The following is a 144,179-nucleotide window of genomic DNA, read 5'->3' as shown; positions in this document are numbered from 1 at the left end:
CACAGCCCTTTCCATCGTACATCTCGACAGCATTGGTGTAAAGACTGAGGGTTCCCCGCTGTGCTACTTAGATGTAAGTAGGGGTTGCATCATCCTCTCCACTCTTAGCTTGCTGCTGAAATCCTGGTCCACGGGGAAGGAACACGGCGAGCGCCAGGCACACATGCCCGTCGTCAAGCACGCAGGCTCACGTCTCAGGACATCAGCGGGCTTCCGTCAGGAGCGGGACACTTGTCTCAAATGTAGCTCGGTCTGCAGCCCCAGCAGTGTCACTTGGTCCAAAGGATTTGATACTATAAATAACTGTCCCTGAGCCCAGGAATGGGGCGGCTCACAGATGATGCTAGAGCTGAGCTCTGCCCTTTGGCTCAGAGAACATGCGCCCCTGGTCTCAAAAGGGAGAGTGTCTTCCCTGTGCCCTTGTAATTCTTGCCTTGGAACCAGCCCAACTCCTCTAGGGCGTCCGCCCTGCGCTGGCCCGTGTTTCCTCTTTCCTCCTCCTAAGGGAAGGCCGCCCAGGCAAAAGTCCCCTCCACTGATGCTGCCACCCCAGGCCCTGTCCCCTGACTGGAGTCACACAGTCAGGTGAAGGGGAGCGATTCACCAGGCCCCTCCCACCCCCATCATGGTGTTACCCACCCTGACTCCAGGGTGCCCTGTTCATGTTCACCATGACCTCTGTGACGCCGGCCCACCCAGAAGCTAGTGGTGGGTCAGAACTGCTGGCCCCCACCCCCGAAAGGTGGGCAGGCAGCCTTGTCTGCACCGTGAACTGCTCTGCCCACCGGTGGCCTGGACTCTCACAGGGGAGGAGGGTGCCTGCTGTCATTCACCTGCAGCTGTGCCAGGCTGAAGGGTAGCAGCTGGAGCAGTGGTCAGAAAGGCAGGAGGATTGGCCCCCGCACACAGACACGGTTCCTCCGGTCCCATCTAGAACCAGAACCCGACTTTTACCAGCAAACAGGTGTCCAATGAGTGAGTGAGTGAATGAACGAATGAAAGAACAGATGAGCAAACAAATGGGCAGGTGCAGGAGTGAATAAACAAATGAACAAAAGAAGAAATGAAAGAGTGAATGAAAGGATGAATGAGTGAATATTTCTGTGCTGACTTTCTGTCCCCCAGACCCTGGCCCTATCCTAATAAAACCTGTGGTGCCACCTTCTGCTCAGAGCTGCCTCCATGAAGAAATGGAGACTGTAGGAGAGCTCTTAGGGGAGCAGGTGTGCCCCCACACATGACGCGCAGGCCCTCCCTTGCAGGGCCAGCTGTGAGTAGGGTGAGGCAAGTCAGGCACAAAAATCTGTCATCAAGGTAACAACATGTTAATGCAATACGTTAAACAAATCAAAATTAATGCAAAACCCATGCCCAAAAAAGTCAACATTTTAAATAAAGACAGGGTCACTAGTCCTGATTTCTTTTTCCTTGCCTCCAGCTCTAATATGGCTCACCAGCACTGTCTTTATGTCAAATTTTGATATCTTATTCATGACTTTTTTGCACTAATTTTGATGTTTTAATGTGTTGCATTGGGATAGTATTTATCTTGTTTCCTGGGGGTGTTTGGTTTGTTTGGGGCCTCCTTGTGTCTCACTCCTGAGGTGGGCTGCTCGGCCCCCCATAGGCTGCACCCCATCTCCAACCAGGACTTCTGAGGGCCATTTTGCTCGTTTCTCTTTTTTTCCTGAGCACTTGCCTTTTGCCAGTTTTCATAAAATCTTGACTACTACAATATTAGGAAATGTTTAGTCCGTCCGCTTCCACCTTGGGCCAGCCTTGTATTTGCACCCGCAGGTCATCTGTCCCCAGCTGGGTGTCCCAGGTAGCTCAAGGTCATCATGCCCACACCGAATTCATTCATGGCCTCTCCTTGAAAACAGGCTTCTCTTCTTGCACTCCACAAGCCCGTTCCCTGTGAATTTGCAGGTATCTAGGCCCTTTGGGTTTTACCTCCAGTACTCCCCACCACACGTACAAGGTATGTGTACGACGGTCTCTCTGACAGCCCAGACCCCGCACCCCTCCCCACTACAATGTCAGCTCTGTGGGCCCAGAGACCTGCTGGTCTTGTTTCCTGCTGTGCCTGTGACACAGTAGGTGTTCAGTAGACGTCTGTGGCGTGATTACAGAGCACCAAGGTGAGCCCAGGGCTTGATAAATAGAACCTCATCCCCACTCTTACCCAGGCAGGAAGCTCTTTGTAAAAAACATGGCCTATGTCACGCCCTCTGCAGGACATAAATTGGTATCTCCCTACACCTGGAAGCCAAACCCCATATCTTTCACAAGAGATAGTTTTAAACTTAGCGAAAGAATGACAGATCTTCACTTTCTGGAAACAATGTGCTGTTTTGAAAAACCACTGCGCCCTATAAATCTCAAGATTCTCGAGCATCTCTGTGGAAGATGAGCCAGTGTCACCATGATGGTCACCGTGGTTTGAGGGGAACTGGGGACTCCAAACCAGCAACACAGGTCATTTCATGAGGTGATTTGCTTGTGCCTTCTTGGCAAAAGGGCACATCTCTGGGATTTGCTTTTAAGTAATCCCACTGGACAGAGAGAGGAAAGGATATGTGCAGCATGGGTGAGAGAAAATCATCCATGAGCTGACGGTTCAGAGACCCAGCTGATAAGTTCATGGAGCTTGTAATTCTGTGTACATGTGCATATGTCTGAAATTTTCAGTACAAAAGTTTTCTTTTTTTTTTTTTTTTTTATTCACATCTGTCTTTGGAGTAGTGCCAGCAACTCCCATCCTATGGCATCAACAGATGGCATCTGTCCTGCTCATGACATGTCAGAGCCAACTTCAGGGCTGCTGTACGCCATCCAAATTCCAGAAGTACTCAGGACACTGTACCTCGCAAGCTGTACGTGAGAAAGCTAGAAAGTGACATCTGTATCATGTGACCAAGATCATTAAAGAATTCAGGAAGCAATCCAAAACAGAACATTTCTTTTTCCTTTTACTAAAATTAGCAGTATGTAGTTTATCCCAAATCCATGCTATTTTTATAAATGAACTTTCTGAAACTCATGATATGTATATCCCATAGAAGAATGTCTTTTCTTAACCCAATGAAGAGAAGAAGAGAGGAAGCAGGATGGTTAGAAAGGAGAGGAGTGAGTCAAGAGGATTTTTCTGGTAGAATGACTTCTGAGATACTCAGCAGCCTGATTCAGGCAGCCTTCACAATAGTGCTAAGAGTTGCTAGAAGCCAAGCTTGCTGTAGGCTTCCAGACAGATGGACTCCCAGCTCCTCCCAGAGTCCTCCTGCCAGTGGGGTCGCTCGGACATGTTGATCAGATCCCTGTATCTACACAGACATCAGAACCACAAATCAACTCCACGGCCTTGGCAGGAAAAGAAATAAATGGTGAGGCAGAATGTGGCTCCAGGGAGATGAGGTGTGATGTGTTACAGAACAGCATTTGCAGATGAAAGGGAGATGGGAACAAAACGTTTTGAGCAGCAATCATGCTGCTTCCAGCTTGTTCCTTTCTCTGCCTTTATTCTGGCACCGAATTTAGGTTTCATCCAGGTATTATTCACTCAGTCTTTGTCTTTTGCAAGAAGAGTTTAAAGATACTTGTAAAAATACATAGACTTTTAAAAGAATGAAGCGAATGATGAAATCAGAGCAAGGGAAGAAGAAGTTGCAGCAGCAATGTTTTTAGCTCACGGAATGTACACAAAAGATCCCGCATACCCCTTAAAGAGGAGCTGCAGGTTGGGCTCTGAGCTGTACACAAACACTCCAAAGAGGAGAGATACCAGTTACGGGCCACGAGGGCACACAACATAAATCTGACCTTACTTCCTGGGAGACACATGGGTATTCCTGGGACAAGATCGAAGAGAAATGCCTCTTGAGAGTCTATTCTCAGAGAGAGGACAAGGCCTTCCCATCTTCCAAGGAATGAGCTTCGCAGTAGAAGGAGAGGGTATGAGAAGGCAGAGTTAATGACACAAAAGCACAAAATGCGAAGCAACTTTAAGTGATTAAAACTATTTTTTTGGAGATCGGTGTTTACAAACAGTAGCACGTATAGGTAATCATTCAATCTGCCTTCTTTAGCAAACAAATCTATGTGCTAATCTTTAGACTCCTCTGGAATAAATGCCTTTGATGTGTGCGTGGGCACTGGCTTTCTCTGCTCCTGGGTGAGGTTCTGTGAAATGGCCTAGGCCAAAGGGCCTAGTACGAAGCCGTCACCAATGCCATCAATATCACCCACACCATCAACAATACCATCGCCAACACTATCACTGGCACTACCACCAACACCATCACCAATACCATCATCAACACCATCACCAACACCATCACCAACACCATCACCAGTACCATCATCAACACCATCATCAACACCATCACAAACACCATCACCAACACCATCACCAGTACCATCACTAACACCAACACCATTACCAATACCATCATCAACACCATCATCAACACCATCACCAACACCATCACCAGTACCATCACTAACACCAACACCATTACCAATACCACCATCAACACCACTATCAACACTATCATCAACACCATCATCAACACTATCATCAACACCCTCACCAATACCATCACCAACACCATCACCAATACTACCATCAACACCACCATCAACACCACCATCAACACCATCACCAATACCATCACCAACACCAACACCATCACCAACACCATCATCAACACTATCACCAGCACCATCAATAATACCATCGCCAACACCAACACTATTGTCACTGCCATTGATGGCATTGAGGTGGGGACTAAATATCTAAATAATCAAACATGAGAAAGAGTCAGGCATGAGCTTTGATTCTGTGACCCAAAATTACATAGTACTTCATATGAAGACTACAATAGGAAAACATTAGTATTTTACTGGAAATTATGGTTTTTAATGTAAACTTTTAACTTTTTCTTAAAAAGATATTGAAGCAAGCAATGGAGTGAAAATAGAGATGCTGCCTCAGGGGAAGAGAAAACAACCAGTAAAGGTCAGGAGGAGTGCGACCAACAGGCAGACAGCTTGGAATTCAGGTAATGGGAGTGCAGTATCCAAGACAACCCGTGTGCCTTGTAATTGACAGACACCAAGTCTGCCCAGATCTTGCTTTTCCGAAGATGAGTAGAAATAGAACAAATGACACAAGACCTAAAACAAAGGTTTTGTGTGCATGTGTGTACATGTATGTGCATTTGTGTACACACACGTGTGTGGATATGTGGAGGGTGGGAGTGTGCATAGGTATGCACGTGTGTGTGTGTGTGTGTGTGTGTGTGTGTGTGTGTGTGTATGACAAAATGATGGAGGGGAAGGAACTCGGAAGAGGAGTGAGGCCAGGCTGACCATGAAGACCCAGCAGCAGTAGCTCCATTGAGCGAAGTGGGTGTGGCCAGCTGGGGAGACCAGTCTTACTGTTTTGACAAGCTCCTGTCTACCCTTTTATATTGAATAGTGGCTTCCCCCACATGTCAGAGAGCATTTTCCAATCTCGTCTCCAAAAAGTAGGGCTTGTGAGCAGCATCTGGCTTTGTTCAGAGTAAAAATGCCCAACGCAATTACGGTAGCACCAGAACTGACCCATTTTAAAGTTGATTTAATTTAAGTGATCTATTTTCTCCCAAATTATTGGTAGCTTAGCAAGAAATTTAGAAATAATAAACACTTCTGAAGCTACATTAAAAAACTGAAAGAGAAACCATAATCTTGGCCCAAATTTCTAGACTCGGGATTTACCTCGGTGATGACAACATCTGCGAACTGAGAATAAGGGCAAAATAAGTATGAGGAATAGCATGGACTGCCAAAAGCCCCAAGAAAATGAATAAGGGAGAAATTTGCTCTCCAAATTGAGGACACATGACAACTTCGACTTTCACATTGTTCAAAAACAAACCAACTCTAAGTGACGGCAGACCAGCATGTCTCTCTTGATGATTAAAGCAAAAGTTGTCCCAAGAGTATGACATCTCTCTGGTGAGAGAAGGCATTTTCCTCAGCTCAGTGGATGCTCAGGGCCATGTGGACAGAACGGGGGGAGCGGGAGCCCAGCGTCCCTTAGATTCAGGTGACAGGTTGCTGACCAGTCCCTGCCGTACACGCTCCATGTGGCCCCAGAGTCAGGGGCCTCTGAGAAAATCACACTCCCCTTCTCTCTGCCTCGGGGCTCATCAGACGGAGAGCCCCCATTCTCGCTGCCACACTCAATCAGTTTTTCTGAATATCTTGGTCCAAGCACTGTTTGAGGTTCTAAAGCCACAAGGGTATTCACCTGCGCACTTACCTCGCTCCTGTCCTTCTCAACTCACACTGGCTGACGAGAGAGTTCCATGTGCAAGAAAACATGGCCAATAGAATGTCCCCAAGAGCCCCAGGGGACACTGTGCAAGTGTTGGCCTAAGTGACAGATGTCCCACAGGTTTTTGCGCTTCCCTCGGCCTCCGGCTGCCGCAGCGGGGGCCTGACCAGCATGCTCGGCACCACCGAAGCTCCAGGTGGCACCTCCAGGGGTGTATCTGTTAGTTGTGCTCTTCCAAACACCTAGCTCATTGCTGGGTCTTCTCGGGCACTTCTGTTACTCTCCAGGGGTCCGAAGGGTACGTCCACCACAACCCCCAAGAACACAGACTCTTCCTTTTCCTTGTTTCTGAGAGATGCTGTCCTAGCTTAGGCTGCCAGAACAGAACGCAGCAGACCAGGAACTTATAAACCACAGGATTCATTTCTCAGAGTCTGGAGGCTGGACGTCCAAGATCAAGGCCCCGGCAGGTTCAGTGTGTGGTGAGGACCTGCTTCCTGTTCACAGACGGCATCTTCTCTCCGTGACCTCACGTGTCAGAAGAGGTGAAGGAGCTCTCCTTTGTAAGGACACTCATCCCATCATGGGGGCTCCACCCTCATGACCTCGTTAGCTCCCAGAAGCGCCAGCTCCTACAACCATCACCCTGGGGGTGGGGTGTCAGGGTATGAATTTGGGGACATAAATGTTCAGTACGTAGCAGATGCATGTTTAGGCTGCAGGGTCACGAGTTCTCGTGTCTTAATAGATGCTTCAACAAAATAGGTGATTAAGCAGTATTTTCTCTAATTCAACTGCTGATAAAATTCCAGCCCAACTGAGTCTCTCTTCTGCCACCACCCCTGAGGAGGTCCAAAGACCACACGTGGCTGGGACGTCACCCCACCCCTCCTGGGAGAACCCGCCGGGCTCCTAAGAGGTGAGGGTGGGTGCAGAGCACTGTGAGACTGCGTGTGCCTCCCACACCTGCAGCTTCCCTAACAGAGAGGGAGGCCCCAGGGAGACCAGCTGTGGCAGTGTCACAAGTGTCCTGTCCTCCTGTAACGCAGGCATGCTGCGCTCAGCCATCGCCATGTGACTTACTAAAGGGGAGTGGGAATGGCACAGGGTCGCCTATGGGCAGAAGTTTGAGGAGCCCTTTGGGGTTCACCCCATTCTCTGCTGCTGTCATCATGGCAACATGGGTTGAGACAGGTCAGTGGACGTGTGATCACCAAGGACAGCACCACCACGCCAACTCCTGAGGACTGGCCATACACATGCAAAACAGAGCATGCTTCTCGTCCCACAGCAAAGCCAAGCCCACACTGTCAGACACACCAGCTCACAGGCATGTGCTCTGTGTGATAACACACAACTCCTGAAACCCCACGCCCAGGAAAATCAGTGCAGTCATCTCTGCGTATGGTTTACAGGGTCAGTACACATTCAGTACGACAGAAAACAGTCGGCTGAAAAGGGGCAAGTTGGTTACTTGCACAGAGAAAGCAAGCTAATGAAGTACGTCTGTCTGGGGAAGTGTGGTGCACTCCAATCCGCCACGTGCATGTGGGATTGGCCCAGGTGGGAGCTGTGCTTCAGGCTGCTGGTAACTTCACGTGCCCGTCTCACAGAAATCATACATTGGGTGGAGTACGATTTCTCCTTCCTTTGCCTTCATCTTTGGAGAGAGCCGTGTGGGGCCCATGCTGTCCTCTCCATTCCACCCCTCCCTATGTCCCCCAGTTAGGACCATCTCAGAGTCAGCTGCCTGCACAGGGGCTCTGCTCAGGCATGGCTGGGCCCACCCAGGTCCTCTCAGAGAGGAAACGCAGGGCCTGGAAGCCACCTCTTCCTTTGGCCTGTCCCTAGTCTCATTGCTGAGCCCTCTTTGAAGCCCTTTATCGCACGTGCACTAAGTGTCTTTTCCCAGTCCTTTATCTCCAGCCTCTTGGAGGAGGGCTCCCCTCACTGAGTGCAAGTGGGGAGGCCAGCTGGAAGCAGGCACGGCCCACGGCTGGACTCCCTCCTCGCTTGTACAGTGTCAGGGTGTACGATGGCACTTACTGCCAAGGCCTGGACACTAGGCTCGCCTCTCTGGGAGGGGTGGTTGTGGCCCTGTCCTCCAGCAGATTCCTTGGAGGGCGCAGCATTCAGGGGTCGAGCCTGCACCCCTCCTGGCCAGAGATGGCTTATCCTGAAGTCACAGCCCAATGGGCATGGGGGCACGGAGAGGGGGTCTTCTCTCTGCACTGCTGACCCTCCTTTTCCTCTCTGCACGTCACCAACTATGTCCATATTGTGCTGCATTTCTCTCCGATGGGTCAGCCTACAGTGACAGTGACTGTGGGATGAGCGCCTCGAGGTCCCATAATCAAAGGCAGCATGCCGCACCCCCTTGAGAAGCTCACACCGCCTCCTGTGACTGAGCTACATGGACACTCAGTGTCTGAGTTGGAATCCATTAGTTACATTCCCAGAAGCGACTTGGCAGAGGAAGTTCCTCAACTCACCATTAAGTTCACTTCTTATCGTTTGCACGTCATTTCATGTGCCATTATTAATGGATGATGGAGCGTTAATGTGTTTGCAATCTGAATTCATGTCTTTTAATAATTTATTATTTTCATAAATCCAAGACAATAGGGCCCCACAGATGGACCTCGTGCCCTTGAATCAATGGAATTCAAAATGGAAAAGCTGTTTTGTCACACAGTAACTTTCCTTGGTGGTGACAGGTAGGTGCGTTTTCTCGCTGCAGTCCAGGAAGCCCCGTTTTCATAAACCTGTACTACTGTGAGATGGCGCACGCCACTCAGCAGGCTGGTGAGGCTGTCCTGGTCTCAGGTTCGATTCAGACGTGTGACCCTCCCTGGCCCACGGCACCAGCAGACCCTCCGCCGATCACTGCAGCTTCCTGCCTACTCCTGCTGTGTAAATAGCACCGTGTGTGGTGTGGGGGGGTCACTGCTGTTTGCTGTTGCTGGTCAATGAAGTATCCGTGTCGTTTTTCATTGGACAGAAGGGTGCACAAAAAGTGGAATTGAATAGTCGTCCTGGGTGAGTTGAATGGAGTTCGATGATCTCTTCAGTAATACAGCGAGGGCTGAAACATCACATAAATATCTTGAGTCCCACAAGCTGAAGTTAGTACATGAGCAGCTTTTTAAAATGTATGTTTAATTAAATGCCCTTGAGTTACTGCATACATTCTGCCAGTAGGCTAAAGCTATTACCACAGCTATGGTCAAAACTCTTGGTGAAAATTCAGAAGCCATATGATGTTTTTAATCTGCATTAACAGAAAAGAATAGGGACCAGCCAGAGGGACTGGTGGGTGGAACACTGAGGATTCGGGGAGCAGTGAGACTGCTCTGAGTGGCACTAGAATGGTGGGTACGTGTCCTTCCACACTTGTCCACACCCACAGAACGGACACCACCAGGAGTGGCCCTCATGTCAGCTGTGGCCTCTGGGTGATGGTGACATGTCAGTGTGGGTTCATCCATTGTAGCAAATGTCCCATCTGGTGGGGCATTAACCGGGGGAGAGGCTGTGTAGCGGGTGGCAGGGGCTGTACAGGAAATCTCTGTACATTCTTCTCAATCTTGCTATAAACCTAAGGCTGCTCGGAGAGAGAAAGAGTCTTTTTTAAAATCAAAATCGCTATGATGTGGAATGAGAGCCTGGAATGTCTCACTTTTGAGGATGGCATAGTCAGAAGATGCAAAGAGAAAAAGTGAAAATATTCTGTATAGCTCTCAATGATCTATAGATATCTATAAAATTGTGCAATACGTGTTTCCTACAGGAAAAAAAAAGAAATAGGGTAGAACTCTTTAGTTGGAAAGAATTGCTTCAACCAACTTTCTTCAAAGCCAATCAGAACCTCTTACTAAAGTCCATCTTCCAAAATAGCGCCTCCCTTTTCTCCAGATGACTTGTGCTTTTGCAAGATGACTCTGTGTGAGCACGGGCTGTGTCCAGCAGCAGGCGGCACTGCGATACGGAAGGCCCATGCCGCAGAGGTCAGACCTTGAAAACGCTTACGTCCGTGTTATCCTAGGCACCCCTGGACCACAGGGCGGTGTGCTGATAATCCTATCGCAGCCTCTGTTTTCAATGGCATCATCTGTGAGTCTGTTGACAATGAGAAAATTGGTGGAGTGAGCATATACTACTAGGTGGTTAATAAAAACTGATTAATTAATCAGTTCATGTTAATTATGAGGACGATTCTGTACAGTTTCCATTATGTGGAGCTCTTGGCTTTCTGTATAGCCTTTTAAACAGATTATTCTGTCAAGTTCATTGGGCCATGGGCCCATTTCTATTTACTCCATGGCCTGCAGAGTTTTGTCTTTTCTTCTTCTTCTTCCTTTCCTCCTTTTCTCTTATATTATCTTTAATAGATCCCATGCTTTTTCCTTTCTTATTAAATCCATTTTTTAATAGAGTCTTTTCTGGACCACCTATTTACACAAGATACAGATGGGGTCATGTCACAACTTACCCTGGTTAAAAATGAAAGTCCTTATGACTCAAGGCTGGGCATATACGTGTGTGTGTCTGCATGTGTGCACACATGTGTATGTCTATGTGTGTGCATGCTTATGTGTGCATTGTGCACGTGTGTGCATGTATGTGTATGTATGTGAATGGGTGCGAGTATATGTGCATGCGTGTGCATATGCATGAATATGTGTGCATGTGTGTGCACGTGTGTGCACATGCATGTATGCATATGTGTGCATGTCTGTACATGGGTGCATATGTATATCTGTGTGTGCACGTGCATGTGTGCACATGTGAATATCTGTACATTTGTGTGCATGTCTGTGCATATGTATGTATTTGCATGTGCCTGTGTGTGCCTGTGTGTATGTGTGTGCATGTGTGTGCTTTGTGTACATACACGTGTGTGCACGTGCATGTTTGTGTGTGTGCATGTGTGCGTGCATGCATGTGTGTGCATGTCTGTGCATGCATGTGCATGTATATATGTGTGTGTGCATTATTTTAGTTGTCACTTCTCCCCAGCTAATAGAAAAATGAGGGTTGTGGCTGCTCAGTCTGGAGTCTCTCTCCCTCTGACCACACTGCAGAGCTCACTTGTAAAAGTCCCACCTAAAGGACCTTGCATAATGCCTGACACATGGTGGCATTTCCAAAGAGTGCAGTGATCACTTCTTGTCTTTGTGCAGCAACCCTGCTCTTCTGTGGCCCCAGGGGAATTTCTGCAGCTCGCTCACATCAGAGCCCATTCTTCTGAGCAGGGGCCATCCTCTCTGCCATGAGGCTGCAGCATCACGTGGGAGAACTTGGGGGCCTGCTGACTGTCTGGGACCTGGATAGGGGCCCTGCCTCTCAGGGCCATTCAGGTCCCCACGTGATCTTTTCTGCATTTGGTGCCCTGGCTCGTGCTCCATGGTTCACAGTTATGATGTAAGCTCCATGGAAGATAGAGTTTGTTTCCTCAATTTTATTCTTCTTATTCTCTGGGACAATAAGAAAATAGAGATGTCTGTATTCTGCTGTCTTAAATGGGACTCAGCATATTACTTTGCTTTTTGTTCTTAAGAAATTTAAAAAAGACCAGCTCTTACAGGACATTAATTTATTCATATATCAGGAAACAAAGTTGATTTGGTGTTTATGTTGGTAACTTTGGTCAATATTAAGCATACAAAGATTAATAAGACTCAAAAGAAGCCAAAGCAGGGCTTGAACAGATATTTGCACACCCGTGTCCACAGCAGCGTAGTGTCAAACACCAAAAGGTGGAAGCAACCCAGGTGCCCATCCACAGCTGAAAGGATACACAAGTGTATAAACACACAATGGAATATAAGTCAGCCTTAAAAAGAAAGGAAATTGTAGGGGCGGCCAGATGGCTCAGTTGGCTAGAGCGCGAACTCTCAACCACAAGGTTGCCGGTTCAATTCCGCATATGATCGTGAGCTGTGTCCCTGCAAGTAAGATAGAAAACGGCGATTGGACTTGGAGCTGATGGGCCCTAGAGAAACACACTGTTCCCCAATATCCCCCAATTTAAAAAAGAAAGAAAAAAGAAAAGTAAAAAGAAGAAAGGAAATTGTAACACACACTACAACATGGATGGACCTGGAAGACGTTATGCTGAGTGAGATAAGCCCGTCATTACCTAACGGAGAAACACTGTGTGACGGCACTTCCATGAGGTCCATAGAGCAGTCACATTCATAGGAAGGAAGTGTGGGTGCCAGGGGCTGAGGGTTGGGGAGCATGAGGTGTTGTAATGGGTGCAGAGTTCCAGTATGAGATGACGGGAGAGTGGGTGGACGGTGGTGATGTTTGCACCACAACGTGAATCTGCTCAGCTTACACTTCATGATGATTGAGCTGGTCAATTTTATGTTAAATGGATTCTACCACCATTAAGAATAAATAAACACAAATAAGTAACTCGGACACAGCGCAGTTCTCTGGGAGGAGACCCTCACTCTCCAACGGACTTAGGTAGTTTGGGGTGTCATTTATGCCATCGGAGCCCCAGCTCCTCCGTCACTGAAACAAAGGATGGCACAGCACCCCAGCTTCTCCAATATTCTGTGACATTATGACCGTTCTTATTGTGCACCCCTAGAGAGCCCATAAATATAGCTAGGTCATTACCACGAAACTCAGCATTTCCCACACGTAGTTCCCTGTCCACAGAGTGTGGACAGCTCTGTGAACGTGCATGCAGGCTGAGGGGAGGAGTGAAGGGGGCTGGAAATCTACACGGGGAGCAGTCAAGAGTGGCCTGCTGTGCTTCACGGCCTGGCTGCCCAGTGACCAGGCCAGCCTGCAACCTTGACCTTGGCCATCACGTGCCTCCCCCCGCCCCGCTGTCGACATCTCAAACAAGGGTCCCCTCGTGTTCAGGCCCTGGGAAGGCCTCAACGCACAGCAGCAAGGGTTACATTGGTGTCGCTTCATTTTCAGAGGAATCCAGCCCTTGGCTGTGCTGTGAGGACAGCTGAACATGGCTTTAAAATACCCCAAAGGACAGCACCCCAGGAGCCCATAAACATGTCAGAGGGAGACAGCCGCAACCCTGCTTTATGGCGCTGGAACCACAACCTGGAGTTGGAATGAAGGATGAGTCTGGGAGTTGCTTTTAAATGACCAAACCCAGCCTAATTTACATCACTTTTTGGCCCATGCACTTGGCTATTCATTAGATTTTAATTCTGTTCCACTTATCCATCCCCAAAAGGCTCTTTTCTCTGATCATAGATAGGTTTTCTTCCTAGCATTTTTGAGATGCGAAAAGAGGAAAGGAGAGGGGTTAGGTGGCCCACATCAGTTTGGCTCTGCTCGAGGTCGCCATGAGTCACTGAAATTTAAAATGGACAGTTAATCATCAGGAAAGTGAAGAAAATAAAACACGCAGCACTAACTCAGTATCTCTTAGACATTGACGCGGGTGCCAGCACACTCCGGGGAGCCTTCCACCACGAAAGCTGTGATGTGCAGGACTGGAAGCCAGGCAATAAAGGACACCCCAGCCCAGCTTCCACCCCCCAAGGGGGAGGCCTGCCAGCATGCAGACTGTTCTCTGTCTGTCTCCCACAGCTGAGGGAACACAAGGAACCTGACATGTCTCACAGCCTCGGTTTGCCCAGTTGTAAAGTGGGGGTCATTCACAGATATTCTGTGTATTGGTGTTTTGTGCAGGTTAAATGCAATAACACATGAGCGAAGCTAGAAAGACAAGAATGTCACACCTGACAAGACATGTGACAGGCGCTAGCACTTTTCATTAGGGCAAAACCATTGCTGTCACCTGGGAGGCACATTTTCCCAGAATTCCTGTGTCAAACTCCTCAACTGGCCTTAGGACTTAGATTCTAGCCTGAACTTACATTCTTGACCTCTTTGACTACCTTGGCCATCCCAGAATATTCTCTGACCACCCCCTCAGGGACCTCTGCCTTTCTGTGCTGTCCCAAAGCCTAGAATCCTCTCTCTCTGACTTTCCGATGTCCTTCTGACACGTCAGGGCCTGCACATTTATTTTCAATTTCTGCAAAGCAAATCACCACAAACTTAATGACTTAAAACAGACCCTTGATTAACACCTGTCCTCCCAGCCAGAAGTCCAGGTGGGCTTGGCTGCTTCTCTGCTTAGGGTTTCACATGGCCAAAGTCAGGGTTGTCTGGCTGTGGGGAGATTGCACCCTCAAGCACAGTGGGCTTGACAGTTAAATTCACGTGGGAACTTGGCCAGGCCACAGTGTTTAGGCATCTGGCCAAACATTATGCTGGTGTGTCTGTGAGGGTGTTTTTAACATTTAAATTGGTGGATTCTGAATAAAGCAGATTGCTCTCCCTAACGTGGGTGGGCCTCATCCAATCAGTTGAAGGCCTGAAGAAAACGAAGACTGACCTCCCCAAGCAAGAGAGAACCCTCCAGCAGATGCCTACAGACTTGAAATGCATCTTCACTCCTCTAGGTCTCCAGCTTACCAGCCCACCCTGCAGATTGTACACTTGCCAGACTCCATAATTGCATGAGCCAATCCTTTATCCCAAATCTCTTTCTATACACACATATGAGGTATGACAATTAAGTTAGTGAACTCATCCTAGAATACTTCATTGCTGAATATCAGTACTCCCATTGGAAAGCTATACACCGATGCCAGTACCTAGTCCACCCTTCAAAGAAAATTTGGAACTTTTCTTTCTGCATTGGCCATTAGAATTATCGTTATATTATCTTTGATGTCCTGAGTGTCATCTAAATGTCTTCCTTTTGATATTTCCTTTATCTTTGGGTAAAGAAAGAAGTCATTGGGGGCCAGATCAGGTGAGTAGGGAGGGTGTTCCAATACAGTTATTTGTTTACTGGCTAAAAACTCCCTCACAGACAGTGCCCTGTGAGCTGATGCATTGTCGTGATGTAAGAGCCATGGATTGTTGGGGAAAAGTTCAGGTCATTTTTGTCTAAGTTTTTCATGCAGTCTTTTCAGCACTTCCAAATAGTAAACTTAGTTAACTGTTTGTCCAGTTGGTACAAATTCATAATGAATAATCCCTCTGATATCAAAAAAGTTTAGCAACATTGTTTTGACTCTTGTTTTTCACTGATGGAACATTTTAGGTCATGGAGACTTGGCTGACATCTATTGTGCACTTTGACGCTTTGTTTCAGGGTCGTATTGGTACTCCCATGTATCATCATCACTGATAACATGTCCCAAAACATCGTCTTGCCTCTCCAAAAGGTCTAGAAAGCTTCATTCTCCTTTGTTTCTGTTCATCTGTGAGCTTCTTCAGGACCATTTTATACACAACTTTCCCATACCAAAATTTTCAGCTAAGATGTTCCTAACTGTTTCTCTATTGATGTTTTATTGCTTTGCTCTGCTTCTGACATTGGCCGATGATTTTGATGCGCAATATGATGAGTTTTTGCAATGTTTTCATCAGTTCGGCTCATTACTGGCCGCTCTGAGTTCTCTACATTAGTGATGCATTCTCTCCCCTCAGAAAAATGTTTAATCCATTTGTACACTGCCGTTTTCTTCATGGCATCATCCCCATAAATTTGGACTGTGTCCCTGATTTCACTTTCATTCTTTTCAAGTTTAAGAAGAAGTTTAATGTTTGTTCATTGCTGTAATTCAAGGTCAGACATTCTAGCGATGGCACACAAAAACACGCAACAACAATAATGAACGCCACTCAGCAAGACACCACCACACGTCGACATGAACACAGCTGTGAGACACTGATAAACCAAGGTTATGACACCTTACCAAGCTGTTCCTATGGTGCTGCCAATATAAGTGCACGGTGGCAAGTTCTCCAACTTAATTGTCAGACATCGTACACACCCTATTGGCTGTTCCTATAGAGACATAGCGAGAAGACGCCATCTATGAACCAGGAAGTGGCACCTTGATCTTGGACTTCTGGCCTCTAGAACTGTGAGAAATAAATGCTTGTTGTTGATAAGCCCCCCAGTCTGAGAAGTTCTGTTTAAAAGCCCAAACAGACTATGACACAGGATGTACACATATTCAAAAGCCGTAAATGAGAATGTGGTGAATACATAACAGAAAGCAGTTGGAGGTCTGCTTGCAACAGTCCTGCAAATATGTGGCGCTAACAGACACTATTCATTGGTGGCACTGGGTCACAAATAGGCATTTAAATGTTTATTAAGTATTTCACCGTATTGAAACAGTGGTGTTCTCAATTTCATTCTCACATACAAGACTTATATGTGAGTGTCTTCGGAGCATGGCACAGGTCGTCTGAGGTATGTTTTCATAATGCTGCAACCACTGCACACGCATGTGGGGCTAGGATGTTTACCTCTCTTCATGAGCAAAGCTGAGGGTATTTCTTCTCCTTGGTGCTCGTTTGAGGCAGCTTGGACTACAAGGTAATGGGACCCAAAATATGTCTATTTTATAGTATTAAAGGTAATCTTCTTTCAAGAATAAATGAAACCCAAGGTTATCAGAAGAAAGGAAATAATATAAATCAGAGCAGAACTAAATAAAATAGAGAACAAAAAGACAATAGAAAAAAATTAATGTGACAAAGAACAGGTTCTTTGAAAAGATTAACAAAATTGACAAACACTTGGCTAGATTCACTAAGATAAAAAGAAAAAAGACACTAATTAACAAAATCAGAAATGAAAGAGGAGAAGTTATCACAGATACCATAGAAATACAAAGGATCATCGAAGAATACTATGAAGGACTGTATGCCACCAAACTAAATAACCTAGAAGAAATGGACAAGTTCTTAGAAACATATAGCCTTCCGAGGCTGAACCATGAAGAACTGAAAAATCTAAACAGACTGATCACCAGTAACGAAATTGAATCAGTCATCCAAAACCTTCCCAAAAGCAAAAGTCCTGGACCAGATGGCTTCACTAGTGAATTCTACCAAACCTTCAAACAGGATCTAATACCAGTCCTGCTCAAACTCTTCCAAAAAATTGAAGAAGAGACAGTACTCCCTGACTCATTTTATGAGGCCAACATTACCCTGATACCAAAACCCGGTAAGGACAACACAAAAAAGAGAAAACTACAGACCAATATCTCTGATGAATACTGATGCAAAAATCCTAAACAAAGTTCTATCAAATTGAATGCAACAATGTATTAAAAAGATTATTCATCATGACCAAGTGGGATTCATCTCCGGGGCACAAGGATGGTTCAACATCCGCAAATCCATCGATGTGATACTTCACATAAACAAAATAAAAGACAAAAATCATATGATTATATCAATTGATGCAGAAAAAGCATTTGACAAGATACAACATCCATTTATGATTAAAACACTTAATAAAGTAGGTGTAAAAGGAAAGTACCTTAACATAATAAAGGCCATATATGACAAACCCTCAGCTAATCTCATAATTAATGGTGAAAAACTGAAGCCCTTTGCTCTACATTCAGGAACACGACAGGGCTGTCCCCTATCACCTCTGCTTTTCAACATAGTGTTGGAAGTCCTTGCCAGAGCCATCAGGCAAGAGAAAGAAATAAAAGGCATCCAAATTGGGAATGAAGAAGTTAAATTATCACTCTTTGCAGATGACATGATGCTATATATAGAAAACCCTAAAGACTCTACCAAAAAGCTATTAGAAACAACGAATACAGTAAAGTTGCCGGCTACAAAATCAACATACAAAAGTCTATTGCATTCCTATATACTAGCAATGAAATCTCAGAAAAAGAAATTTTAAAAAAGAATTCCTTTTGCAATTGCAACACAAAGAATAAAATACCTAGGAATAAACTTAACCAAGGATGTGAAGGATTTATATGCTGAAAACTATAGACATTTTTAAAAGAAATTGAAGAAGACACAAAAAAATGGAAAGACATTCCATGCTCATGGATTGGAAGAGTCAACATAGTTTAAATGGTCGTATTACCCAAAGCAATATACAGATTTAATGCAATCCCCATCAAAATTCCAATGACATTTTTTAAGTAGAGCAAAAAATCATCAGATTTTTTGTGGTTTTGGAACCACAAAAGACCTTGAATAGCCAAAACAATCTTAAGAAAAAAGAACAATACTAGAAGAATCACACTCCCTGACTTTAGCTTGTACTACAGGGCAACAATATTTAAAACGGTGTGTTATTGGCAGAAAAACAGACACATAGACCAATGGAATAGAATTGAGAATTCAAAAATAAACCCACATAAATATGGACAGATAATTTTTGACAAAGAAACAAAAACCATACAATGGAGAAAAGACAGCCTCTTCAATAAATGGTGCTGGCAGAATTGGATAGCCACATGCAAAAGAATGAAACTGGACTGCTATCTGTCACCATGTACCAAAATTAATTCAAAATGGATCAAAGACTTAAGCATAAGACCTGACACAATAAACTGCAGAGAAGAAAACATAGGTACCAAACTTATGGACCTTGGGTTCAAAGAGCATTTTATGAATTTGACTCCAAAGGAAAGGGAACTAAAAGCTAAAATAAATGAATGGGACTATATCAAACTTAAAAGCTTCTACACAGCAAAAGAAACCTCGACAAAATAAAGAGACAACCAACTAAATGGGAGAACTTTTTTGCAAAAAGTACCTCCGATAAGGGGCTGATATCCAAAATATACAAGGAACTCATACAACTCAACAACGAAGAAACAAACAACCCAATTGAAAAATTGGCAGAGGACCTGAAGATAAATTTCTCCAAAGAGTACTTACAAATGGCAAATAGACATATGAAAAAATGCTCAACATCACTAATCATCAGAGAAATGCAAATAAAAACCACAATGAGATATCACCTCACCCCAGTCAGAATGGCTATCATCAACAAGACAAATGGTAACAAGTGTTGCAATGGGTGTGGAGGAAAAGGAAGCCTCATACACTGTTGGTGGGAATGCAGACTGGTACAGTCGCTATGGAAGGCAGTGTGGAGGTTCCTCGAAAAATTAAGGATAGAATTATCATATGAAACAGCAATTCTTCTTCTGGGTATCTACCCCAAAAATCTGAAAACATTTATCCACAAAGACACGTATGTAACAATATTCATTGCAGCTTTATTTACAGTGGCCAAGACATGGAAACAACCAAAATGTCCTTCGATAGATGAATGGATAAAGAAGTTGTGGTACATATACACAATGGAATACTATTTGGCAGTAAGAAAAGATGAAATAGTACCATTTGTGACAACATGGATGGATCTTGAGATCATAATGCTAAGCGAAATACGTCAGACAGAAAAAGCAGAGTACCCTATGATTTCACTGATATGTGGTATATAAACCAAAAACAACAAAAGAACAAGACAAACAAATGAAGGAACAAAAACTCATAGACACAGACAATAATTTAGTGGTTACCAGAGGGTAAGGGGGTGGGGGGTGTTAGATGAGGGTAAGGGGGATCAAATATATTGTGATGGAAGGAGAACTGACTCTGGGTGGTGAACACACAATGGGATTTGTAGATGATGTAATACAGAATTGTACTCCTGAAATCTATGTAATTTCACTAACAATTGTCACCCCAATAAACTTTAATTTAAAAAGGTAATATTCTTTAATTAACATAATCAGAGGAAAATAATGTACTTTGAAGGCCAAAAAGTGACATATCTGAGATCAAAGTTTTTTCCTCGTCACTGTGTTTATCTTTTAAAAACATGCATCGTAGGGGTTTCTAGAGTGCAGTCATTTGATTCTCAAATTTATTTACCTGTATAACACTTGTTCTGACTTTTAAATCATCAGACAATGGAGGTATCTTTGTATAAAGTTTATATCGTTCTTAAACCAGAGGAAGGAACTCTATGTAGACTGTATATTTGCTTAATGTTTTATGAACAGCAATATTTCTGAAGGTCATTACGTTTTACAAGCAGCTCATTGAGAAGACAGCCCCTACCCCCATGGTGCTCACCTATGTGTGCTTTGAAGACGGGAGACCCAGACATCGCTGTCGGGTGGCATGTCACACAGAAGGTCTGCTGGTGCGGCCCCTGCATTGTCTCCACCAGCCTTTCGGAAAACCTGACCTGCACATCACTCCTGCCGGTGCAGTGGGTGCAAAGAAGACCCTTGTAAATGAACTTCATGACACACATCAAGAGCTTGGTGTGGGCCTGCCTTCAAGCACCCCGTAAGTCACCAAGATCACACCTGAACTCAGGCTCATGTTTCCACGGATGGATGTCTCGGAGGAGCCATCTGCCATCCACAAAAGAGCAGAGCTTGGGCAAAAGTAAGACAGGTGGGTTGAGAAATGTTTGTGGGTTTGAGCATGGCTCAACAGATTGGGACTTATGGGACTTGTAAGGGTGGGGTTGCCTGGAAGACAAGCTCACTGATTAGTAAGTTCGCCGAGGCTGCCCCTTATCCTCAAGCAATCAGAGCAGTGCTGCTACTTCTGAAAGATAAAGGTCAGGACCTGGAGGGAGCTTTTGGGTTCGGCCTCATCCTCAACCAGTCGGCTACAGTCAGGGGTCTCATTCATCGTTCCTTGCATGTTTTGTTGACTGTCCTGGCCCCATGAGACTGTACAGAACGTTTTGTTAGGACATAGAAACCCGACCCGACTTGAAAATTCAGTCCTGTTTCCTGGGGCACTGTGAACACTGAGAAGGTAAATACTGATTCAAGAAGGGCATACTTTATACTAAAACACTAGACATCCCCACGTGCATCTATAGGACACCACTTGGGGTCAACTTGGGCACCACCAGTTGTCCTCGAACACTTCACAATACTAGTGTTTCTCAATGCACACTTAAAGAACTCATGAAAAGAGCAAGGTTTGGGCAAAATTATAATGGGGGAAGGAGGGGAATCTTGGCTTCTGAAGCCGTGCCTGACCTGGACCATACATAGAGCTTGGCAGTGTTTTCTGCTGCAGGCTGACCTACAAGCTGCATTCTGCGATGACCCCTGGAGCTGGACGGTCCTTCTATAATAAACAAAGTCAACGATGTGACAGACTTAAAGCCTCAGGAAGCAGAAGTGACGACAGAGCATTACATGGTCTTGCTGTCCTGTGAGGACTAAGTGTGCTGCTATTTGGAGGATTCCAGGTGACCCTGTGCGCCCCATCCCAGGACAGGTGGGGCAAACCTGCAAGAGCCAAGCAGTCCAAAGGAGAGAGGGAATTCCACACCAGTCTGGAAAGGAAACTGTTGGGAAAGCATTTGAATGAAAGCTCGGACTTGACCAGAGTGCAAGCTTGGTGAAGAAAGGAATTTCAGATTTAAAAGGCCTTTGGAAAAATGCCTTCCTATGTCATCAAAAATGGTGAAATTCATCATCCAGCTACATCACAAGCTAAAAATCCCAGTGTTCTGGAAGCATGTTTGTGTAAGACAGTGAAACATGACTCTACAACAGACTGCTATGATGAGGCGCGGGATTTGGGAATGGAAGAAGAGAAGCCTGACGAACACTGGCCTGGACTCTTGGTGGCCGGTTGCCATGATGTTGCTCACATTCCTTCAGACCACAGGACCAGTTTGACTAGAGCTGTGTATTTAATGTCACAATAAGAGGTGGCCGAGTGTTCACAGCACAGCGCAGGATGTGACCTGCATACTCCCATGTGCAGTTCGGGATGTAAAGTACCAGTTTCTAAGCCATGTCTGATGCATGTGGCAGTCGTACAGATGTGGTTTCATGATAGATTTGGAATTTATGAAACGTTTCTTCTTCCAGTATCATTAATCTTTGGCTTGGACATGCCTGTTTTCTTTAAGAGGAGTTCTAATACTCCCTCTCCCATTTTCATCATATTTTCAGTAAACAAGAAAGCAGTAAAGAGACAATCAATGTGTGTCTTGGGGCAGAATGACAGGACCTCCCTGCACTGGGATTGCCAATGAAGGTTCCACTTGGAGAAAATGCTTACCCTCTCAAACCATGGAAGTGCCTGAGGCCTCAGAACAACTTTTCAATGGCCTCTCCAGCAAGGCAGCGAGGGTTCCAGGACAGTGGAATAGTGCTAACAAAACTCTTGTAATTCACTCTTGGGACTTCAGCAACTAGGGGCTAACACACCACTCAGCAGAGCTATTCTCGTCATCTTCACCAGGGTTTGGTTGGATGAGTTGCAATCTCCTTTGTGAAAAAAGGAATTTCCCTGTCACTGGCTGGGATTCACCACCGAATCCCGTCTACTGTTGGCCACACATCCTGGTGAGTCCTTAGAGCACTAATTTGTGATAACAGTGTGATTTAAGCTATTTGACCCTCTTAAAAAAATGTGGATGTAGACACGTGGAAAAAAATATGCAGCTAATTGTTGGAGGTTCAAGGCCCACCATTGCTTGAATAATTCTTAAGATTTCCATGTTGAAACAAGTTGAATAAAAAAAATCTGAAACCCTCACAAAACTGTAGGGAAAATTTGTTGAAGAGTTTCTTATGGACTAACAGTAGATGACAATAAACTGTTAGCTCATTGAAACCCACTAGTTAACCCTTGTTTCCAACATTGCCTGGGCTGTGTTAGAACCCCTGCTGTCAAGAATTACAGACCTGGGATGGCCGGATGGCTCAGTTGGTTAGAGCACAAGCTCTCAACAACAAGGTCGTGGGTTCAGTTCCCGCATGGGATGGTGGGCTGTGCCTTCCGCAACTAGATTGAAAATGGCAACTGACTTGGAGCTGAGCTGCGCCCTCCACAACTAAGACTGAAGGACAACAAATTGACTTGGAGCTGATGGGTCCTGGGAAAAACACACTGTTCCCTGATAAAGTCCTGGAAATACACACTGTTCTCCTTTCCCAATAAAATCTTTAAAAAAAAAAAAAGAAAGAAAAAGATAAAAATTGACAAACTTAAAAAAAAAATACAGCCGTGAGGAATGCACACTTTCTGAAATATAGACCGTGGCGGCAGCTGGAATGTGTGTTATACTGCTCACAGCATTTTTGCATGTAGCAGCATGTTGACATCCCGGCGCAAGTGGCCACAGGGCTTCCAGCTGCTGGGAAGTTCTGTCTGAGTGTACAGGGATTCTGAAAGAATTTGTTCTGTTTTCTGCTGCCAAATTTTCATGACCACAGAGTTTTAGGTCATCTATTTACACCCTTCAGACACCCTCAGGTTGGGAGGCAAAAAGACCGTTGTAGGCAAAACTGGATCACTAACTGGGGTTTCAAAGCGTTCTTCTAGCGTAAGAAAGAAGCCATAAACAATGTTCTAGTACAGTTCTCACCTGGGTGCTGACAGGGATGAAGACTGCATGTGTTTAAGACTGTAGCTTCAGTTAACCCATCTGTTTGTAGTAAAGCCCGACAAACTGCATCTATTTCAGCATCTCCCTAGGATATATATATAATACTAATTTTAATTTTTATTGGGAAATAGTGTGTTTCTCCAGAGCCCATCAGCTCCAAGTCGTCCTTCAATCTAGCTGTGAAGGGTGCAGTTTAGCGCCAAGTCCAGTCGCCCTTTTCTTTTTTTTCTTTTTTTAAGATTTTTTTTTTAATTGGGGAAGGGGAACAGGACTTTATTGGGGAACAGTGTGTACTTCCAGGACTTTTTTCCAAGTCAAGTTGTTGTCCTTTCAGTCTTAGATGTGGAGGGCGCAGCTCAGCTCCAGGTCCAGTTGCCGTTACTAGTTGCAGGGGGCGCAGCCCACCATCCCTTGCGGGAGTCGAACCGGCAACCTTGTGGTTGAGAGGATGTTCTCCAACCAACTGAGCCATCCCAGAGCTCAGCCTTTTTCAATCTTTAGTTGCAGGGGGCGCAGCCCACCATCCATGCAGGAATTGAACCTGCAGCCTTGAGAGCTCACGCTCTAACCAACTGAGCCATCTGGCCTCCCTTACGGTATTATTTTATATTTTTGTTGCATTTGCTTTCTTAATGTTCTTTCTGTGGACTGTCTGAGTAAGGCAAGATCATTCATTGGCAGAGACAAAACGGCAGATAATCAGTGACTTCCCGGAGATTTGGTCAGCGCCCTGGCCTGACCTGTAAGCACAGCCTCTTTCATTTTCCGCTTACCTTCTTTACGCTGTATGAGCAAGCCTGGGCTTTGTATCGCCCCGTGGCCATGTCTTCTCAGGGTTTGCACTGCCATTCCAGATGTTCCGTTGTTACTACTGAAAGAAACATTCTCATTATTGCACCTAACTTGGGACACTGAGGAATGAAAATTTCCCGAAAAGGAAGACATCTAGGAATTGTTCAGCTCTTTTATCCTTGCACTTCACAAACATTTTAGTGGCCATTCCAAAAAATGGAGTCTACTGAGGTGAAGGAATTCAAGAAAAAAAAGAAAGAAGAAAAAAAAAAAAACCTCTGACCAGCAGGTAAAGGGGGTCTTAGAGAAGAGAGAGCTGGGCTGGAGCAAAGCTTTGAATGTGTGTCGCCTAGGCTCCTCCAGCTCTGTCTCCCATTGAGTGACACGCAATTATCTGCAAATATTGAGAGTCACTGGGGCTGTTGCCCGGAATCCTCTGAGGACCAAAGCATTATCGCATTTCGATTTCATGGCAAATATTCTCAAACACAATGTGTATGTTCACCTGTGCTTCCGAGACTTGGCATGGAAGTTTGTCACGTCACAGCCGCACAAGGACAGTGAGGAAGATACCCGGGGACTTGAGCAGTGGGATGGGGAAGGCAGCACACTGTATAGGCATTGCTCTGAGGTCATCTGCGCAAAAGATCGCCGTGACTCTTCCCAGGGCATAGGACTGACCGACCACTGTGAAGGAGCAGCTAGCTACCGCCATCACCGCTGGAACTGTAGGACTCAGTATCACTGAACCTCCTCCTCGGGACTCCACCCGCACTTCACACAGATGTCTATGATCGGCACAGCCAGTTCCTCCATTGCATCTCCCCTCACAGAGCACGTCCCCCTCCCTGTGGACTGCAAGCTAATCCACACCAGGAAATGACTTATGTCTACTTATGTGTCCCTATCTCCTCTTCTCATGAGGAATCCTATTGGACACCAATCCTATAGGTTCAGGGCCCCCTTATACGTCATTTAACCTTAATCTCCTCCTTACAGGCCCCGTCTCCAAATACAGCCACACTGGGGGTTAGGCCTTCAACATGTGAATGTGGGGACGATGCAGCCCACGACGTGACTCCTCCATGCTCACCTGTGCCATGGCCTGCATGTGTGTGTTCCTCTGAAATTCACGTGTTGAACCCCTTTGATGGTGTTTGGGAGCAGGGCCTTGGGGAGGCAGGGAGGTCACCCTGGGGGGCCCCAATGATGGGGTTGGAGCCCCTACAATAAAAAAACAGACCCCAGAGCTCTGTCTGCTTCTCCACGAGGTGAGGACATGGCAAGAAGGCACCGAGAAGTGGGTCCTCACCAGAGCTCACCACATTGGACCCTGGTCCTGGACGTCCAACGTCCAGAACCCTGGGAAATAAATGCATGTTGTTTAAGCCACCCAGGCTGGGCCATTTTGATATTGCAGCCTGTGCTGACTGACACAGCCAGCATCTGGAAAGTAAAGATTTCCATGATCTGAGCACTGTGCTCAGTGCTTCCCATGAGCACTGAGAAGCCAGTGCTTCTCAGAGACCAGCTGTCACGCAGGGTGTCAGGCAGGGTCTCAGCTCCCGCTCCCCACATAAGAATGCAGGTCATGGTGAGGCCAAACAGGAACACCCACAGAGCCATAGATGGGGGAGTCATATCACTATATTCTCACCGGCGGCACCCGCCTCTCTGCAATCCGCTCTTGCTAGCCCCCCATTTGCTGCTAGCATAGTCACAGCAGTTATATTAGTGGCCAATGGCTCACTGGTTACAGCTGACGGCCAACTAGCCACAGCTGATGGCCATGCAATCACAGTCGATGGCCATTTACTACCTGAGCCAGCACCTTTCCACGTGAGGCCGAGAGCCTGGACACTGCACTCCTGGCTCTGGCCCCACACCAGCTAAGTTCGTTTCATCGGAAAAACTGGCTATTCCTCTCCCAGGTGACAGACAGCACAGTATCCTTTAGAGCGCCCTTAAAAACCAAAGAATAAACAGGGAAAAGCGATACTTAAAAAGAAAATAAAGCTGGGTAATGTCAGTAGCCCACAAATATCCGATTGACTGGATTTTCCCGTTCTCAGATAAATATTTGACCGCACACACACACACACACACACACACACACACACACTCACAGTGGGAACTGTATACCTAATATCGTTGGGGAGAGGCGACAACTGGGGACAACTTCATGAGGTCCTTTGCCAGCACCTGACCAAATGGACAACACAGCTCTGATAGACTTGGGGTTTGCCCCAGTCACGGGGGCAGGGGAAGAGTGCCTTCTTTTCAACAGTGACACCAGACACAGACCTTCGTCCCTGATAAGCCTTGTGAGTCATCATTACTCAACTCCAAGAAATCCCCAAGCAGGCAAATGCCTCTTAAATCACCTGGCTTTGGGGAAGGTTCCAGGGGAGACTGTGGGCATGTCCCCTCCAGCTGCTGCATGCAGGATTAATGGCAGATAACCTTCATCCTGAAGGAGGACCCAGCACAAGCTGCTCTTGTGGGACAACAGATGTCCCACCTGAGATGTTCCCAGCAGGTCCCTGCAGTCATCATGGCCGACAGCCCACTACCTGGGCCTCTGCTGCCACCTCGTGTCCCTTTGCAGGAAGGCCCTGAAACACCTGTCGGAGGCCTGGGCTGCAAGCCATGGTCAGAGCTCCTGGGCTCGGGACCACAGGCAGGGGCGTCGCCATGAGGTCTGGGATGAAAGCAAGCCACTGTGCTCCTGACCTCTGGTTCTCCTTTCTCCCACACTTCACTTTCTTGGTGAAACCCAGATGAAACAAACAAGAAAAACAGAGAATGGGGACACGGCATAGGGTGGGGCTATGTCCAGGTTGGTTAGGGTGGCATTGCAGGTCAGTAAAGGCGTGGTTGTCTGGGGAAGATTGTTCTGGGCAAGGGTGACAGCAAGCAAAAAGCCCTGTGGTGGGCACTTGGCATGATTTGAGCTACTTCTAAAGTTATTTTGAGGCCCCTTGGCCGTCACCGAGAAGTCAGAATGCAGATGGTGGCTTTCAGGTGCCAGTCAGATGACAAAATTGCAGGGTTAATGAGATAAGGACATGAGACTGAAGAAAGCAAGCTCCTCCACATGCAGAGAACGTGTCCTCAGCCTCCCTGCTCCCAGCTGTCTTGACTTCCCTCCACGTTTCATGGTATGTGAACTTGTCAGGGTGGTGACAGGGCACGGCACAGACACACCTGAGTCAGACCCCACCCTGCAGATGGACACACTCACAGCTGAGATGCCGGCCAAGCCACTGCGCTGACTGTACTATGAAATTGCCATCCAGACCAGTGGCTGTCTCCGTCCTGTTCCCCAGGACACACAGGGGGCCCAGAAGACACAAGGTGCGTGGAGGTCGGCCGACAAGGGTTGACGTTTCCAACAACAAAGCCATTTGTTCCAAATATAGCGAGAAAATAGAAAGTCAACACACGGATTGCGACTTTGTATCTGCAAGAGTTGGGGGTGCCTGTGAAAGAAGACATTTGGCTTCAAATGGTAAAACTGCACAAAACCACGAGCAGAAGAAGCCCAGGCCCGGCTAACTGCAGGGGTGCAAGGAACGCCAGGGGGGCTTCCCCAGGGGGCTCAATGTGCCCTCTTCACCCAAGTGAAGACTGAAGTATCTTTCCTGAGAGTCCGCCAAAACAGTTTCAGAAAAATGAGCTTCTGCGGACTTGGCTCGAGTCGTCTGTTGGTCTTAACCAGTTCCAGGAGGGGTGACATGCTCTGGCCAGGCCCTGGGTGTGGGGAGACATTCATCTAAGTATGGCGTCATCAAACACGGGTTCTACGAGTTCGTTTATGACTGGAAAGGATCAAACAGCCAAGCCCAACATAAGTTCCCAGCGTTTTCAAGCTCCCTGTCACTTTCATTTGTTCACAGGGACAATTGCTTTGTTTCACTAACCCTTTTTAAATGCCAGCCAAGCAGCAAGAAGTGGTTGTAAGTTTGAATAACTGTCATGAAAGCAATTTCAGTAAAAATAAATACACCACATAAAGGACATACTTACTCAAAAAGCAAGACCCTTGCCAAAGACGTCGAGGAAGTTACAGGGAAGGGCACCATCTAGTGGCTCACCCGCTCACATTGCTGCCGAAAATCAACCTACCGTACTTTGCAGTGTATAATGTGCACTTCTTTTGCCCACATCTGTGAGGGAAAAATAAGGATGTGCATTATACATTGGTAGTACTAATTCCATATCTATATGTTTTTAATTCTTTTATTTATACTTCTGAGTTAAAAGTGTAACTCTAGAAATCAATAACAATATCTGCTTGCAAAATAATACCTTGGGAATACCATAATCGGTTTTGTTGAATTTATGAGGAACTTGCAATGACGAAGAGTTCTTGGCCTTCTGTGATGTGTAAATATCGTAAATTTGTTACTGGTACATAAAATTTCTCGTACCTTGTATCTGTTCTTGTGTTTTGTAATTATTTGTTACATAAAATTTCTTGTACCATGTATGTTAAAAAATAAATGCTAAAATTCCTTTATAATACAAAAAACAAGTGCCTAAATGTAAACAAATAAAACTTTGGATTAAACAACTAAAATGAAAGATTTTTTTCCCTAAAAGTTTGGGCCAAAAATGTTGATGCGCATTATATACAGTAAAATACTGTAGAGGCTTTGGGAATTCAGCTCTCTTTAGTGGAAAATTATTTATCATCTAGAGGAAATAAGGTGACTAAAGAGTAGACATCATTTTGCATCTTTAAGGGAAGCCAAGATCTAACTGGAAACAATGAGGAAATTCACAGACACAATAGTTATACAGAAACTATTTTCATGTCATTTCATTGTGTCTGTGATAAATTAAACATTGCCTCTGGCTTACTATGGGAGGATGAAATTTCCAATATATGACTGTAAAGGTCTCCAACTACTATATTTCACTGATTCTAACAGGTGTGTTCCTCATTCACATTCATCTGACCCAATAAGGCCACTCCTGGTTGGATTTTGCCAGTCAACAACGTTGAATACAAACGTGTAAGTCTTAGTAATGTAATAGTAAGCGCAAAGGACAAGTCCCCAAATTCACCTACCATGTGATATCATTTCATAAGGTTCAAATTGACTCAAATGAGAGAAACTTACGTTTTAGGACAGCATACAGATGTAATAAAATTTTGTGAAAAGTAAAACAAGCACATCATTTTCTTAGGTCAGGGACACAGGGGATATTATCAGGAACAGAATTGTTATTGTCAGAACTTTAAAGTAACACGAAGTACACAAATGTGCAAAATACATTTGTGCCATGGAGGTCTCTACATCAAGTTTGTTTCTTGAATTTGTGCTGTGTCTGATGTTAAACCAGGTTTGAGCTGCTTCGAGACAGACTGTGGGGCACAGAGGGACACAGGACCCCTTTCTGCTCAAGATTTCAAAGGAAAGAGTGTGGATGTTTATCACTGGGGTTGTCCCCGAGCCCAGGCAGGGCTGCTCGGCGAGTTCCTAGAGTAACAGAACCTTAGAACAGAGAGGGAGGGACCTCAGAGGCCTGCATGAGCCCCTTTAGTTTTAGGTAACTAAATGGAATTGATGATGCAACAACAGAGTCTTTTTCCCAATTAAGTTAAAATAGTTCTACTTACAGACGTGTTGGTGTTAGATGGCCTATATTAAATTTTGATATAAACTATTGCTTATCAACTATTCCATAATATGTTTAAATAGTCATCATTGAAACATAACAAAAATATCTATCATGATAAATACTGGTGGAAAATAAAATGATATTGAATGTACGGAGCCAGGTAATACAAGCTCACTATCAATACAAACCTGCCATCTACATTTTTACAGAACATTAGGCTAAGCACTTCGTTCTCAAAAGCAGGCAAAGATTTAATAAAGGAGAAAGCATTCATGGTTTGCATTGCCTTTATTTTGAAAAACCTGCAACGTTTCATTCAAGACCAGGCTGACATAAGCTCCTTGGCACTTGACTGACTCAGCACTGCCCTCTGGTAAAGGGTTCAATTCGCTGACGTTGATCTCAAGGAATAGAGTCACTCGCGCTGGATCAAGGACGGAGGGTCCACCGTGAGCATGTGTGAGAGGGAACAAAGAAAGTGAGTCTCAGAGACATTTTTTTAAACCCATCTGAGGGCCAGCCTGTATGGATGTCAACTGTATTGTCAATCCAAGGCAGCTCCCAGGCCCTACCAGGAGGGAGCCTGGGCCCCAGTCCACATTCACAGATTTCAGGTCCTCTGTTCTGACACACTTTTCCTCACTTCCTGCTGGCTTAGCTCCCTGTGGTTTCCAACATAATAATTAGGAGAGGGCTTCTGCTAGGCTCCGCTCATAACTGTCAATTAACAACCTTTGGGTGGAGCCTTTGACATCCAATCATATCACAGACCTGAGGCCAGCCTGTGAAGGGATGGTCATTGGTGCAGGAGCTTGTTTCTAAATCACAGGCCAGGCTTATTGAATGAAAATAAATCAAACTTTTGAAACCCGGTCTCATTTGAATAGTGAGAATGCCTCCTAAAATACGGAATCTGTGTTTTAATAGTTTATATGTAATTTATGTGGAAGGAGAAGAAGATCTAAGTGAGACATCAATTCCATGGGTGGGTTATCTGCTACAAATGAGTAAATAAAGGCACAACCATGAGCATGGTGAATCACTTAATGGAAATCAGTGGAGAGCATTCCTTGGGCTGCATATTTATTCCTAGTGGGAAACCGTGTATTGAATCTGGATAATTTTCTAAATCTACCCTTGCGTGTGTTAACATCATAACTAAATTGCCCTGAACACAGGCACTCTGGAGTGAACGGAAGCTAAAACACTAGAAGGAAGGGTGAATACAACAGTCTCTGATACAGATTCACACTTCTTATTGGGGTAACAAATAAAATACTAGTACTAGAACTATTCGGGGGGGCCCTTGGTTTGTACTTCAGATACCTTGTCTCCTGAAATTCTGCAAAACCGATGAGGTGAATTCTATGATGGTTAGCTTACAAAGGAGAGTGATTCTATGTGAGGGAGGTTAAAGTGCTAAGCAAATTTCCTGAGAAGACTGTAGTAATCTATTTCTTTGGGTTAATTGAAACTACCTCTAAAATATCAAGTCGAAATTTATATCTTTCCAAAAGAAGAAAACTTTTTATCGTTTATCAAAATTGTGAAGAAACAACAAATTAGAAACTGCTTTGTTCTATTTATACCTATTTTAAAGTGACTTCTTTTCCAAGGAGTAGAGGCTATAAGAAGTCTGTTTGGAGTAAGTTAGATTGTTACAATGACGATTGTCATCATAATGACAGCAGTTGGTAATATCAGCTTGAAAGTTTTCAAAATACCGTTTATTTGGTTCTTACTACATAAAAGACACTGTGCTAAATACTTCATATTTTCTATCAATATCATGGATAAAGGAGTAAGCTTAATGATTAGTATGTTGAGAGGTTGTTGAAATGAGCCTACTTTATAATGATATGTCCTCCGAATTTAAAAACAATGGATCGAGAAGTAACAAAACAGGTTTTCCTCCGTTGAGCTTCACGCAGAATAAATACGCTGTTGCTTCTGTCTTGTTTCCACCATAAAGACATTTCACTAATGAATATTTATTTCACTGCCACAAACAATAACACATTAAATGCTGTCTAAATGCTATCTTGGGCATTTCTTCCTTATTCTGTCCTCAGAGATGTACCCACATATTCTTTCTCTAATTGACAGGTATTTGTTTTGTTCCAAAGCTCCAAAAAGTGATGTCTGAACATTCAATTAATTTTTATTTCCTTCTGTTTCTGGCATGTTAAAATTCTTCCTTCATATACATAAACTAGAATATTATAGAATGTTATGCTGAAAAGACAAACAATTGGCAATAAAACTTCTCAATTATTCTGTGAAATAATGATTCTGACCAGTAAATGAAGCTCAGGGAAAAATACATATATGTCATTATATATAACATATATAATGATATATATAATATATATGCATAACAATAGGCTACCTCTTTTTAGGAATATAAATCTGACAGTTTTATGCTATAATATCAACAACAGAAAAATGAGACATTAATTTTAATAAAGTAAATATCTTACTTTTAAAGACCTGTGTGGCATGTCATAATACAGGAAGGAGATTTACTTTAACACTGTGGTTGACAGCATAGTAACCCCCAGATATGTTCATGTCTTAATTAATCCCTGAAACATGTGACTTTGTAAATGACAATACAAAGCAAGGAGGAAGTAATCTTTTCACTGCGTTAACTGATTTCAAGTTTGTTCTCCAAAATGTGTCAAAAATCCACAGAAAATCGTTACAGTATTTATATTTTTAAGTAAATACAGTTAAGGCTACATTTTATTAAAATAAATGATTACTTTAAAGTATAAAATGTTCCTATTGTTATTCATTCTTGAAAAATACAAAAATATAGAAAAACGTACATCTGCTTTCCTAAACTTCCTTTCTGGAACACTGAGCTTGTGTGGTAAAGTTGAACGCTGTAGTCAGCGGCATGGAAACATTATTCGACTATAGACGAGCTAGACAACGCAGCAAAAATGTTAAGGTAGCAGATGGAATTAAGCTTGCCTATCAGATGTCCTTGAAATGAAGAGATTATTTTGGACTCCCTGGGTGGGCCTTTGTAAGCACCAGGGTCATTCAGTAGAGAAGCAGGAGAAAGACTGAATGGAGAATGAAAAAAAGATGGAGGAAGGGCCAGGAGCCGAGGAACGTGCGTGTGTGGCCTCTCGAAGCAGGAAAAGGCAAGAAAACGAATTCTTCTTAGAGCTTTCTGGGGAAGCACATCCCAGGCCAGTGAGACTCCTGTCAGAGTTCTGACCTCCAGAACTGTAAGACAAGCAACTGTGTTGTTTTAAGCCACAAAATGTGTGGCGATTTGTTATAGCATCAACAAGAAACGAACACAGACACAGCAGACACTTACTAACTCACCATCTGGGAAGTCTCATTGTCTCCTGCTCCAGGACCGCTCATCCCACCCATCATTTTGTGATGGAATCTGCCTTTGCCCGCGCTGAGCACATCGCCTTACATGGCCCAGTAACTTCCCTTTTACTTTCCTGTAATCTATGCTAGACTACTGGTTTGTTGAACATCAGGACCACATCCTTCATCTCTGCCTGAAGAGCTCATCTCTAACCTTTTATCCAAAACTCAGCAGCGGCAAAAAATGTAGGTAGTCCTGGGATCTCAGCACTTATTTACCCAACCAAAGAGTGGTTCTGAGCACATGGCGCTCCCACCCTGGAAACCAATGACAAAAGTATTATAAAGTGTTACAAGTGCTATAAAATAATTTGTCACGTAGATCATGTAATTCCTGGCCACAGAGCAGATACAAGGTCAAACACAATAGGTCTGTGTTGTAACCAACTGTGTGACTGTGGATTAGTTACACCAGCTACCAACTCATTCACAAGGAAAAAGTAGCATTTGGATTACTGTTAAAAAGTCTGAACCACACAAAATTTGAGAAGTGGCTAGCCTTGGAAAAGACATATTTGAAGCAAATGTCTCTGGAAGTTTCCAAGTTTTATTTTTCTCTCTTCATTTTATCCCTGGTACTTATCTCCTTTCCCTGTCAATGATTTTCCTTACACCGTTATTTAATATAAGTCATTTGCTTTCAATGTGAATTTAAGAAAATGGATATTTGCAATTCAAGTATTTTGCTCAGACAGTTCTGTCTCCTGCTAGAGTATTTTAGGCATCAGCGAATGTGTGGATGCAAGTCCTTTCTCTTCCTCAACTCCAACCCTAAAACTGCACCATAAGTCGGGGGTGCAACCTAGCGACTGATTCTGAGGTCATTTTAATCCTGAGGGTTTTTCTATTACAGGAAGCAGAAACAAAATTCCAACCATGTGTATTAAAAGCACAAGTGAGGAAAGTAAAACTTTCAGGCCCTTAGAAAGAAATATAGGCCTTGGGGTAGGTGCCGAATTACGTAGCCGTTTGAAGTAGCGATTCAATTATTTTCCCCTAGAAATGACAAGATTTATTGTATCTGTCCTCCAGTGACCTACTTCTAGGTTTCTATTCCCGGCTTGCTCTATATTCCTTCAGCCTCTCTGCTTCTCTCTCTCTCTCTGGGTAGTACACACTGTCTTATTTGCTGTAGTTTTAAGACTTAAGAAGTCTGAAAGTCCTTAATAATATGATTTGTCTTAATTTATGCTAAAATGTTTCCCACACTGCCCTTCTTCAAAATTGTTTTGCCTGTTCTTGACTCTTTTCTTCTTCAGCTGTATTGTGGGATCACTTTGTGAGCCTGCCGTGCTTCGCCGAAAATCAGGCCTAGCCGGACCGTCAGCGCTGATGCGTCTTGTGGAGCAAAAATTAGTATAAGACCCGGCATTGTATTATATTATATTATATTATATTATATTATATTATATTATATTATATTATACCCCTTTTATATTATAGTAAAATAAGACCTGGTCTTATATTAATTTTTGCTCCAAAAGATGCATTAGAGCTGATGGTCCAGCTAGGTCTTATTTTCGGGGAAACATGGGAATCTGTTCAGATCTTTATTAGAATTGCAGTGCATTTTTTTGGTGAGAAATGACATCTTTACCATCCAGGGTTTCCTATATATGAACATAGAATGTCTTGCTATTTATTTTGGTCTTCCTAAATATCTTGCATTAAAGTGTTATGTTAGGTTCATAATTAAAATCTCCTTTTGACTCATTCCACTCATATGGGAGTATGTTTTTGCCCTTCAAGTGAGCACTTTAGCTTCCAGCTGGCTTTATTTTTATTTTTTTTGTTCATATATATATATATATATATATATATATATATATAGAGAGAGAGAGAGAGAGAGAGAGAGAGAGAGAGAGAGAGAGACCAAAAAAATGAAACATTTTAAGAAAGGAAAAAAACTGTATTAAAATTGTAATACTCAATATATACTGATAACAAAAGATGAATACAAGTCATGTGTATACATTTTTTTTGGCACCCAGTATATAGACCAATATTTCACCATCCCAGAATGTTCCTTTTAAGATCTGATTTTAAGCTGGTTATTAAGAAACAAAAGACTCAGAAGGAGGCTTTGCCCCTCCCCCTTCCTGCCTAAGAGATTCAGATGGAAGGACCTGCTTTAGCCTTTTGAATTGGGTATGGTGAGCAGGAAGGTCCCACACAGGGGTCAGCTCCTGGATTGCCAGTGTCCCATTGTTTCTGGGTGGCTTAGCAGGAATTGTTTGCCATGTCTCACTTTGAAATCCCGGGTTCTTGCCCCCTTCTCCTTTGTCCAAAATGGCAAAATCTCAGGAGATTGATAAAATGCTCCGGAGAATGGCAGTTTTGCAGCGTATTTTATACATTAGAATCAAAGAAGGAGGTATAAGCGGGGTCATGTGAAATCCATTGCTGGTACATTAAGAGAGCAGGAGAAAGCAAAGTACAGGGAGAATCTCTGGGGTAGGATAAAAAAATAAAATGGAGACACACATAGTTCTTTTACACGGGTGGATATGAGATAGTGAGTAATTAACATTACAGCACAGAGATGGTATGCAGGGAACAAGATAACAATGAGGGGTTCCGTTGGTTGTGCCCTGAGGAGTCCTACAAAGGGATTACTCTGACATTCCAAGGGCATGTTATCTTAGATGCAAAAAGACAATAGAGAGGCCCACTTCAGGTAAAGAACTTGGTCAAAGAAGCCACAGGTCCAGGATGTGACTGCCTGCTGTGACCAGCTTTCAGTTAAGAATTTTTTTGTTCCGACCATCCCATGTGGTTACTATTTGGTCTCTGAGTTTGTGGGGCCCACCAGGCTGACCTCTGCTGAGCTTGTCGGGTTGAGTATGTGGCCCCTTTTTTGTCCACACATTTCTGGTGAAAGAGCACATGCATTTAAAATTTGTATAAAAATTTCACATCTTTGTATATAAATAAGTACCACAAAGCAGGTAGCCTAGAACAGTAGAATTCACTGTCCTATAGCTGCAGAGACCAGAAGTCCGAGCTCGAGCTGTTGGCAGATTGGTCTGTGCTGAGGCTCCGGGCGGAAAACTGTGGTGTACTTTGGCACGTAGCAGCGTCAGCCCGTCTTTGCCTTCATCTTCACCTGTGTGTGGCACTACGCACGTCCAAATATCCCTTCTGATAAAGACAGCAGTCATATTGGATCAGAGAGCTTCCTAATGACCTTATCTTACCTTCATCACCTCTATAAAGACCCTATTTCCAAAAAGGTCACATTCAGAGGTCCTGGGGGTTAGGACTCCAAAATAGCTTCTTGGGGAACACAATTCAACCCATCGTGCTCCAGTCTTCACTTGACTGCCTTTCTAAGACCCAGTTACCATCTATTCTGATCAGGACTCACTTGCTGGCCTTCCTAAGGCAATGAGTTTCTTTATAACATCGGTTGTTTTGTAACACAGGATATTATTGCATTGACAATTTTTAATTTTTAATTTCATATCGCAATGATTTGTGTTAATATAAATCAACATTACACAGGAGTGGTAAAATTATGTTAGGTGCTGCTCAAAATATTTAATTATACATTCTTATTTTGTATGTGTGTGTAGGCCATCCATCAATGATGTTGTTTCCTGTGGGAACACACAAGTAAGTGGCAGTTACCAGATTTATATAGCATTTATCCTTCATAAACATCAAAACACTGGAACCTCCCACTGCCTCCGTTTCCGGCACAATTACAGTAGGGTTAATAACACCCAGCTGTCTCCCCCCAAGATGACAGAGCTGTGGGGGTGACTCAGGAGCTTTGTCACCGAAATTCTCACTAGAAGAAAGGTATGTTTGCAGAGTGTGTTTGTACGAAGAGCTTCTCATCATCACCATTGTTTGTTCTGGGTCACTGGGGCTGTCGTCTGAATAAAGGGGTACTTGGTTAACTGCAGAATCTGCTGCACTGTGGAGAGTCTTCTGTAGTCTTTTGGTCTCTTTCCCTCATGGTATTACCCTCTGCATTGCTGCCAAACCGTTTCTCTGTTCAGGACCATCACACCTGGCCACTGAACCTTCTTTTTCTTTAGAGCCTGAAGAAGGGGCAGGAAGATTTGAGTCTGTTTGCGTTCGTGGACGATTGGGAATGAGGCAGGCGGAGGAGGAGGTGAAAGCTCTGAGAACCCCGGTCAGACGTGGGTGCTGCGTCTTCCAAGCCCCGCTCACGCAATGCCCATGGGTGGTTAATCCCATATGATCCTCCCAACCCACAGCTCCGGGCGGGCCCTCGTGATCTGCCCTGCTTAAGAAGGGCAGGTGGAACTCTGGACACCTTAGCAATCACATGTGTGGTCTTCCCAGACACGAAGAGCAGGTGGGGAGGGCAGTGGTTGATCCCACACGTGCTGCGCTTTGAGCCGTCTTGCGGTTTGTTAGGGACCCGGAGCGGGACCTCTGGGAAAGGGCGTCACCCGGGAAATCACGTGGTGTAGTCCTCGGAGTCCTCCGGAAGCCACCCAGCAGGGCTAAGGCACCTGCCGGGGTCCCCAAGCTGACGCCCTTTACTCGGAATTCACCGCCAACACCTACAGATGGAAGCGTGAGCGTTCAGAGATGCAGCACACAACCTCCATCCAGGGGTTGACACGCGCAGCTGGCCAGAGGACCACGCCGTTGACCCGGCCCAGCCTGAGCCCACCGCTCATCTGCGTAGCCCCACCTCGTATCTTCACAGGCCGCCCCGCATGGGCTGAGCCCTCTCCTCTGCTGCCCACGTGGTCCTGTGTCTCCTCGGCACAGGCCCGCCCTCCCAGCGCAGCCCCGCCCCTCGCGGTGTGCGTCCCGCGCGCCGTCCCCCCGGGGCTCCGCTCCCGTCCCCGCCCCTCCCAGCGCACGCCCCTCGATGCCCCGCCTACCCCGTGCGCCGCTGCCCCACTCGGCCCTGGAGTCCCGCCCCCCGCAGCGGGAGCCCGCCCTTTCCCTCGCCAGCCTATTGGAGAGGACGTCGTCGTGCGCACGGACCAATGGGATAGCGGCAGGGGAGTGTCGCCCCCGCGCAGTGCGTCGGCATAAACGCGGTTGCGCCGCCGTCCCTGGGCTGGTCGCACAGCATGTGGCGGTGCGCGAGGCGCCTCCCCGGCGTGCTCCGGAGGCTGGGCGGTCGGTGAGACAGGGACAGCGGGTGGAGGGAAGGAGGGGAAGGGGGCGGCGGCGAGGCGACGGGAGGCTCGGGGCTCCGTCCCGGGGGCGCCGCGCCACAGCCTGGGCCCCGCGCCCCGCGCCCCGCGCCCCGCGCCCCGCGCCCCGCGCCCCGCGCCCCGCGCCCCGCGCCCCGCGCCCCGCGGGGGCCTCGTGGCCTTGCGGAGCTCGCCGGCCCGGCTGCGCGGCCGCGCGTGCAGGGGCGGGCGTGGCGGGAGCGGGGCCACTGCCGCGGCCTTCGGCGCGTGGGGCCGGGCAGGCGCGGGTCGCCCGTGGGCCCCAGCACGCGCGCCCCCTCGTTGGGGCCGGGGTCCGTGGGAGGCCGCAGGCTGCACGCGGCGTGCTTCCATTCCGGGTGGAGCCGCTGTGCTGGGGGGAAACCTGCCAACTGCTTACGGAAACGGTCCCCTGGTTCCCGCCCTGGCCGGTGCGCGCCCGAGTGGGGCCCGCGGAGCGGCCGCTGCGGGGCCGTGCGGGCTGGCGGGCCTTGCCCGGCGCGGGGCGGGGCGCGTGGGGCGCGACGCCCCCGGGAGCGTGGGCTGCGGAGGGAGCGGCCGCTTTTCCTAACGGGCTTCGGGACGCCGCGTGAAATCCCCGCCGTCCGCGAATTCACCGACGATAGTAATGTCCGTCGGTGCGGCCCCGCTTGGGGTGTGTCCGTACTCCGCTTCCTTAAGAGAACTGTGTTCGTGAGAAATACTAATGCAGAAACCCTATAAAACAGACAACACCGTTGGGGGAAATGTTATTTAAAAGTAAGTTGTGTCCCTGCTACTCAGTTTAAGGTTACCCCTGACCGGGCATAATTCTCCACCCCGCTTAGACTTCCTCTCCCCTGGTTTACAGACATTGCCTCCTTGCTTTTCTTTGTGCTCTTACCATCCGTACATATTCCTGCAACACAGTGTTAGCTGTCTGAGCAGGACCTGTTTACAGTAACCCCGTGCCTGTCCTTTTGTCCGTTGGTTCCTGGTTCAGCGTTTGTGACCCCCATCTTTGTCACGTGTAGCTGTGGTCCATTCTTATGGCTGTGCCCGTTGATTGAACAGTGCGCGGTTCACCCCTTCTCTGCTGGCCACGTCGGGCTTGGTGGAGCTGGGGGCCTTAGCAGCGGTGCCCACACTTGTGCAAGCTGCTCTGCAGCCTTCCCCACAGCCCACAGTGGAGCCCTTCTGCAAACCTTCCTAAGCTGAAACGGCCTAAGGTGAACAAACACTTACCATTACTTCATATGGAAAAGTGTGTGAGTGTTCCCAATCCTCAAAGTAACCTACCAAATCATAACAAGTAATGCATAAAATCTGAAATGCGTTCATGTAGAATAAAAGCGGGAACGCACAAAACAAGCTGAGACGCCGCGCGGCCGCTTGCAGACAGCTCAGCTTGGGGGCTTGGTGCTGAGTGTGGCTCCTGGGCAGGAGCTGGGCTGGCCCCGCTCCCTGCTGGCCCCTCTCCCTTGCAGCTGTAGTGGCTCCTGCAGAACAAACGCTGAGCAGTGTTTACACTTTTAACCCTTTTTTGTAAAAGCAAAAATCCCCGTGGTATGTCTTTCAGTAGAGTGAAACAGGTACTAACACAGGTCTGAAAATGAACTGGCGGAAAGCAGACATTTGAAAAGCAGGGTTACCTGCACATCTGGGTGACTGAAGCGCTATCTAAGTCCTGCCTAATGCCGTGCGAGGGTCAGGGTCACTGTCACAGCCTGAGTTCCTCGTAGTGCTTAATTGTCACCAGTTTGCTGGGTGTGAGACAGGACTTCATTGTAGGTCAAGTTTATTGAGCTGCTGTAATGGAAGAAACCGCGTGGACGTGGGAGTTGTTTTTCATGCAGTTAAGGGAAATTGGTGTCGTAATTTTGTTGTAGTTATTTACAAATGAAAGGTTTTTGGCGTCTAATATTAGTTGATGTTATGAAGCTTTAGCTGAGTTGAGATAAAAGATGGTTAAAGTTGAAAGAAGTGTACCAGAAATTAGTTTTCTGGAAATGTGTTTGGAAGATGCGAGGTTTAATTTTTCTTGGCATTATATTGGTCACATGGTGATGTTTTTTTTTTTTTTACGTTGTGGAATGTGAGGCCATTTTCCTGCAAACCGTCTAACTGATTACTTTCTGTAAACGTAGCCGTGCTGCCCTCAGAGCCTGGAGGTGGAGCAGCACCACAGCCTGTGAGAGGGCGCTGCAGTACGAAGTGGGGGAGAAGATCCACGGATTCACAGTAAACCAGGTACGCCCGCCACGTGTACAGGGGAAAGGACTTCCTACATACACGTTCCCAGTCCTTTCCCTGAACCCCTTCAGATTTTAGAGAGCGAATCAAACTGATGTTTCTGCCTCTACACATCTGGTCACCCCACATCAGACTGAACATCGCACATCCACTCGGGTCAGGTTTTGCTGTGAAACGAATTTGCTCCCGTTTGCGTTTCCGGGTTATGGAATAGAGGTTGCACTCCTGTACTTACTTAAGTTGATGTTAAAATAGATTTCATTTGGCTCTTGTTTTGCTTAAACTTTCACGTTGGTTTTGTCTTTACTATGACAGTTGACACATATGTACTTCCCATTGGCTCACTGGCAACATCCTGCTGGGCTTGACGCGCTAACAGGCAGGCAAGCCGCTCACTGGCCAGAGGACCAAGTGTCTGTAATACAGGAATCGTGGTGCGGGTGCTGGTCATGGTGGGAGTGCAGCCAGCAGCAGGGAGACAGGAGGACAGGGTGGCGCTGGGTAGTGTGGTAGGGCGGGTTCCTGGACTGGACAGGGGCCTTTGAGTTCAGAGGGAAGGGGCAGGGCCCGTGGGGGATGGCTCGAGGCAGGGTCCTGGTGCTGAGTCCTGACAGGTGCCACTCAGGTCCCAGCAGACCGTGCAGAGGGGTTGCCGTCTCCAGGACAGTTACAGTAAGGAGGGCCTTACTCGGGGTGGGGTGCTGTCCTGTAGTTTCAAAGTTTGTTTCCAGTTGTAGTGAGAAATAGCTGACATGCATACTGTCTGAGTTTAAGGCGTACAGAATGCCGGTTTGATTCACCTCCTGTGTGAAATGGTTACTGTGATAGGTTCTGCTAATGTCCATCTTATATTATTCAAGTTGTATAGAAACTGATTTAATGAAAAACCACGACTGTCCTTGTTTGAGAAATCGTTCCCGTGAAAGCTGTTAGGAGGCAGAGATCGCACTGTGTCTTCTGCGATCTCTCACAAAGCACAGTAAGCTCTGAAAGATCGGTCACTTCATAGCTGTAAATTGCACAGCAGTGGTGGGCCACGTTGGGCCCACAGCGCCGGGTCAGGACACCCAGCCCTAAGCTCTGCCCCACCAGTCAGCGCAGACGGGTTACTTTCACGGCCTCTGAAAAGTGGGGTGGTGGCGGTGTGCTTGTCCCAGTGACATGTGTTGTGATTGAAGGAGAGGGGCCCCGGCACAGGTGGACGTAGCGCTGTCCCTTCAGTGCCAAGGACTGGAGGTCTACGTCAGGGCTGACACAGAAAGAGACGACTGCCCTCGGGGAGGGTGCCTTCTTTTTTATTGTCCCCTCCTGGGAACTAGTAACTGGTGGGAGCCCCATGAACTAGACGAGGCCACGTGGGGTCCCTGAGCCGCTGCCCTAGGCTGAGGCCCATTGCAGCATTCACCTCCCGGGAGCGTTCTGACATTCCAGTGAGAGCTCTCGTGCCTTGGGAAGGCTGGTGTAACAGAAGGGTTCTGACTCCACCTGCAACGGGCGGGAAATGTTTGGAAAACATCTGGCAAAAAGTACACTCTCTGGAACGGAGCGGTGTGTGCTGTCATCAGCCTCGCTCTTACTGTCCTCGTCCGTGCGCTTCGGGTTTGGAGGAGGGGCACCCACGTCCCGGCGTGGTCTGAGTTTAAGGCGGATGACCTAACGCAGTCGTTCTGAATGCCTTTGCATCTGAGTAGCTGCTCCTGCTCTTGTTGCTTCAGGTAACGTCTGTCCCTGAACTGCTCCTGACTGCCGTGAAGCTCAGCCATGACGGCACGGGAGCGAGGCACTTACACCTGGCCCGAGACGACACGAATAACCTGTTCAGGTGTGTGGGCGCCCTGAGAACCGTTCCTCCAGAGAGCATTCCCCGCAGCTTAAGGTGACAGGGCTGACAGCACCCTGAAAAGGAGGAACAGATTAGGTGCATTTACATTGGCTGCGCGCAGTTAAAGGTGAAAGCCGTACACGATTTTGCGCATTGCAGTCAGCAGACATTTCTGGGAAAGGGGGTGAGAGTAAAACGAAGAATTCTGGTGATCGGCTCTTTGGGAGCCGTGGCGTGAGCCTAACGCACCTGTCCTGTATCTCTGGCCGTAGCGTGCAGTTCCGCACCACCCCCATGGACAGCACTGGGGTTCCCCATGTTCTCGAGCACACGGTCCTGTGTGGCTCACAGAAGTACCCGTGCAGGGATCCCTTCTTCAAGATGCTGAACCGGTCGCTGTCCACCTTTATGAACGCCTTCACAGGTAAGACCCACGTCTGGGCCGGAACTGCGGTGGGGTCTGTCTCTAAGGTAGGTAGGGTACGCGGTTGGCACCCTGTGGGCGAGAATGAACTTGCCCTTCGCAGGTCTGCAGGGCAGACGTTAGCACGGTGGGCCTTTGGGCATGCCACACTGATTGGGTTGTAAAAACTGGGCTTTTGGGAAAAGGGCATCTGAGGGTTTTCTGGAGAAGGTCTCTGGGGAATAGTGCTGTAAGGTTGGGCCTCTGCAGCACTGCTGGTGTTGACGGAGGTGGCGTTTGCATTTTAATTCTAGGAAACAGGAGAATGAATAGTCTGATGGTCAGTGCATAGTGCTGTTGAGAGCAGCTCAGGAGCAGTTACGGAGACACGCTGGCACACAGCTGTCCTTGTCGGCCTGAGAGGTCTCTGGTGCCAGGCCCATTCCTCTGAACCCCGGGCTGGGAGGAGTGCAGCCTCTGTGCCCCTGACATTAGGATTTACTGTGACACTAGGACTCAGGGTGAGGGTGAGACGAGACTTGACAGGACTGTTCCTGCAGGAATCTGGTGTTTTAAAATCTTCCTTTCTTTTGCACCCAGCTAGTGATTATACTCTGTACCCGTTTTCCACACAAAACCCCAAGGACTTCCAGAACCTCCTGTCTGTGTATTTGGATGCAACCTTTTTTCCGTGCTTGCGGGAACTTGATTTTTGGTACGTACTGAGTAGTTGATTGATGCACACTGTGGTATTAGAGGCACTGTTGCCGTGTAATTATTTGTTCTTTTTTAGGCAGGAAGGATGGCGACTGGAACACGAGAATCCTCGTGACCCTCAGACAGCCTTGACCTTCAAAGGGGTCGTCTTCAATGAGATGAAGGGAGCGTTTGTGAGTGTTTTCCTTTTTATGTTGTGTGAAAATTATCTTTCTCTGTAAACTATTGAAATATAAGTAGGTTTAGAAGATCATTTGGTTATGTCATTTAATATTCTCGTCATACGGAATTTACTACATGAGCTGAGCTGGGGGACAGTGCTGTAAGCAGAAAACGCAGGACCGTAGCAGGGCCAGGCTCCCCTCATCTTAGACCCATTGTAGACCAACAGTTGTAACTGGCCTGGGGACCCCATAGATGACCTGCAGGTCTGCAAGAGAGGAACTGTTTTCATGACACAACTACTACATCTTCCACCCTCGTTCCCGTCGAGCACACCACAGAGTCCCCTAGGCTGTCATGTGGCGTGTGAGGTCTCCACTTGTCAGCACAGAAGCTGGTAAAGAAGCCAGCTGCCCTGTGTGAAGCCAGATGTTAGAAAGATTTACGAAAAGTAGTAACCTGTAATAATGGGTTAGGTTAATGGGTACAAGTAAGTACTTTGAGAGTGTTTCAGTTTTAATTCCTAATAGAAGAAAATTATACACACACAGCCCTGTATGATCCGGAAACTCACATCATCCAAAGCTCCTCAGGGACCTCAATGTATTGGAGAACGAGGGATCTGAGAGCTGCTGTCCTGGCCGTGTTCCCCCAGCCCCTGCCATGTGGGGCTGCTCCCTTGCCGGCTGCCTTCTGCCCCTGGAGGCTACTTCTTTCCTTTAGACTTTAGGACTCAGTTTGGGCAGCATTCCCCCCAAGCATCTTCTTGAAACTTGAGTTAGGGTGACAGCCTTCCCTCTGGATGCCCTTGGGACCTGCCTGCAGCATCCTTCCCGTGGCCCTTGCCTGTGGGTGGTGTCACCCAGTGCAGGGGTGGCCTTTTCCAGCAGCCAGGCCCTGCGTCCCGCATGCAGGTCCTGAATGAATGGAATGCTGCTCACACAATGTCTGCATGGACGTCCTGGTGTACGTTTGCTACGGTTTTACTTGCAGGGTGTCCCAGGGTGAGCTCCCGCGGGTTAACCTACTGTGCTGCGCAGGGTGTGTGTCACGTTACGTGTCTCTTTTCATTTGAAGGCAGACAACGAGAGGGTGTTCTCACAGCACCTTCAGAATCTTCTGCTTCCTGACCACACATACGCCGTGGTCTCCGGTGGGGACCCCTTGTGTATCCCAGACCTCACGTGGAAGCAGCTCAGACACTTCCATGCGACACATTATCACCCCAGCAATGCCAGGTGGGGTTTCGTTTTTAAAGTCTGATGGTAGTTTGATTAGGAGGTGACTTGTTGGCACTTTTTATACTGTACGCTTCCGCCATTTGACAACCAAATGAATTTAGACAGGATTCTTCATAGGTTGCCTGTCTCATTGACTCGATGCTCAGTCTCAGTGTGTAGCCACCACTCGTGCAGCCAGCGTGGTGGTGCTAGCACCTCCTGGAGGAGGGCCCCACCCACGGGGGCAGGCGGCCTGGGTGCCTGTAACGCTCTGTGGCCTCGGTCCTTCGCAGTGGGGCTGCAGGTCGTGACGCCGGATACTTTTTGGTAAATTGCCTGTTTCAGAGATCACTATGATGAAACGCTAATACGTGTGTTTATAAGTAAATTAAGTACTAATGTAAAGTCAGATTTGCCAGATTGAGTTAAGTATAAAAAATGTAAATTTTAATCATGAAACTTCAAATATACAGAAAAGTGTAGACCCCAGAAGAGTGGTGCCCGTGCACTGAGTATGCGGGTCTCTACTTTGCCGACAGGTGTAGTGCGGTACCCCAACACTTCTACTTGTAGTCATGCAACGTAAGGGTATTTTCTTACATAAGATAAGAACATTTTCACACTTAAGGAAATTAAAAAAAAGTTGATTAAAACCATTTATCACTTATCCTAAATTAAGACTTTCTAGTTGTCCCCAAAATGTTTGACCCAAATGAGGCCCAAAAATCACATTTTGTCAGTGTGTCTCTTAAGTTCCTTTCCTGTAGGACAGTATCCCCCCCAATCCCTTGTTTTCATTGAAATTGAAGAAAGTAGGTGGGCTGCCCCTGAGCTCTCACCTTCTGGGGCATCAGATTGCCCCTTTGTGGCCTTGGTGGGCATGTCCTGTGTTTCCTGAGAGCTGGACTTGGCTGCGAAGACCCAGTTCTCCTGCATAGGTGCTGCCTGCACTGCACGCCTGCAGTATCCCATCAAACGTCTCGGAGCTGCGTCCACACTGGGGCTGCTGCAGCTGGTCTGCAGGTTCCTACGGTGACGGTGGCCTCCCTCGCGGACCCAGGCTCCGAGCCAGCACACTGTGAGCCCTTGTGGAGCCCCTCGTCTGCCTGTCCCGATCTTGTAATCACTGATGATGCCATCTGAGCAGCCCGTTAGTAGACTTAGCACAGTTTCCACAGAATTCTGTAACGTCTGAGGGCGCTCTCTGTCCGCGGGCTGTGGGTTCCCCTGAGATGCGGTTCTGGTGGGAAAGGCGGCCTGCTGCTTTCCCATCGCTGTCCAGCTTCTGGGGGACATGGTGGCAGCCATTCCTGCATTGACGACAGAGACTTTTTTTAGCCTTACTTAGTTTTATATTTACCATTATGAACCCATGCACCTATTTTTATATGTGTATATATCTGAGGTTGTGATCAAGTAGAATTTTTAATTTATTTTTTATGCTCATGTCCCAACTCTGGCTGGAGGGAGCTCCTTCAGACTCATCGTGTCCTTCTAAGTTTTTAGTCTTCAGTAACCTCTTTGGTTTCTGCCATTCACCTCCCACGCCCCAATCCAGGCTCCTGCCCCAGATGTGCAGCTGGTCATGTCCCAAGGCGTCCGACCAAATGGGTCAGGCATTCACAGACCAGTGTCTGCACGGGAGCCAGGGGCTCGTGCTCCTGGTTTTCACTTTCTAAACCTTTGAGTAGAAGTTTTTAAAGGATCTGTAAGACACTAGTTCCCAAAATTTTAATGTCGTATTGAAGGAAAAGATCAACACTGTCATTTTAAACTTTTTCCTTCTGGCTGAATAGGTTACAAAGTAATTTTAACATAGCTCCTACCTGTTTTTTTTTTTTTTTAACACCTTTATAATAGGTTAAAAATAAAGAGCAATTATTGCCAAATGTACCTTCAGTCGTTCTGTACAATGTGTGTTTTGTTTAAACCACCTATCTTCTAAAAAAAAGAGGAAGACCTCTGGTGTTAGTAAACTACTCAGAAATGGAAAAAATATATACTCCTGTATAAAGTTCATTTAACTATGGAACTGGCTTGTTCCAGCTGTTGTATGCCTACCTTCCTACAAAAAGCCATATGGGTTGATTTCTAATTTTTTAAAACTAAAAGAGACTAATAAGTACATTCCCGAAATTTCAGGTTCTTCACTTACGGCAGTTTTCCGTTAGAACAGCATCTGAAACAAATTCATGAAGAGGCACTGAGTAAATTCCAGAAAATCGAGCCGAGCACCGCGGTGCCGCCTCAGAAGCCTTGGGATAAGCCGGTGAGTGGCCGCGCAGAGCATGCTCAGTGTTCTGTTACCCTGTCTGCCAAATACGCAGGGTACAGACACGCTGGGTGTTAATGATAGGATTGCTTTTCAAACGGGGTTATGGGCTCTGCATGTATGTAAGATCCTCTCAAGCCTACAGAAGGTTGTTATTTGTTTGAAAAGAAAGTTAATTAAAAAAAGTATCTCTTGGACCATTTTATTTTATTTTCCCATCCACCACCCTCTCCCCTTTGGCAACCATCAGCTTGTTCTCTGTACCTAACAGTCTGTTTCTGTTTGGTTTTGTTTATTCATTTTTTTGTTTTGTTTTTATTTTTAGATTCCACATGTAAGTGAGATCATATGGTATTTGTCTTCGATTTATTTCACTCACCATAATACCCCCCGCTATGGGTCCATCCATGTTACTGCAAATGGCAGCATTTCCTCCTTTTTATAGCTGAGTGATATTCCACTGTGTATATGGACCATCTCTTCTTTACCCAACTGTCTCTTGATGGGCATTTGGGTTGCTTCCGTATCTTGGCAGTTGTGAACAGCACTGCAGTAAACGCAGGCGTGCATATAATTTTTTGAATTAGTGTTTTGGATTTTTGGGGTAAATACCCCAGAGTGGAATTAGTGGAATTGCTGGGTCATAAAGTAGTTCCATTTTCAGATTTTTGAGATACCTCCATACTTGTTCCGTAGTGGCTGCACCAATCTGCAATCCCACCAATAGCTCATGAGGGTTCCCTTTTCTCCACATCCGCGCCAGCACTCGTTGTTTGTTGATTTATTGATGATAGCCATTCTGACAGGAGTGAGGTGGTATCTCATTGTGGTTTTGATTTGTATTTCTCTCAGCAGTGATACTGAGTGTCTTGTGTTTGTTGGCCTTGTGTGGGTCTTCTTTGAAAAAGTGTCTATTTAGGTCCTCTGCCCATTTTGAATCAGATTGTTTTTTAACGTTAAGTTGTATGAGGTCCTTATATATTAGGTTGGTGCAAAAGTAATTGCAGTTTTTGCAATTATTTTTAATCTTTTAAACCGTAATTATTAGTTTGGTGCAAAAGTAATTGCAGTTTCTGCAGTTATTTTTAACCTTTTAAACCGTAATTACTTTTGCACCAATCTGATACTTTTGCACTAATTTAGTAGATTGGATATTAACCCCTTATGGGATATATCACGGGCGAATATCTTCTCCCATTCAGCAGGCTATCTTTTCGTTTCGTTGACAGTTTTCTTTGCTGTGCAAAAACTTTTTAGTTTGATACAGTCCCATTTGTTTATTCTTTTGTTTCCCTTGCCAGAGGAGACATATCCAGGAAGACATAATTAAGAGCAATGTCAGAGAGTTTGCTGCTTATGTTTTCTGGGAGTTTTATAGTTTCAAGTCTTACAGTTTCAGGTCTTTATGCCATCTCGAGTTTATTTTTATGCATTTTGTAAGAAAGTGGTCCAGTTTCATTTTTTTGCATGTATCTGTTCCATGCCCCCAACACCATTTATTCAAGAGACTGTCTTGACCTCACTGTATGTTCTTGCCTTCTTTGTCATAGATTAAATGACCATTTAGGCATGGATTTATTTCTGGGCTCTCTATTCCATTCCATTGATCTGTGTGTCTGTTTTTATGCCAGTACCATGCTGTTTTGATTACTTGTCATATAGTTTGATATCAGGTAGTGTGATAACCTCCAACTTTGTTCCTCTTTCTCAAGATTGCTGTGGCTATTTGGGGTCTTTTGTGGTTCCATATAAGTTTTAGGGTTATTAGTTCTAGATATGTGGAAAATGCCACTGGCATTTTAATAGAGATTGCTTTGAATCTATAGGGATTGCTTTGGGGAGCATGGACAGTTTAACAATATTAATCCTTCCAATCCATGGGCGAGGAATATCCTTCCACTTACTAGTAACTTCAGTTTCTTTCTTCAGTATTTTGTAGTTTTCAGAGTACAGGTATTTCACCTCTTTTTGGGTAAATTTATTCCTAGGTATTTTATACTTTGGATGCAGCTGTAAATGGGATTTTTTTCTTAATTTATCCTGATCATTCTTTATTGTTGTGTAGAAGCACAACTAAAATATGTTGATTCTGTATCCTACAACTTTACTGACATCATTTATTCTAGTAGTTTTGGGGGAGTCTTTCTCAGACCATTTACACATCTACATAACCTAATGTGAACCCATTCATTCATGTTCTGCCTATTTCACATATCGCATCTTACAGAGGGAATTCCAGATCACCTGTGCCCCAGACTCACTGGCTGCAGATTCCTCTAAACAGACAACCGTCAGTGTCAGCTTCCTCTTGCCAGAGTAAGTATCCGTGCAAAAGGAGAAGACATGCAGGTGATCAGGGTCAGAGTGGGTTCTCGTTCTCCACTGGTGTGGATGGTGGGTGGTTGGGATTCAGGGCTCCAGCCGGTGGTAGGTGTCAGGAGAATTTTCAGCAATGTCTGGGCTGGTTTGGGGGGAAATGGCTTTGGGTAGCCGTGCAGAAGAAAAGTCACTTCTTTCTCACTGCATTGTAAGTCTCACTCCTAGAGAAAGACTGACTCAGAGCAGCGGTCCTTAACATTTGGGGTCACAGGTGTGTGAGTATGAGAAGAGGGCTGTGCACGCTGCCTCAGCAGTTTGGAGGCACAGACGACTCGAACTGTAGAGACTGGACGCCGGAAGAGTGTGCAAGCCGAGGACGCCCATCGCCTTGTGTGCTCCCGGCTGCCCATCTCCACCCGGCTCCTGTCTGCCGTGTAGTGCTTACAGCGCCTTAGAGGCGAAGACACGCTCGGCACCCTCCTGCAGCAGCATTCAATGTGCAGCCCAACTGTCTCATGGTTCGAGTCCAAAACAACCCCCAGTATGAGAAACAGTTCCTCGCCTTTGCCCGTATAGCTATTCAAATAGAGGTTGAAATTCAAGACCGTCTAGTAGAACATCAGCTTTTTTGGAAATGAGTGGCAGTGTGGTAGTGGTTTTAATGAGTTTGAAAACATAAGGGACAACACTTTGCTCTTTTTTCTCCCCTTTTAAATGAAGCATCACTGATACATTCGAAGCCTTCACATTGAACCTTTTGTCTTCCCTCTTGATCGGTGGACCCAATTCCCCCTTCTACAAAGCCTTAATCGAGTCTGGGCTCGGCACAGACTTCTCTCCTGATGTCGGGTAAGCTTCATCACAGGGTCACATTAGTACCTCACCTTTGGGAGCAGTTTTGACTTTTGACAATGTCTGGCCATGTTTTTGGTTGTCACACCTGGGATGGGTTTCCTGGCATCCTAGGGATGTAAGCTGCTTCACATCCCACAATTATAGGACGGCCCTATCATGCCAGCACACAGCTGTGCCTTAGCTTATGGTTTCAGTAAGCTGCTTCTGTCTGCAGCAGGGGGGTTTGGGGAAAAACGAAGAAAGGAGAAAATGACACTTCCACGATCTCAGAATGGCATACTGCGGCCTTTTCTAAAAGTCAGCTCATTAAATATATTTTGAAATCTTAAGATTTTGTAACACTCAGCAGTTATCTATTTCTACATTTATTTTGCCCTAACTCTTTTTGAGATGTAATGATGTTTGAAAATGTTCAAAGGACACGAATGTAATGTGGCCAGTTATGTCTGAGAGCAGATGTCTGAGGACGACACTGCTTTCGTTGGCTTGGTTGTGTGGGACTTGAGAGTCAATGCTCTTAGCTCCGTTCCTTGGCGTAGTTGCTCTCTTTAAACAGCGTGTGGTAAGTGAGTGGTGGGAGCCCCACGGGCTCTGTGCATGCTCTCCTCTCGGGTTCCAGGTACAACGGCCACACCAGGGAGGCCTACTTCAGCGTGGGCCTGCAGGGCATGGCCGACAAGGACATTCAGATAGTCCGGGACATAATCGACAGGACGTTGGAGGACGTCATTGCGTACGTACAGCCCTCTGCTCTGATCCCCTGCCTTCTCCGTTGTTCAGCTATCTACATTTAGTGGTAGACATGTTCTCCTTTCTGTTGCCTCCATCACCCAAGTGGAATTCTGGCTCATACGGTAACAGTTTTTAACTTTTTGAGGAACTTCCAAATCACATTGTTCTGCACAGTGATTGCACAATGCCCACACCACACCCAACATATGTGAAGGTCCAATTGTCTCATCTTCAGCACGTTCCAGTCCTCACAGACCTTTTAATTTTCTGGGTTTTATTATTCGAACCATCTGGGTAGGCTTGAAGTGGTTTTAATTTGCATTTTCTTGGGGACTAATGACGTATGGCTTTTTTCATGTGCTCATTGGCCACTGTCTTTGGAGAAATATACATTTCTTGGTCCATTTTTTAATTTGGATTATGTGTGTTTTTAATTTATTTATAGAGTTGTAAATGTTATTTAAATATTCTGGATTCAAGGCCCTTATCCGACACATGATTTGTGAATATTTTCTTCATTATACGACGTATTTTTTTGCTCTCCTGATTATGTCCTTTGAAGCACAAAAGGTTTTACTTTTGTTGTCGTCCACTTTACCTGTTTTTTTCCTTTAGATACTTGTGCTTTTGGTGTCACTTGAAACCATTGCCTAACAGAAGGTTACAAAGATTTACTCCTTTTTTCTATTCTGAGAATTTTGTAGTTCCTTTTTTAAAATTTACTGGGGTAACATTGGTTAATAACATTGTGTAAGTTTCAGGTGGACAATTCTGTAACACATCATCTGTATGTTGCATTGTGTGCTCACCACCCAGAGACTAGTCTCTTTCATATATTTGACCACTTTACCTTCTTCATCCTCTCCCCACTCCCACTTCCCCTGTGGTAACCCCCACTCGTGTGTGTCGATGAGTTTGTTTGTTTGTTGGTTGGTTTTGTTTTATATCCCACATCAGTGAAATCACACGCCTCTTGTCCCTTCCTGCCTGTCTCACATGATACTCAGGACACATCCATGTTGAAAATGGCAGTGTTTCATCTGCTTATGGCTCAGCAACACTCCATTGTATGAACGTGCCACAGCTTTATCCAGTCGTCTACTGATGGACACTTAGGTGGCTTCCATATCTTGGCTATTGTAAATAATGTTGCAGTGAACATAGGGGTGCTACTATGTACCTTTTTTTGAATCAGTGTTTTCATTTTCTTCAGATAAATACCCAGAAATGGAATTGCTGGGTCATAAGGTAGCTCTATTTTTAATTTTTCAAGATACCTCCATACTGGTTTCCATAGTGGCTGCACCAGTCTGCAATCCCACCAACAGTGCACTAGCGTTCCCTTTTCTCCACATCCGCGCCAGCATTTGTTGTTTGTTGATTTATTGATGATAGCCATTCTGACTGGGGTGAGGTGGTATCTCATTGTGGTTTTTATTTGTATTTCCCTGATGGTTAGTGATATTGAGCATCTTTTCACATGTCTACATATTGGCTGTCTGTTACGGCCTTTTTAAAAAAATGTCTCTTCATGTCCTCTGCTCATTTTTTAATTGGGTTGTTTTTTGTTGTTGAATTGTACGAGTTCTTTATTTATTTTGGATATTAGCCCCTTATGAGAGGTGTTGTTTGCAAATATCTTCTCCCATTCGGTTGGTTGCCTCTTTATTTTATTGATGGTTTATTTTTGCCATGCGGGAGCTTTTTATTTTGATATAGTCCCATTCATTCATTTTTGCTTTTATTTCTTGTGCCTTTGAGGTTAAACTCATAAAATCCTCTCTGAACCTAAGGTCCATAAGTTCAGTACCTATGTATCTATGCAGTTTATTGTTTCAGGTCTTATGTTTAGGTGTTTGATCCATTTTGAGTTAATTTCGGTATATGGTGACAGCACGCTAGTCTCATTCTTTTGCACGTGGCTTTCCAATTCTCCCAGCACCATTTAGTGAAGAGGCTTTCTTCACTATTTTCACTGTTTCTTCCCTTTCTTCACTTCGCCATTGTATTTTTTGGCTCCTTCGTCAAAAATTTGTTGGCTATATATGTGTGGGTTTATTTCTGGGCACTCAATTCTGTTCTGTTGGTCTGTTTGTTTTTTGTCAATGCCATATTGTTTTGATTATTGTAGCTTTGTAGTAAAAACATTTATTTCTTTTCAATGTCTCCATTCTTAATATTTCTTTAGGAAAGGATTTGAAGGTGATCGAATTGAAGCTTTACTTCATAAAATTGAAATACAAATGAAGCATCAGTCTGTCAGCTTTGGACTCGCCCTGACGTCTGTGTGTAATTTCTCACCCACCTTGTCTTTTTTATGTTACTTTTATAATTAGTGGTTCTTGAAAATACAGGTTACTATTCATAGCATCTTTCATTTGAACCTTGAAAGTTAATGTTGTTTGGATCTGACATAAATTTATTTTTAATTTAGTTTTATATTTTGTCTTTTTACTAGCTTAAGTGTTTCTTGACAGCTATTTTTATGTAAAATAGATTTACATGGAACACTTTAAATAGCGGGGATTTATGATAACTCTTGATCTGTTGGTAATTGTATTTTCTAAAAATAATTTTGAAACTTGAGCTTTTTTATTTTAATAGGAAAACAAGGTTTAAAATGAGTTTAGTTTTTCTTCTAATCAAAGAATGACTTATTTTTTAAATATAGAAAAGCAGATCTTAATCAAATGTCATAGCTTTGGTAGTTACTGAGCTAAGGAAGAGTGTGTGGAGTAACGCGCTTTGTGGATTTCACACCCTTTGTTCCAGTACATAGCTTCCTGTTGGAACCACGATGGGGACCCTGTGGAGCTCCTGCAGCTGGGACGTCACGTGGCTCAGTTCAGGCAGTGCCTCAAGGAAAACCCCAAGTTTTTGGAAGAAAAAGTGAAACAGTATTTTAAGGTAAGAAAACGGGAGAATTTAAGTCTGTAATTTTGAAGTTGAGTTTTATAATAATGACAACAGCATTAGGAATATAATCTATATTTAAGTCAATTTCTGTTAATAGGTGATGTAATTTCTTAATTATTAAAAATTTAAATGCTCATATTAACTTAAAAATGCAATTTTCCAGACTCAGATGTCAGTTGTTGTTTTTATATGAAAATATGCATGTATGTATTAACAAATACCTGCATGTGTTTGGGGTCTAGTTTGTTAATAGAACGTATAGAATAGGAGGCAAGTGGCCTATATGTGTGACTGTTCTGGTTCTTGGTGAAGCACCGCCTGGAGCCTGGCTCCTTAGCTTCCATAGACTCCTGGGCCTCTTTTCTTGGTCGTGGTCCCCAGTCGATAGTATGGCAGAACTTACGAGACCTGGCCAAGGGGGTAGGACGGCTGAGTTATTGAGAGTTACTTTGCATAAAGTGTTTGTTGCACTAACACTCCCACCTCTCTGTAGGATTACACGTGAGCGTTGTGTGTGTGTGTGTTTAGTTGTTGAAATGAATCAGGGAAGCATGTTATGTCACCTAACATGATTATGTTACGTCAGCATCTGTTTTATCCTCATAATTTATAACATAATGAAGAACTCACCTTTTGAGAGATTAATAGTGTAATAAAGACCAGATAAAAATTATTTTCTTGTATGTTGTCTGCAATTCAGACTAAAGTCAGAAATGTATAATACTGAAAAGTGCAAAGTCTCCTCGTACAGCCAAGGTATAAAGACAATGCTGACTGTTTGCATGTATGGTTCCGACACAGGAACCATAATCGCCATCCTAATACCCGTAGTAACAGCACATGTGGATTACGTAGTTACTGCATCGCAGGTATGGTTGGGAGAATTTTATCTGGCTCTTACTTTCTGAAAGACCACGGGGAGGTGAGTTCTGTTGTGGTCGCTAATGAAAATGGGACAGTGGCACTCGGGACCAAGGGCACACTGCTGGAGGCTGCTTTGGTAAGTCTCCTGTAACGTGGCTTTCTGGTTGCTGTGCTTGATGCAGAATAATCAGCATAAGCTGACTTTATCAATGACACCAGATGACCAGTATTCCGAGAAACAAACACAAATGGAAACAGAAAAACTGAAGCGAAAGGTCAGCTCTCTTTCCCTGGAAGACAAGCAGCAGATCTATGAAAAAGGTCAGACGCTTCCCTGGACACTTATTTGTGAGCTGGGAGGTCCCAGGAGGTGGGTCTCGTCTCAGTGAGGGGTACGGGCATGAGCTGTGGCGAAGTCTCCATTTGGGTCCGTGTGGTGCAGGTGCGGTGAAGACAGAACGTTGTATAATTTCTTACAGCGTTGGACATGCACTTACCATAAAGCCTAGGGGCCCTACTCCTGAGTATTTACCCAAGAGAAGGGAAAGCTTATGTCCACACAAAACTTGAAACAACACACTACCACCAATCTGGTATGTCCACACAATGGAATAGTGCTAAGCCCCAAAGAGGAACAAAATACTGCACACTCAGATCAATGAATGTCAAAGACATCCTGCTGAAGAAAAGTAGCCAGACACAGAACACCCACTGAGGGTGTCCACTTTCATGAACCCTGGAAATGGCCAAAGCACTGGCAGGCTGGGAGCCAGGAGTGGGGCAGGGGGTGGCCTGCTGCCAGCCCGAGGGGACTTCCTGGGTGCTGGAGATATGCTGTGTCATGACCTACCTGATGGTTCCATTATTCATTTGTCAAAACTCATTGAATTCTAACTCTGCAACTGAATTGCATCATGTGGACATTATATATCAATACGGCCTGTTAAATATGTGCATGGTGCGCACACAGATACACCCCCATTTTGGTCACACTGACTTGGAGGTGATTTAGTCTGGTAAAGGCAAAGTAAAGGTCAGCATGTAACCTCTATCTCTGAGTTCGTCAGACGCACAGCTGTTTGAAGCTCCTCTGTAAATGTAACGTGTTCTTTGTGAATGAAACAACACCGACTTGTGTTTTGTGAGTGCCGGATGACAGGTTCCGTCTCCATTTTTGTTTTTTGTTTGGGGTATATTTGACACACTAGTTTCAGTGCACGTGAAGTGCTGTATGTATGTATTGTGAGCTGATCCCCACAGGGCTTCTAGTTAACACGTGTCACCAAAGAGTTGTAGTTGTTTTTCTTATGAGAACACTTAAGATTTACTCTCTTAGTAACTTTGAAACATACAGTATGAACTATAGTCACCGTGCTGTGCATTCCATCCCCAGGACTTACTATTTTATAACTGGAAGTTGTCCCTTTGACCCCTTCACCCATTTTCCCACCCCAACCCCTGCTCTGGCAACCTACCAATCTGTTCTCTATATCTGTGAGCTAGCTTTTCTTTTGTTTGTTTGTTTTTAAATTCTACATACAAGTGAGACACTTGTTCTTTGTTGATTTATTGATGACAGCCATTCTGACAGGAGTGAGGGGGTATCTCATTGTGGTTTTTATTTTCGTTTCTCTGGTGATTAGTGACCTCAAGCATTTTTTCATATGTCTATTGGGCATCTGTGTGTCCTCTTTGGAGAAATGTCTATTTAGGTCCTCTGCCCATTTTTTAATGGGATTGTTTGTTTTTTTGTGTTTCATTGTATGAATTCTGTATATATTTTATATATTAAATCCTTATATGATTTGCAAATATGTTCTCCCATTCTATAGATTGCTTTTTTATTTTGTTGATATTTTATTTTGTTGTGCAGCTTTTTATTTTGATGGAGTTCCCACCCATCCATCTTCCATTGCTTTGTCTTGGAGGTTGTTTGTTTTTGTTTGTTTGTTTTTTGCTATTGCTGTTTCTCTAGAAGATATTTTTGAATTAAAGTTATTGGGGTAACATTGGTTAATGACATTCTAATTTTAAGGTGTGCAGCATTATAATCCAACATCTGTGCACTCTGGTGTGTGCTCACCACCCAAGGTCTAGTTTCCATCCATTACTATATATTTGACCCCCTGTACCCTCTTTGTTGTCCCCTAAACCCTTCCCTCTTGTAACCACCAGTCTGTTGTCTGTGTCTATGAATGTCTTATTTGTTGGTTACTTTTTTTGTTTTATATCCCACATGAGTGAAATCATATGGTTCTTATCCTTTTCCACCTAACTTATTTCCCTTAGCATAATAGTCTCAAGATCCATCTCTCTCGTCACAAATGGCAATTAAATGGATATGGCACGTATGAAAAACAGTATGGAGGGTCCTTAAAATATTAAGACTAGAATGCTCATATGATCCAGCAATTCCATGTCTGAGTATTTGCCCAAAGAAAACGAAAACACTGATTCGGAAAGACATACCTACCCTTATGTTCAGGTAGCATTATCTACAATAGCCAAGACGTGGAAACAACTGTCTCCCATTTTTAATTTGCGCAGGACATAATTTCACACCTCAGCAACAGAATGGACACTCCCTGAGTGAACAGATTCCTGGCCTGCTGTGGGGCGTTCTCTGTTTTAAAGGAAACCAGTTACTCTAGTCCACACCGTGTGTGAACGAATGCAGCCCCAGGGGTTGCATTCTTACAGATCGCATTTTACAGATGGTGGCAGAGTTCCGTGAAGGAGAACACTTGCCAGTGCACCCAGTGGTCCCCTCAGGTCAGGAAGTCTTAGGTGTGCACTTCGTGGGAGGAACCTAAGGCTACTGTGGGTTTGCACCAAGGGAAAAATGGGAATGGTCTCACATCTGATGTGTTAAACACTAACCTTCCAGTTTAGGGTGTCTGTGTAACATTATGTACTGGGAAGGGGTGTGGCCCTGCAGTTGGGAGCACATGGCCTGGTGAGGGGGCTCCGTGCATTCAGAGAGCGCCGGGGGTGTTTCAGAGGACCCAGGAGGTGGGCCTGTGAGCTGTCGCCAGGGCTGGGCAGGTGAAGACACCAGGAGGCCTTGGCATTTTCAAGTCAAACACGCAGAATTAGAGAACGTCTGAGGGACAAGGGCTTGGGACAGTTGGATGACTGGGGCAGGGTGACAGCAGGTGAGGAGGGCTGTGATCGTCCTAGAGGTTTGAGTGTAATGTGTGCAGGGCCGAGCTGGAAGGGAGCGGGTGAGCCTGTGCTGGGACCTGGGCACAGCCCGGGCATGGCCTGTGACGAGCTGCCCTGACTCCCACCTCTCTCAGGCCAGTTCCATGGTCTGTGGCTCTTGGGGACCTTCGGGGAGCCGGACGTGGAGGTGGAGGTCAGACTCCAGGGCACCGTTACCGTGTGACATGATGCACTTCTGTGTGTGACAGGACTTTAAACCCTGTCGTCTGTTCCCCCTGCTCCTGTCAGCTCTGCCGTGGGTCACACAGGGCCGCGTGAATCCCCCACTGGCCGGGCCGGCGGTTCTGTGCAGACTCGGGAAATGGGGGGGCCTCTCGCAACCCATCAGACCATGCGCAGAGCAGGCCCAGACCGTGGGTTTGTAAGCATTGTGAAATGTATGGGGTGATACAAGGACTTTGCTGAGGTTAGTAAACCTGAAGTAAGAAAAAATACAAAAGTCACTAAAGTTTAGTCCACTGAGAAATGGTCTGAAAACTCTGAAATGAGTTTATCTAGTGTACAACTTGGAGGGCGGGGAACCTGCTTGAGCCAAGCATCTAACTCCCAGCAAAACTGTCCCTTGCTTTCGTTGAGGATGAGCTTAGGAGAGCTGCCTGCGAGCGGGTACTCATGCCCCTGCATCTGTTGCTCGTGGGAGTGGCGGTGCAAGTGTTGTGGCTTAGTGACAGAGGACAGGACGTCAGGCCTGGCAGTCGCTGCCACCCTAATACTCCCCACTTTTCCAAGGTTTGGAATTACAGACCCAGCAAAGTGAGGCCCACGATGCCTCATGTCTGCCCGCGCTGAAGGTGTCGGACATCGAACGCAGCATCCCGTTCACGGAGCTGGCAGTGGTCCCAGCAGGTCAGTGAGCTCTGGCACGCGTGGTGTGGGCTGTGGGGACGTCACGGGCCCATGGAGTCAGGTGTGCACGTCTGTCCTGAAGCGTGGGAGCGCCGCACGCTCCCTAGTCCTGCCTTTGGTGTCTCCTTAGGTGGCCACACCACTCAGTGACGTGGACTTGTCTGCTCAGGCAGGGCGCCGAGTCAGGGTCTGGGTGACGCTGCCGCGGCATGACAGCAGCTCGTAAAGCACACAGGCCCCCTCTGAGCCCCTGCTGCGCGTGCTCTCCAGCTCAGCCATCAGGCTAGGACAGGTGACAGCACCTAGACGACCTGGAAATGCCTCACAGCGCCTGTATGCCAGCGTGAAGAACGGGAGGGAGCTGCAGGCTGCTGGCATCCCATCGTGCATTTTGTCCCGCGGTTTCCTCCCTAGTCTGTCACTTCGAGGCCTCTGTCTGGAACAGCGTCCCCTGTGCGGGTGAACACTTAGCTTCCACATGACATGACTTGACTTCCTAGCCCTGTCCTGAGGGTATTCTGACCCGTCCCCTGTCGTGTAGATTCGGAGCCTATTGTGTTGGAGCTCCTCGTTGACGTCCGAGGGGCGTCCCTCTCCTCCCTGTTGGTTGTAACAGGACTGTCGTGTTCACCACGTCTGATCTGTTGGCATGTGGTCCTTTCCTCTGGAAAGTAGGGTCAACGTCCCACTGACCTTTAATCCCCCCATTTGGGTCACGAAGTGTTCATTACAGAACAAGGATAAGGCTGTCATCAGCGAGCGCCTGCGTCCCTCTGCTGGTTAGGGCACTGTGTTGAGGGACATAAAAATGGAATGCACAGCCACCACCCACCCCCAGGGGCTGGGGACCATGGACACCCTGTGCCGGGGGCTGCACACTGGGCCATCAGGGGCCTGGGGACTTGTTAGGGAGGATGGGTGGCATTTGGGTTGGGTGGGGAGTGGGGTCAGATGCTGCAGGAATGACTGTCAGTCCCCTCTGGGTAAAGGAGGCAAGGACCAGCTTGGGTGGCTATGAAACCCGAAGGACACTTCCCAGCGCTGGTTCTTCAGAAAGCAGGGCGTTCTTCAAGACTCAGCTGTTACCACAGTGGAAGATCAACAGGGAAATTGTCTGAGTTACAGCAAATGACTAGTGTCTGTTCAGTAACATAAATGTTAAACCTCCACCCTTGAAAAGCATCAGCATTTTAAAATACTGACCAAGGATCACATGATTAAATTTTACTGCTGAAAATTGAAGTCGCGTGTCTCTGTCTCTCCAGCTGGGGACGTCCCGGTGCAGTACTGCGCCCAGCCCACCAATGGCGTGGTCTACTTCCGCGCCTTCTGCAGCCTGCACTCGCTGCCCCCCGAGCTGGGGCCCTACGTGCCGCTCTTCTGCAGCGTCCTCACCAAGTAAGGCCCGTCTGGGCGCCTCAGTCGTTCATGCTGCGTCGTCCTGCCGCTTCCTGGTGTGTGTGTTTCCCTGCGCCCATGGTCACGTCTCCCTCAGTCACTTTCAAGACCCATAGCGTTGTTAGTGTGTAAAGGGGATGGTGTATTTGTTGAGATTTTTCTTAGGAAATTGTGGGGTTGTTTTGCTAGCACAGTTGTAAACCTGGATGTGAAGTAGTTCAGGTACACGTGCCTCGGGGACTGGGCTCTTTCTAAGATTGTGACAAGAATGATGGTTTTGCATCAGAACATGAGTAAATCTGATGTGTGGGCCTGGGGTGGCCATGGTGTGGATTCTCTGCCACCACGTTGCTGTTGTGACCCCTCGTCCCTGGGTGAGCAGCTGAGCAGACTGAGAATACAGGCGTGTGTCCCTGTCCCTCTGCTGGGTCTCCGAGTCCAAGGGTGGCGGGCTGAGTGGTCGGCGAGGGGAGCTGTCAGCTGGGTCCCCTTCCAGCTTCATGTCCACGCACGAGCAAGGTGCTGGGACTCATAAGGAGACATGCCTTTGACGTCCCAGGGTCCTCTGCCCATCCCTAAATACGGCGCCCATCGCTCATTCTCTCCTGGCTCCCGTGTTTTTAGAAAAATCCTACGGTGTTGTTGCTTCTTGCGTCAGGAGCAGCAATTAGAGTGTTTTTCACAAAAAGCCTCATCAATGTCGACATGACGTTCGCTTTTCTTACAAGTGCAGGAAGGCTTATTGTTCACATTTGGCCCGAGGCTACCAAGTGTTTGAGCAGGGTGTCTGTCAGAATGTTCTGGAGGACAGTGTAGGGAAGCCCCATGGGGCATTGGACAGCCGCAGTGGGGAGGCAGTCGGTGTCCGCTGCAAGGTGCTGCACTGGTGAGCCCCGAGCGGGCCTTTCCCCCCGGGAGAGGGCCTGCCGTGGTCCCCGGCGGCTTTGGGGCCAGCATGCGGGACATGGGCCGAGACAGTGGTGATGTGACCCTCTCTGCTGTCCCCAGACTGGGCTGCGGCAGCCTGGACTACAGACAACAGGCTCAGCAGATAGAGCTGAAAACCGGCGGCATGAGCGCGGCTCCCCAGGTGCTGCCAGACGACTCACAGCTGGACGCCTATGAGCAGGTGGGGCCGCGCGGCAGGGCGCGGCGGGCCGGCTGGGGGCCTGCTCCGCGGCGTGGTCTTCTGCGGGTGGCCTCGCACCTCAGGCCTCCTGTCTGCTGCTATAGGGTGTGCTGTTTTCCTCTTTCTGCCTGGACCGGAACCTCCTGGACATGATGCGTCTGTGGGCCGACATATTCAACAGGTGACTGCATTTACCGAGACGTTAGCCCCGGGGTGACCAGAGCTCTCCTGTGGCTGGAAGGGGGGCTTTGCTCTTCGGGTTGTCGGCTTCAGAGCCCGTTTGGCGGCCGTTCTGAAGGCCTCGAGGACGGGAGGATGTTTGCCCTGTGTGACGCTCACACTTGGGAATGTGCCGTGCTGTGGCAAGGGCCTGAGTGGGGACCGGGGCACCTTTCTGTGCCCATAGCCCGTGCTTTGAGGAGGAAGAGCACTTCAGGGTGTTGGTGAAAATGGCCGCGCAAGAGCTGTCCAATGGGGTCCCAGACTCGGGGCACCTCTACGCGTCCATCTGTGCCAGCAGGACCCTGACGCCCGCAGGGGACCTGCAGGAGACCTTCAGTGGGATGGAGCAGGTACCGAACCGAGGGGAAGTGGGATACTGTGCGTTAGCGGGTCGTTCAGAGGGGCTGCTAGGCTCTGGTGCCACGTCTGTATCCCACAAAAGCTGACTCTGTGACCAGAGTGCCTGGGGAACTAGATTGAGTACCTTGCTCCTCTCCTCACCCCCGCCAGGCCCTCTCCCCAAGGCAGGCAAGTGCACCTCACATGCAGTCACACGGCCCCTGTACCCAGGCTTTCTGGCTTCCAGGCTGGGGACAGGCGCTGTCTCTAGGTGCTGTCCCTTTGACTTAGGTGAGGCTGATGAAGAGCATCGCAGAAATGACAGACGTCACACCTGTCCTGAAAAAGCTCCCGCGCATCCAGAAGTACTTACTAAACTGCGAGAATATGAGGTAGGGGCTCGTGCTTGGTTTCTGGGCAGAGACTTTCGGTTCGTCCCATTTCCTTCGGCATCGTGGGCGGATGCACGGAGGTGGGAGTTCCAGAAAGAAAGCTCGTTTAGGCCACAGAGTCAGTTCTGGGCCCCCACGTGTTCTGATAATAAAGAGCATTTTATCTGGGAACAAAACACTAAGTTGAATAAGCTGTGGGAGGGGGGGCAGACCGTGAGCTCACTTAGTCCTAGGTTGAATGCATGCATCTGTCATGTCGCTCCCCAAAGTGACAGTGTGTGTCCTGTCAACGAGCCATCAGGGAGGCCACAGCAAAAACGTGAAGTTTGTGTAAATACTACACAACGGTTCGAGGGCATGCGTGTATAGTGGGCCTTAGGCCCTCAGGCTGGTGAGCAGGGATGGAATTCAGCTGTGAGGAGCAGCTCGTCTATTTTCGGCTTCTCGCTCCCAGGACACAGGTTGTGGTTAGCTTGTGGCTGCGCGTGGAACGTGCCAGTGTCTTCCTGCATCGGTTCTTGGGGGTCATGGGCAGGTGCCCTCAGACCATCTGGGCAGCAGGAGGGGCGCCCCGAAGTCAGCGCTGGGCCTTGGCCGGGGCCAAGCTGACTGCCAATCCTTGGGCAGCACTGACCCTCCACCCATGGCGTCTTAGCCACTTAGCCACAGGGACCTTCTGTTTCCTCCTCCCTAACACACAAGTTTGCAGCTTTATGGCAAGACAGTTGGGACATGGTAATAATTATGGTACTTTAATGGTACATACTATCAATTCAAATAAATAAATTTAGGACAGGCCAAAAGAAGAAAAGCGTCAGTGTACTGTGCAGTTCGCGTAGCTGCTGTGTGATAGTGTTACGCCTTCCACAGAAGCTGCAGGACGTACAGCCAGCTAGTGCTCTGGTGACCCTGCCACACTGACCTGTGTGCTCCTTCAGGCTGATGCTGTCTCAGGCAGGCATTTAAGCTTTCCACTTGAGGTGTAAGTCTGAAGGTGTTGGCAGACAGTCTCCTTGAGTCTTCAGAACAGGATTTAGTCAGAAACGCTGTCTCTGCGTCTTGATGGCCGTTACCATCTGGGAAACATTTAAAGGCGTCAGGGCTTTCTGACACTTGAGAGACTGGTCAAGTAGCCTCTGGTTGTTTCCATATTTGGCTACTGTCTCTTGTTAACATTTTTGAGCATTATTTTACACACAAATAATGTACAAGGTGCGATAAAACAATATAGTGAATGTTTAAATTTAAAAAATTTGTTTCGGTAAAAGACACATTGCCATTAATCCCCCTCAAAATACTCTCCCTCCCTTCGAACACACTTAACCCGTCGTTCTTGCCACTTTATAGAACAAGTTCTGGAAGTCCTCTGTCATGAGTGTTTTCAGTTGTGCTGTTGTGGCTGCCTCGATGTCCTGAATCATTTTCACTTTGGAGAAGAGCCAGAAGTCACATGGTGCCAGATCTGGTGAATAAGGTGGATGAGGACACACGGTGATGTTTTTATTTAACAGAAGTTGCCATGTACCAGAAGAGATGCGTGACTCGGAGTCTTTCTGTTGTGATCAAACAATACAGTAAATGCTGCCACAGAATGTCATCCAATGGAAAGGCAGGGATCTTCAATACGGAAAGTGGCGCGCGGAACCTTAGGAACAGTGTGTGACAAGTGTCAACTTGTTTGGTGCAGTGAGTCAAGTGTGAGCTACGGTTGAGAGAAGGTGTGTTTTAAAGTGTGCCATAAATCATCCTCCATCATGACAACGCTCCGTGTCACACATCACTTCTGGTATACGGCAATTTCTGTCAAATAAAAACATTACGGTGTGTCCTCATCCACCTTATTCACCAGATCTGGTACTGTGTGACTTCTGGCTCTTCCCCAAAGTCAAAATGATTCGGGACATCAAGGCAGCCACGACAGAGCAACTAAAGACACTCAGGAAAGACGACTTCCAGGACTGCCTCAGAAAGTGGCAAGAATGATGGGATACGTGTTCAAAGCGAAGGGGAGTATTTTCAGGGAGATTAATGACAATGTGTCCTTTACTGTAATATTTTTATTTATTTAATCGTTTGCCGTATTTTTTTAATCACACCTCATATTAATCTTTTTTTGGTTTTGTTGTTTATACAAGATGTAGTGAATTGGTGAAACAGTTTTATGTTCTGTAGTAAGGGTTTTCTGCACATATGTGATTCTTTACACAGGTGTTCAGTGAATGCGACCCCCCAGCAGATGTCTCAGACGGAACGGGTGGTGGGAGACTTCCTCAGAAGCCTGGGGCAGAGGCGACTGGAACAGGAGCAGGAGCCCCCACAGGTGGTACAGGTGAGAGCTGGCCAGGCGCCAGGCCGCATAGGGCCTGTGTGTGACAGGGGTTCCCGACATCCCCACTGCCAGTGAGGAGACAGGGAGGGTTCAGTCCAGTCCAGTTGGAAGTGACTTCACACCGTGTAGTTTGGCCTTTGACCCAGTGTTCCTATTGTCACTAATGGGGAACAACCCTGGAGACTGGGACACGCTCCTGTAAGAACAGCCAAAAATGGTAGCCTGACAAAGCTGGTCTTTCTGCTGGCGGTGAGGCTTTTCCCTGACTCAGTGATACACCGTGTCGCTAGAGTAATGACAGCTGAAACATTCTAGTCACCATGATTCGCTTACAAAGTGGGTGTGAGCCAGCTCACCGGGCCCAGTAGAGGGGCAGGTTGAGAAGTCTGCAGGTTTTGCAGAGGACGGACTTCTGCTCTCTGCTCGTACGTCCCTGGTTCCTCATCCCCACATGGGCCGGCCCGTCTTCCCAGAGCCCTCCCTCTGATGGGACGTGGTGGAAGGGGCAAAGGGTGTGTTGCAGCTCCCTGACCATCCGAAAACCTGTCAGGAAATTCCACATGTAATGAAAACACTGTTATGTAAAACACCTAAGCAAGTGCACCCTAACACGTTATTGCCTCTGAATTTTCTGCAGTGTGCCTTTTTAGCTATTTCAAGTAAGTTGGGATTTTTCTCATTTCTCTTGGAAACGTTTTATTTTCAGAAACCTGCACCTACTGGATTGGGCAGCAGCACTCACGTTAGTGGCTCCCAGGTCCTCAGGAAGCTGATCACAGTAAGTTAACCCAGTCCCGGTCACTTGAGAACCAGCTGTCCCTAGCTCGTCCGTGCCCGCCCTGCAGCAGGTGGCTTGCCCCCCATTGCCAGGTCCCTGCCTGCGCTGGGATGCAGGAGCCACGAGTCCTGGCTCCTGTCCCAGTGCATGAAGACCTTGTCCCTTCATGCGGCCTCATCGCTGCACCCGTTTTCACATAACTACCCGACTCGTTAATTCACCTCCACGTTGGCCGTGTGATCCCTGCCACTCAGAGTGGCTCGCTGGGGCATTCGGTTTGGGTCATCACAGAGAACGCATCTTACCTTGTTCCTGGGAAAAAGGGAAAGATGTGATCGCCCAGTCCACGGTTGGTTCAGAGGACGTGGGTGACGTGTTTCTAACTGCCTGATGATTACTCTTGAAGCCTGTGGCAAGGTCGGAAGGTTCCCATGGGAAGTAGGACTTTGTGGGTAGCGCCTCTGAGCCAGCTCACAGTGACACAGCCTGGCCTCCCCCCAGGACCCCACTTTCAGGCCTTGCCAGATGAAGACGCACTTCCTGTTCCCGTTCCCCGTGAACTACGTTGGCGAATGTGTCAGAACCGCCCCCTACACAGACCCAGACCACGCCAGGTACAGGCGAGGGCATGAAAACGACACCACTCAAGGGGACAGGGCGGCCACATAGAAACCCAAAAACTCAGTGGGGTTGGGGGGCGGAGGGGAGTGGAGCCTCTGGGTTCCGGAAAAGTTAATGTAGGAAATGTAAGCATAATGTGATTTTCTCAGTGTATCTCTATTTCTGTAGCAAATAGACATGAGCTAGGCCATCAGGAAGAGTGGTGTATGTTTCCACTGTTGGATAGAATATGAAGATTTAAAACACTAAAATGTTTCAAGAGGTACCCCCTGGGTAGTGGGGTTATTGATTTTGGGTTTGTTTGGGTTTTTTTTGCCTTTTTTGTATTTAGAATTTTCCAACAGTGAATGTGTGTCCCTTAGGAAACACAGAGGTAATAGAAATTTCCAGAGAAAAACACACGGAGGGTAAACCCCAGTCTGTGTGAAGAGAGCAGAGCCCATGAGCCCAGGACTGGGACCCCTGCGTCAGACCCTGGGTGTGGGGTCCCCAATGAGGGCGGCACTTCTTTAGGGACATGTACTCACGCCTCCGTTTAGCTTTTCATCGGGCCTGTGTTATCTCGGGGAGTGAAGGCAATGCTTCCCACGGATGGCAGTCATGTCGGGATGCGGCCCTGCCCACTCTGTCCTGGGAAGGTGTTTTCTAGAACCACCCTTTTCCCTTCCAGGACATCAGCTGTTAGCATTCATCATGTAAGTTAGCAGAACGTACAGAATACATATTCCAAGGCCTCTCAGACCAGCCAGGAGCTTCCCACGCGCACACACACACGCACACGCTGATGTGGGATTTAAGTAAATGATGCTCCACACACATTTCAAAATGCCCCGAGTGTCAGAGCCGGAAGCGTGTGACAGGCTTGTCCCCCACGCCTTCTCCCCTCTACCCTGCAAACCCAAGCCGCTGTGTGAAATGTCGTCTTCCTCAGGCTTTCTCCTGAGGAAAGAGACCGAGGGATATATATTACTTTACAAAGTGGTTTTCTTGTTTTTGTTTTCCCTGAATTATACCCTTGCCACCTTTTTGGATAACTTTGTATTATTATATACGACACTTTCCTGCCAACCGTGTTATTTTTAACTTGCATTTTCCAATCATTCATTTCAGTCTTAAGATCCTGGCAAGTTTGATGACTGCTAAATTCTTGCACACAGAAATTCGAGAAAAAGGTGGTGCTTATGGTGGAGGTGCTAAACTCAGCCACAGTGGAATATTCACGTTTTACTCATATAGGTGAGTTTTTCTATTTCATACATATGGACACATCTCACGTCGGTGACAGTCACTCACTCTAAAATCAGTGTCATGTCATACATTGGAGTGAACTTGAAAAAAAGATTGTCCCCCTTTTCCAGCTCTTCAGCACTCAGCCACACCAGCAGTGTCCTTTTGGCTGCTAGGTTCTAGGGACAGTGGGGAAGAACAGGGAACACTGTGCCTTCCATGAATCCTGGCATTGCGTGGGGAGTGCATTTCACTAGCAGGTACCCTGAGCTTGCTGGGCTCCAGGACACAGACAGAGGAGCCTGCCCGGGTTAGAGGAAGTCTTCCTTTTCTGTGGCTCTCGTCTGAACGCGTACTCTGACACTCGGGAAGGGGCAGATTGCTTGTGTTGCTAACGCACTTCTCTCTGCTCCTGCCAACTGTGTGGCCCTCCCTGGTGTGGGTGCTGGGAGCGGGGCCCACCCTCAGCACGAGCTGGGCTGTCTGTACCGTGTGGACAAAGGGCTCTGCAGCTGTCTCCCCTCAGACGGCAAAGGCTCCGATTGGCCCACTTATGGGCGACTACTCTGGGCGCGTCTTGTGGAAGTGAGGGTTGACGTTGAACCTTTCGTAGCGTTTCTCCATGAGTCCTCCACTCAGTTTGACGTTCCTCCGTCCACCCGACTTCCTCTTCTAATGACATTACAGAGGCTGGTCGGGACACGGGTAGACGGACCGCGCCTCCCGGAGGAGGGGTGTCCCATGGCCCATGTGGCTGGGCGTGCATTGCCAGAGTGTTGGTTTGTCAGTGGGCCGTTGCACTAAGCACTGAGAACAACTAGGAGGTGTTGGAGCTGTGATGTCGGTCTGGCTTGTCACTCACTTTTCCATTGGCAGACGTGTGAATAGCTGACCTTTTGGGTCTCCTAGGGATCCACGTTCAGCAGAAACGCTCCAGGCTTTTGCAGAGGCCGTTGACTGGGCCGGATCTGGGAGGTTCTCACAGCAGGACATTGACGAGGCCAAGCTGTCTGTGTTCTCCCATGTGGACGCGCCGGTGGCCCCCTCAAGCAAAGGTATGGGGAGGGGTAAGCAGCAGTTCCAGGCTGCGGTCCTCAGTCATGTCCCCATCCTCTACCCCATCCTTGGGACACACCAACGTCCACCTTGAGTGCACACCTCAGTGTTGCCACTTGAAAGGGGTCACGTCCTGTCATCTCAGCTTGAGTGAGTGCACTGTCAGTGCCCCGGGCGGTGTGACCCACGTGGGGCAGAGACCGTCCCGGCGTAGCCCTCACTTACTCATCTTCCTCCCCGCCTCAAAGGAGAGTGGCTCTGTGGGAAAGTGAAGGTCCACGGTTGGCCCTCGGCTGGCAATGTGTCCATTGGTACCCGTGGAACAGGCTCAGCTCCGCCGTCACTCACCTGTGTCCCTTTCAGGCATGGACCACTTCCTGTACGGCCTCTCGGACGAGCTGAAGCAGGCGCACAGGGAGCAGCTCTTCGCTGTCCGCCGCCAAGACCTCATCGACGTGAGCGACAAGTGAGCATGACCTTGTGGCCCAAGCCTGTGACCCTGACGCGCCTGTCATGGAAACGGCCCTGACCCCCTTTCCCTTTCAGGTACCTGGGAATCGGGAGGAGCCCTCACGGGCTGGCGCTGCTGGGGCCTGAGAACATGAAAATCGCCAACGACCCATCCTGGATAGTTAGATGACCAGCAGCTCCAGCTGTGCTCGGGCCTTAGCTGCCACAAGCTCACAGGCCCGAGAAGGAAGCCCAAGCCAAATGTAATTTGAAAGGTCAGAAAAGTGATGGTTCTTCCCCAATACCATCGTCATTTAGCATTCTGACAATTTTGCCAAAGTACGTGCTGTCTGGCAAGTCAGACCAAAACTCAGTTCTCTCTTAAAGCAGGCGGCAATACTGTGACGATGAAGAAACTGAAATAATCTTGTATTAAATGCCAGAGATGCACACTACTGTAAGACTTCCTAATAGAAACACTTATTTTATCTTATTTATCCTACAACACTTATTTCAAACATTTAAAAATAAAAGGCAACTCTGACCTACCTGTGCTTTTAGTCATTGTTTTAAATGACATTTTGGTAAAGTAACTTTTAGGGCCTTTACTAAAAAATCAGTGAGTGACATGAATAAACGAACTAAGCTATTCCAACATCTGCCTTGGTTTATGAAAGTCACAGCAAGGACGGGGTTGGGGGTTAAGTCTTTGAACAGACGCACGATAAACAGAGCAGCCTGACGGGATCCCCTGCGAGAACTTGCTGTGTTCGGGGTTAATAAGCATTAACTTCTCTCTACGTTTTGTTAAAAATTGTTTCTGAGTTAATTTGAGCCCAAGTGCTGCCACACGCCCGGGAGTGAGATCTCAGGTGCTCCCTCCCCACTTGGTGTGTACCGGAGGGCTCTGGCCCGTGTTACTTCACATTGTCAGACGAAGCCCTTTGTCATGTGCTCCTCAGTTCCTACACAGCCCCCAGGCAGACCCTGCCCGGCTGCACTCGGCAGATGTGTGTTACAGACCAAAGGTTTGGGGCAGCCCTGCACCCGGCAGGCCTCTGGGTGCCATCTTGCCCACAGGCTCAAAAGATTGTCAGCATTTTTAAGCAATATAGTGTTTTTCATCAAGGTACGTATATTGTTTTAGACATACTGCCATTGCACACTGGCTACAGGATAATGTAACAGTTCTAGGACTTTGACGCGCTTTACTCTGATGGTCTGGCAGCAACCACCCCCCACCCCGTCTCCGAGGTCTGCCTGTGTTTCTGCTCATCCACCTTCTCTCCATACGGGTCCTTCCCCCATGGCGAGTTGACAGGCGGATACTTTCTTGTCTCAGACTTGAGACCGGAGAAAAGAGGCAGAGAAGCTTTTCACTCGACACTAAATAACACGTCTTACTTAGGCCCAATGTGTCATTGTCATCCAGAGGGTTCTACACGGGTCCTCCAGGGACGGTGCCTTCCGTGTGCAGCTGGGACGAGGCTCACCTTGCCCGAGGCACACGTTGGCGGGGTCTGATTTTAATGCTACACATGGTCCCACTTTAGAAGGGACCACGCGGCCGCAGTTGGGTCACCTCACCTGGTGTCCTGGTCTAGGGCTTGCTCTGCACACTTGACATGGCCCCCGTTTGCTGTGTGTCACAGCGTTGCCTTTCTCCTTTGTGACTCTGTGCAGCCTAGTTCATGATCCCTCTAAAAATATGTTGCCAGTATCTGCCCACAAAACTACCCCCAGAGCCTGAGGTCTAAATGCCCAATGAAAAAACTGAAAGAAACTTAGTACTGTGGTTGGAGCTTTAGCCAAACGTTTAATTCCACCGGGAGTGCACAGTTTAAAGCGGGAGACAGTGGGAGGGACAGCAGACAAGTCCCTGGAGTCCCGGCGCCCCTGGGGTGTGAAGGGCACAGGACGGGTGCTCTGTGGTTAGGGATTAAAGGCGACAACACTCACGCACAATGCTCATAAATAACTTAAGTGTTACAAAAACGGGTGGTAAACAGGAAGTCCACGCGGCGCCAGACGGTGCAGGTCCGGTGGTGTCTAGATGGCTGCAGGCTCCCCGTGGCCGCGGCGCTGCACGTGCTCTATGTCGCCCGCGTCGGAGACCTCCAGGCTGGCCTTGTACTTGGCCAGGATCTTCATGAGTGGCCGCAGCTTCAGCCACCACTGCTCTTTGGGAATTCTGTGCCTGCAAACGGGGGGCAGCAACGGTGAGTGCCCCACCCAATGCCAATGAAGTCGGAGGGCAAGGCAGTTTTCAGAGGTCCAGTGAAACCATTTTATTTCTATTTCTACAAACCCTCCCTGCCCTGTTTCTAAACGTTGTATTAGCTAACTGTTTCCTTAAAATACTAAAATGAGTGACTTCCAATAGTTACTTACAGATTAACGGTGACAGCGGCATCCCCTGCCCTTGAGGACCCGCTGTCCAGTCCTAATGGCATTAAGGTTTACACCTGTGACGTTCGGTTTACTTACTCGAAGTCCGTCTCCTTCTTCAGCTCTGCTACAGGTTGGAAAAGGAGGTTTCTTTTGCAGATTCCCAGCACACAGATGGAATCATCAGTTACAAATCTTTTTCCTAGAAAAGATAGACAATGATCTGACACCGAATACTTGGTCGTGTTGAACAGGCAGGTCAAACGGCTGATGAAGGAAGGAAAGGTGGGAAAGAAGGCTCACTGATGTAGGGAGCGGAGTCCTGTGGGGGGCGGAAGAAGTCAGAACCTTCACAGCTCCGTGGGTGGAAGCCATACACCCAGGCTCCCCAGGAGCTGCCACGAGGTGGGCAGAGAAACCCTGGGAGTCCCCTCGGGACTAGGGAGGAGGGAGGCACAGATGGGTAAGTGCCAGGCCACCCTCACTCCACACTCACCCTGGGAGGGGCTGTTACCTGCTCTTGGCAGTGAGACGCTTCACAGGGAGTAAGGTGCTGAATACATAGCTCACTAACCACTGGAATAGGAAAAGGGGCTTGAACTGCAGAAAGATGGACCTGAGCTAAATGCTAATAAACTATGCTTGCTTGTACATACTGTGAGCAGCTAGAAGGTACTACGATAAGCATCCTTAGATGAACTGGGAAAAGAAGAAAAGTAAATCCAAAAAGTAGGAAGAAACAAGCATAAGTTAACATAGAAAACAAATTAAGAAAGTGTCAAAGTTCTCTGAAAAGTAAAGTTGAAACTCTACATCGCTGTTTTTGTATAAGTCAAACATCGGAAATTAATAAACACCCAGATCTCGTAAGACTGATCAAGAAAATTGAGGGGGGTGAGTTGTTGATTTCGGCACAGATAACCCAAATCTGGAATGAATGGGGACCAGAAATGCTGCAGGCATTAAAAGGAGGCCATTATGAAACTTTTCATGCCTAATGTTTTTGAAAATTTCCTAGGAAATACATCATGTTTCCCCAAAAATAAGACCTAGCCAGATCATCATCTCTAATGGCATCTTTTGGAGCAAAAATTAATACAAGACCCGGTCTTATTTTATTATAAATAAAATATAAGACCGGGTCTTATATAATACAGAAGTGATTCAAGAAAAACACACCAGTAGTTGCATAAACAGTAAAGAAACTCAGCAGTTAGCTAGGTCTCTGCAAAGAAAATGGGCTTTGATGGGAGGTGTTTGGGGAATTTTATCAAGCTTCCACAAATCAAAACTCCTGTCTTACAATTTATTTCCGAGGGAACCACCCCTCTTTCGCCTCCCCAGACTTCTTAGAAAACGCACAAGTCTGATCCAGCACATGATGGACAGGATGAGCAGGAAAAGGGCCAAAGTAAAAAGCCAGCATAGGGAGTACAGAGAACACAGCTGGGGGGTGGAGGTCCCCCAGGAAAGCAAAGGGGGCTTAACACTAGGAAAGCCATTAAGACTTAAACGACCACCTCGTTCACTGCAAAGAGTGTAAGATCCTTTCATGATTAAAAAACTATGTAATGAACTTCAGAGTAACAGACCAATAGCAAATTCATGGTCATAAAGTATGGAAGGCATCCCTATTCCCATGAAGGTCAAGACCGACCGAGATAGGAGTTCTGTCACCACCGCCTCCATTCAGGATGTCTCTGGAGTAGGACCAAGAAAAAACCAAAACTCATACACAGATAAAGTATGTGGACGTCAAATCCAAAACAAAAGGAATCCATAAATAATTATTAGAATTAATGCCCATAGATTAAAAAACCAACTTTTAAAAGTTAATTATATTTCTAAACACCACTAATAAGAAAAAATTCACTGCTACTTACAATGTATTTTTTAAAAATCAAGAAGTCAGGAATAAACTTACCAAAAGATATGCAAGATCTTTCAGTACGACTGCTTTAGAGAGAATAAAAGACCTAAATATATGGAGAGACACGATGTTCACAAATTACCAATTCAGTGGATGTCAACCCTTCCTACCAATGATTTATTGATTAAATGCACTCCCCTACCACAACCAACAACAACAAAAAATGCAGCAGAACCTGTGGTGGATCTGGACAGGCTGATTCTACTGTTGCTATCACAGCAGGAGAGGCCAGAAGTGGCCAGCGCTGGAAGAAGGCCCATGTCGCCCTGCCCGAGCAGGTATCATTAATTGTTTGTAAAACTGGAATACGGGCAAGGATCAATAATTAGATCCCTAAAAATGAACTAAATAGCCCTGGAAGTGTATAGACACTGGGCTACGATAGACATCATATGGCACCCAAATAATTGATTACATGGAAGAAAATGAAATTAGACCTTCAACTTCGTATCAATTCAAGTGGCTTAAAGAACTAAATGTGAGAGAATATTTTAGTAACATGAAAAGCTCAAACCATAAAAGGAAAAGTAAACTGGCTACATTAAAATTAAGAGCACTACAAGATGCCTTGCACAAGTATACCCAGAAGGAGGACAGATATCTGCAGCACGACTGCCAGAATATAAAATAGAAATGTGCTATAACAAATAATAGCAAAATATTTTGGAGCATATTGGATCAAAAAATAAAACCTAATCATATGCTGCTGCCCAGAGACACATCTCAGCTACAAGGACAAATAGACTCAAACGGTGGAAGGTACTCCAAGCAAGCGGTATCCAGAGAAAAGTGGGTGTAGCCATATTTATATCAGATGAAACAGACTTCAGGAAAAAACACACATTAATCCTCTGAAATAATATAAACGAAGCAAAATATCAAACATAACCAACCGGTCAGGAAAACAATACCTGAGCCCACAGGAGAAACGACGTTAGGCAGAAAGAGCAGGCCTTTCCCTCGGGTGTGAAGTTGGCTTCAGAGCCACAGGGAGCCTGTCAGGCCCCCCTGACGGCAGTGGGCTAAGGGTGACAGGTCAAGTGTCCCAGATGGGTAAGGACTGGCTTGCCCCTCAGGGCAGCCCGTGGTGCTGACACTAGTCGAGAACCGGCCTGGTGACCGAGCGTCCGGCCTGGTTGGACACTGGGGGCCAGGGCAGCGGGGTCAGGGGTGGCGCTGTCATAGAGGTTGTGTCTCAGCACGGGCCTGTCACAACCCAGCTTGCCAGTCCCAGGAACACTCGCTGCTTCTGCTCACGGAGAGCACGGGAACAGCTAGACTAGGAAACAGCACCAAGGTTTAATGAGCTGGTAACCAGAGGAAGCGAGGACTGGGTCTCAGAGACCCAGGTGCTTGTGGCGTGGCGTGACACATGGGACAAGCACACACTTAGGCGGCGGAGGAGGAAGCAGCCTGGACACCTCCGGGCCTTGTGTTGTCTACAGTGAAGGTCTGAATGAGCACAGTCTTACGTAAGAGCCACTCCACAGTGTCCATGGAGCACAGAATACCAGGAGAAATGACATCTCGGGGTCTTGCTAAGGAGCCCCGTATGGATGTGCACAGCAATGTTTTGGCTATTAAGATAGGCATGTCACTAGCTTATTCAATGCCCCCCATCGCTAATACGCAGGAATAAAGCATTTTATTAATTACACGTACACCTGAGTAGAACCTTGGCTGGCATATGGAGCAGCCTCAGTCTGAAGGGTAAAAGCAACGTCAGTGCAGCTCAGCGCTGGACTCAGGCAGACGAGGAGCCAGTCCCTCTTCCAGACAGACCCTCGCCCCCACAGGCCACCCAGGGTCACTCAGTACCTGTCCCCTGCGCCTCCTTCAGCTTCGTGGTGATCCACTGCATGGCTCGCGCAGAGATTTTGGTTCCAAAGTTTCTGTCAAACGGGGAAGGCGCCCCGCCCTGTTGTGGTAAGAGTTATCAGAAATGTTAGTCCCGCAAAATATCTTCCTGGCTGTTTATTTTTCAAACTGAAATGGGAATAAAATTACTATTCGACACAATTCACATCACACTTTTAGGAGACTCAGATTTGTAAATCCGGATTTGGGGTTTTTTAGGGATTCGTTGTTTGTAGATTTTACCTCCTCACGTATAGTTGGGACCAGACAAAAGGCAGCTTGGTGGCCCCTGCACCCTCAGTTGAGCCCGTGAGGCAAGCATCTCATTACTTCAGAATCTTCTCTCGACTTCTTAACCTTATCTTGGGGCAGCGAGCGGGAGTCCCAGTTTCCTTTAAGAATCTGATCAGTTCTGGGCTCACTTTTACATAAATATTTCAGGAGATTAAGGGACTCTCTGAAATGAACGTTGGGCGAGGTGAAAAGTCCCTAAGTCACAGGAGTGGTGGTGAGATGGACGTGTGGTCAGGAGTGTGGGCCCGACTCCAGCCCGCCTCCTGCTTTGTCATGGAGGCACGCGAATAAACCGGACGGTGCACCCCAACATGGTGTCCACATGCTACTGCCTTTGTGTAAATAAACGTCACTTGTCTGCTACTCCATTCTCAATGGTGATTAAGGTCCAGTATGGAAAGAGGTACTTAATTTGAATAAATTTTTCATTAACTGGTATCACTGTACGAAAGCGGGCCACTTCCCCTAAAATGCCCATCTACCCAAATATCACAAACAACAGAATTCCTGAAGCCAATGCTGTCTGGTAGGACGTCTAAGTGGAACCACAACAGAGTTTGCATGTTTTCAATCACCTTGCAATTGACTTACAAACACACGTTTCCCTCCCCCAACATGGCTAACGTAAGACAAGACGTCCATCTATAGAGAAGCCGCGTGAATCCCAGCCTGCTGGTCTGTTGTGTGGCGCCCGAGGGCTGAGCAGAGCCTCCCCACCTGCTGCATGTGGCCCAGCACATTCTTCCTGCAGTCGAACACGCCTTTGCCCTCCTCTGAGTAGAGCTGGTAGATGAAGTCGGTGGTGTAGTTCTCACTGCAGCTCTCGTTCCTGAAACACAGGGAGCATGGGGCTCAGGGCCGCGCTGCCAACGGCCACCCAGCCTCATTCCACCGTCTTTTCTATCAAGGTCAGCGGCCTCGTTCAGGAAATGACTTGGAAACCTCTTTTTCAAAAGACTACAAGAAAAGGGAATTTGAAGAAGCGCATGCAGGTGTTTCACCCACAGCAGCCCCTCCGCTTCCTTGGCCCTGCAGTACTCCGAGGGGGTCCTGGCGGGCACAGGGTGGCGGGCTGCTTGTTAGCTCGCGACACGGGTTCCTTCCGGCCGCCAGGGCCCCACTGCGGGAAGGCAAGGGGCTGCCTACCTGAGCACGAGGCCCCTCTGAATGGTGGTCTTCATCTTCTCCGTCAGGTGTTCCACGTTGGACTAGGACAGAGGGCTCCGTCAGTCACACGGCAAATCTAGCGAGTGCCGGCTGCGCGCCAGGCCCTGCACCACGTCCTGTGCCACCCTAAGTGATGCGCGGAGCCGCTGCCCTCCAGGTTTATGTTATTGTGGCAAGGACAACAGTGCATCAGGTCGTGACAAGCGCAGCGGTGAAGGGGACAGGATCATGTTGCTGGGCACGCTTGTTTAGATGAGTGGAGCTCAGCTTTCATGGAAAACACTCTCCAAAATAAAAAGGTTTCGCTCTAAAAACATTGATTCATATATTCTGTATCCTTGCCCTCTGTGTCCTTATCTATTTTCACGACGGTATTTTCGAATTCAGAGGAAAGTATGTGTCACCTCACTTTATATGGAATTGGATACAGCTGCCCAATGAGCGTTTGGGGATAGGCGGCAACAGAAATTTACAAGACTCAATTTTGTGCACAAAGACTCTTAAGGAAGAAACTCTATCTTGAGAGAGAAAATGCAACAAAGGCGGTATTTACGTATCAGCAAAGCCCAGTCGTGATTACATTTACTAAGCCTCTCCTACATTCCCAGAGCTGTGGGGCTGTGCTGGCCGGGCGTCATCTTTACACAGGCGTTTGAAGTGTAGTAATTCAGTGTTGTGGAGAAAGTCACAGGTCAAGGTGGCAAGTCACAGATACTAGTGAGCACATCCGGTGTCCCTCTCCTTGACAGAGTTGGTTCAGAAACAACAAAATCGTGACTTGCATGGAGCCGTGTGCATTTCACTTGTGTTTTACTTGCCAATGCCTGTCCTGAACAGGCTGACTTCCAGTATGTGCCCAGGTGTCCCGCCCCAGCCGGTCCCTATGCCACCATGGGGGCCCAGCCGCCCGCCGACCCCACAGGCACTGGCCCACTTTGCCCTCCCGCCAAAGCTGGGCCCCGAAAAACCCTTGCTGGTTTAGAACAGGAGACACCTGCGACAGCAGTGTGAGCCCCAGGGTCAGCTGTACCTCAGGGGCGCTGACGCTGTGTCCCTGGGGGTCCAGCGGCTCTCAGGGTCCCAGTCTGGAGGTCTTGTGGAGGGAAAGCTCTTGTGTGGGGGTGGGGGCAGCGGGTCTACAGGAAATCTCTGCCCTGAATCTAAAACTGCTCGTAAAATACCTGTTGCTAAAACCCACCATGTTTTAAAGGAAAGGCGCCGCAGGGAAGAGCAGGAGGCAGCTCGCCTCCCGTTGTGCTGAGCCTGCCGCTGTGCCCCAGCAGTGTCCCTCACTATGTCCAGCACTCACAGGACAGGGCCACAGTTGCTCTGCCCACGCCCAGACCGCAGGGCAGGGGAGGCCGTGGGGAGCCTGCGAGCTCGCCGGGAACTCCTTAATCGGCCGGTGGCCTACCAAAGCACGGCGACTGCCTAGCGCGCGTGACAGCACGGCAGACAAAACTGCATGGGCTGTGGGACCGCGGGCGGTGCCCTAGGTCACGTGCTCGCACTGTCACCACAGTCAGGGCAGCGCCCAGGACCTCGACTCCGGGTTGTGGGTCGTCCAACCTCTCAGAACACGCAGCACAAGGCGGTGGCCCCAGGAGAACCCGGTGACAAGCACGGCACGTACCTGCAGGTCCCTGATATCAAAGGGCTCCTCGAAGATGTAGGCAGCGTCAGCGCCAGCAGCCAGGGCCCCCATGTTGGCCAGGTAGCCGCAGTACCCGCCCATGGTCTCGATGATGAACACGCGGCGCTTGGTCCCGCTGGCCGACTGCTTGATGCGGTCACACGTCTGGCAGAGAGAAGGACGTGGGTCACGCAGAGCAGGGCCTGGCCTTGTGGCCACAGGTGCCACGCCAGTGCCCACATAGCTGCAGAGGCCACCAGCCCCGGCCCCAACCTCGTCACTGCCAAGCTCTGGGGTTTGGTTTCGTTCTGAAAAGCTCCCGTGACTTATGGGTCCGGTCCCCTGCAACTGACAGGGACAGTGGCTCCCACACAAAGGCCCCACGGGTCTCCAGACACAGACAACAGGTCCCCTATGGCCACCAGCCGCCAGCTTCCGTCGGGAACACACAGACGCCCCACCCACTGTCCCGGCTGCGGTGCCCTTCAGGCCCTGCACCCCACCGCTCTGTCTTTGGAGCCTGATATGCCTTCCTGGGTCCTCAGCAACTCCTCCTTCTCCCAGCACCTCAAAGCCTTTCTGCAGACCCCAGCCTGCTGCCTCCCTGCCCTGCAGCCCTGCCCCAGACCCTGAGGGAGGCCTGACCCAGGGACGGAGGCCAGTGACAATGGAGCAAGGGCCAGGCTGCAGGCCTTGCAAGCAAGGAAGGGCCTGGGGTCAGGGCACACAGCAGCTGTAGCATCCGAGCAAGATGCCATGACCTCAACCCAGGGAAGTCACCTTGCACTCGCGGCCTCCAGACCCATGATAGAACCGTGACAGCAGTGAGTGGTAAGGCGCCAGGTGTGTGGACGTCTGTCACTGCGGCAAGGGACTTGCAGGCCCCTTCCTGCCTCTCACGCCGACCCAGACAAGTGTCACTTCCTCAGGAAACCATCTGACTGCAGGGACCAGCGTTGCTGCTGGGACACCTTGCGACCCTTCCTCAGAGAAGCCATCGCCCCTCAGAGACCGCCAGTCCCATCAGGGCAGGACTCGCAGGCAGGCTTGGCCTGGCCTGAGCACAGCGGCGCCCGGTAAATGGTCGGCAGCGAGCGGAGGAACAGGCGACGTGCCCGCCCGCCTGCCAGCCAAGGCCAGTCACACAGGCATCCCTGGGGGGTCTGAACAGCCCTTGGGGGGGTGGGGGCGGGGGACCAGGCAGGAGGGTTTGCACAGGAAGGCACAACGCTGCTGGGCAGCCTTCTCTTGAGTGCTCTGGTCACGTGGGTGGCTCCCTCACACAGGCTCCGCCAAGGTCACCCCTATACCTGTTGGGTCAGTTTCCCTGCTGGAACCCCATCTTCCCCAAATAACCCAATTCCTTCACAATCCGCATGTGCTCCAGTAGGCAGCTGCTCTGCGGCCTGCAGGAGCCGAGATGTTAGAGGAACTGGGCACTGAGGCCGGTGGGGCCGGCGCTGCACAGCCTGAGGACCCGCGGCTGCTGCAGGGCGTACGCAGTGCTGGCCCTGGGGGGTGACACCCACGGGGCGCTGAGTGGGCGGGGGTGGGAATTCTCAGAGGAACCCTGGGGGGTGGAGGTGGGCGGAGCAAGGCTGCACACGCAGGTGGGGTGCCCGGGGCCCCCCAGAGCTGCAGTCACAGGTTCCCCCTAGCAGGCCACCTAAGGCAGAGATTACTGTCACCCAGGCGGAGGACAGCATCGTAACAGCTTAGTGGCAAAAGGACACGCCACAAAGCAGCTCTCCTGTGAGGCCATCTGACTCCATGTCTCTTAGCAGTGACCCCTTGATAAAGAAAGGGAGGAGTGACCCTGATGCCCGAGCCCAGGTCTCTGTAAGCCACCACGTGTCAGAACAGTGTCGGCGGGCTGGCACTGTCTGCCTTTGCAGCTTAGCCACGCCGTTCCTAACTTCTCTGTCCGTGTCCTCTCACTACGTCTGAGAGCCCGAATTCCTTTCTTCTAAGACCAGTGCGTCATCTCAGCCTCACCTCATTCAGTTACTAAAAACAGCCCTGCCAAGTGAGAGGCCGCAGCAGCAAAGGCGCCGCTGACCAGAGCTGGTGGACATGGTGGGGAGCGGGCTGCGACGCTGGGAGAGAGGAAGGAGTCTGGAGGGCAGAGCCCCTGCCTGGCCCACGTGCCGCCTGCCAGGTTCACGGCGGGAATGACCCCTCCCACTGAATACTGACGCTCTCCAGTGGCCCACAGACGACTGTCTGAGAAAAATCTCTGGACCTCGTCCACTGGAGGGAAAACCTCAAGTGACAGTTCCAATGCTGCCACCGTGGAGGTCAGAACGGTACTAAGACAGAAAAAAAGCCCGTGGACTTGGTTGTGGGGACACAGCCAGTCCTGTCCCCTTCACATGCTAGGAGCTTGGCCTCCCATGACTTGTGCTCCCAGGAGCTGCAGCTCCTTGGGGACTCAGCTGGACAGGGCCAGGAGGGGACCCCTGCAAAGCACAGACGGCTGACAAAGCCGGGGTCCCATGCCAGGTGCAGGGCCAGGCGGACATGGGGCGAGCGGTGCGGGAGATGCTGGATGTGTCTGTCCGTGACCGTATTTCACGTGCAAAGAAACAGAACTCCAAAGACACAAATGACAGGGCCCCTGAGAGCTTCCAACTTGGGACCAAGGCCATCACCCTCCTGGGAGGGTGACAGCGAGCCCACCTCCACCAGCAGTGTCACTGAGAAAATGAGCGAGGGGCTCAGATGTGCCCATCAGTTTAAGAGCGAGAGACGGGGGACAGCAGGCCCCGTCAAAGCCTACCCTCCTCTCCCCACATGATCATTCAGCTCCGAGCAACGGACCAGGACTGAAACGGCCGGCCCCTGCGGGGCTCTCCCAGTCAGGGCTTTGCAGGAGACGTGACCGTCTAAAGGAGGCGGTCACTGTCGCGGTCCCTGCTTGGCCACCTTTCCTTTCCCTGTGGGGGGAGGACCACGCCCCACAGCGGAGGCCTCATGTCCACTCACTGACCAGCCACACCTCACGCGCACCCGACTGGCTCTGAGATCCCCTAACAGACTGCAGGCTTCGCGTCACCTCAGCCCCAGCACCGGCCTGCAGACGTCCCAGGCCCTTGTCCAGGTGGGACAGAAGTGACCAACCCCAGAGCACTGACAGAGCATCTCGTTTTTTAGAGAACAAGGTGGACTCCCCCTCAGATGGAGAAGCTGGGAAAAAGTACCCTGTCGTGGCAACTGGGAGACAAACTCTGCGAAGGGGGAGAAAAGCAGTAGTAAGAAATTCGGCTGCTTCCTTCGGGGCGATCAGCCGGCTTTCCCCTTCCAGCTCCCACTTGAAGGGAAAGAGACAGACCCTCCAGGCTCCTCCTGGGCAGTCAGGAACACAGGGTGAGAGCAAGCTGACGCACGGGGGACAGCGTCCTTACCTCTACGACCGTGTTTATGGCGGTGTCACTGCCCACGCTCAGCTCTGTGCCAGGGACACTGTTGCTAATGGTAGCAAGCAGGACACAGATGGGGACACAGAGCCCCTGGTGGCTGCCACGTGCCTCGGCGAACATGACTGAGCTCTCGAAAGCCTGAAGCAGGTGTGGGTGGTCAGCAGGCACCTGGCCCCTCACCTGCCGTCACTAGGTGGGGCCGAGCCTCCGTGCATGTCAGTGGGAGAGGCGGCCGTGAGCTTGTGTTCTGTGCGAGCCGAGGTGTCCCGATGGGGCTCGGGGTGCAGGCCTCAGCAGGAGGCCTGCCAGTGCAGGGGGCACAGGGTGGAGGCCTCGGCCAGGGTGCTCCCCGCCCAGCACGGGCGGACGTAAGCAGGAGGCAGCAAAGCAGGGCCGGAGGCAGATTCAGGATTAGTGGTGGATGAACAGCTGGGCCTTTCTTGGCACCTCGGAGGTGAAGGGAGCCAACTGGGGCCGAGTCTCAGGGCCAGGCCACCCGGTACCGCCCTGCACTGAGTGGGGCGCGGGACTCGACCGAATAACGCCTCGGGGAGACGTCCGGTGCCTCGGCTGTACATAGAAGGGGCCACTCCCTGCATGCCCCTTTGCAATTCTCACACAAGGCAGCCCTGAGGACCTAGTTGTTTGGGAACCCCAAGGTGCAATTGTTCATCTCCGATGTCAAGAAAGTCAGCTGTTCGGAGGCACGTGGCAGGGGTCTGGCCATCTGCCTCAAGTGTTAATCAAATGTTCATTAGTGACACAGGCCCACCGTCTACCACCCCCGAGTCCACAAAGCTCCGGACACAGCCAGCGTTTGGCAGACATTTGTGGGCAAATGGGCCCATGTGTGGTCTCTATTTTATCCCCGCAAGGGGACCACCGCATATCCTGCTGCAGGAAGGGTCGCGTGGGAGGCAGCCTGGGACCCAGGTCCCCTGGATGGGCACGTGGCCCCTGCTGCCACAAGGATCCCCAAAACACACTGGCTTCGAGGGTGCCTGTGGCCTGAGGACCTGTGGACAGTGGGCCTGTGGGGGGTTAGTCCAAGGCGCCGGGAGGAAGGTGAGGCGCGGGGTCACTCATCTGCCCCACGGCCCCTAAACCATCACCCTTCCACCCACCCATCTCCTGCCTCGGGCTCCAAGTGGACATGTCTCACAGTGTCACAAAGCCACCCTGGACACTGGAGCTGTCCACACTGAGAAGAGACTGGATGGAGTTTTAGGGAAACAGCCCTGGTCTCCAATCTGTTTACCAACACAATGCCGGCCGCCCGGCTGCAGGGCTGTGGCCTCGGCCAGCTGGCGGCGGTCACCGCTGCTCCTCGCTCAGTGCACCCCACTGCTGTGACTGGAAGGGCAGTGTGCACTCTGGGGCGTGAAGGCACCCACTAGGAGGCCCGCGCGTGGGGCGCCCGGGCGCCCTCATCTTTCCGATGCGCTAAGTGCACTGGGACCTGTGTTCCGCGAGGCACCTGTGAGCTAAGCGCAGTGTTACGAGGACCCAGTGGTTGTGAGGACAACTAGACACACAGATGCGACAGCCGAGGACACGAGACTGTCTCGGGCTCCCACCCTCGGCACCTTTGTCCTGGTGGAGCAGCTCCCCGTTGGTGGTATCCCGACATCCGGGGGGTCAACATCTCCGTGCCAATGGCGCCCCCAGCCAAGTTCTGACGAGAAAATGTCTCTAAACATTGCAAATGTCCCCTGGGGGCAAAATCCCCACCCAGCTCTGCACAGACGGGCTGCTGGTACAGGAGGTGAGCAGGTCCATACCCTGAGTGCAGCAGCGCCAAGCAGGTGCCACTGCTGTCACCACAGCAACCGCTGGTGGCCTGCCTGCTCAGAGCAACAGAGCGAGCGGGACGGGCCAACACAGCACTCGCTGGGGACCTGGGTCCTCCGAGCAAATCAGGAAGGACACAGGGCCCCCATCCCAAGGCTTGGCCCCTGGCCCGGCACGTCCCCCTTCCTACTCGTGGCCAGCCCAGCCGAGTTCCGACCCGAACGCACACCTCTGAGAAGCACTCTACTTCCCTTTGGTGGAAACAAACACAAGTCTGGGAGCAATAGCAGGTTCCACACGCCCGCTGGGCCCACACCTGTCCCCGTAGTTTTGGGGCATGCTGAGTGCCCGCTCATCCCCAATCACCACCAAGACCACCGGGCCGGCACCAACGGAAAACCGCCTCCTTCATCACCCCAGTTTTGAGAAACCAAGTGAATACAGCACCAGACCTGAAAGGTCATGAAATAAATCCCAAGACCCCACTGAGGGAAGCCGGTGGGTAATCTGGAGCTTTTCCCTAGATATTTTGGTTTTCAAATTCTCGACAACACACATACAAGTATTAGATCTTCATAATCCAGAAAAACGTTCTCTGTAACAGAGGAGCCTGGAATTGCCAAGTGGGAGACTCTTATCCTCGTGCCTGAAAGTGAAGATCAAAGGCCACAAGGAATAAACGCCAACCTGGGCAGGACCTGCAGATGACACCTTTCAAAGTGCCCCACTCCCATCCCCCACCCCGAATCCAGACAGTTCTGAGGAGGTGACAAATAGGAAAAATGAACTTCCAGTTGCTTCTACTGCAAGCTCAGTGTAAGCAGATTCAACATCCTACACAGGCAGGGAGAATAGCGGTCAAAACCAAGTTCATTTGGGGACACACAGGACCTTTCAATGCACAGCTTGAAGATCCATCAGGAGTGGAATTAGTCCAGTCCCAGCGAAAGCAGGAATGAGTCACCAGGAAAGCAGGAGCAGTGGCGCAGCGAGCAGTTAGGGGTGCACATAGGATGGGTGCTCCAGCACGGGGACACAGGTGACACAAGGCAAGGCTTCTTAGTAAAAAAAAAACCGCAGAAAACTTAGGAAGTAGAGGAGAGCAACGAACAAGCAGTAAGCGTTACTTATCACTAGAATTTTACTTTAAAAGCATTGTTTATATTTGTTTTTATTTACCAGCACTAGAAACAAACTGATGCCACGGGTTTAAAAAAAAATCTTAGAAAAACATTCTCAAGATGTAGGTTTGCAAGGAAAATAGAACTTGAGAACTTAATGAAAAAATTTAGACACCAAATTAAAAAAAAAGTGCCTCTTTTGGATACGGATCTTCAAACTCCCATGCGATTTCCCGAGTGTGACTTACAAATATAATAACAAGGATGTACTTGTATGTTTATTGCCTTTCAATAAAAGATGCCTTAAAATAGCACCAATATTGTTTGAGAGGTAATTTAATACCCCCAACCTGCAAAGGGAAGAATGATGCCGGGGCCACAGCCCAAAGTGTAACTAATGCTACAAGTCAATGAATAAAATTACAAACACCTCAGATTCTGGCCTCAAACAGGGCCATCGGACCAGGCATTCATCGCAGTAAGGCGACAGCGGCTACAAGTAAGTTTGGCTCAACCAAAAAAAAAAAAAAAATCACAAAACTAATTTTAATGATTATGCAAATCACAAATCCCCATGACCCATGGTGGCCTGAGCTGTAGAGGCTCACTGTCACACAGGGACACGTCGTCGTGGCCATGGCATGAAAGAAGAGTGGTACGAATCTTTGCGAGCTGGATCAGAGATGCTCAGGCTTTTTTTCATACTTTTCTGGCAGCAAACCAACAACTCAGACCTGGCGCTCGTTTCTGGTGCACTGGTAGATAAAAGCGGGCTGGGTGCCCTAGGTTAGCGAGCGTCCATGCCACCTGCTTTGCTGGACACACACTTACGTCGGTGATGGTGTTCAGGGCAGTGTCAGCACCGATGCTGAAATCAGACCCCGGCACATTGTTGGAGACGGTGGCAGGGACCATAACCATAGGGACACAGAACTCCTCGTGTTTCTGCCGGGCGGCTAACAGTTCCAGCAGTCCCAGGTAGGCCTGTTGGATAAGCGTGTGCAGTTGGGGTACAGGAAAGGGAGGGGGCAGCAGGCACTGACAACCGCCAGAAAGTCAATGTGGAAACGGGTTAATGTCACCACGGGGACAAGCAGCTCTTTAAGCACAAAGGGGAGTCATGTAGACACGAGACTACATCTCTTATTGGCAAGGGTCTGAGTATCCAAGGCTTGCATTTTCTTTCTCTAAAACAAACAATTAACATGGGGCTGACCTTGGTTGAACAGACATTAATTAAGGTGGCACAGGACACAGAACAATGACTTGGCCACATAACTACCTTCCTCTCTGAAGAGCCCAAGGGCTTCAAGTTCAAGAGAATCATTTCTATTGACTTGAAAGACATTGGAAGTCACAGAGCAGATGGACCCCTGCCAAGGAGGCAGTGTCACTTCCTGCTGGGCGAGACTTGCCCCCTGCCATGCTGTGTGTGACAGTCTTCCAGTGGCAGTCGGGGCCTGGCTCGATGACCCCAGCTCCTGAGGACCCTGGTGGAGCCGGGACAGGCCGTGCCCTTGCAGCCTACAGCACCGACGGGCCGGCAGGTGAGCACAGGTGGGACGTACCTCAAAGCCTCCGATGATGAGCAGAGCGTTGATGCTGTGGGCCTGCATCTGGGCAGCGATCTCCTCCAGGTACTTCCCGGGGAGCGTCCTGAAACAGGTCAGACAGTGCGGGTTGGACGGCCGCACACGGTGGCCGGAGCACTGCCAGCATCGGCGCCGCCCAGCTGCGTGGCACTGAGCACGGAATGTCTGCTCTCTGCTCCCTGTGCTGGTGGCGAGCAGCACGGGGGAACCACACGTGCGGCAGGAGTAGCCAGGGATCACGTCTCATAAGGTGTATTTTCAAAAGAAAACGGGAAGAAGCTTTACGGCTGTCCAAAAGAAGTGTATAGCCTCATTAGGTTGAAAAGAACCACAATAACTTGTAAATACTCGTAACAAATACCATTTGAAAAGAAACCGCCAGCTCTGTGCCTTATCCAATCTAATCTTTAAGGTCACACCCGCGCACACTTGCTGCTCCCCGTTTTGTCGCCTATCTCAAACACGCCAACAAGTGGGATCAGACACAGGTACTTGGCCACGCCCAGTCCCACGAGTCCACGGATCAGGAGAGAGAATCATTCCTACTGCCTTGAAAGCCAGGAAATGAAGTGTTTGTACTGCTGGTAGACTTGTAAGAAGCCTCAGGGCAAACATGCAGGCCTGGGGCGTAGGGCACACAAATGGGCATCACGTCAGGACAAGATCCTTCCCAGTGTCTAGAGAGCATCAGCAGGGTGGGCTGTCAGCTCGCCCAGAGCTACAAGGACAGCCGGCTCATAAAACAAACAGCGCCTGGGGTGTCGCCGTCGGGCTGCAGTGGTCCAGCCCACTTCCACCACGGGCGCTCGGGGGTCTGGACAGCAAGCTGCTGGGAAGAAATAGCCTCGTCCGTTCCCAGAGACAGCAAGCCACTATCAACAATGCTGTGATTCTGGTTTACATAGTACACTCTACGCAGCTTGGTGACATCATTTATCTTTGTCACCTCAAATGAGATGCAGGATTTCTACCCAGCATTTGATTCTTCAAGTCAGAGGATATGACGGATTTGGGGAGGAAACTGTTCCCAAGTTTTCTGCCTCCTGGGGCAGGGCAGGATGTGGAGTAGGGCGCCCCCTCCTGCGGGATGCCTTTCCAGCTTCTGCACCTCCGCTGTCCTCTAGGGGACGGCTGTTTCTTCCCCCTAAGAGCAGGCTGGAATCAAGGCAGGAGATTACCGTTTTGTCCCAAGAATGGAGCCGCCTTGTCCGGTCCAACCTCCGACATCCGACCAGCCGATTTCTTTTATCTAACGCGCAAACAGAATGATACAGCTGAAGTGAGAAAGCAAGGGAATTAGAAGCTTTCTAACAGCCCTGCAAGGATCTGGGAAGGGTTCACGATGCTGAAGGAGTTAAGACACAAACCAGAGACCCAGGCCCAGCCGCTGGCGAAGCCAGGCGCTGCTGCCTACACAGTGTCCCTGCATATTAGTCCTGGGTCAGAAGGGTACTTGTGTTGGCCAAATTCTACCATTGGGAAGTAAAAGAAAAATTAAGATGATCGTTTTTTTCAATGGCTGTAAGATGCCTGCGAGGTACGTGCACCCTCCCCTTGGCAGGGCTCAGGCTCCGGAGCTCGGTCTCCTCTCCTCTCCTCATTCACGCCCTTGTGGATCTCTGTGCTGTGATTTTCAACACCATCTGGAAGCTGATGCCCCACCCCACCCCCGCCAAACATGCATATTTTGCCCACGTCTCTTGAGCACCTAGAAACCATCTCTCTCTGCTCCCGGACAGCCCCCTTCAGATGCCCCCAACACTCCACTTAGCATCTCCAAACCTCAGTACCTCTCACATTGCCCCTGTGTCCATCAACTCCAACTCAGGCCAGAAATGGACTCATTCTCGCCTCCAATTCCACCCCTGTGCATGTTTACTGAACAAATCGTATTGGCCCTGCCTTCAAAATACACACAGACCCTAGAAGACGTGTCGTGGACTCAGTTACCAGAATAAAGCAAATCCCCGCGTCCCTGGCCTAGGTTACTACGGAAGCCCCGCCCCTGTGAGACCCCCTATAGGTCAGCATGGGCCACGCCCCTGCTCAGATCAGGCTTCTCAGGATATGGGCCAGAGTCCTTACAATTACCTATCAAGGACCCACCCAGACTGTCTCTGGGACACTCACTCAGCCCTTCGACCCTGAGTCTGAGATGACCACCGCCCACTCTGGGTGTTTTCCTCTAGCACTGGTCACTTCCTAAGTGCTATTGAGTTACTCCATCTGTTTGTACTTAGCCTCCTCTCCCTCCCTGAGGTGCAAACTCACGGGGGCTGCAGTTCTGTCTGCCCTCTTAGCTAACAGGACTCTGCCATGTGAGGGCTTGGCACGAGGTTGCCCGGCAACCAGGGGAGTTCCCACTGTGGACCAGGACGCCCTTGGTCTAGCGTGCAGGACTCGCAGCCCCACTACAATGTTTGAGACGCTGCCCTGCCACCTGGGTCAAGTGAATGTCTCCGCACCCGTTTCTCACGTAAGGAAAATGGGGACAACAGCTCAGATTTACTATGCAACATAAATGGGTTAACGCACGTCAATCCTGTGGGTGCACCGAGAGCCTTCCCTAGGACGGACGGGACTCTAAAGCAGAAGCTGTGCTCCCCACCCAGAGAGTCCCAGGTCCCCCATTTCCCTACGGTGCATGTGCCCCTGTGCCGGGCGCCTCCTGAGGAACCCACCTGGCCTTTGGCGAAGCCCTCGAAGCCGTCGTACACTGCGAGCATCCTGTGTCCGGAGGAGATGCCCACACGCACGGCTGAGCGCACAGCCGCGTTCATCCCAGCCGCCGGCGCGCCCACGTTGATGATGCCAACATTGCAGCCGCTCTGCAACACAGGGGGCGTGTGGCCCGTCACAGGTGTGTCCCCACTCGGACTCACGCACACTTAGGAAGTGGCCCGCCTGCCACCAGCCGCCAGCCCCCAGACACACCCATGGCAGGAAGGCAGCGAGGGACAGGGACATGCAGCACCGCCGCCCACCTTCTGGATCTGGGAGTCTGGCTTCTTGATGGCAAGCAGCTTGTAGGTGTTGAGGTTCCCCTCGAAGCTCCTGGAAGAAAAGAGGCTGCTGGACCACATGAGGAACATGGATGGCGCAGGAGGGAGCTCACCCAGGCAGCGGGAGCGCACAGTCAGCAAATGGCGCCACCCCTCAGGGGAAGGGAACCCAATGTTACCCTGAGTCCCACCAGCCTTCATGGGGACACAGCACCGTGTGTTTCCAGTTACCTGGACACACACAGTGTCAGAGGGCTAAGGAACAAAGAAATCCATACGCTCAAGTCTCTTACCCAACATACTGGACACCTGTCACTTACCTTAATGTTGTTAGGTTCTGACACCCACCCCAGCCCCGCCCACCCCGAACAGACAGACAAACCATTTCCCCCTCACTGTCACCCAGGCCTGCGACCTGCAGACTTCTCACAGACGCAGGCCGAGCGCAGCCTCACGGGCCTTCTGAGCGGCCAGGCTGCCAGCACACGTCCCCATGACACAGTGTCCTTCAGAACAGTCACCTTCCCCGTAGCTGCACGGCCTCCTTGAACCTCCTTTCGTCCATGGCCTTCTGTACGTCCTGGGTCTTTGAGGAGATGACGAGAGGAAGAAGGCATTATCAGATCCAGGGGTGCACCCTCGCACCCCGGGGGAGAGGCGGAGACCACTTGGTGCCTTCACCCCGTCCCCTCACACCCAACCCTCCGTGCTGGCAGCCTGGGGTCAGCACATCTACGCCAGGCTGGAGCCAGCCTGTCACTGCCAGGCTCTGGCCACTTGGTAGAAAAGAACTTCCCTCCCACAGGCTTTTGGAAATGATACATCTAAGGTCACGTCCAATAAGCCCTGTGACTTAATTAATCACCTGTCCACATGTTATGAAATGTATATACTTCAGAGCCCCTGGAAAGACCCAGGGGGATGACAGTGACGAAGAGACTGTGAGAAATAGACAAGAACAACTTCTACTATGATTTCCTACAGTGGGACGTTGTACCCCGGGGCCTGGAGCTGGCAGGTACATGTTGGGATGTCACCTGAATTAGCCAGGCCAGTGTCACATCACAGATGTGGATACCCTTGGGGACAGGACGGCAGGACATGCTGAAATCTGAGAGGACAAGGACATCCTGGCCTGCTCCTCAGCCTCCTGGGAACTGTTTTCCTGCATTTCGTCCTTGACTTGTTGACAGGAACCCTCACGGGTGCTTCCAGCACAAGCCTTCCTCACAGACGGGGCTCCCTTTCAGGGGACGGTTATACTAAGTGTCACAGAATCAGGGAAGGGCCCACACGCTAGAGAGCCTGCTGCTGCACCCACGAGGCAATGCCTTATATTTGGGGTCAATCACTTAACTCCCTGTGCCTCTCGCCAGCACTGGACACGGGACCGAGGCGCCTGTTCTCACCATCTGCACGCACTCCACCAGGGGCACGCGCACCGCCTGGTTCCCGCTCAATGACACCACGCAGGCCGGGGTCTCTGGAGTAGCCTGCAGAAGGGCAACCACGGCCTCCACCCCCATGCGGCTGGCCTGCAAATGACATTGACGAGGTCAGTGAGCCCACAGCCCAGCAAGGCAGCATTCCTACTGGAGACCCCCAGGCAGGTGTGTCCATAGGCTCCTACCCCCAGTCCCTGGTTGTTTAGACAGTCCCATGTATTCTAAACACGCCCATCAGCTTCCCCTGTTCCCCGGATGAGTCCCAGTCAGGTACCACAGTCCTTCCCACTGTGTCTACCTCCCACTAAGAGATTCCAACTCCACTAAGAGCTGGCGGGGAGGGGAGGGCAGGGGACGTTGGGAGCTGATTAGTCTCCCAGCGACAATGCGGCCAGAGCGTCCAGGGACTGGCCACCCCAGGCTGCAGGCTGAGGCTCTCTGGTGGCGCTACTGAACGTCAGTCAGTCTCTTCAGCAAGCTGGTTCTCTACTCCCGGAAATGTCCCTTTCCTTGTGAATTTGCCGGACAGTTCCCGCTGCACTTACCAAAATCCTGTCAAAGGCCGAAGGCGTCCCGCCCCTCTGCACGTGTCCAAGTATGGTCACACGCGTGTCGTAGCCCAGCTGTGTCACCACCAGCTGTGGGAAACACAGATGGGCAGATCAGCTCCCACCAGGGGGTAGGGGGTGGGGGCTGAGAAAGGACTTTCTACTTTTTCCTCAGGTATGCATGGTACAAGTAGTTCACTTCCCAAAGGAATGCTCTGTTTAATGGCTAGATGAACTTTTTTTAAAAATAACGGTTTTATCAAATAAAATCTTTGTTTTTCCTACCTCTCAAATGGACATAAATACGATTGAAAACAACACTGTTTCTATAGCTTGTGCTGAAAGTATGATTAACACTTTATAAAAATGTGAACATTCCCCTGAATCACCCTACATTTGTACAACTGTATTTGACAAGCACAACATAGTAAGGTGCCCCCCCCCACACCCGGCCGGGACCCCCGTGAACACAACTGGGTCTCTGAGACCTCACTGACTCCTCTACGAAAATAACGGGGTTGGGTCCTGCGAATTCCTTCTGGCTCTCACGGTCTGCTTTCTCTCAACACGTTAAGACTCAAATGCACAGCCGGCCCGGGAACAAAGGCGGCGAAACAGAGGAATCAACTTGCAAAGCCAAGTGGATAACAACACCCTTTGCCCGGAGAGGTAACCACAGCCTGTCCGTCTGTCTAGCTCCCAGATGTTTCATCCAGAACGAGCCCAGTTGACTCCGTAACTGGGGAGTCAGGGCGATCCCATCACAGGCCTGACAAGCCAGCACCCGTGCCTGAGCCTTGTGGCAACAGGACGTGGTGTGGGCCTGTCTGCAGGCGGGAAGGGCAGTGACTCACGTGCCACAACTGGGCTTGCTCTGTGAGGACGTGCTCAGCGCATGCTCCCCGGGTTCGGGGTGCGGGTGGGAGGGGGACTGGCGGGGACAGGACTTGCGGCCGGGGCTGGACCCTCTTGGCTCTCAGGGCAGCCGGTACCCGGAGCAGAACCCTCCCCGTCCCACCATGACCCATTTCCTCTCTCTGCCAGGGGAGCTCTGGCCCTTTGGGAATATTTCTCCAGAAGCCAGAAGCTGTATGATTCTCATGTCACTAAAGTTATGAGTCACCGTGAAAATATTTTTAACTGTCAGGAAGAACAAAAATTGTTTTCAAAATAATAACGGCAAGTGCCAAACCCAAGCCCTGCCAGTCGTGTTATGGTGACCCATTCCAGGCACTCACCTCCTTGATTTGCTCTGAGGTAATAGGCTTATTCTGGGTATCGATTGCTCCTTCGGACACAATGATGATATTCAGTCTTTTTTTTCGGGCTCGATTCTAAGGAAACAGAAAGTGAAGATCCTAAAATGCCTAAACCGTTCTTAACAACAACAAAACCGTGGCAGGGCCCCATCTCCGCCCCTTGAACTGGCCTCTGGCCAGGTAGAACCGTCACCTAATTTCACAAGCTGTTTCTTAATGACACCGAAAGAAGGTGAAGGTGCTCTGGGTGAGCGGGGGCAGGGAAGGGCCTTTGAGACCTGGTGATGTCACGGGGCGTGAGGTCGCCCCAGATGGCGGTGAGCCCAAAGGCCAGCTCCCCCACCCGTCTCCCTGCAAACCAGCTTCTCATCTCCTTCAAAAACCAGACTTCCTACCACCTTCTGTGATCGCAGCCCCCAGGGAATTCGCAGGCCCCCGGGAATTCTCTGCCATTGGGACCAGAAGATACTGCCCCCAGGCATGGGCAGGAGGCAGGTAGGCACAGAAGGGAAGGCAGGACATAGAGCCCAGCCAGGCCAGGAAGCAGCCATGCAGATGCTGCTGGGACACGGGCTGCCTCCCTAATGGGCTCAGGGCAGTCACCCGGGGGCCCTGAAATCACTCTGGGCCACTTTGCTCTAACGCCCCACAGAAAGGAGTATCGGTGGCGGATGTGAGCGGAGTGGGGCAGTGAGGCCCAGAGGATGTCCCCTGCTGTGCTGTCCTTACAGGCTGTCCCATCTGTGCTGCGGTCACAAATAACATGTGCTGCCCGGTTTGGGGGAGCTTTCATTATAGACATTAATAGGTGTGCTATAACCTTGAAGAATGTATTAATCAGAAACATTTTCAAAAAGGCGTAAAGATGAAGACTACGAGAGTGTGTATTTTAGCATCATCTGAAAATGCAAAAACAGAAGTAATGACACATCCAGAAATAGGGGCTCGACCTGACAGCCACGCTTCAACCACAACACACAACACCCCCGAGCAGTCAGAAGTAACGGAAGGCAGCCTTGTCTGTGCACCTTGGGCCCCCACCTGGCCCAGTGCGTTCCCTCACTGACCCGTCACACCGTCGCTAAGGAGCCCCACATCCCCACAGCACAGCTGAGGAGCGTAGGATCCGAAAGGTGAGGCCCTGTGCCCAAAGTTACCCTGCGGGTGGCAGAGCCAGTACCCAATGCCTTTCCAGTCCCATACTGAAATGCCTGTGAGACCTGGGGTCTCCTGGGGCTTGCTTCCTGGGCCAATTTATCCAGTGTGATCCTTAGAAAAGCCCCTGCAGTGCTTATTAAGGGCCAACAAAAATCAGTGACAGGTACAAGATTACAGGTATTATTATCCCATGGGAGGTAATTAAGTAGACGTCCTCTGAGGCACACAGGAGTGGCATGCCACCCTCATCTCACACAATCAGCCAAGTGTCTCCCAGCACCAGCTGTTGGCAGAGAATGCTACCAGGTACCCAGGTCAGACTAAGAGCTCCAACTTCAGACAGGGGTGAGTCTTCCTGGGAGAAGGACAGCTCTAAGCAAGTTTCTTACACAGGCTTTTAGGTCAGCAAAGCTTATCTGGTACTCCCCCCACATCGGAGTTTCTGTCCTGAAAGCTGAACACTGTTGTAAAGGGACACCTCACATGCCTTCCTTAGAGGGACATTCACCTTACAGGAATAATCCACTGTGACATGACCATGCCACAAATGATGGGCAGGAGGGAAAAGACTGCTTCAAAGTAATTCGTCCACAGTTAGACCAGATGGTGAGCCCCGTGGTGGGGACACAAGGACAGAGTTGTCATGAGGTATTCCGCAGTGCCGTGGGGAACTGCGATTAAACACAGGTTTGCTCAAGCCACTTTGTGAAGACAGAGCGGGGAACAGCTTTCTCCCTAGCTCTGATTACATTCAGTGGCCGCAGTGACAAGTTCCCTCCTCTACTTAGAATGTCAACATCTAGCACAACATGCAGCTCCCGTTTGTGTACTACGTTGGGAAGTGGGTGCCCCCGTGAACAACCAATCTATGTGGGTCCCCCCCACCCACCCAGGCGAGGTGACCAGCGTGCGTTCACGTTAGAACCCTAAGTCTCCACCTGTGGAAGCCTCTGTCCAAACTGAGAACCGTGAAGGTGCTCACCAGCCGCGGCCAGCACAGCGTGACCGGATGGGGGCAGCCGAGGGGGCAGCGTCCCACTCACCTCTGACAGCTTGATGCACATCGTCTTCTGCCAGCCTTCCTCTGGCGGAGATTCTGGAAGGAACACCCAGTCTGCCCCACAGGCCAAGCCGCTCACCAGAGCCAAGTACCTATGTGGGAACAGCAAGGATCTTGCAAGGCCGCCCCGGGCACCCGGAACTCAGGACTGCTTGGGCGTGCCGAGGACTGCCGGCTGCCCCACCCCTCCAGGGGGCATTTGCTATGGGTGCAGGGCTCTCCAGGGGCTGAGGGAGGGCCCTTTCCACTTGAGTGGGATCTGCCCGCACGTACCCGCAGTGTCTCCCCATAACTTCCAGAACGAAGGTCCTTTGGTGACTGCAAAAGAGAAAGGAAATGTCCACTTACCACCACTGGGGACAGCAGAGTGAAGCACTCACAACCAAGCTGGACCCAAAGACGGCTTCATAATCATGGCAGGGACCAAGCCTGCAACAGGGGGCCCATTTCCTACAGAAGTAAATGCTGCCGCAAGAGAGTCTCAAACTCTTGAGAGTAACAGGGATCGTGCAGCGAGCACACTTTCTGGTTCCCGATTTTATTACATACAGTCGCTTGTCCCTAGACACACTAACACTCCAGGACACGGCCACGCTCTGTCCAAGGCCTGGGCACCTGGGCACTCTCAGCCCCTCCTCCGGTGCAGCACCACGACTGGACGCAGCCCACAGCAAACCTGAGACAGAAAGCTTGATTGGTGCCCAGTGAGTCCGGAAACTAACTGCTGTGCGTGGCCCTTCGGAACCCTGGAGAGATGACATGGCTTCCCCAGGCACTGAGGTGAGCTGGTCTCAAAGTCCTCATGCAGGAAATGGGATACGCGTGTTCTGCGGATTCTCTCAAATTGTGATGACAGCTTCAGAAACTCGAGCGCCATCTAAGGAGTTACTACTAGTATAATGATTCTGCCAGAAGTCTGTGTCACTGTGGACAAAATATCACCACTTCATCCACTGTGGCACATGGCAGGTTGGAAATGTAACCGTGAGGCGACACATGGTAACACACACACACTTTCCGCTATTCCTGCAGGAGACCTGTGCGACTCTAGATAATGATGACTTTGTCCTCTGTTTCCTAAAGTCTCTCCAATTAACACATCTTTCTTCTATGATTGGGGGTAGGGGGGTGACTAACTTCATAAAATTGAAAATAAAAATAAAACCAGAGAACAATTTTCTTGCACTGGTTTCTAACACTCAAGTGGTAAGTCTTGCACCAGAACACGCTCTGTGGAACCTTCCAGGGCCAGCATTAGCACCCACGCCATGGCTCACCAGGCTGCATGCTACCTGCCCACCCACCCGCCCCCTGGTCCCTCCGGGTGGTCCTACCTCTGGGCAGTTGTCATGATGGCGTCCACGACTTCGATTATCCGGTGCAGGGCGGAGTCTGTGCCGATGGTCATGTCAGTGCCACAGAAGTCGTTGTCAATGGAGCCCACCATCCCCACCACGTTGAGGTGTGCATGCTTCTCCACGTCCCGCTTGTCAATCTTGCCTGCGGTAGACACAAGCCACACCGTCCATCACAGCGAGCAGCCCGCCCATCCCCTGGGGTGGGACACAGGATGGCCGTGAGCAGAGGGACCTGCCATTCTGGACACATCTTCTACCTATCGCTTTGTTTTCTCATAGCGCTGCACGAGTGAATTCTGTACACTCATGGAAATAAAAGCCAGACAACGGCGGGTGTGATGAAGGGACAGGAGCTGTCATAGATGACAGCATGGGTACAAAATAAGAGGAAGGGAAGCGTTTACACCACGCCATCGGTGGATCAAATCTGAGTTGTTCAGTAATGGCCCGGGAGAACGGTGTGGCTCTGAATGTGGACATGTGACAATCACAGAATTAACAAAATTAGGTACTTGAGAATATCACATAACCATCACAGGGACTTCTCACAGGTCCACGGTGGCGTCTGCTTAACACTGTCAGGAAAACCCGACGGGGAGGGCAGATTGCGGTGGGGGCAGCTCAGCCTAGGACCTAGGTGGCTAGTTTTCCTCTGTCACCACCAAGCCCAGGTCAGACAGAAGGTGTCATGAGGCCCTTGCTGCTCGGGTCTGCAGGCCACTCATCGGTGGAGTTTACAGGACTCAGGGCACGTGCCCCAGTGCGCTTTCAGCCTTTCTCACAGTATCTATCAGCTCAGGCATACACCTCCGCTGGTCATATTTTGTGTTCACCTGGAATTATGTGCCAGCATCTACCATAGCACAGCAAAGTAGATATTCTTATTATTGTTTTTATCTGAGGGCCAATTTAAGTCCTGAGGTGGTGACTATTAGATCTGGCATACCAGGAATGCCTCTGGGACAGTGAAGCCGGTGGTATGCATGAGGTCAAAGCTCTCTGAAAGGAAGGGTGGACCAGAGTGGGGGACAGAAGCCCTGGGAGACGATGCCCGCAGACGCAGAAACGGACCATCTTGGGCCAGCTCCTCCAGCAGCCCGCTCCACTCCGCCCGGAAGATATTGGCCCCGGTGAGGCTTCCGTCCCCGCCGATGACACAGAGGTTGGTGATGCCCAGCTGGAGCAGGTTGTAAGCAGCACTCAAGCGGCCTTCCCGAGTACGGAAGGCCTTGCAACGGGCGCTGCCGATGATGGTCCCTCCCTGGGAGAGAAAGGAAATCCTGTCATCTGTCTCCTTCCACCTGGACACGAAGCTGGAGAGACAGGCACATTGAGGACTGACGTACAAATGGGACTTTGCAATCGGGTTTCCCTCCTCTTAATCTTTTGAGTGGGTCCACCATCAAAGCTTGTGCTTTTCCCATTTTTAGCTCCATCCTGGAATTCAATGGACAGAGACATGGGCAGCACGCCTGGGGGGAGCCAAGTAGGGTACGGAAACGAGGACAAATGGCAGCCGTCAGTGAAGCATGCAGAGTAGTCTGCAAGGTGACGACAGCCACCTGGGAAGCCGGTGGTAAGGCTGTGCAGCAGGGTGGGCTGGGCACCCTGAGCCTAAGAGCAGCCAGAGACGCGTGTGCCCAGCGGCCCAGGTAACAAGGCTCCCCCTCCATTTGCCAGAGCTCAGCATGACTGCAGGCACAATGGACAGGAATCTGTTAGCCAGAGGGATTTACTTTCCCACTACACCTCCCCCCGCCATAAAGGCCAAATCTTAAGAAAACAAGTTCAGTCATCCAAATGTCTGGGAGCAACAACTCATGATCTCTCCCACTCAGTATTTCTAAAATGAAAATGTATTTCTAGTTATATTTAGAAAAATGAAGGGCTGCCTTACACACATCACAAGTCACTTATAAAACCGGGATTTGCACGCAATCCTTCAAGCGCCTGCTCAGTTCAGAGAGCTCAGTCATCATCAGCAGGGACCCCGTGCTAATAATAATGGGCAGTATGACGGGGACAGTGGTATGACATGGCACAGCACAGGCGAGCCCGGGGCAGCAGGTGCAAGGCGCAGAGCAGGGGTAAGCTGATTCTCTGGACTTGCATTTGACCAAGAGCAATAGAGGGTCACGTAATTCCTGAGGACTGGAAGTTAAGCCAGCAGCACATAAACAGGGAGGAGACAGCACACAGGGTCTCAGGGGGGAAAGAGGATCCACGAAAATGCAGTCAGTAGGCGACACACACCCACATGCACACACACACATATGCACACCCGCATGCATACAGCTGCATACACACACATGCACACACACGTGGGCACACCCACACGCACACATACACACGTGCACACACCTGCATGCACACACACGTGGGCACACCCACGTGCACATACATGTGTGCATGCACACACACCACCACACTTGTATCTCCCAACTTCTGCACGATCACAATAGCAGAACAGAAATGCTCTTTTCATACACAGTGTGCTTTCTGGAATTTAGATGACACTACACTGATTTTCTGCAAATATTTCCGTCCCTAAGCAGGTATGGGTGCAATACTGTCCTTCAGTCTCTGTCCAGGAGAAACAGAGCAAAGAAGGTCCACGTGCAGACTTACGGATCTGTGACCAGCATTAAAACATGCACCCCACTAGCACCCCAGCTTTACTGAGATGTAGCTGAGGTGCAACGCTGTGTAAGTTTAAGGTGCACAGCCGATGAGCTGATACATGTGTAGATTGTAAAACGATGAGCACATCTATCGATTTTTTTGTGTGAGAACTTTCAAGATTTACTCTCCTAGCAACTCTCAAGTATTTACCACAGGCTTGTTAACCTTGTTAAGGTGTATGACACGATGACGTCCTGTAGATGTGGACACTGTGAGATGCTCACCCCCACCAAATTCATGCACACACCCAGCACCTCACACTTACCTTCCGTGTGTGCAGTGAGAACAGTGAGACCTACTCCCTTCAACTTCAAGCGTACAACCTGGCACTGTTAACTGCAGTCCCCACACTACACACGAGATCCCCAGGACTCATTCATCTTACAGCTGCACACGTGGACCCTCTCCCCACCATCGGCCCCCTCCCCGCTCCCCCAGCCCATCTGTGTCTGTGAGTACAGTGTGCAGGTCCACAGGAAGTGATGCCATGCAGCATGTCTTTCTCCATCTGACTTATTTCAGGTAGCATAATGCCCACAAGGTCCATCCACGTTGTCCCATATTGCATGATTTTCTTCTTTCTTAAAGGCTGAATACTATCCTATTTATTTTTCATATATTGTCCCATATTTTTTCCATCCATTCATCCATTGCACTAGCACCTCCAAGGGAGAATGTGCCAATTTGGTTCTTTCTATTAAAAAGCACCCAATGGGAGTCACAGGTGAATACCTGTTTCAAAGATCAACTTTCACAGTCCATGGAATCTGCCCTCTCTACGTAATCTCGATTTCTCAACGGTTTGGAGCCTTCACTAAGCTGGTGTTCCAGGAATTCATCAGGCATAGTAAAATGTAAAACATTCAAGCAGGGTTCTTTTAAATTCAAAGGAAGCAATTGCTTTTCCTCTTCAGGTGGTGATTGCCATCCTTTGGGCACTGCAGTCTGGAGCTGGCCAGGACAGGGTACTGTGTCCCTCTAAACCCACAGCCCTCGGAGGCCACGGCCGGTCCCTCCCAGGCTTTGTTACCTGATGCCAAAGGACTAGAGGAAACCCAAGTGCACAGAGCTTAGGCCACCAAACGCAGAGCTCCAACAAACCAAAGCTGCCTCAACATTGATCTGGTGTAAAAAACAACTCCCCCCACCCCCCCCCCAAAAAATCTGCCGCAAGTACCACGATGAACTCTATCCACGATGCACAACTTTACTGCAAGGATAATCCCTCCATCGTCACGATGTAACACTTCCTAAGAAATGTAATGAAATGACACTGAAGGTGAGGAGGCAGCCAGGCAGCACCCTGATCTGTGTGACGTCTGACTAGAGCGTAAGTGTAACAGGCCGCAGAGCGTGCCTTTCTCATAGGCAGACAGACAGACCAACAGATGGCCAGAGGACAGCACTGCACCGGCACGTACCACCTGCAGGATGCTGGACACGCTTTCCCAGTCCGCTTCCACAATGTTGCTGCCGCCATCGACCAGGCCTTGGTAGCCCTGTGGGGAGAGAATGGAGATCCTTTCAACCTGTGTAAACTTTGTCCGGCATTGCTTGATCCTAAATGACATGATGTGGAACAGGTGGCAATGAAGCTCAGTGCCCAGGAGCCCCACAGTCAGCAGACACTCACCCTAGGAGTGTGGTCCAGCGCACTCAGCACTGGGGAAGGCCCTGGAATTGAACCCCAATAGTGGGACCGTGCACCCGCCTCACCCAGAGCCCTGTTGCCCAACGGTGCCTGAAAGACTGAAAAGGGCCACTCCCACCCTAAGACTGTGTGTAACACAGACGCACATGAAAACAGTGGTGTCAGTCGCATCCCAGCCGTGCCTCCACTGACCCAAGCAAATCCACGCTGCTTTCTGTAAAAAGGAAGTGCTTTTCCAAAGCGCAGCGCAGTGCTACAGCAGGCATTCAGTGTACCTGAATGCAGTCCTCCGATTGCTGACCCCACACTGCACTGTGCGTGAATCAGGGTGCCGGTACACACGTTTGTCAGGAACCCCAAAACCATTACCTTCCAACGCTCAACACATCTCGCTTTTCCCCAGAGAACATACAAAATCGAGACATACAGAAATGCTCACCAGACTTTTATCTCCTGACGCACTTTCCAGGGCATTTGCCTTTAAAAGGGTATAGGCCTTAACTCTTTAGAGAAGCTTAACAGAATCTAAAACGCCTTGAGGGGTCCAAGATGGCAGATTAGGTGGGCGCTGTACCTACTGCCCCCCAGGATCACACCAAAATTACAAGTAACTTATAGAACATTCAACTGCGGGATTCATCTCAACACTAGCTGAGCAGAACCACTAAACTAAGGAGTTAAAAAAGAGGCCATGTCGAGACTGGTAGTAGGGGTGGAGACACGAGGCAGACTGACCCAAAGCCCACAGAGAGGGTGAACGCTGGGAGGGACGTTGGTGGCAGGGTCCCCCTTGAAGAGGGTGCCCCCCCCACCAGCCCCACACCGGGCTCCCTAGCCCAGGGATCCTGTACCAGGAAGAGCACTTCACACATTTGGTAGTGGAAATCAGTGAGGATTCTGCCTGCCCGTCCCAGTGGGGCAAATGGCAGCTGGAGGCCCAGACGCCCTCTTGGGGAGCCAGCACACAGACTTGCTCGTTGACCGGCACTCACCTGGTCTCTGCTGGAGGGAGTGGCAGCCCGGGGGCCCCAGGAGCCTAAGGGGAAGGACTGAACTGAGTGCTTTTGGAGCAGGAGCTGGAGGGACAGGAGCCATTGTTGTCCCTGAGTGGAGCCTGCACACATGAGGCTCACAGGAGGCCGCCATCTTTTCAGGGTTAAGCCCTCCCCACAGGGCCAGGTCTGGGACCGCATTGGTCTGGTGGAATAGATGCCTGTGTCTGTGTGCAGGCATACTACCTTGCCGACGCCCTGGGCCCCCCCACAGCGTGTGCTGCATTGTCTAGGAAATGCCTGACATCTGGGCTGCTGGCCCCACCCCACAGGCTGCAGACTAGGGAGGGTGGAGGGGCTGCAGCCTTGGAATAACGATTGCTGGAGGGCACTGGTCAGGAGTGGTGGCTGGCCCAGAGTTCTCAGTGCATTTTTGCGGACTGGTTGCCAGTGTAGGAGCAGAAACTGCACGGATGTGGAGCCACCCACCACACCCCATGGCTCCCTGGGGGCCTGTCCCGCCCACCTAGAGCTGCATTTCCAGAGGTACCCTGGGTGCCTGGTGGCCAGCCCCGCCTCCACGGGCCATGGAGGTTTCTTACAGCAAAGGACAGCCCTAAGCAGCCTGGGGAGACTTTGGTGATGAATAGTATCCCAGAGGCCACCACAACTGCTTGCCAGCAGCTCCTGGGAACCTGGGAGCCTGAGGTGGAGGCTGGCACAAGTGTCGCTTGCAGGGCAGGGGGGGGCACCATTTTTTCCAGGTAGGGCCCTCCCCCAGGGGGCCAGGTCTGGGACTTCATTGATCTGGTGGAACAACAACCCCCCCCACTCCACCACCCCCCCAGTTCCCTCCCACCCATGCACACACTGCCGTATGATGCGCTGGGACCATGCGCTTTGCACAGCTGGTTGTGCTTCCTGGGAAAGACTCGTGACTGCTGGGCAGCTGGCCCCACTCCACAATCTGCATGCAGATTAAAGCAGGTGAAAAACCTATTTCCTTTTTTCCCCCTTCTATTTGTTTTCCTTTTTTTTGTTGCTGTTGTTTTTCTTGTTCGTTTTTTTTTTTTGTTTTGTTGTTTCTGTGTTTTGTCTGTTTATCGTTTATTTTCTTTGTATGTGTATTTGGTTTTCTGTTGTTGTTGGATTGTTTTGTTTTGTTTTGCAAGGTGGTTGCAAGCCCACCACTGGTCCAGGAGTCAAGACTACACTGAATTTGTAGAAATCACAGACCATACTCTTTAGCTCCCTGTAACACCACCCTGCCCATCTAGAACTGCATTCTCAGGGGCACTCTGGGCACCTGGGTGACCAGCCCCACCCCCACAAACCACGGAGGAGGTTTTTTACAGCAGTGGATGGTCTCAGCAGTTTGGGGAGATTTTGTAGTGAACAGTGACCTAAAACTTGTACTGCAGCCACTTGGGAGCAACTCTTCGGAATTTGTAAGCCTGAGGTGGAGGCTGGCTGCAGTGCCCTCGGGGCGCTGTACAGGGCGTCACAGGCCAAGTACTGGCATAAGATCTGAATCGGCACAAGTGGCACCAGAAACAAAACACCCAGAGGCCAGCTTCAAACCACACCAAGCACTACCTGCTTTGACCCACAGGTAGTACACACAAAGGGGGTTCTCAAGAGGCGCAAGAGCCTGCAGGGGTGAATCAGCTGAGGGGTCAGCCTCCACACAGCAGCTCATACACAGTGGGCATTACCAATTCTCATAGAGCCTCAGCCTGGTGTCAATCCCACCCACTGACAAGCCAAAAGCAATTAAGGCTCAACTACAATAGGAGAACACTCACAATACAAGGGACACTCCTGGAACACATGCACAGGAGATTAGGGAGACTGAGCAATTTGACTAGAAAGGACACATACTACATGAGGTCACGCAGCAAAGACTGAAAGACTTAGGTGATTTACCTAATACATAGAAGCAAACACAGAGCGACAGGCAGAAAGAGGAGGGAAAGAAACATGTCCCAAATAAAAGAACAGAAAAAACCTCCAGAAATGGAACTAAATGAAATAAAAACAGTCAACCTACCAGATATAGTGTTTAAAATACCGATGATAAGAATGATGAAGGAACTTAGTAAGAATTTCAACAAAGGGACAACAAGCCTGAAGACGGATATAGAAACCATGAAAAATAACCAGTCAGAAATAAAGAATACAATAACTGAAGTAAAGAATATACTAGAAGGCGTCACCAGCAGATTAGATGAAGCAAAGGATACAATCAGCGATTTAGAAGACAAAATAGTAGAATTAGCCCAATCAGAACAACAAAAAGAAAAAAGAATAAAAAACAATGAAAATAGTTTAACAGACCTGTAGGATAACATCAAGCACAACAAAATTCGCATCATAGGAATACCAGAAGGAAATAAGAGGAAGCAAGGGATTGAGAACATATTTGAAGAAGTAATGACAGAAAACTTCCCCAACCTGATGAAGGAAATTGACATACAAGCCCAGGAAGTGCAGAGAGTTCCAAACAAGATGAACCCAAACAGGCCCACACCAAGACATATAATTAAAATGGCAAAGGCTACAGACAAAGAGAGAATCCTAAAAGCAGCAAGAGAAAGACAGCTAGTGATTTACAAGGTTGCTCCCATAAGACTATCAGCTGACTTTTGTACAGAATCTTTTCAGGTCAGAAGGGAGTGACAGGAGATATTCAAAGTGATGAAAAACCAAGGCCTACAACCAAGATTGCTCCACCAAGCAAGACTATCATTTAAAATTGAAGGAGAGATAAAGAGTTGCCCAAAAAATAAGCTAAATGAATTCATTACCACCAATCCAGTATTGCAGGTAATGTTACTATAAAAAGGCTTTTTTAAAAGCAGAGGATGAAAACAAACTAACATGGACCAGAAATATGAATAATAAAATGGCAATAACTATGTACCTATCAATAATCACTTTAATGAAATGGATTAAATGTTCCAATCAGAGGACATAGGGTAGGTGAGTGGATAAGAAAACAAGACCATGCATATGCTCTTTATAAGAGACTTGCCTCAGATCGAAAGACACACACAGACTGAAAAAAAAAAGGAATGGAATAAGATATTTCACACAAACGGACACAAGAAAAAACCTGGGGTAGCAATACTTATATTGGGCAAAATAGACTTTAAAACAAAGACTACAATAAAAGACAAAGAATAACAAAGGGATAGATCCAATAAGAGGTCATAATTCTAGTACACATCTATGCACCCAACATAGGAGCAGCTAAATATAGAAAACAGATATTGACTGACATAAAGACAGAGATCAACAGTAACACAATCATAGTAGGGGACTTTAATGCCCCACTAACACCAATGGATAGATCCTCCCGACAGAAAATCAATACATAAACAGTGGCCTTAAATGACACATTAGCCCAGTTGAATTTAATAGATATTTTTAGAGAATTTCACCCTAAAGCAGCAGAATATACATTCATTTTCAGTGCACATGAAACATTTTCCAAGATAGAGCACATGCTAGGCCACAAAACAAGTCTCTGTAAATTTAAGAAAACTGAAATCTTCTCTGACCACAGTGCTATGAAACTAGAAATCAATTACAAGAAGAAAACTGGAAAACACACAAACACATGGAGGCTGAACAACATGCTGCTAAATAATGAATGGGTCAACAATGAGATCAAGGAAGAAATCAAAAGATACCTTGAGACAAACAAAAATGAAAACACAATGACCCAAAATCTATGGGATGCAGCAAAAGCAGCCCTAAGAGGGAAATTCATAGCAATGCAGGCATACCCAAAGAAACAAAAAAAGTCTCAAATCAACAGTCTACCCTTATACCTAAGGGAACTGGAAAAAGAACAGCAAAATAAGCCCAAAGGGAGTACAATGAAGGAAATAATAAAGATCAGAGCAGAAATAAATGAAAGAGAGACCAAGAAAACAATGCATAAGATCAATGAAACCAAGAGCTGATTCTTTGAAAAGATAAACAAAATGGACAAACCTTTGCCAAACTCATCAAGAAAAAGAGAGGACCCAAATTAATAAAATCAGAAATGAAAGAGAAGTGACAACAGACACAACAGAAATACAAAACTCCTTAAGAAAATACTACAAGCATCTATACACCAACAAATTAGACAATCTGGAGGAAATGACTAAATTCCTAAAGCATACAATTTTCCAAAGCTGAATCAAAAATAAACAAAATCTGAACAGACCAACTATTACCAACAAAATTGAATCAAGAATCAACAAGCTCCGAACAAACAAAAGTCATGGACCAGATGCCTTCACTGGTGAATTTTACCAAACATTCAAAACAGAATTGTCACCTATTCTCCTCAAACTATTCCAAAAAATCCAGAAGGAGGGAAGACTCCCAAGTTCATTTTATGAGGCCACTATTGCTCTGATACCAAAACCAGACAAAGACATTACAAAAAACGAAAATTATAGGCTGATGTCTCTAATGAACATACATGCAAAAATCCTCAAAAAGATATTAGCAAACAGAATGCAGCAGTACATTAAAAAGATCACACACCATGATCAAGTGGGATTCATTCCTGGTATGCAAGGTTGGTTCAATATTCACAAATCAATTAACGTGTTATACAATATTAACAAAATGAAGAATAAAAATCATATGGTCATATCAGTAGATGCAGAAAAAGCATTTGACAGAACTTAACATTGATTTACGATAAAAACTCTTAGCAAAATGGAAATAGAGGAATCATACCTCAACATAATAAAGGCCATATATGATAAACCCACAGCTAACATCATACACAAAGGGGAAAAGCTAAAACCATTCCCCTTAAGATCAAAAACAAGACAAGGATCCCCACTTTCACCACTTTTATTCAACATAGTGCTGGAAGTTCAGGCCACAGAGATCAGACAAGAAAAAAAAAATAAAAGGCACGAAAATTGGAAAGGAAGAAGTAAACTTGTCATTATATGCAGATAACATGATACTATATAGAGAGAACCTTAAAGATTTCACTAAAAAAACTATTAGAACTGATAAATGAATTTAGTACAGTAGCAGGATATAAGATTAATATTCAGAAAGCACTGCATTTGTATACACCAATGAAAAACTATCAGAAGGAGAAATCAAGAAAACAATCCCATTTACAATTGCTTCAAAAACAATAAAATATTTAGGAATAAATTTAACCAAGGAAGTAAAAGACCTATACTTAGAAAATTAAAAGACACTGAAGAGAGAAATTAAAGAAGATACAAATAAATGGAAACATATACCATGCTCATGGATAGGAGAATTAATATAGTTAAAATGTCCATACCACCGAAGGCAACATATAGATTCAGCGCAATTTCTATCAAACTACCAATGACATATTTCACAGAACTAGAACAAATAATCCTAAAATTTATATGGAACCATGAAAGACCCTGAATAGCCATGGCAATCCTGAGAAATAAGAACAAAGCGAAAGGTATCACAATACCTGACATCAAATCATACTACAAGGCTATAGTATCAAAACAGTATGGAATTGGCATAAAAACAGACACATAGATCAATGGGACAGAATAGAGAGCCCAGAAATAAATCCACGCCTATATGGTCATTTAACCTCTGGCAATGGAAGCAAGAATTTACATTGGGGTAAAGACAGTCTATTTAATAAATGGTGTTGGGAAAACTGAAGAGAAACATGCAAAAAAAATTAAACTGGACCACCTTCTTACACCATATACAAAAATAAATTCAAAATGGATTAAAGACTTAAATGTACGACCTGAAACTATAAAACTCCTAGAAGAAAATATAGGAAGTAAATTTGCAGACATTACCCTGAGTAATATTTTTACTGATATACCCCCTCAGGAAAGGGAAGCAAAATAAAAAATAAACATGTGGGATTATACCAAACTAAAGCTTTTTAATGCAAAGGAAACTATCATAAAACAAAAAGCATCCAACTGAATGGGAGAAGATATTTACCAGTCATACATCTGATAAGGGGTTACTATCCAAAATTTATATATATATATATATATATATATATATATATATATATATACAGATATAGATATAGATATAGATATAGATATAGATATGTATAATCATACAACTCAAGACCAAAAAAACAAGCACCCAAATAAAAAATGGGCAGAGGACTTGGGGAGACATTTCTCTAAAAAGGACATACAGAAGGCAAGAAGACATATGAAGAAATGTTCAACCTCACTAACCATCAGAGAAATGCAAATAAAAACCACAATGAGATACCACCTCACCCCAGTCAAAATGGCTATCATCAATAAATCAACAAACAAGTGCTGGTGAGATGTGGAGAAAAGGGAATGCTTGTGCACTGTTGATGGGATTGCAGATTGGTGCAGCCACTATGGAAATCAGTATGGAAGTTATCTCAAAAAAATAAAAAATGAAACTACCTTATGACCCAGAAATTCCACTCCTGGGTATTCATTCAAAGAAATTCAAACACTACTTCAAAAAAATATATGCACCCTATGTTTATTGCAATAGTATACACAATAGCCAAGATATGGAAACAACCGAAATACCTATTGATAGACGATTGGATAAAGAAACTGTGGTACATTTATACAATGGAGTATTACTCGGCCATAAAAAAGAATGGAATCTTACTATTTGCAACAACATGGATGGATCTAGAGAATATTACGCTAAGTGAGATAAGTCAGACTGAGAAACACAAATACCATATGATTTCGCTTATATGTAAAATCTAAAGAACAGAATAAATGAGCAAACTAAACAGAAATAGACTCAGAGATACAGAGAAAAAACTGATGGTTGCTAGATGGGGAGGGTTAAGGATGGGGGATAAGGTGAAGGGGTTAGCAACTACAAATTAATAGTCACAAAATAGTCATAGGGATATGAAATACAGTATGGGGAATATAATCAATAATGTACAAATTATGTAGGGTGTCAGATGGGTACTGGACTTATCAGAGGGATCTCTTCTTAGACTGCGTAGATGCCTGACCACTGCGCTGTACACCTGAAGCTGAAGTAGAATAACAGTGAATGTGAACTATAATTATGTGGTCACAGGATGTGGAGTACAGCATAGGGAAAATAGTCAATGGTATTGTAACGGCTACATACGATGTCAGAGGGGTGGTAGACGTGGGGGGGTTATCACTTTGTGAGGGGTGTAATTTTGTCGGTATTGCATTGCTTTGTACACCTGCAACTAATATTTTTTTTAAAAGAAAGAAAGAAAAGCTTAACAGAGTACTATAGTGGTGTCATGTCCCTACCTAGTGATCGCCAAGAAGAAAGAAGAAAGGAATGAAGAGTTTTAATAATGAAATACCCATTGAGTATGGAGCCTTGTGCATAAATTAATCAGTAAGTGCAGGCACCTTTACCATTGATCAGTTCGTATATTTATATTTATAAATGTGAAATTCCCATCAATATAATAAACGTACTGTTATATAACACCACATATTAACATATTCTATATTATTACCTATATAATAAATACTATACAGCATATATAACATTATTTATATATATTAACACATTGTTATGTTTAATTAATTAAGCATGTACCATATGTAATTGTCTGATTGTTAATGTATATAATTATGCATTATAGTATAGTACATATATAACGATGTTATCATCTACATAATATGAATATATTTGACATGTGAATGCACACACATTCATAGCCGCGTTACACATACACACATGCCATATGTGACAAACAATAAAGGGACCTAGGAATGCAGTGACATAGAACAGAGAAGTTGGGAGCCGGTTCGCCTTAGAGTGACAGGGGCCTCTGCTGTGGTTACTGAGTCCCCAGCCGCAGCCCTCACGCATCCTGCTGCCCTCAGCTCCCGGGACAGGCTGGTCCGGGGACAGCCTACCCTCCGCCCACTGTCTTCATGGGGATGCCGTGGAGCTCCTCCCAACCACACCGCGGTCCACCTGTAGGACGCCGTCTGTCCTTCTGTTCCCATCTCCTTTCCCGGTGTAATCCTCAGCCTATTCCATTCAAAGCACAGAGCCCGGTGTGGCTTCACTATGGGGTGATAAACAAGAAAGGGGCTGGAATGGGTTCCCTCCGGGAGGGGAGGCTTAGCCCAAGTGCTGTGTATGCTGGGAACTCAGGGACAGAGGCTGCACCAGGGACAAATCAGCCACCTGCTCCAGGACCCCCTCCTTCTGCTAAGTGACCCGAGGGGCCTTATTTCAACAGATTAAGAATAGATAGGTAGATGTATAGATAGGTAGGTAGATAATAGATGATTGGTAGATGGATGACAGATAGGTGCTCAATAGCTAGGTGACAGAGAGACAGAGGACGCATGGATAGACAATAGATGATAGAATGAAAATAGAGAAAGAATCGGGTCTTAGGGTGCCCTTCCAATGACCTCTGCCACCCCTAAACTGCCAGGTTCAGTTAAGAATGACCTCGTCACGGCAGGCACAGCACAGCATGCCTATCTTCAGACAGGAGACCATAAGGAACAGTGTGCCATCGTGCGCAGCGCTGGCTTTCTAGCTTCATTGCTATGAAGCTTGGGAGGCTTGGAGGCACGTGAGCAGGCCTGTGGCCGGGGCGCAATGTGGACCCCTGTGCTGAAACAGAGCCCACACACAGGGCTCCTGAGAATGAGGGAGGGTATTACCTTTCATTAGGCCGGACGGCAGGCATCACCCAGGACCATCCTGGGCAGGCTTGGTGGACAAGAGCATTGACCACAGGCTTTGACAAAAGGAAAGTGAAAACGTTCCAGCCACGCCAACAGACACTGGGGTAAATTCTGCACATTCAGTCTGGATAACTAAAGAGATGAGGAGGGAAGGGAGCTGTCCAGCCATGGTGTCACCTACATGGGGGACGCTGATGGATGCCGAGACTGTGCTGGAGCTCTCAGCCACGCAGGCTGCGGCCACCAACTTTCAGATTATTCCCGCAGCACGGCCCCCATCAGACACCACACACGACCGGCCGCTTCCTCCAGGCCGTGCTGGGAAGGCTAGGAGTTCTTTTCCCTTTATTACTTCTCAGAACTGAAACACTGATTTCACAAGAACATTTATAAATCCTTTTTGTTTCAAGACTGTTTTAACATGGCAGACAGTCCCACAAACAGAACGCACATTCTGAAAAGTAGAATGCTCTCCAGATGTGATTTGATGATTTTGTGTGGCACGGGCACGTATGGCAAAGCAGGCGGTAAGGATGCCAAGGACAGTCGTGTGAGGACTGTGTGCACAGCACCCTCCTACTGCCCCCGGGGCCAGGTCTTAGAAAATGACTCATTCTCAACTGGCAGAGTCGTCCAACTCATATAACATTTGAAAAATAACTACCAAGTGCAGTTTGGGGCTGTTTCCAGAGGAAGATGTGACAAAATCAGGAAGAGTGATTTTACACACACATACCATCATGCATGAGAGTTTTTCCAAGGAAGACTCCTCGGAAGGCTCAGTGTTTATTCCAAAAACGACAGAGCCCCAACTTTTTCTAAAATAACTCCTATGGAATTTGCCCTCAGAACCAGTTCTGTGACTCATGTAAGAAAAACAAACTATACAAATGTTAAAGCCAGGCTTAGTCCTTGAGCTCAAGTAACACTGTGGATCTTGCAGGTCCCACCTCAGAGGAGGACCCTCACAGCCCCTTCGCCGGACACATCAAACCCATCGTCTCACAGAATTTATGTGGAGTCATTGGATCACATTAAGAGTTCTTTTTTTCTTACCCCAATTTTTAGGCATTTTTTAAATCCATTCTAAAAAGAAAATGAACTCGTCCTTCTGTGGGTGGCGTTCTTTTTAAGAGATCTGTGTTTTTAAAAATTGAAGACCCAGAGGGAGATGGTTGCCTGTGCCCACAGTAGGCTTTTTCTTCAGGACACTTCTGTTTATTGTGTGTATGTGTCTCGTCAACTAGACCGTGCTTTTTCTAAATCGGATCCCTGCCTTCTTGAGGCAGCAACTCACTGAACGGCCAACACCAACCCCCAGATGAAACAATCCGCTGAAGAGAACACGTTTCACAGGTGTTTTCTAGATATTTCGTGAGTGGCGTTCAGACTTCTCTAGGGCTTTCACTGCTTCCGAGTAAATACCTATTTTTGTTTCCTATAGGATTAAGGTTTTTTCTGGTTTATTCCTAAATGAACTGCAGCATTTCGCCTACAGAACTTGAGAGCAAGAGCAAGCAGGTGGAGAGGTCGGCTCTGGACCACTCCAGGGTGAGAGTCAGTAAACAGCACCGTGCAAACCAGGTGTATGCAGGAGACGCAAGCCGGGCTGTCCATGTCAGTGGTTTTCAAAAGTCAGGAGCTTCTGTTCCTTCAGGAAAGGCATATGCAGAACCTCCCCCAACCAGGTCCTCAGGGCGGGGATGCTCGGGTCTGGGATTAAGTCAGCCCTGCTCACTGTTTTCCCGACTTCAGGGGAAATGCCCCGTGTGGCATTCACATGTGTCCTTGGCAATTCGGTCAACTCCAGAATTCTCAAATAGGTTATGACACGACATGTCGTTGTACAGCCCTAGACCCTGTGCTTGTGGAAACCTGAAAACAAGCCAGCCTCATTTATTTACCCCACTGGTATTATTCAATTATTTCTTTAAGCCACAGCTAGAAATACACACTTCCAACCGAAAGTCATAAAACCGAAAGCCACAGCAGGACGAAGCCAGTCCCCAACCTCCATGCCAGAGAGAGCCTGTCACCGCATAGTAAAATCACTTAATCAGCCCCATGGTGATAACAGTGGGGGAGAGGGGCAAAGGCAGGGGACAGAGACGATCACTTCTGCGATTTGAACACTAAAATGGGAACTGTCACTGGATTGTCTGTTGCTGGTGTGAGGACCAGGTCACAGGTCCCACAGGAAGTCTCAGCTGGGAGCTCAGTGCTGTCATCGTAACTGATCATTGCTCCCCGTGTGCAGCAGCCAACCTTCCCGTGGAAAGGGAAGGGATTGCAGGAACCTAGGCCACCTGCTTTTTGTGAATTAACTTAAGGAACTTACCCAACCTTGTGTGCGTGCAGAGCAGGGGAACGGCCAGGCCTGGCTGACTGCATAAACGTCCAGAGGCCAGGTGCACAGAGAGACATTTCACTGTCCACTCGAGAGAGGCATTTAGTGCTCACGTAGCTTTGCCTTTAAGGAAGTTAAAATGCAGAAACAGTTAACTGCAAAACCCCCAGGAGATGCGACAGTGCGGTTCTGGTCACCTCACTTGGCCTTCGGGGAACTGCTGGGGGACGGAGGAGATGGTGACAGCAGGGGTGAGAACGGGGTGACAAAATCAGACCTGTCCCCAAAGTCCAGCTCCGACATTCTAACCTGTTCTAGGTCCTGCGGGGACGCCCACATCCATCACGGGCCACAGCGTCCAGGACCACAGGCAGCTCCCAGACCCCAAACACCTAGGGGGAAGGGACCCACGTGGGCCTCCCTGCTGTGACCTCACTGGAAAAGGCAGGGGTTTGCTCTTGTTTGTTTGGACACAACAGGACGTTCCTCACTTTAAAAACTGTGGCAGCAGGTGGTTCACCATCTCTGAGAAGAAACATAAGGAGCCCCATGGCAAACAGAAGGTTTGTGTTAGGAAGGGGAATGACACCCAATCCATGAACTGAGAGTTAAAGCCTGTGTCAGTGTGTTGAGTCAGGCCATACCGGACAGAGTCCCAGCCAAGTCCAGCTTGGGATATGTGCTGGTCATTCAAGCTCAGAAGAAAAAGAAGAAAGGAAACCAGTCTGCAGGGAGCCTGGGGACCCAAGGACCCAGGGACAAAGCTGCTCACTGGACCTCCAGGAACATGAGGCCCTCGGCACCGGAGTGTCCAGCCTTTGAAGCCAGAATGTCAGCCCATGGTGCTGGTCTGATGGCCCTTATTCCTTTGCAACAGCAAGTGCTGCCTCCCTCTCCCTCCTGCATTCACAATGCCTTGTTTGGACAATAAAAAACAGCCGCTACAAGTGAAGGGCACCGTTCCCAGCCTCTCTCCAGCGTGCAGACCACAGCTGAGCCCTGCTGACACTTAGCAGCTCTGTGCCTGAGTGGAGCCAAACTGTCAAGAGTCATTTTACACATTTTACTCAAAAGGAAAGTCTTTTGCGTTAGTCATATTAAAGAGCCATAATAATAATGACTTCCTGACGTCTGCAGAAAAACCTTCAGCTAATAGGATTCTGAACCCATACAGTACACTGAATTACAGCCTGTTCTGCAGCCAAGGCTGCAAACAGCAGGTAATTTACAGCTTCTCACACCCGGTGCCTGTCTGATCCACCTAAACCCAGGGGCAGGCCACCCCCAGCACCGTCTTTTGCAAAAACATGTGATGATCTCCAAGAAGCTAAAGGCAGCTGTAAGCTTCTAAGGGAATTAAAACAACAACAACAACAAAACTACCTTGCCTAAAAGGTAAAAAAAAAAAATCAACAGTTGGCTGAGTAAGTGGAAACAGCAGCTTAATGGCCCCCGCCTGGCCGCTCCCCGAGGCGCCCACGGGCTCAGCAGGCAGGACATGCAGCGCTGCCCCGGATTCACAGCGGGCCTGGGCCCGGCACCAGGCAGGGTGAACCCGGTGCCAGACGTCCAGCAGAAACAGTGTTTTCTGAGCAGCACACTCCCAAACACCTTCTTCCCAAGTAGGAACCCCAAACCCCTGCATTTCAATAACAAGTACAAAGATGTTGCACTGTTTTGGTGTGTTGGTCACCCTGAAAGCTCTAGGTGTACTTAGAAACTGGACTATAAAGGGACAGACATGTGAGATAAGCCACTGAGTGTTGCTTCAAAACTTGACCCCAAATAGGTCTGGGACAGGGGTCCACACGAGGGCAAGTTTGCTCACCGGGGGACACCCGCGGGGGTCTGGATACATTCCTGTCACTGCTTTGGGAGAGGTGTTCTTGGCTCCTGGGGGGCAGAGGCAGGGATGCTCTCAGCACCCTGCACTGCACAGGACCCCCCACACTTCCCTGCAAACGCCAGCGGTGCTGCAGTTAAGGAAACCTGTCCGTCAGGGCAGCATCCAGGCAGCAGACCAGGAACGTGGAAACACAGCTCCAGTGCTGAGAAGGTCTACAGAGAAGTGAATTCAGTCCGGGGCCCCCTCCTTCCGACTCTGTGCCTGGAGAAGACCAACTGAGTCAGAGGCACACACATCATCGCCCCCGCCACGGCCCCGCACCCTCCTCCCCTACAGCCCCACGTCCGGCTTATGCTCAAAGCTTTCCAAGTGCAGGAAGGGAAAATAGGGTTTTCCCCAGACAGATGAAGAACGGCCAGAAAGGTTCCCCTACGTATCCATCCCATCACTCAGCTATATACGTAGGTCCACAGTCGCCTCCCCAAACCCTTGGGGTCGGAGATGTGCCACAATTCAGGTGGATCTTAAGAAGCAACACAGATGGGACAGCGTATGTGAACTGGCACTGTCAGGAGTGTGACCTGCTTCCTACCGTCTGAGGGACGGTCACCCTGGGCGGGGAGAAAGGATTGCACGCAGCTCCTCGAGGGGTGTTACCCAAGTGACTGAGGAAAAAGCTGGCAGATGTTAGAGGTTTCTGCATGTCAGAGTTACAGTGTCATTACATCTGTCAGAGAGATGACGACGCTCCAGATGATTCAATCCAATTCGATGATATAGGTCACCAGAGCGAAGTGTCGTGGCTCTGATGGGAGGCTGGGTGAGCCCTGAGGCAGGGGGATGCCAAGGACCCCCTTCCACTCAGAATTTCTCTTTTTGGGGGTGAGAGAAAGGGTGCCCTGAGAAACAACGTGTCATCTTCAGACGGGCAATTTCAGTTCAAATGCCTCCATCTGGAGACTGTCCCCTTTTCCCTCCAGATCTAAGAACATCAAAGGCCTAATCACTCCTACCGTGTTTCCCCCAAAATAAGACCTAGACGGACAATCAGCTCTAACGCGTCGTTTGGAGCAAAAATTAATACAAGACCCGGTGTTACATTGTATTATATTATAGTGTGTTATAGTATACCCGGTGTTACATTGTGTTATATTATATTTTATATTATTTTATATTATATTACCCAGTCTTATAATAAAACAAGACTGGGTCTTATATTAATTTTTGCTCCAAAAGACGCATTAGAGCTGATTGTCCAGCTAGGTCTTATTTTCGGGGAAACACGGTAGTGCCAAGTCACAAAGGCTGCATTCAGCTATACATCCCGAGATGCCCTCCATCAAAGGTGCTAATGACCAATAAACCACTTAATACAAAAATTAGAATCATCCCAACACCGCTCGACATAGGAATTCTCCGTGACATCTTCCTGACGGAGTGTTTGTAGAAATTTCCTGTATATTTCCCAGAAGGAGATGGGATTGGTTCAGACTTAGGCCTCCTCACTGCCCATTTTCCAAAGGGGGCTGAAGGTAGAGTTCACCCGCTTCAGAGAAGACGTGAAGAAGGAAGAGCCCGTTGCGTGTGAGGGAAGTGGGCCCTGGAGCCCACCTTTCTTACTTGACAATGGAGAGATAACCTGCTTTTCTATGCCAAGACTCCTCTAAAGACCAAAGGTTTCTAGTTGTAGGCAGACCTGACGGTTCCACGTCAATTCCTTCATTTCGGAAATGTGCGAAGTCTAGTGGGTATAGTTTGGAATAAACCTAGATATCCTCAGAACACAGACAGCCACAGGACACAGTGCCAATAAAAAGACAAAAACAGACTTCCAGTCAAGATGGCAAAGTAGGTAAATGCTGTGCTTGCCTCCTCCCATGACCACATTAAAATGACAACTAAACTACAGAACAACCATCACTGGGAATCGCCTGAAGTCCTGCTGGAACAAAGTCCTATAATTAAGCAAATAAAGAAGCAGCCGCGTTGAGACTGGCAGGAGGGGTGGAAACGCAGAACAGGCTGGTCCCACACGCGTGGGTAGCGGTTAAGAGTCAGGAGGGATGTCTTGGCTGCAGAGGTCCCCCCTGAGGAGCGAGGGGTCCTAGCCCCACATCAGGCTCCCCAGCCCAGGTCTCCAGTGCTGGGAAGAGGAGAGCCCATAACTCTGGCTGTGAAAACCGGCAGGGACTCCGTCCAGGTGAGCTGCAGGTGACCCAGGTGCTCCTCTTGAGGGGCCTGCACACAGACTCACTCGCCCTGGGCTCCAGTGCCAGGGTGGCAGCTTGAAGAGTGCCAGGGACATATCGGGAACTGAACTGATTGGCTTTAGGGTGCGCGATAGAGGGGAAGGGGTCAGGGCAGCTCTCTCTGAGGACAGAAGTGCTGGCAGGCGCCATTGCGGCTTTGTTGAGCCCTCGTCCCAGCCAACCAGCAGGTGCCAAATCTGAGCTCTCCATTAACCTGGCTATCGCCTCTCGCCCTGCCTTGGTGAATCCCTAAGTCCCTGTCCCGCTCAACTCATGTGCCCAACCCAAGCCACTTTCAGGGGCTTTTCCACACAAGTGGCTTACCTCAGCTCAAGCTGAGGACTTTCCTAAAATCTCTCAAAGGTCCACAAACCCCAAACAAGCAGTGTCTCACCTTGGCATGCCCTGTACCTCTTGCTAAGCAGCCCAAAGCCCAGCACAAGTGGTGACTGGTCTCAACTTGCATGGTAACACCCATCAGGTGGCCCCAAGGCTGGCATAAGCTGCAGCCATTATAAACTTGAAGTATAGTCACAACTAAGTGGCCGCAAGCCTGGCACAAGAGGTGGCTGGCCTCAGCTTACATTGTGGTGCCCACCAAAGTGTCCCAAGCATGACAATAGTGACAGCCAGCCTCGGTTCAGAGTGTGTTTCTCCCAAGCAACTCCAAGCCCAACACGTCCATCCAACTGCAGATAATTTTGTAGCTCTTACCAGATGGCCCTGAACTAGGCACAAATGGTGGCCGACCCTGGTCTGCACCAGAGCCCATCTCAGGAAGCTCCAGAACCAACACACCTGGGGACTGGCTTCCGACGACACCAGAGCATCACACAACCAGCTGCACAAATGACACACCACAAGCCTAGACTCACCTGCACCAGACCCTGCCAAAGTGACGACTACTCCATGGGATCAGCCTCCACACAACAGCGTGTCTGCTGTAGATACAACCAACCCTCATAGACAGTCAGCCTAAGAGTCAATCCCACCCACTGCCATGCCAACAATAATCAAGACCCAACTATAACAGTCAGGCACACACAACCCACACAAAGGACACACCTGAAGCACCCTGCCCAGGTGATCAGAGAGACTGTGCCAGTGGGCCCCCAGGACACCTACTGTATAAGGACACTCTGCCAAGACGGGGAGATGTAGCCGGCCTATCTAATACATAGAAATAAACACAAGGGGACAGCCAAAATGGGGAGACAAAGAACCATGTTGCAAATGAAAGAATAGACCAAAGTTCCAGAACAAGAACTAAACAAAATGGAGACAAACAATCTACCAGACGCAGAGTTCAAAACACTGGTTATAAGGATGCTCAAGGAACTCAGGGGAAGAATAGATGAACTGAGTGAGAACTTAAACAAATAGATAGAAACCATCAAAAAAAAAAAAAACAACAGAAATAAATACAATGACTGAAATGAAGAATACATTAGAAGGAATCAACAGCAGATTACATGAAGCAGAGGATCCAATCAGCAATTTGGAAGATAAGGTAACAGAAAACATCCAACAAAAACAGCAAAAAGAAAAAACTAAAAAAAATGAGGATAGTTTAGGGACCTTTGGGACAATATCAAGCATACCAATATTCACCCCATAGGGGTACAGAAAGGAGAAGAGAAAGAGCAAAACCTATTTGAAGAAATAATGATGGAAAACTTCCCTAACCTAGTGAAGTAAACAGACATACAAACCCAGGAAGTGCAGAGTCCCAAACAAGATGAACCCAAAGAGGCCCACACCAAGACACACCATAATTAAAATGCCAAAGGTAAAAGACAGAGAGAGAATCTTAAAAGTAGCAAGAGAATGGCAGTTAGTTACCAACAAGGGAGCTTCCATAAGATTGTCAGCTGATTTCTCAACAGAAACTTTGCAGGTCAGAGGAATTGGCACAAAATAGTCAAAATGATGAAAAGCAAGGACCTACAACCAAGATTACTCTACCCACCAAGGCTGTCATTTAGAACCAAAGGAGAGGTAAAGTTTCCCAGACAAGAAAAAGCTAAAGGAGTTCATCACCACTAAACCAGTATTACAAGAAATGTTAAAAGGACTTATTTAAGTAAAAAAAAGATTTTAAAAAAATAAGAAAATATAGAAAATAAAAATTCTGACTGGCAAAGGCAAATACTTAGTAAAAGCAGTGGATCGACCAACTATAAAGCTATCACAAAGGTTAAAAGACAATAGTAGGAAGATCATGTGTAATTACAGCAGCAAATTAAGGGATACACACAACACATGCACAAAAGAAGTAAACAATAATGACAAAGCATAAACATGGGGGTAAGTACAAAAAAATTTGTAGTGATTTTAGAATGTATTTGAACTGAAGTGATAATCAGATTCAAGTAGGCTGCTATAAACATAGCTCTGTGTATATGCAGCACATAGTCATCACAAGGCATAAACCTGTAAGAGATATATAAGAAATAGAGAAAATAATTCAAACACAAACTACAGAAAGTTATCAACATACACAAGAGAGCAAGAGAGTAGGAAAGCAACAGAGAAGAATTATAAAAACAATTAGAAAATAATAAAATAGCAATAACTACATAATTATTAATAATTACTTCAAATATAAATGGATTAGATGTTCTAATTAAGACACAGGGTGGCTGAGGGATAAAAAAAAAAAGACCCATACATATGCTGCCTACAAGAGTCACTTCAGATTGAAAGATACCACAGACTGACAGTAAAGGGACAGAAAAAGCTATTTCATGCAAATAGAAATGATAGACTTCTGGGATAGCAATACTTATATCAGACAAAATAGCCTTTAAACAAAGGCTGTAACAAGAAACCAAGGAGGGTATGCCCCTTTTAAACATCTATGCATCCAACGTAGGAGTACCTAAAAATATAAAGTAAATATTGACAGACATAAAGGGAGACATTGACAATAACACAATCATAGTAGGGTTAAGGGGGGACTTGAACACTTCATTACCACCAATTGACAGGTCATCCTGACAGAAAATCAACAAGGAAACATCGGCCTTAAATGACACATTAGATCAGATGGACTTTATATTTTTAGAAGATTTCACCCAAAACTGACAGAATATACATTCTTTTCGAGTGTACATAGAACAATTTACAAGAGAGACCACATGTTCGGTCATAAAACAAGTCTTAATTAATTTAAGAAAATTGAAGTCATATCAAGCATCTTCTCTGATCACAGTGGTATGAAACTGGAAGTCAATTACAAGAAGAAAATTGAAAAACACACAAACACATGGAGGCTAAATAGTATGTTACTGAACAACGAAGGGTTAACAACGAGATCAAGGAAAAAACCGAAAGATACACTGAGACAAATAAAAATGAAAACAACGTCCCAAAATCTATGGGATACAGTCAAAGCAGTTCTAAGAGGGAAATTTATAGCAATACAGGCCTACCTCTAGAAACAAGAAAAATCTCATTCTAACCTTATACCTAAATGTACTAGAAAAATAAGAACAAAGCACAAAGTGAGTAGGAGGAAGAAAATAATAAAGATCAGAACAAAATTAAACAAAATAGAGATAAATAAAACCAAGGGCTGGTTCATTGAAAAGATAAACAAAATTGATCAAGTTTTAGCTAGACACATCAAGAAAAAAAGAGAGAGGGCCCAAATATATAAAATCAAAAATGAAATAGGAAAAGTGACAACCGACACCACAAAATACGAAGGATTATCAGGAAATACTATGAAGAGTTATATGTCAACAAATTGTATGACCTAAAAGCAGTGGATAAATACCTAAAACACAGACTCTTCTTCCGAGGCGAAATCGGGAAGAAACAGAAAATCTGAACAGATGATAACTACTAACAACATTGAATCAGGAATAAAAATTTAAAAAACTCCCAACAAACAAAAGTCCTGGACCAGAAAGCTTCAAAGGGGAATTTTACCAATATTCAAAAGAATGAACACCTATCATTCTCAAACTATCCAAAAAATTGAAGAGGAGGGAAGGCTCCCAAACTCATTCTACAAGGCCAGCATTTCCCTGATTCCAAAACCAGACAAAGACATTGCAAAAAAAGAAAACTATAGGCTGATATCCCTGATGAACATAGATGCAAAAATAATCAACAAGATATTAGCAAACCAAATTCAGCAACATATTAAAAAAAATAATACATCATAAATCAAATGGGATTTATTCCTGGGATGAAAGTTAGTTCATTATCAACAAATCAATTAACATGAGACACCGCATAAACAAAATGAAGGATAAAAATCACATGATCATGTCAAAGATGCAGAAAAAGTATTAGAGAAAATCCAACATCCATTTATGATAAAAACTCTCAGCAAGGTGAAGAGGGAAGGTATCTCAACATAATAAAGGCCAAATATGACAAGCCCACAGTTTATGTCATACTCAACAGTGAAGAGCTGAAAGCGTTTCCTTTGAGATCAGGAACAAGACAATGATGTCCACTCTCACCCCTTCTATTCAGCACAACACTGTTCTAGCCACAGCAATCAGACGAGAAAAAGAAAGAAAAGGACTCTGAACTAAAAAGCAAAACTTGTCATTATTTGCAGATGACATGATACTATATATAGAGAACCCTAAAGCGTATATGTCTCCTTGTGCAAGGGAAACACCCTCTGTATGTAAAGTGGAGTATTACTCAGCCATAGAAGAATGAAGTCTTACCATCTGTGACAACATGGATGGACCTAGAGGGTATTATGCCAAGTGGAATAAGTCAGACTGAGAAAGACAAATGCCATATGATTTCACTTATATGTCAAATCTAAAAAATTAAACAAAGAAACAAAACAGAAACAGATTCATAGGTACAGAGAACAAATTAATGGTTGCCAGGTGGGAGGGGTTGGGGGATTTGGTGAAAAACATGAAGAAATTAGGAAGTACAAATTGACAATTATGAAAATGGGAATGTAAAGTATAAATTGGGAATACAGTCAGTAATATTGTAATAATTATGTAATAACTAATAATTATGTAAGTGGGTACTAGACTTATTGGGGTAATCACTTCATAAGGTAAATTAAGTGTCTAACCACTATGCTATACACCTGAAACTAACATAATACTGTATGTTAACTGTAATTGAAAAAGTAAAAAAGAAAAAAAAAAATTAAAGAAACAACAAAACTCTTAAATCTGAGGGGGACTTAATGTTGACCAGTCACTATGTCAGTTTCAATACCAGAGCTCTGACAGGCACACAGCCACCAGCCCCACCCCCATCGCCAGCAGACCACCGCCCATCACAGCAAGTACAGATGTGGCACTCAGTTTAATGCTGGGTGTCTTGACATTTGGGGCCAGACAGTTCCTTGTTGGGGGCCATCCTGGGCACTGTGGTAGTTGAGCAGTGTCACTGCCTCCCACCTACTAGATGCCAGTAGGAGCCCCCCAACCCAATAATGGGACAATGCAAATGCCTCCAGACATTAATGTCCCTGGAGCTGAAACACAACCCTCTCACTGGTTTGATGTGGGATTGGGGCTCTCCTCCCAGCCTTGCCAGTGACAAGCAGTGACACAGAGAATGTGAACTGTCCACGAGGACCAGTCAGTTCCTTTAGCTACAAAATAACTGAAACGACTTCCTTCCCTTCCCTCCCCACACTGCAAAGTCATCGTGGATGCCAAGTACATCTGCGTATTGAGGGGCCTTCAGCTCCGTGAGGTGGGAGGGTACCAGGACCGGCGCAGCCAGCAGCTAGCAAAACCCAGAGTTTCCAGGGGAACGTGCTAGACACCAGAAGTCTACGTGGATCCACCTTCAGCGAAGCTAAAAACGTTTAATTATAACAGAAGCAGCTGACACGAGGGGGCTCCAACCCCTAAGAGATTTATAAAACCACGGTCACGTATCAGGAAGTGCCATCAGGCCGGGCGTGTGGTGTCTTCTCTCAAGTTCTAAGGCAGGGTGCAACCCCTTCCCTTGCCCCAAATAAAATGCACTAAAAGAAAACGGCAGAGGAAGCCGTGTGCATGCATGCACACTCTTCAGCAGGAGCAGGAAAAGTCACCATATTCACACTCCATGTTGTAACTTGTAGCAGTGGGGGAGGGGTAAGCGTGGCCCATGCCTGATGTGCTCACTCCATGTTGGGAATAGACAGCGTCCACCAGGGGAGTCCTAGGACGGACTCCACAGGGCAATCTGGCACTAAAAACATCCGTAGAGAAAATGACGGACAGTGGTCTGGAAATGCTTTGATTGGCTTCATCGTGTTAACATTGCCCAAAGCAGATAGGTACAAACCCGAACCCTGAGAACCACCGTTTAAAAAAGCAACCAAAGTACCTGAGGATACATCTTTGCAAAAAACAATAAACAAATGGTTACTTGGACCAATGAGCAAAGACTGTCAGCCACCTCGTCACAAAAGGAGAGAATGACTCTAGTAAACAGCCCGGAGACCCATTTCAGCTCTGGGGAGTGAGACGGGGCCACACCGCCAGAACCATGGAGGTGGCTGGCACCACTTCTGGGCACAGTGTGGGCGGGGGGTGGGGGGTGGGTAAGCTGGAACAGAAATCACTTTGGTGAGACACACCAGAGCCGTTACAGGGTCCCATCCCTTCTAAGTCAGTGTCACATCCTGGGGTCCCCAGAATGACACAAAGCATAGAATAACCTCACATGTCAGTGTTCAGGCAGTTGAAAAACAGGCAGTGACCTAAATAATCCAGTGGTGTGGGAATGGAGTGATCCAGTAAATAAACAGTCAGCTACAGGATGAGACATCAATTTGATGGAATGCTACACAGACACTTTCAGCAATAGTTGTGGAATGCGTATACCACACAGAAAATCATCACCACAGTGGTAGGTAGAAACATACTACAGCACTGCGAGGAATGCAGATAAAACAGAGTGGCCTTGAAGAAATTAAGCCATTTCAAAAGTATTCTCTTCCTCACATTTCGAATGCTTTATTATGTGTATAAATTTAAAACTAAATATGTTGGTTTTTTTCTTAGTTTTGTGATCCAAGCTACATTGGTGCCTCCCCCCAGACACTGCTCACTTCTAAGTTGCCAGGACCTCAAAAGCAGGAGATAATGGGCCATGGCCGCTAATGGATTTCAGACTCTTTGTTTTAAAGGTAACAGATAAACAGATACATTAATGGTGCGAAGCTCAAAGTGGCCGCTTTTCCCATTTATTCTAATGTTTGCTCAAAGTCAGCCCCATTTCCGGTGACTGTATCACCTCTACAAGGAATGAGAGCCAAAACACAGGTGGTTTGCCATCAGGGATCCTGCGAGGCGATGTCAGAATGGCATTTTGTGGCAGTGTCATGTCCTCCCTCCCCTGGCTCCCACACAGACCTCCCAGGAGTGCATCAGGACCAGGGAGCACGCCCTCCCAGGGAGGCTGCCAGGGGGGCCTTTCCCGGGCCCTGCGCTCCCTGCTGGCCACCTGAGTATGCTGTCACCGCCCACCCCGGCTACAGTCAGCAGAGCCCAAGGCAGGCGGGCGTGAGAGCTGAGGGCGAGCCAGAGGGAGCAGGACCACCAGGCGACACTCACCTCATAGATGAAGTACACCTTGGCCCCCACGTAGATGCCCATGCGCACCACAGCCCGGACCGCGGCGTTCATACCTGTGGGGGACAGGACAGCGGTGAGTATCGAGCTGGGCAACTGACCGTGACCACGGGAACGGTCACCTCAGGAGGCTCCCCAGCTGAGCAGCACTGGGGAGGGACCTGGGCCACACTGAGCTCAGCACACCTCTCCTCACAGGCTAGGACACCACCAGCCGCCGCGACTGGGCGGATCCGCAGCAACTCTGTCCAGTGGCAACACAACACAGAGGGCCCGCGTCTGTCTGCAGTTAGCCAAATTCAAAGAAAATGACAAGGACCACGGGTCTGAGATGTGAGGAGGAGATGAAAATTAATTCCATTACCAGCTACCATGTGTAAAAAAACGGAGTCAATGGCCTTAAATGCAAAGTCAGTGATGCATTTTATAAAAAGTGAATTAAACCTACATGCTATACACAATACCCCACCAAGGGAAAGCGAGGACGCTCCCACACTTTCTCAGAGCACCTAGGAGAAAAAAATTAAAAGCACTTTGTGTGACGCATCGAGCCCGCACACTCTGTCTCGCTTCCCGCTGAAGCCATCGCGCATGGAACCCTTGCCTAGAGCCAAGTGAACAGTCTAATTTTCCATGTCCTGAATCCTGTATCGCCATCTTAGCCGATGGGTAGTGCCACGGGGAGAGCAGTGACAAGGAATGAGGGCCACTCCTTTCAGAGATGACACGTCCTGTGTCCCCACGGGAGCAGCAAAGCTTATTCCAGCCAAGCCGCCCTTGGACACCCACTGCTTCCAATCTGCCTCCTTCTAAAAACTTAAATTTTGGAATCACAAGTCAGGAATAAGGATGTTGGAGAGCGCAGACCACGACTTCAGGGATACTTTCGGTGAATTAAAAAACAAAAACAAAGGAAAGCTGCTGTGGCTCCAAAACGACACAATGGACACGGACACTGCCGTTGTATATATTTATATGCAAACCTGCTCAGAAGACAGTCAACAGTTTCCAAATTATGTTGAGCCATGTCTGAAATGCTAGAATAAGACCTCTGCAAGGTGATAATGTTGGAAGGTTACAATATTTATGTCACTGAAGAAGCTTGGGGGGAGGTGTACATATCTTGGAAATAAATCCACATTGAATGCCTATCTAATATCTACATTCATGTGGACATATTTATATATATTTGGTAGTCTCATTACTTCATGTTCAAACCTAGTCTATTACACGGAAAATTTGACCAACCTACTAATTGACTGGTGGTTGTCTCTCATCCGTCCAGAAGCTCAAGCTCAGCATTTTGAGCCTCCGTCATTTATTTTACCTTCATCCTTTCTTCCTCCTCCCATCTCTCTCTTGCTGCTTCTCAGTCGCGGGAACTGGGTTTCATTAATGCCCTCGACAGCTCCTGCCGATAGAGCTGACGTGTTCTCCCAGCACTGCTCCCCAGACCCAGCACCTCCTTCTAACACCGTCCTCACTATGGCCAGAATCCAGCTTGTTTCTCTTTTGTTTATTGTACAAGTAATTTATAAGTACATTCTTCTGCTTAAAAAATATTACAGAATCTGAAAAAGGCACAGCTATGGGGACAGGAAAAGATCAGAGGTTGTCAGGAGTTGGGGGGAGGGATAAACGGGGGAGCACAGAGGGTTTCAGGGCAGTGAGACTGCTCTGAGTGACACTAGGATGGGGGTACGTGTCATGACACACTTGTCCACACCCACAGAATGGACACCACCAGGAGTGGCCCTCATGTCCACACGGATGATGTGTCACTGTAGGTTCACGGACTATAACGAATGTGCCCACTGTTGGGGGCGCTGACGATGGGTGAGGCTGTGTGTGATGACGGGGGCAGTTACGGGAAATCTCTGTACCTTCCTTCAGTTTTGCTGTGAACCTAAAGCTGCTCTTAAAACAACAATTACAGACCAGCTAGAAAGTGAGTGTCCTTCTGCCCCCTCGCCCGTCCTTTGGGACACAGCACACAAGTCCCATAGAAAACTTGCCATGACACCATTGTGCTGTCACTGTACCGTCTGTACTTTCACTTTCTTTTAGATGTTTTCCGTGTCATCTTTGATGTGTTTTTTCTAAAACACAAACGTGCTCATGTCCCTCCCTGGAGTCCCCAGGGAGGGCTGTAAACCAGACTCCTGGTTGTAAAACCAGACTCCTGGTTGGGGGGCAGACCCTCCCCCACAGGCTCTTCCTACCTGCTGGGCCCACCGGGAGGCCTGTCCCTGAACCTCTGCTCTGTCTACACTGCAGGACCCACAGTACCCCAGGACTGCCCCGGGTCCCAGCATCAGGGCCTCCTGGCCCTGTCTGTGCTCCCTGGGAAGGTTTCCTGGCCCTCCCCTGCTCCACTCCTTGTTCTGGGAAGGACAGAGCTGGCCCGCCCCTCATGCTCACACCTGGGTGGATTTATCGCACCCACCTGCTGACGCCCACATCTCCAGGTGTTGCATGGAGCCTCCTAGTCCCTCAGACCTTAACTTAACTGGTGAAAAGGTCCTCATGGTCCCTCCAATAGACTCCACGAGTCCAGGACTTTATGCAGCGCCACAGAAACTGGCAAGTTAGCCGCCAAATGCTGAACCACACCAATGCTTCCTCACGGGACAGTCACACAGCTAACATCCCACTTCCCCCCTCCTGAAGCCCCCATTCCCAGGAGCCCTTCATAAAGGCATGATAAAAGGAGAAAAACTGGGGGATTTTAGAAGTGGATAAGAAACGGCAGGAGTGACACTGTGACAAGTGGGACATGATGCAGAGGTGAGCAGGAGACCCCCGTGGAATAAAAGCCTGCCCCAGGAGTCTGCACACACCTTCACACCAGCCCCTCTACTTCAACTCAACCCTGCCTCCCGGGATGAACCAGGGCGAACACAGGTACTCACCTGGGAAATGGCCTGCAGTGGCTGCAGGTAAGGGCTCCGGGGCCCCCAGGTTTCCCAGGCGGGGAGGACCCCCAGCAACGCCTGTCCGCCCGGCCCCCAGGGGTCAGCCACGTTCTAAGAACCAGGCCAACCGCACAGCCTTTATCCGCTTGCCAGTCTGTGTCACTTGGTGAAACCAGCTGGCCTTTCCCCCGGCGGCCTCCAGCTTGGGTCTGAGGGAGCAATGCTCACAGCACAGCACTCATAACCGGGGTCAGTGCCCCAGCACCTGGGAACACCGGGCAGCCGGGCGCTGAGTGGATAAACTGAGAGCCAAGGGAGCAAAATTGATAAACGGTGCAGCTGCAGTGTAAGCTGTCCTGGGTTTTATGTATTTTACCTTGAAAGATGTCCTAATTCCCTCTAGCACAAGGGCTGCACCTTAGAATCACTAAAGGGGCTTTAAGAAAAGAAAACAAAGAAGGCCTGCTGGGCGCCTATTCCTGTTTGGTTGTGTGGGGTGGGGCCTGTTCCCTTAGCCAGTTCTCCTTTTCAACTTGCTGCACAGCGAGGACACAAACTGCTGCCTGGGACCTTGGAGGGCAAACACCAAGGAACACAGAGTAAGCCAAATTTCACCAATGGCCTCTTACACACATGGCCGGGACCAAGACAAGGGTCCCTGGTGTTGGGGTCTGACCGTCTCCTGGGTGGGCAGGGCCGGTTTTAGTGTTGTGCCTGGCACTGTCCTGGGGCTCACCTGCCGCCCATACAGAACACAGGCTGTTTGGGGGTCTTGCACTCTGCACTCAAGCTGCTGTTTTTAGTAACCGCTCAGGCACAGACGAGTCCATTCCTTTTGCCTTTGTTTTGATCTTGGCAGCCAAACCTGGGAACTAAAACAACTTTCATTCTTACTTCCATGGGAAAATGTAACCCTGCTCCCAAGTCCAAATCTTAATATTTTGAAAATAATCTTTATCATTTGCAAAAATTTAAACCTCAGTCCTCAGGGGATGTACCGTCTTATGATGGGAACCAAAAAAAAAAAAAAAAAAAAAAAAAAAAAAAACCTTGAAAAAACTAGGGAGGAGCTAAGCGAGAAGTGTGTGATAATTACTCTAGATAGATAGAAAGAACAGAGTGTTAAATTGTTTCTTTGATGTTCCATATTCAAGGCTTCTGGTTGAATCATCATGCAGGTAAGCCAGTCACTAAAATAATCTCTTCCTTGAGGTCCGGGAGTGAGGTGGACAGTTTCCAAATGCCTCCTGAGATTCTGTTCTGATAAAATTTAAACTCTGAGTAATTTGTAAGAGACAAGAAATACAGTGATTGTAATAAAATAATCCGAGCTCATTCTTTCATGTCCTGTGTGAGCTGAAGAGTATGGCAAACCTCCCTACTGAGCCCTCTATGGCAGCCTCGAGCCATGCCCCCGTGTGTCTCAGTACTTGTAACCATTGCCTTACAGATTTCCACATTTAAACTTCTTTTTGAAAAACAGTCAGGTTGCTCAGCCCTCTTACTGGTCTCTCCCTGAGTTTTCGGAGTTCCCATCTTTGTGCCAAAGCAACGATGTGGAACATAGCAGAAAATAAACCCGAAACACACCCTCACTTGCTCTTGCTACTGAAGTTCTCCGTCAAGCTTCCCCTTTGGACAACTTAGGAACGGGCAGGAAGAAAGCATCCTAAGGAGAGGTGTGTCAGGATGCTGGCTGTGTGAATCAGGCACCGAGTGGGAGCATCCCCTCCTCAAGCAAGGTCCAAACCACCAGGTCTTGTGCTCAAAGTCAGTGGAAAGCTTGAGATACATCAGTAAAGGGTTTTCATTCTTCCATTCGTCATCCCTCCCTCACGCCTCCCCCCTCTCCCATCCATTCATCATCCATCCACACACCATCCATCTGTCCATCTTCCATCCATCCATCCCACATGCACAGACTGACTTTGCCAGGCACTGTTGGCTGCGTCACTGAGAAACCAGGAGACAGTGCAGGCCCTGCTGGGCTTATTCCAGTGGTTACCATTAACATGACAAGCACATGACACCCAGGGGTGGAAGGTGCTGGGGGAAGAACAAAACGCAGAGCAGGGGGAGAGGGGCTGGAGTGTAGCGCTGTGGAAAGGGGCTGCAACTGTCCTTCAAAAGCCAGCGTCGGCCTCCTGGAGAAGCGCTCCCTGAGGGAGAAAGGAAGAAGGTGACAGAGGCCAGCCAAGAGGACATCTGGAAAAGAGCACTACAGGCCAACCAAGGCCACAGCTGGAGCGTGCTTGCCACGTGCTGGGTCCTGTCTCCACAGCAGACGTGAGAGCAAGGCCAGCAGCCCCCTGCGGGTCATTCCAACTTCAACATAAACACTCGGTAGGGACCCACTAAACAGGAGCAGCATTGTACTAGAGCCCCACTGTCACGGGGATAGCCGCTGGCCATGACGAGGAGCCAAGTCAGAGACACAGTGACACAGGATTTCAAAGGCTCGGTATAAAAAAAGTGGAATATATTACTACTCTTTATATTGATGACAGGTTGAAACACTGGGCTGAATGAGATACGCGTTTAAAGTTAATTTCACCTGTTTCTTCTACTTTTCTTTTGTTACTGTGGCGACCAGTTTAAAGTCACATATAGAATGGGGTTTCTGTGCACAGGTCTCATTACACCGCACAGCGCCTCCTAAATCTTGCCACGCCTACCAGCGCAAAGCTCCTGAAAGGTGGTGAATATTCCATCCCAGGTGCCAAGTGTGGCCTGTCTCCTCTAGGTCACTGGGATAAGCACAGCTGTAAAGAATGCCCTTTGACCAACGTACCTGCCTCCACCCTGCTGGCTCCACACTCTGCCTTCCTTCCTGCTGCACAGACCAGCTCCTCTCAGAGGTCAGACCCCCCACTTACACAATCCATCCCACAGCCCGGGGTCCTGTCAGGTGCCCACTCCACCCCAACACCTCCCCCAATCCTGCTCCTCACAAGACCCTGAACTTGGCCACTGGTCCCCTCCCGCTTCCCTCCACAAAACTGCCCCTATCAGTGGCAGCCCCTGAGTGCCTCCAGGTGGCTTCCTGGCCAGTATCACACAGGTAGTACAAAGTCCTCACTGCCTGCCCCACGCAGGAACCTTGCCCATCCGGCCCTGACCTCTTCCTCGCAGCCCCTGCAGACACCCCTTCTGTCTGCCCAGGCTGCTTCCCACCGGCTCATTACCCACGCCCACCCCACTCCAGGAGCAGCTGGAGGGTCCTGCGTGGCACAGGGCTGTTCCCAGTCCACTTCCTTCTCCTGTTCATCTGCCCCCAGGTCACTCCTTGAGAGGCGGCCCCATGGTGTACCTTCACCTAGAAGGTCACCGTCAGTTTGTGGAACAGTCACATGCCCAGGGAAATGAAACCTGACATGCTGAAGCAGAGCTGAAAAGACGAGGAGGAACGGCTTCAAGGGTCACCCTGCCGTACCCTTTTTCCACCCTTTTCAGAGCAAAGAAACTTCTGACCAGGTCACTTATTTCCACCATACTGTAGAAAGGGTCCTAAGACACAATTCAGTCAAAATCTTTGTCAGGGTCAGAGAACCATCACAGGAAACTGCTGGGAGGGTCGGAACTGCCTGGGTTTCAAAATGCCCAGGGGATGCAGGCCTCAAGCGTGATCCACAGCCAACCAGAGGGGCCAGCAGCTCTGGTGGATTCCCAGGCCTGCCCTGGACCTTCAATCCCGGTCTGCGTCTCCACGAGCCCGTAGGGGGCTCAGGGCATCAAGGATGGACGGGAAGCTGTGAGCCCTCACAGCAGGGCCTGCAGGATCCCTGAGCAGTGTCTTGCACCAGTGGACCTCCTGCGGCCTGAAGCCTTTCACGGAGGAGAGAAGAAGGAGGGAAGCAGGGCAACAGGAATTAGGTGATTCCACTTCCTTCACTTTGCAAATGAAAAATTCCAGGCCCCATCCCACCCCCTGGTAGAGAGGGCCCTGAGTAAGGCTCGGTGCTCAGGCCGCAGGTCCCTGGGGGTTTGCACCTCTTCCCTCCTGACAGGCTGTGAGGCTGTGACTGTAATCTCCACTGAGCTAAGTATATGCTGGGGAAGATGGTGGGGTGAGGGCTGCTGGCAGACGTTGGGAAAACACAGTAGCCTAGGAAGCCCATTAAAAAGAGTAACTGGAAACATGACTCAATCACTTTCTTAACATATGGCCATCTGTTTTTTTGATTTTTATTATTATTATTTTTTTTATCCAGAGATAGCTTTTCAGCACAAGTACAATCGTAATGGACAGACAATTTTGTGTTCCAGTGTCTGCCGCTGCCCTTTCCTCATGTTTCTAGTTGTAATTGCTTCTGACAGCCCACCAGATGGGTACGGCTTACTCAAATGGCCCCATTTTTCCCCGAGAAGAGGTTTCAGATCTATATTAAAGCTTCTAGTTTTCTGTCACCAATGGGGAAACCATTCTTTCTTTGAAAGATGACAGGATGTCTAGCTTCTAAGGGCCATCTGAGTAGGTCACACAATGTTGTCTGCATTTGTAGACAGCTACGCAATTGCAGACTTCCCGTGGCGCACATGGGGTTCACACTGTAATTCTAACACACTGCCTCCTACAGCCAACAATTTTTGCTAAATTATTACATTGTAAACACAAAAGATCCCATGACAGAACACGTATGTGCAGAATTCCGGGAGGGTAAGCCAGAGCTGTGTAAGGCGAGGTGGTCACTGTTCCCAGTTGCCCTTTGCATCTAACTGGGCGCTAAAGCCAGCAGAACTTTGGGCAGGCGCAGAAGGAGCCCACCCAAGCAGGACCCCAAGGTGGAGTTCAAGAAAAACAGGTTCAGTGAAGGACCCTCCTGGCACCTGGGCGCCACCCACAGGACCTCCCATTGCTGACTAGGGCTTCTAACCTCCAGACATTGACGGTGCCCAGAAATTGCTCTGCAGGTAAGAGTGCTTTGTTTTAGCTCAGCGGAGGTTTCATGCATCCACATGACTTGATGAGAAAAGAAGACAGCTAGAACTCCCAGGAGAAGGAAGTACTCCTGGGCGAGATGCCTGGATGGAGATAGTCACCAAACATTTGAATGCCTGCAAGGGCCATGTGCTGTGCTGGGTGCCAGAGCTGCCCTGGGGAACGACACTTGTGTCCCAGTCCCCCATTCCCACTGCAGCTGTACTACTTAACAGAACTCAGCTCAGAGTTCTGAGATGCAGCAGGCACCTGAGATTCTTCTCAAAGCTGTCATACTCATGTGTCAAATGAGGATGAGTTAATACCTGAAACTCCCGCATCACACTGGTCCCTAAATGTTAGTCACTCTTCCTATCAATGGAAAGACTTACACAGACTCAATTGAATGAACTCCCTGGAAAGCTTGTATTCAGGTTTACTTTGTCCTGGACAGAACAGGGCTCAGCTGCCATTCTGTGCCCTGATGGCCCTCTACTGCTCTGCACTGGCAGCTATACCAGGCCTCCTGAAGCCCAGTTGCTGTCTAAGACAATGAGTCACTCTTGGTGCCGACACAATCTGGCTGAGCGTGGGCCCTTAGTCACGGCTAAGTCTGTCTGTTTGGCAATGTGTAACCTATTTTAGGTAAAAGTGAAAATCAGTTTAAATTTGCAGATTCCTTGTGGTAACAGAAGAAACCGAAAGAATGAGAAAATTAGCCTAGAAGTACTCTTCCTTAATGGGCATGGCTAGGGGAGTCAGGAATATAGATGGGGAATTTAAAAAATAAATAAACAAATACACAACATAAATTTCATTGGGAAAAAAAGCATTTCATCATTCTGGAATCAAGTGTGACAAGACTTTAGCCACTATCACTGTATTGTAAAGTGACTGCGAGCACTGTAACAAGGCATTTTCCTGCCCATGAACATAGCTGCCTGTAAGTCATCTGTATAAATTCTGAGCAAGTCAGGCTTTGCTCATCTTGGATCTGTAACTAGATTTTACAACTTCTCTTGCAAGGGGCCCCTTAAGAGCATGGCCGACTGGAAAGTACTTGAATTGAGATCATGTAAAACTTGGCTTAAATACCGCCACTATGAGCTGCATGACCTTAGCTAAGTCACTTATCTCGCTGTGGGTCTTTGTCCCCACCTCCAAAATGAAGACGTACATGTCTTGGAGCCATGCAATTAGGCCTAGATATAAGACCTGTGAAACTCCTAGCACATAAAATGTGCCGAGACACAGCAGCTATGGTCACCTCGACATGACACTTTACCACAATCGCACATCTGATTAGAAAACTACCCAGAAATGACATGGGCATGCTCACCCTGGTCTACAGCTAGGAGCAAAATTCTCCTGGGGGAAACCCGGCACTGACACATCAGAACCCAGATAAAGTGATGCGAGGGGCTGGGCAACAGACAACGTCTCTGGGAACAACCACTCCAAGGGTCCGTGTCTGCCAAGGCCAGGCCTCTGAGTACGTCTCAGGGTGACAGGTGCATCTAAATGCTCAGACATCACATGGAAACAGGACATCTCGCGCTTTGCACGAAGTCCAAGAAAAAACGGCCAACAGCCTCAGCTCTGCCTGAGGGAAATGTAGGGCAGCCCAGATAGGCCAGTGGAGAGCAAGTCCATCCAATGTGATGTTACCCGGGGGCGAGAACTGCCATCTCCCACTAACCTGACAGGACACCAACCCAGCAACCTTCTCTTAGATTTTTGATTCTCAAAGTATCCTTCTCCACTGAGGAGACCAGCTGTGGACTTAGTGAACTCTTTCAGACCTGCTCACAGGTGGTGTAGCCAGGATAAATACCAGTGAGCACACTGCTTCTATCTGTTGCAACATCACCTGAGTGCCTGTACACAAAGTACAGGTAGCTGGGCAAACTTTGGGATAGAATTCAAAAGAATGATGAATAAATGAATAAATAAATAAATAAATATTTTTTCTTTCTTTTTTATTTTTCTACAGGCATAGCACCTTACTTGTAAAATAACCTTGAAACTATGACCTTGAAGCATGGAAACTTAAGACCAGTTCCTCTTCCTGTGCCAATGATTTATTCTCTTTGGAGGCGCAGGATGCCACGCACTTAATATGCTTCCTCATTTGTATGCACGTGCTTTTGACAGGGGGAGCCACTGTAGCCCCACTGCAACCCCACCGGACCCTACCAAGCATGCCTCCTGGTGTTTATTTAAGTAACGTGGGCAATGTCAGCTATTTCATTCTGCCATTTCCCCAACCCCGGCCGCTGCTCTATCACATTTTCTTGCTCTGGAATGTTTATACCTGGGGTCACTTTATTAGAAATACCAAATTAGAATAGCCCTGCTTCCCTCGGGCGCAAAGGAGGGCCTATGGGGCCAGGGCGGTGACTGGCGCTGCAACAGCTGCCTTCAATAGGTCGCAGGAGGGGGAGGATGGTGTGGGGGGTGTCTCTCCGGGGACCATCGCTCCGGGCACGCCGCAAGCCAAGCGCCCAGGGCTGAAGGCACGCAGGCAGCGACGGACCGGGAATCACGTAGGCGCAGCACCCCGACTTGCCGCACCCGCGTCAGCCCCGCCCCGTTCAAGGGCGAAGGGAAGGTCACCCGCAAGGTGGACGCGGGCGAGGGCGCCGGGCCCATCACCCGAGCATCCCTCCACCGTGTGTGGCCTGGAAACAGGTGAAAATGAGGCATCAGGGCCTTTGAACTCATCTGGGGGGCAGAGGAGAAAATAAAAACTAAATGCCAGCTCCGGGACGCGTCTCCAGCCCGCGTGATCCCTCAGGCTCCAAGGACGCGTTCGTCTGGGAAGCGCAGATCCAACCCACCTTCTAGCACTTGGCTCGCGCCACCCGGGGATCTGGCTGGATCGGACAACCAACACCTGGGAACCCCTGCGACCCCAAGTGCACCCAGCGCGACTGCTGGGCGTGGCCGTGTCACCCCTCACCCCGTTAAATTGAAACGTTCTCTTGGTGCGTCCGCGGACGGGGGTTCGGGTCCCCATCTCCCCCGGAAATCCGCCTCCACGTTGGGGGGTGGGGAGCCTGGAGTCCGCGACCCGTGCTGGTGACGTCCTGGGTCCCCGCTCCCCGGTGCTTCCCTTCTAGGGAGGCTGGCGGGGAGGCCTAATGCCCATTTTAGTTTTCGGTTTGGTCAAGAGTCATAAAGGAACAGGAAACGGGAACAGCGGAAAACCTTTTCTAAAAATGTCCCCGCGGAAAGACGAGGCGGTGCTGGGCGCCAGGCAACAGCGGCCGGGGACCCCCGCGCCCCCGCGGTCAGCAGCAGGACGCTCCCAGCGCTGCTGGGGGTCGGGGGGCGAGGGCACGAGTCGCCGGACGCGCTGCAGGGACGCGGCCGTTTGTCCCACCACGTTGGGCGGGAGAAGGGGCGTGGCATCGAGGTGGCCGCGCCGCAACCCAGCCTCCAGGGGCGTCCGGCCCCTTCCTACGACTTGCGTAAGGGCGGTCCAGGCGACCCCATCGCAAGTCCCAAAACGGGTGTGCCGGATACAGAATCCTGCTGCCGCAGTCCCCCCTCGCCCGCCCGCGGTGACTGCGGGGTGTACGGCCCGCTCCTCCCCTGAAGGCCCTCTGCGGTCCCCGGGCGCCCGGCTGCTCCCACACCCCCCTCTCCTGGCCCCCGCTCCTTCCCGTCGCGCTCCCCTCGCCCCAGCCCGGGAGGCAGTGCGCACCTTGTGCATCGCCGCCGCTGGTCAGCACGCCGATGGCCTTGCCGGCCCCGGAGAGCTGTTCCAGAAACTGCCGCAGGGAGCCCCTGGGGGTCGCGTGGGTACCGTCTCGATCCATGGCGAGCAGGCCGAAGACAGCGGCGGGCAGGACGCGAGGCAGCCAGGGCGCCCCACCCGCCTCTCCGCGGCTCGGAAGCGCTCGCCCCGCCCGCTCTGGGCGCGCCAATCCGCGGCAGGGGCGGGCGCGCGGGACGTGGGCTGGGGGCGGGGCGCCGCGGGCGGGGGCGCGTCACGCACGGGGGCGCGCGGCTGGTGGCGGGCCTCGCAGGTGCGGGAGCGTCACCCTCGGGAAAAGCAGCAGGGGAGGGCCGTTACGAGGGGGAGCACCGCAGGGGCGAGGGAACACCGTAGGTGGGAGGAGCACCGTACGTGGGGCGACCACCACCGGGAGGGGGGTGAATCGCTGCAGGTGGCTGAGGAGCGCCGCATTCCAGGACAGGCGGCAGGTGGGGACGCCGGGCCCGCGGCGGTTGGGGGCACCGAACCCCAGCAGTAGCGCGCGCCCAGCTTCCACCTCCCCGGCTGGCATCGGAGCTGCAGGCGCCCCAGCGGTTCCTGCCGCCGCCCCAGGTTTCCCCTTAGGCCTGAGGCGCAGAGGAGGGACGCAGAGCGGCTGCTGGAGTTAGTGGGCAAACGTGGGTGTCGCTGCTGGCCACGTTGAAGCCCTTTCTCCTGTCGCCAGAGGGGCCCTGGCATGCCCTGGCCCTGCCGCACGGGGATACGTGAAGAAACGTGACCTTAGAGGAGAGTCTAGTGACACCCTGGGAGCCGAACATGGGATGGGGTTGAGGAGGGCAGGAAAGGCTGGTTGGGGAGGTAAGATGCAAGTTCTTCCTAAGGAAGCTGAGCTCCTGCGCTGTCCTACAGGCCGGTGCAGACAGGAAACACGTAGTGTGGCGGTAATTGACGAACATGCTGGCTCTATGGAGCTTAACCCCATGCCAGTTACCTGCTGCAGACACGCAGACTGATGCCTCAGGGCGTGGTCTCAGGAGGCACTGCTGGGGGTGCAGTTAACCCCCAAAAAGAGTTTTTCATACACCGGCCCATCCATCCGCCGTTCACTGCTGGGATGGTACAGCGCTGGAACCTACGTCATGCGCAATAAATGTTTGTCAAGTGGATACAAGGGGGTAAAGAGCCTAAGAAAGTCTCCTGTCAACCCAGAGAAGCCTGTGATAGCAACACAAACACGCTCTTCGCTGTACGGCCACCCCAGACAGAAGGTGGGGTGCACAGATGGGTTGAGTGCTGGCAGCATGCACGCTCTGTCATCCTCCCGCTCATCTCCGAGCATCAACAATTTATCGTAAAAGAGCAAAAAGCGCCTACTGTGGGCAAGGCTGGAGGTCTGATCTCTGCTGTTAACAGAATTAGTGGAGAAATGCCTGAATCCCCATGATCCAGCTTCTGGGAGTCCTGCCAGGGAACATGCATTTTAAACCAGCTTCCAGCTGCCCTGATGAGTGCAAAGCCTGAGTGCAAAGCCTGTTGGACGGACTGAGCCCCAGCAGGACGCGCAGCGCTGAGAAGCACTCTGGGCGTTTCCACCACGGCAGGTGGGAAGCCCTCAGTCTCCCGGGACAGCAGAAGCCAGGCTCTATCCACCTCTGCCCAGAGGTCTCCGGCGCCCCCGGCCCAGGCTTTGGGCTCTAGAATCACCCATCCTTTTCTAGAACATCCTACACTTAGAAAAGTTGGTGTGCACTCAATTTTATCTTAGCCTAAAGATAAGATAGCTTCTTATAAAATTGATATTTTTGTAATTTAGAGGGTTTGTCCTTTGTCATCAAATTGTGTGTAATATGGACAATGATAGATGCAACCTGAGTTCAAACAGGGCAGTGGGTTATGTAAAGTATGATAAAGATATACACGCTTTTCAATTACTGTTACAGCTATGTATGTTACATATCTATGTTCAGAAAATATTAATAAGCAAGTTTAGAAATCACGTGGGCCTGTGTATGCACGTGTGTGAGCACATGTGTGCACGTGTGCGCATATATATGTAAATAAATCTAGACATTTTCCTCCAATGAATTAGTATTGTTGGGAATGAAAATGTCACGGTTAAATAAAAATAATAATAGAGTTGTCAGACCATCAAGGCTGTGTCTGGTTTGCAAACAGTTAAAAAACAATGTTATTTGCACATAGTTGTAGTTGGTGTGGGATATGCATGATTCTGCCCCAGCTAAGCTCATGAACTCTGACCGTGGCTCTGCTTCTCGGAACAATATGCAGAGATCTCAGCCAACACCTTAGTACCGGGCCATGTCTCTTTTTCTTCTGCCATACATGTATTTCAGTGGTTGAACTGGCCCCATCTGTTTTAACTCTGGCCTGAGAGAACTCTCTGACAGCAGAGGGCAGCACTGCATGCTCTACCCACTGCCAGGCTCCCCTCAGACAGGACCTGGTAGTACCTGGCAGGAGCCTTGATTGTTCTTTGCCACCTCCCAAATTCCCCTGACTTCTGCAGCTCCGGCCACGCCACACCTGTGTCACGGGCACAATTACTCCAGGGTTCAGGAGGCTTCCCTGGGCCCTCTGTCAGGGTCCCCAGGTGTGGCCCAGGGTCTGGGGGCTTCTGTACACACTCCTAGGCTGGGGGCAGGGGCAAGGGCAGGATTCACCTCCAGAGGGCTTTTGGACAGAGGGCCGAAGTCTGTCACCCACAGGCTTTGACGCTGTCCCTCATCTTGGCATTTTCCCTAGCTTCCAAACAGGGGCCAACTTTGAGCTAATCTGCAACCCCAACTACTTACCCATGGTCCTTTTCCTCATGCCATTAAAATACTTGAGTTGAAGCCCAGCAAGAGGGCAGGACACAGACTGAAGAAGTATTGCTCTTAGCGAGGGAGATGGGATTATTCTGCAGACAATGTACTTGGTCACTAGAAACACTAAGACGATTTGTCTTGCTGTGGGAGCTGTTGAGGATTCAGTTAGGGCCCAATATTCAACATTGTCAATAGCTTGAGGACACCGGCCTCTCAGTGGCCCCAGTCCTAAGGACCATGGGTGGTAGGGGGAGAGTCTGCTCTGGGGATACCGAGGCTCGATTCTCCCGTGAAGAGGGTCTGATGGATTCCAGTCCCCACCCATGGGTCTCAAACCCAGTCCCAAAGGCTGCGGAGGAAGAAGCCCCTTCTATGCCATGGCCTCGCTTGAGTTCTGCCTCTTTGGCTAGGTGACACTGCTTTCCCAGGCTCTGGCCAGTGGAGCCACACACAGAAACCTTTGTCCCCCATGGAAGCCTGGTTTTGGCGCGTGAGGTGCCCCGTCTTGTTAGGCCACTTGGCTACTGAGCTTCACCTCCAGGCCAAAACTTTGACCACAGTGGAGGTTCAGAAACTTCTTCTCAGATTTTTTTAAAAAGTCAGACAATAAATAAATAAGTAAGTAAGTAAGTAAGTAAATAAGTAAGTAAAATAAAGGACCCATCTGAAGGATGGTGAATCAAGATTAGATGATGAGACAGAATATACACATCTACAAGCAGTCAGCGTGGCTTTCCCATGTGGGTCAGGTTCGGTTCTGAGCTTCCTGGCACCCAGACCAAAAAAGGGGGTAAAGAAGAGGGAAAGGCTAAGATTCTCAGTCAGGTCCCACTTTTTGGCGAATGAGTTGTGCAGACTTTCCTCTTAAGTTCTAGTGGTTTGGAATCATAGAAATAACATAGCAGGATCTCTTTGAGGGAGGGTGGACTTTTCCAGGTGGGTAGAAGAATAGGGAACCCATGTGTGGCTCAGATCCCGGTGGTGCAGATGGGGAGCAATGCAAAGGGGTGGATTATCTTAAGGGAGTTTTCTGCCAAACTGTTAAATGGGGAGAGAGGGAAAGAGAGAAGGAGGGAGGGAGGAGGGAGGGTGGGGAGAGAGAGAGAGAGAGAGAGAGAGAGAGAGAGAGAGCTGGAGGGAGACGGGATGACTCAGACTTTTGCCCAGAGGTCCTGGCACACTGTCCAGAGCCCTCCCTGGAGCATTTTGGTGTGGCAGCAGCTCTTTTTCTAGAACATGACTCTTTCTGGCTGATCTGGTTCTGTTGTTTACATCCATTTTAAAAATGAAGCTCTTATGATTGGAGCTTGTTTTCCCATCTTGTTATCTGTGTCCTGGTCCTTTGTGGAGGTGGCTGATTTCAGGTAGTGTCGATGAATTCCTGAATCTCGTTCAGGTAAATTTTCTTCCCTGATTGTTCTTGTCCTCTGTGTCACTATACACATATGTAAACACATGCACACATACACACACTATAGGACATGAAACCAGCTTCATTTGTATTCCCAGCATTCATGAGGCCAGGCAGTGGGCGCTCCCACCCACATTCTTTTCTAGTGAACGCCAGGCTCCAAGCCATAGACCTGCCAGTGTCCCAGGATCTGGGACATTCTCTAAGGACTCCAAACTGCTCAGGCCGGGGCCCTGGTCCCCTCCATGTCACAAACTCCCTTGTTGTATATTTGATATTACATCTCCCTGCTAGCGGTCCTGGGCCAGCACATGGTCTACAAAGGTCTGATGCACTCGGGGGTAGGGGGTGACCCCAGTGTGGTAGGGTGTTTGAGGGGTCATCCTAAGTCTGTGGGCCCTGTACTGGGGAGCAGCCAGGAAAGCTGTCAGGGGAGCTTGGGAGAAGCTGCAGTGGGGGAGAGAGCAGGGGGGAGGGGGTGAAAGCAGGGGCGAGAGGGAGAAGAGGGGAGACAAAGCAGGGGCAGAAAGCAGAGCGGGGAGCTGGCTGACAGTCTGCAGGTGCTGGGTGAGGAGGGGCCCTGTGTATTTGAAGTTTAGACTCACTGTGAGTCATCAGGACTTGGAGCCCTGGCACAACACCCTGGGGTCAGGGCTTCTGCACTGAGCTGGAGTTCTCCCCATGTTCTGCTGGGGGTCTCCAGGGGCCTAGACAGACCTGGACTCTTAACTCCTCTGTGCCCAGGGTCAGGTGCTGAAATGAATGCACAGCCCACTACCCCTCCTAGACCACGGGGCCCACTTCACTAGTTCCCGGGAGGATAAATATCAGTGGTCACTGAGTGAGGACCAGTGCCTCCACCAAAGGACATGTAAAGCAAGCGGTGGCTTGTGCTGAAGGGAGGCAGTCCTCCCTCCCCCCTCCCTGGTCCCTATGAGTCAGGGTTAGTCATCCGGGCTGGAGGGCACTTCCTGGTATAAATGCGCCCTGGAGCCTGAGGTGTGAGCTCAGAGGCTGCAAGCCAGCCCTGGACTTCTTAGGCATCTGCCTGGGGCTGTTGGGCAGATCCCAAGTGGGGTCACAGGGAGGGGCAAGAGCCTTCCACAGGCCACTCCCATCCCTGTGCTCACACAGCAGGAACTCTGGGGCCTCTTACCAGACTGGGGCTGGGGGCGGGGCGGGGCTGACAAGTCCAGTGCCTGTTGGAAGAACCCTGGTGCCCTGGTGGTGACATCAGCCTGGCATCCAGTGACCAGCACATTCCGTTAACGCAGTGAGGATAGGAATATCCAAATGCCTCACATTTAGTGACAGCAGCTGTACCTTTGTGAGTCTGTTTCCAGGGTTGTGTTGTGTCTTATTGGAATAGTTTGAGTAAATAATAGTTTGAGTGAATTATAGTTCAGCAAAGCTGTTAAAATGTTATTTATTCTGTTCCCTCCCTAGCCAGCTAACATTAGAATTTAAAAAAATACGAGGTCTGACAAGTATGTTCGCGAACTCATCCTCCAAAAATTGCTGCATAGCTCATTGCTGAATATCACTACAGTCACCTTCGAAGGACTCCCCTTGGGAAGCTATGCACCAACACCAGCGCCTAGTCCACCCTTCAAAGCAATTTTGGAACTCTTTTTCTGGAATGGCCACCAGAGCTGTCATCATATTACCCTTGATGTCCTGAATGTCATGGAAATGTCTTCCTTTCAATATTTCCTTTATCTTCAGGTAAAGAAAGAAGTCATTGGGGGCCAGATCAGATGAGTAGGGAGGGTGTTCCAATTATTTGTTTACTGGCTAAAAACTCCCTCACAGACAGTGCATGGTGGGCTGGTGCATTGTCATGATGCAAGAGCCATGAATTGTTGGAGAAAAGTTCAAGTCGTCCAACTTTTTCACCAAGCCTTTCATCACTTCCACATAGTAAATAAACTTGGATAACTATTTGTCCAGTTGGTACAAATTCATACTGAATAATCCTTCTGATATCAAAAAAGGTTAGCAACATTGTTGCAGCAAGTTCATGAACTTAATTGTCAGATCTTGTATATACATTTAGGAAGAGTGATTTCAAATAAATAAGTGTTATCATGACTGTACCTTGAGAAAAGCAAAATCCTGCCCAAGAATATTTGGGATTTCATTAATATCTGTATAATTGATAAGTCACAGACAGAGACTAAACAGCCATCTCAACAATTGGATTCATTCCCAGATTGAAAACTTTGGCAAACCCTTCAGATCTACTTGTGGCCATTTTCACGTGTACGGTACAGCATTTTAAGTACAGTCATCATCCCAGACTCAGACCATCAGAAGTCACTCGTCTTGTAACTGAAAGTTTGTGCCCTTTGACCAACATCTCTGTCAATTACACCTCAACAAAAAAAATGAGCAAAGACAGTAAACAATTTCCCCAAAGAGTAGATTTGGATGTCTCCCCAGGAAAGTTCTCTTGTCCACTTGTCTAATAGTGCATAGGCCCCATTAAGTGACATGGCTTTCCTCACTTTCAACACAATGCACTTTCTCAAAGTTGTATTGACTTAACATAATAGTAACGAACTCTGAGAATGTTCCTTTTTTAGGACCCCAAGCTTTGCTGAACACCTTCCCTGGTTCAGATGGTGTTGTCCTGTTACAAGTCCTTGCTTGTCATGGTGGGGGTGGAAGTGGAACCAGTGGTAAAGAGTCCTCTGCTGAATGGTTCTCATTAGACATCTGGTCAACCACTACATCAATATAACCATCAAGTCCACAATGCTGTATAATCGTGTTTAATGCACATGACATCAAGCTTGAAATGATGAAACAGTGATGTTCTCGAGTGGTGTTGGCGTGTGTGTCTGCTTGCACGCACGTGTGTGTTATAGACAGAATCTAATATTATCCCATAGGACATATCAACCAATGATTCATTTTCAATTCCTCTTTTAGGTAGGGTGTGGTTTCCTAACAAAAATGACCCTAAAACCACTTATTGCCACAGCAGAAAGAAGAAAACAGATTCCCCAAGGGGAACAGAGGGACTACGTGCTCAGAGAACAGATGTGTCATTCCTCTAAGTCCCAAGTCTTCTAGAACATATAGAAGAGAAGAACCATTGAGCATAAATCAACTGGACATAGACTAGTCTTGGAACAAGTTTATAAGCAAAGCCTAAACTTTGGAATAAAAACTTTGAAGGGAGAAGGGGATGTCTATCTGTGGATGAGGTCCGAGGGTGAAGTGGTGCCCAGACCAAACGTGGTCTTGAGCAGCAGACAGTGTTCCTGGAGGAACAGTAGACAATGGTGATCACCGGTTCCTTCCTGAGAAGGAGCGAGTGACCAGAATCAAAGTCTACTGAATGTGTCTTATGGCTCAGAGTCTACTGAGGATTCTGAATAATTTATTGATTTTCATCTTCATGAAGCTGCACTTAAATGAATTGCTTTAGATGTAGTGGGTTGATATTGCCCACCAGTAAAGAATCTGGTACCAAAGAATATACAACATTGGGTTAAAACCCACTAATTTGAAAAGACATATACACCCTTATGTTCATTGCAGTGTTATTTACAGTAGCCAAGATATGGAAGTGTCCATCAGTGTCCTCAGTGTCCTAAGTGTCCATCAACAGATGAATGGATAAAGATGTGGTATATTTATACAGTTGAATATTGCTAAGTGAATTATGTCAGACAGAGAAAGACAAATACCATGTGGTTTCAAATATATGTGGAATCTAAACAAAACAAAACAAATGAATAAACAAAACTAAACAAAAACAGACACAAAGAAACAGAGACCAAAGGGATGGTTGTACGAGGGGCAGGGATGGAGGAATGGGTGAAAAGGGGAAGGGGACTATAGTCAATGATATTGTGATTGCACAGTGACAGACAGATGATTATTAGAATTAGTGGGGTGATCACATTGTAAGGCATAAAAATGTTGAATCACAATATTTTACACCTGGAACTAATATAACCAATATTATACTGTATACCAACTATACTTAAATTTTTAAAAAAAGAATTTAAAAAAAGAATGTGGACGTTAGGAAGATGCTTTCTGATTGAGGGCACTGTGTCACATAAGTGTACTGCATTAATTTTCAAACCTAAGAGTGTCACTAGACCTCATGAGGGCCATATTCACTCTAGAGCGCTAGGTATTTATTGCTACTCTGAGCCCTTTGAATAATCTCTGAGATGATGCTGAACCACGGTCAATGGGTTTTGATGCCGAGTGTTCCGTCTGGACATGAA

General features: G+C 48.4%; 2 protein-coding genes across 4 annotated transcripts; one reads left to right on the top strand and one right to left on the bottom strand.

Moving 5' to 3' along the window:
• The first annotated feature begins 38,374 nt into the window (after positions 1–38,374).
• On the top strand, positions 38,375–69,715 carry PITRM1 (pitrilysin metallopeptidase 1). Of its 2 annotated transcripts, XM_081056423.1 has the most exons (27): positions 38,375–38,505; positions 40,663–40,765; positions 42,484–42,590; positions 42,863–43,014; positions 43,594–43,708; positions 43,787–43,883; positions 44,950–45,110; positions 47,235–47,361; positions 49,592–49,680; positions 50,404–50,532; positions 51,158–51,271; positions 53,459–53,555; positions 54,043–54,177; positions 55,233–55,371; positions 59,005–59,121; positions 60,387–60,519; positions 61,528–61,648; positions 61,753–61,829; positions 62,055–62,220; positions 62,501–62,601; positions 64,810–64,930; positions 65,637–65,708; positions 66,210–66,322; positions 67,440–67,565; positions 68,466–68,611; positions 68,976–69,078; positions 69,159–69,715. In XM_081056423.1, exons 1-27 carry the CDS (start codon positions 38,453–38,455, stop codon positions 69,250–69,252), a joined length of 3,108 nt encoding a protein of 1,035 aa, XP_080912549.1. In that variant the 5' UTR covers positions 38,375–38,452; the 3' UTR covers positions 69,253–69,715. The 2 variants fall into 2 exon arrangements, 1 of the variants encoding a protein (XP_080912549.1); XR_013993802.1 differs by lacking the exon at positions 66,210–66,322 and having other exon boundaries at positions 38,396–38,505; positions 69,159–69,609.
• A 1,143-nt stretch (positions 69,716–70,858) lies between these two features.
• PFKP (phosphofructokinase, platelet) lies at positions 70,859–136,036 on the bottom strand. Of its 2 annotated transcripts, XM_081061837.1 has the most exons (23): positions 135,676–135,882; positions 124,116–124,189; positions 100,188–100,265; positions 97,156–97,345; positions 96,061–96,226; positions 95,000–95,044; positions 94,710–94,818; positions 92,488–92,583; positions 91,247–91,339; positions 90,666–90,791; positions 89,778–89,842; positions 89,239–89,308; positions 88,936–89,082; positions 87,433–87,503; positions 86,231–86,318; positions 85,494–85,646; positions 81,736–81,888; positions 78,332–78,496; positions 76,678–76,739; positions 76,249–76,360; positions 75,199–75,298; positions 71,550–71,652; positions 70,859–71,259 (listed from the first exon to the last, which is right to left on the bottom strand). In XM_081061837.1, exons 1-23 carry the CDS (start codon positions 135,788–135,790, stop codon positions 71,112–71,114), a joined length of 2,529 nt encoding a protein of 842 aa, XP_080917963.1. In that variant the 5' UTR covers positions 135,791–135,882; the 3' UTR covers positions 70,859–71,111. The 2 variants fall into 2 exon arrangements, with proteins under 2 accessions (XP_080917963.1, XP_080917962.1); XM_081061836.1 differs by lacking the exon at positions 81,736–81,888 and having other exon boundaries at positions 135,676–136,036.
• Positions 136,037–144,179: the final 8,143 nt, after the last annotated feature.

Source organism: Rhinolophus hipposideros, assembly GCF_964194185.1.
Source record: "Rhinolophus hipposideros genome assembly, chromosome: 1".
In the NCBI taxonomy this organism is placed as follows: Eukaryota; Metazoa; Chordata; class Mammalia; order Chiroptera; family Rhinolophidae; genus Rhinolophus; species Rhinolophus hipposideros.
This window is presented reverse-complemented; position numbering and strand designations above follow the sequence as displayed.

Bases quoted from the DNA above. Each gene is read 5' to 3' on its own strand.
- PITRM1 (XM_081056423.1), top strand. From the start codon at position 38,453: ATGTGGCGGTGCGCGAGGCGCCTCCCCGGCGTGCTCCGGAGGCTGGGC. The intron at 47,362-49,591 runs GTGAGTGGCCGC...CGCATCTTACAG, and splicing joins AGAAGCCTTGGGATAAGCCG to AGGGAATTCCAGATCACCTG. The intron at 54,178-55,232 runs GTAAGAAAACGG...TGCTTGATGCAG, and splicing joins AAGTGAAACAGTATTTTAAG to AATAATCAGCATAAGCTGAC.
- PFKP (XM_081061837.1), bottom strand. From the start codon at position 135,790: ATGGATCGAGACGGTACCCACGCGACCCCCAGGGGCTCCCTGCGGCAG. The intron at 95,045-96,060 runs GTAGGACCACCC...TCTCTTTTGCAG, and splicing joins ATCATGACAACTGCCCAGAG to TCACCAAAGGACCTTCGTTC. The intron at 89,309-89,777 runs GTGACTGTTCTG...CTTTTCTTCCAG, and splicing joins GCCGTGCAGCTACGGGGAAG to GAGCTTCGAGGGGAACCTCA.